Source organism: Vombatus ursinus, unplaced genomic scaffold (genome assembly GCF_900497805.2).
Source record: "Vombatus ursinus unplaced genomic scaffold, bare-nosed wombat genome assembly UNPS02014158.1, whole genome shotgun sequence".
Taxonomy (NCBI): Eukaryota; Metazoa; Chordata; class Mammalia; order Diprotodontia; family Vombatidae; genus Vombatus; species Vombatus ursinus.
In genome coordinates, this window is record NW_020953936.1 from 606,562 (window position 1) to 750,740 (window position 144,179).

Sequence of the window (144,179 nt, forward strand, 5' to 3'; positions counted from 1 at the left end):
TGACGGATCTAACAATATGTTGTTTACAAGAAATATACTTTAAAGATTCACAAGCAGTTAAAATGATGGGCTAGAGCAGAATTTATTCAAAGAAGTAAAACTGAGAAAAACCCATTGAATTGATATGTAAAACTAAGGGCTGGTTGTTAAAAAAAAGCTAATAAAATAGATAATTTGTTAGCTAATCTGATTTTTAAAAATGAGAGACAAATTGCTAACATAAGAAAAATGAGAAAGTATTCATAACAAAAGAAGAGGAAATAAAGGAAAATATTAGACTCTATATCAGGCCTGTACAACCTGCGGGAATTTCTCTACATTTTTTGCAGGCCGCCCAAAATCCTAAAACTGATACTTTCAAGTGAAATGAGTAAACATATACAAACACATAAAATACCCAGAATAACAGGACCAAAAAAAATAATTTAAATAACACAGTTTCAGAAAAAAAGAAGTTGTATAAGCCATTAAAGGAACTCCCAAAGAAGTCATAGGACCAGATTAATTTATAAATAAATTCTATCAAGCATTGAAAAAACAATTTCAATGTTACACCAATTGTTCTCAAAAATAGGAAGTCCTATGAGAAAAAATATTACATCAGTACCTATTTCTCAGGGAGAAATAAACAGAAAAAATGTCAGTATCATTTATTCAAAAATATTAAACAAATATTAGCAACAAAGGTGTACAACTTATTAAAAAGTTAATATAAGTAAGTTGGATTTATACCAGAAATGCAAAGTTGATTTAATATTAGACCATCGTAATAGGCCATATTAATATCAAAAATAATCACACAACCATATCAATGGATTTAAAAACTTTTTGGGGAAAAAAGTCAGTAACATGTTATGTTAAAAACATTGAAAAGCACAGGAATAAATGGATTGTTCCTGAATGTGGTAAATAGTATCTATTCAAAACAAAGCACTAGAGATAGTTAGGTGGCGCAGTGGATAGAGCACTAGGCCTAGAGTCAGGGGGACCTGAGTTCAAATCCAGGCACTTGACACTTACTAGTTGTGTGACTCTGGGCAAGTCACTCAACCCCATTGCCTAGCAAAAAAAATAAAACATAAAACAAAGTGCTAGCATTATCTCTAATGGAGGAACACTAGAGACCTTTCCACTAATAGGAGGTATAAGCAAGCATGTCTGGCGTCACTACTATTATTTGATCAAGTTCTAAAAATGTTATTTATAGTAGTTTGACAAAGTAAAGAAATTGAGGGAATAAAATTATCTCTCTTTGTAGATGACATGATATCAAATTCTAAAGAACCCTAGATTGTCAACTAAAAATTAATTAAAAGAAATAATTTCAATAAAATGTCACAAGATAAAATAAATCCTTCAGAATGTGTTAGCCTAAGAAGAGAAGAGCTAGAAGCTTTTAGAAAGACGTTGTATGAGTTTAATGAGTACAAAAGATGTATATTCCAAATGATTGCCATGTATTATGCTACAGCTAAAAACCAATCCTAACATTAGTCAGTATTAATGCCACCTTAAAAATAACTGTACTCTGCTTTAGTTGTAAGCAGGGGAATCTGCTATATGGGTTAGAATCTCTTGTACCTCTAAATGTAGCTTATCTATTACCTATAATACTACTTGAGTATTTATGCTGAAAAGTTAATACCCCATCATGCAAGAGGAAAATGCCAATGGTCACCTACAAGGAGTATTACCTGGGGATCCAAATATTAAATAAATTTCAGATAGATGTAGATTAGTGGGAAAGTTGAGGCGACATTCCCATAAAAGAAGTGGTGGTATCTCCCACTCCTATATTCCCCATTATTCCCATTCCCATTATTTGGAATTTTTTGATTTGTTGCTTTTCTAGTCTTTTTTTTTTTAGTTGCATGCATACCCTCCAAAACTTGTCTTTTTCTCTTTCATTGATGAAAGTGTTTATTGTTACAAATTTTCCCCAGTAGACTGTTTTGGCTACATCCCAGTCAGTCAGTCAGTTAATCAACAAGCAAATGATTAAGTGCCTTCTATGTAGTAGGTACTGTGCAAAATGCTGAGGAAACAAAGAAAAGCAAAAGATAGTCCCTGTTCTGAAGGAGTTCACAGTCTAATGGGGAAGATAACATTTAAATGATGATCTGCGAAAAAGATATGAACAAGATAAATGACAGGCAATCTCAGAGGGTACCTTAAGGAGGACTGGGGAAGGCTTCCTGCGGAAGGTGAGACTAGCTGAAACCTGAAGGAAGTGAATAGGTGGAGATGAGAAGGAAGAGGATTTCAGGCATGGGAGATAGCCAGAGTTTTGGTATGTTGTCTCATTGCTATCATTTTCTTTAATAAAATTCTGTATTGTTTCTATGATCTTTTTTTAACCCATACATTCTTTAGGACTAAATTATTTAGTTGTCATTTAAATTTGAATCTTTTTTTAAAGGCCCTTTTATTGATAATAATTTCTATTGCATTATAGCCAGGAGAGAATATGTGTAATATTTCTGCTTTTCTGTACTTGTGAATTTTTAATGCCCTAACACATGATTAATTTTTGTAAAGGTGCTGTGATAGGAGCAATCTTTTCTACAGCTCTGATACATAGGTTGGACAAGGTTTTCCTAAGGCCTTACTGCATGCAAGCTAAGCTATTATTTCCTTAAAAGCATTGAAATTGTCTTTGCAAATTAATTGCCTTTAGGGAATAAGGCTCAACGTAATTTCCTGCTGCCCTGAGTACAAAGAGGACCATAGTATGAAGAGCTCCTCTGTTCCCTGGGCTACCTAGGCAGGGAAGCTGTGCTTAGCTGAATCAAGATTATATACCTTTCATGCTATGGCTAAGTAAACCTCTTTTTCTTAACCAATGTTCCATTTAGCTCCAATCTCTTACCAAGCTGCCAGCTTGGTCTGATCCAGGATTGGTCTATTACAAATTCCATACAAAGATAAGAAATACATATATTCCTTTTAATTCTGATTTAATAATTGCTAGAGATATATTAAATCTAATTTTCTAAAATTCTATTCAGGTCTTTAATTTCTTTCTTATCTTTTTGTTAGTTTTGTGTCAGTGTGAAAAAGGCAAACTAAGATCCCAACAATTATAGTTTTGCAGCCTATTTCTCTGTGGTTTGATTAACTTTTTCTTTAAATAGTCATTCAGTGTATATGTTTGTATTGATATTATTTCATTAGCTATTGCCTTTAATCATAATGTACTTTCCCTGCTTATCTCATTTAAACACATCTCTTATTTACTGTCGCCTTGTCTGAAATCACAATTGCCATCTGTGCATTTTTTGGTTGAAGTACAATAAATTCTGCTCTAGCCCTTCATTTTAACTCTGTGTGACTCTTTATGTTTCAAATATTTCTTGTAAACAACAGATCATTGGATTCTTCTTTATGATACCCATTCATGTTTACCATTGATTGTTTCCCCCTCCTTCTCATCCTCATATTATTTTCCCTCTCTTCTCTCCTCTTCTTTGTAAAGGAGAAAGAGAAGGAATCTGATCAATACTTGCAATCGCTGAAGTGGTTGAGAAGTCCCCGATCCTCTGTCCTTATTTTCTTCACACAGCCCAGACTCAAATCATTGGTACTTTTAATTTTTTTTTTACCTCCTTTTAATTCTGCCTTTGTGATCCACTCATCATAGTTAAAATTTGTTTAACTTGTGACTATTCCCTGCCCAGCAGCACCCTTCCTCTTAAATCCCCCTCTGCCTGTCCCCCTTATTTCCCAGTTGAATTTAAGGTATTTTTACCAAACTCTTTGTTTGTTCAACCTTCCTTTCCCTGCTTCAAATGGACACCCCCATTCCTTCCTCCATGTTAGTACATTCTTTGTCTGGTGTACAGAAAAAGTAAGTTCCTTTTCCGTCTTTGTTTCTTCCCTACTATAATTCTTTTTCCCTCCCTTTTCTTCCTCTCCTAAAACCAACAAAAGAGAATAAAACCATTCTCTGGTGATGTTTGTCTTTTAATTTATTCCCTTTGTGATTCTTGAAAACAATATGATTCTGAAGGGACATTTGTCCTCTTTTTACCCATTGTTCATGATGTTCTGTAGTGTCTCTTTGTGACTCCATTTGGGGTTTTCTTGGCAAAGATAATGGAGTGGTTTGTCATTTCCTTCCCCAGCTCATTTTACAGATAAGGAAACTCAGGCCAACAGGGTTAAGTGACTTGCCTAGAGTCACACAGCTAGTCAGTATCTGAGATCAGCTTTGAACTCAAGAAGATGAGTCTTCCTGACTTCAGGCCTGGCACTCTATCCACTGTGCTACCTAGCCTCCCCTTTGACCTTTTAGAATATAAGTATTTGATCATCATTTAGTCCCTTCTAATTGCTTAAATATATTTACCTTTCTAGTGCAGGAGGTGTGGGTGGGCTATGCGTTTTGCCTACAAAGGTTATGTATCCACAGAGGTCTGCCTGGATGGTTCTCGGGCAGACAAGACCAGATATCTCTAGAATCTCTTCTAGAACGCTCTTTTCCAAGGAGTACAATGACTTTTGTCAGAAGGGAAGAAGGTGGGGACCAGAAGCTGGCCACTCTGCTTTCCTGGGAGAAGGGGGATACAGGGCTAGAGTTATGTTTATCCACCTCCTAAATATTGTTAGTCTAAGGGAAACAGTTTTTAGGTTCAAGCTGCTCTACTAATCACTATCCCTTAATGAAGGAGTACCCTAAACTATATATCCAAACTATATATCCAAACCTTGAAACCTTTCACTCCAAATGTCAATTCCACAATAAAGGCATTCAGTAAATAGTAAATAAACCCATTCATCCAAGCTGAATGCAAAACAAATCGGAAAAGGTGTATATATGAGAATAAACTAGATAATACTAGACAAATGAGCTCTCTCATTGGGAGAGAGATAACTCAACCAAAGAGAAAGCATGTCTCAGATCTCACACAAAGGGAGGTTTCCTAAAGTAAACTGGGAACAGGAACATGGTCAATATAATCAGCTTGTCTATATGTCACCTTCTTCTCAGAGTCTTTCTTTCCCTTCAGGGACCTGAAGATAGACTGGAACCATGTGTCCTCTCTTGAAACTAGAAGCTAGAGGACCAGGATCTCTCCTCTCTCAAGATCTTACCAAATCTGCCCTTCACAAAGGCATAGAATAATAAATTTCTAACAGAGGAAAGTCTCATACAAAAGGGCTTTGAGGCATGGGTTACACAATTATTAAGATGGGGGGGGTAATCACAGAAGGCACAGAAACCTTAAATTAATGTATCAATCAGTCACAGAATCTTAGGATCATAGCTTTAGAGCTGTAAGGGATTTGCGAAGTCTTCAAGTCCATACCCTTCATTTTATAAATGAGGAAACTGAGGCCCAGAGAGGTTAAAAAATTTGCCCTTAACAAACATCTGGTAAGCATCTGAGATATGATTTGAACTGAAATCTTCCTGACTCTAAGTGCAATGCTCTATCTACTACACTATTCTGCCTTTCTAGCTACCTACCAACCAATTTACCTAGTACACTAAGTATTAAGGAATTTTCTTATAACTTAATCATAACGTGTGTGCAAGTACTTAATTTTTAAAAGATCATAGGGGGACAGCTAGGTGGCACAGTCAATACAGCACCGGCCCTGAAGTCAGGAGGACCTGAGTTCAAATCTGACCTCAGAGCAAACACTTGGCACTTAGCTGTGTGACGCCGGGCAAGTCACTTAACCCCGATCGCCAAAAAAAAGAAAAAAAAGATCATAGGACTTTGGGCTATTGGATGAAAGGCAGATGACAAGATATGGGAAGTACTTTGTGACTGGTTGAGAAGTTTGAATCACACCTCATGATCTATGTATAAAAACAAGAAGTCAGTTTACCAACAAGCCAGTCAAGTGACAGATTAGCCTAGTCATAAGGAATTCCAAGTTCAGAGAACATTGCTCTTGGGAAGTGGGAAGGGAAAAAGAGAGCTTCTCTTTTGCTCTCCTCCCACTACTCCCACAATGATGATGTTATTGAAGAAATTCAACCAATAAGAGAAAAGATATCCATTTGGGAATAGAGAAATACCAAGGGTAAATAAAAGGTCTCCTCCCAAAAGAATAAGCTATACACCTTTTCTTTTACCTCCCATCTTGGAGGAGACATTGTAAGGAAACATCAGGGGAAAGGCAGCTGCCCTGTCTCATAGCCCTCCCCCCACTCCCTTATGTAAGCTGTGAGTATGTGGCTCCCATATGTCTATTATGTTACTATTATTTCCTGACCTTAGGCAGTAACTTGTGACAGAACGACCCAGGTTAGGATTTTGTGAAACTCAAAGGGTCAAATTTCCTGAAGCTCTGGTCAGTATTTGAAGTATTTTCCACTGGAACAATGTTGGCAAATAGTAGTGTCTGCACTGGGAGTGGAGATACACCAAGGAAAGGGAACTTCAAGGAAATAAAGCACGTCCCTCAGAGCAAGAGGGGAAAGTCAGTCATTTATCTATACAAGAGTATTAACCTTTCAAGCCCGGCAGAGAGCTACACCCGAGGAAAAATTCAGAAGGACTCAATGAAGGGAGAAAAGAACTTCCAGGGCCGAGAGTTAAGAGGTACCCCTTTGCCATACATTTTCTCTAAATACATTCTTCATTACATTTGTTTTTTAAGTTTGATCCTACTTTCCCCAAGGACTTGGTGTGAGCAAGGGGGGAGCACACTACTAGTTTAGGAGGGGGAGGATGCTTTGTACCAACCGTTCTTACTAGTCTGCCTTAGTAATATCTTTTATAAAAGGTAATTGAGATTATTTGCTTTTAATTAATAGGGAGCACATTGGTGTGGGCTCCTAAGCAACTGTACTAGAAACCTAGTTTCCCTCAGAACTCAGAAGAATAGTAATCAGCCACCCTATAAGAACCCAGCCTGCCAACTCAAGTGGGATTTGATAATACAGTATTCCCGGAGTGGATGCTACATCAAGCACACTTGTCTCCTGTGTTTTTGTTTCAAAGGCTTTACCCAGCTCTGCTCTTTTCATCATGAATATTTTTTTCCCCATAGGATAATCAGGGTTATAGGCTGTTATTCTTGTAAACCTTTTTATTTTGCCTTTTGGTATATTGTATTCTAATATTTCTTTTTCTATTAAAGCATTACCATATGTGATTCTGGTTTCTATGGTACTTGAATTTTTTTTTTTTAAATTTTGGACTGCTGGCAGTTTTTCTTCCACTGAGAGGCTCTGGATGTAGGCCATGAGATTCCTGGATGTCATACAATTTAGGAGTTTCTTTCAGGTGACTGGTAGACTCCTACTACTTTGCTTTCTGGTTATAATAGACCTGAGCAGTATTATTTTATGATATCTTGAAATATGGTAACTAAGTTTTTGTTTGGTCGTGGTTTTTAAGAAATCTAGTGGTTCTTAAATTCTCTCTCGACTAATTTTCCAGTGTATGTGTATACATGTACATATATACATTATATATATATATATACATACATATATATTAGATACTTCACATGAGTTTCCAATTTTTCAATCTTTTGACTTGGTCCTCCTAATTGTTTTCATCTCATCGTACCATTGAGTTTCTGTTTACTCTATTCTGTTCCCCTGGGAGTTCACTGTTTGGTTCACATTTTCCATTTTGAGGTCTAAGCCATTTGTTTTCATTCCAATTTTTATCTCAAGAGCTCTAATTTTTTTTTTAATCCCTTGCCTTATTTCTACCACCTATTCTTGGAGGCCTTGTAGCCAAATCATTCTTTTTTACTGAGTTTCTACCTGTATTTTTTTGTGGAATTTTATTTTACTTCTTGGGCTTCTCTTAACCCATAGTATTACATCAGTGTATTAGGTTTGGTTTTGGTTTTTTTGGGGGGGGGTGGGGATGGGGATGGGGGATTCAGTTTGCTTGTGCCTCCAGCCTCAGCTCCTGGCTACGACTTTGTACCAGTAGTCAGATTCTGTCGCTTTGATCCCACTGCCTCTGCAGTCTGGATGCTATTGCCACTGCTCTGCCCCAGTTCTTGATGGGATAACTGGTTCCTGGTCCCCTCCCTGCTCTCTTCCACAGCCTAAGCAGGAGAACAGGGAGCTGGGCCCAGAGCTAGGACAAGGCAGCACCCCACTTTGCTTCAGTCTCTGGTTTCTGCTTCCAATTCCTGCTGGCTCCAACACTGATCCTGGCCTTGGCCCTATCTTTATTTCCTCCTTCTAGAATCACCAGGTAGAGGCTACCTTTGTTCCCTGTTGCAACTCTGATGGGCTCCAACTGTATATTAGCGATGATGATTTTGCCTTCCCCTGGAGGGTTGCTGGGCACCTTGGACTAGTTTCTTCTCTGCCCATCTCCTAAGAGGGCTTTGTCTCCTAATCCAGCTCCAGCAGACTACTGGCTATCAGGCTAGTGTCAGTCCAAGCACTGCCAGGCTCCTCAGCCCCTTCACCTCATTAAGAGACATTTCCACTCCTGTTGGGAGCCAGCTTCATTCTCTGCTGGCACTCCAGCAGTTTGGGGCTGAGATCTCAGAGTCTTCTGGCCCTTTGTACTGGAGATTCTGTTGCCTTTGGCATACTCCTTGCTTCTTTTGTAATTCCTTGTCTGGTCAAGAATTCATCTCCGACCTAAAAACTCAAACACTTTAGGATAAATTTTAGCATCAATCATCATGCATCCCTCAGTACACAATGATGGGCCTAGAGGGGTGAAAAAAGCCCCATAAGAATCAGCCATTTCCCACTGCTTAGGTAATTCTTGGTATCTCTGCATGGTAGATATCTAGGTGGCACAGTGGATAGTGTGCTAAGCCTGGAGTCAGGAAGATTCATCTTTCTGAATACAAATCCAGCCTCAGATACTTACCAGCTGAGTGACCCTGAGCAAGTCACTTAACTCTGTTTGTCTTAGTTTCCTTATCTGTAAAATGAACTGGAGAAGGAACTGTCAAACCACTCCAGGATCTTTGTCAAGAAAACCCTAAATGGGGTCACAAAGAGTCAGACAGGATTGAAGAATATCAAACAACTGCATTGTAGTGAGAGGAGAGGGGAGGGTTTTTAAAGAAAACAGTGAAGAGCTTTAGTCTGTGAACTGATTCAGAGGACCCTAAAAGCCCCTTATTGATTCTCCTCCTTTTCCATAGCACCCACTTTAAATCTAGCAACAAACATTAAGCCCACCACATGAAACTCAAATACTAGAAAACTAGTCTAAACTGAAAAACTAGAAAGGGTAGGGGGTTATAGGGACTGTTAAACTGAATGCCACAGTTTATTTCATCATGTCTGCTTTGTGGCTTCCATAACCTTTCTTATTAAGTAAGGACACGTTTGCTTTTTAGAATTTTGTGATTACAAGTGTTATCTAGGCTTTGCGGAATGTAAACACGAATCAGTTTTGTTTGCTATAGAATATACATCCATATCCACATTTATATTCATAATTGAGACCTTTTACCCTGTTAGGATTTCTGGGTATGGGAAGTTTATTCTCTTCCTCAACAAAATTTGAGTCAGTATTCATGTGTAGAATCACAGAGGAAAAAAGTTCTAAGTACCTCCGATAGAGGCCTTTGATCCTTGCTGGAAACAACCCAAGTCCATTCTCCTGGAATTTACCATATGATTTAGAGGTAACTCAGTGGGAGGAGACTCGGGCTCATATAATTAACAGGCTACCGTCTTGTCTACCCATGCAGTTTTAATTGTTTCTCACTTTCTTTTGCTTTTACCCTAGAACCAGCTTCAGTCTCCCTCCTTTTCAGCTCCTGTTATATGTCATAAATAAATATTCACCTTCCCAAACAGCCTCATAGCAACTGGGATCATGGATGATATCTTCTACATCCCCCCTCGTTAGCTGAATTTTGAATAAAACTGGGGGACATTCTAATCCTATATTCTATATTCTAAATGTTGATTGATTGATTATTCCCCTCAACCAATACTATGCTCAAGGATGTAGAATGGAGATTTAACAAAATATCTTGACCCTCAGTCAATCATCATCCTGGATCACCACACTCCTTACCTCACACCCCCCAAAAACAGAAAAGAAAGGAGCATCTGCAACGCATGTCAGAGATGGATTTTTTTTTTTTTGGAGACTGGGTCTCCCTATCTTCTCGAGGCAGGAAGTGCAGTGACCTCATAGTCTGATCCCACTGCTGATTTATTTCATTTCTGATCTGGGTAGGGCCTCTTGTTAGGCAATCTGCTCCTGGGGGGGGGGGGGCCTAGCATATTGATGCCAGACTTAGTGTGGACACCTGATCAACTTAGTCCATCAAAGCTCAGAACTCCTGTGCTCAAGTGATCCACCAGCCTCACCCTTATACAAGCCTTACCTTCTCTGGGAGTGGGATTACAGGTATGTACCTCCCCACTTGAATGACTTTTCTTATATGGAAAAAGGAAAGTTGGGAAGCCATCTTGGACTTCCACACCAGCTCCCCAATCTGGATGCATATTTGGAGGGCAATAGCATACCAGTCTGGACTCTAGTCAGCTGCAAAGAATATCCTTTAATGAATCTTTTTTAGACATGTAAGTCATATGTGAGCTTTGTCCTTTCCCTTTTTTTACTGCAGATGGTGAGTTACCAAGTAATCTCTCACCTGGAGAGGTCTTTGCTGACAAATCTAAGCACTCACACAGAGTTTTCAGCTGCTGTTGCAGACTTAATTTGGTCCCTAGATTTTTTTCTTTTAAAATTAAAAGCATCCTCATAATTGAAAAGCTTTAGAACCACTGGACTAGGTGATCACTAAGGACTTTTCCAGCTCTAGCAGTCTATAATTCTATGGTCTTTTGGGGACTTGTGGTTTCATTAGGATAGCAAATAGTCAGTGTGGAAACTTCTTCCACCAGATACAGACAGCAACTCTTCTGTAAATTATAGTTTTAGAGGATGGCCTAGGGAACTGAGAGGTTGTGACTTGCCCAGGGACACACATATGCGTAATGGACAGGACTTAAAACTAAGTCTTGGACAGCTAGGTCTTGATAGAACATGGGCCCAGAAGTCAGGAGGACCTGAATTCAAATCTGATTTCAGACACTTACTAGCTATGGGACTGTAGGCAAGTCACTTAACCCCTTGCCTCCCTCCACCAAAAAAACAAAAAACAAGTCTTACAATTTTAAGGCTGGTCTTCCATCGCCTAAACCTTGCTGACTGAAACAATTTTTAAATAAAATAAGGCTACTAAAAGTGCCTGTTGTCATTAAATTAATCATTCAACACACATTTTTAAAGCAACTATGTCCAATTCACTGGGCTGAGTGGGGATGGGGGTGGGGAGACGTACAGAGAAAAAATAAGGTATTAACAATAATCTAGCTTTTAACCACAATAGCTTCTTCTGCAGTTGGAGGAAATATGTTCTCTTCCTTTGAACTGATTTCTTCTAAGTTAGTAAAATGAGAACTGAGAAGTCAGGAAACCTCATCATTTTCTGTGAATCTGTAAGTAAACAGGAAGAGACAGGCAGCTGAATTAGATGTATAACCTAATGTTTTAGCTTCATGCTAACATTTCAAATTTCATGTTACCTAGTATGAAGTAGTTCATAGATGCAGAAAGGGACGAGACCTTAGACATTATCTTATCCAACATTCCTTGTTTTACAGGTTAGGAAACTGAGGTTTAGGGACATTAAGTACCTGGCCCAAGTTCACAACCCTAGAAGAAACAGCCAGAATCTGAAGTACTGACTTCAAATCCAGTGCTTTCTCCACTATAATATGCTGCCTTCCCCACTCCCCCTCCTTATTTAAAATACACACACTTCAAACTTTTAACAAAATTAGCCGAAAATATCTACATCTCTGTTTTGTTAAAATACTGTCAAAGAAAAACATCAAAAATATATCACCTTATAGTCTCAAATAAAACAATGTTCTGTTTAACAGACTTAGGCTTGATATGAAGAGAACTTTCCAACAATTAGAGCTGACTAAAAAATGGAGAGAGTGATCATAAAGATAATGGACAGCCACTGGTCAAGAATTGTGCTTTGAGTAGGGCCTGGACTAAATGACCACTAAAGTCCTTCCAACCCCCAAATTCCAGGCATTTAGAATAGTCCGGGGGCAGCTAGATGGCGCAGTGGATACAGCACCAGCCCTGGATTCAGGAAGACCCGAGTTCAAATTTGGCCTCAGATACTTGACACTTATTAGCTGTGTGATCCAAGGCAAGTCACTTCACCCCATTGCCTCGGGGGAAAAAAAAGAAAGAACAGTCCGTGCCTCCTCACCCACCCCCCAGTTCACTAATTCAGATATTGGAGAGCACAGAAAATAGTTCAATGTAGTTCAAACAGATCAATCTGTCAACCTTTGCATCATCTTACAAGATATTAGATTTAGAGTTGACAGGGACCCTAGAGGCACCTCTTCTCTTGCCCCTGGATGTCAGAGGCAGCATTTGAACTGTGGTCCTAGGACTCCAAATCCAGCGCTCTCTTTCCAGTAATGTGACATTCTGCTAACCAGAGCCAGGGGGCTATTGCTGTATTGTGCTGTGTGTTGTTTTTGTTTTGGGAAGATGTGGTGGAAGGAAAAGGGCTAGGACGAGTTACAGATGCAGAGAAAAATTGGCCTGAGGCTCCCTGAGGAGTCCCATAAAAACGAATAAAGTAAAGTGATGCCTGAGCGTCTCAAAACATAGCAGCCGTTCGCAAAACTGACACGAAGCCTCCGACGCAAGCTCGTAATAACTCCCCAGCTCCCCCGCCCCCGGCAATTCACAATCACGTGCCAGGCCCTTTCCGCCTCATTCTGGGACTGCCCCGATCGGGGTTCGCTATTTTGATTGGTCCCGTCTCTGGCCCCACCCTCAGCTCTTAGAGTCACGAGTTTTCCCAGGGCCCGCCCCCGCTTCCCTGCCGATTGGGCCTCGGCTCGGAGCAACGAGACTGCCGATTGGCAGACCCTCCTTCTCCCCTACTCCCTTCACCTTATAGGGGCGGGGTTTCCGCTTCCGCCCCTCGCCCCTTACTACCACCAGCAGCACCTCAGTGGCCGCCGACCTCCGTCCCTGATCGCGTTCGCTCCCCCGGTCCTGCTCCCTGCCCGCCCGCTCCGGCCCTGTGCGCCATGGCTGAGGTAGATCCGTTCGGTGCGGCCGCCGCCCCGGCCCCTGCCCCAGGAGGTCCCGCAGTGGGTAACGGGGTGGCGAGCGGCGGCAGCAGCGAGGAAGATCCGGCCGCGGCCTTCCTAGCCCAGCAGGAGAGCGAGATCGCGGGCATCGAGAACGACGAGGGCTTCAGCATCCTTGACAGCGGCAGTGTGCCCGCCTCCCTGCAAGGGGAGCCCCCCGGGGGCCCGGGTAAGAGCCGGGCCGGCCCGCCGAGGGAGGGGGCTGCCTGTCCCGGCTGGGTTTCACCCCCTTCCGCCTCCCGGTGCTCCCGCGGGGTGGGCGGGGGAGGGGAGGGGAGCTATCGCGGAGCGCCCCCCCCCGGGCCGGGCCGAGGCTGGTATAGGAGAGGAGAGGAGGCCGGGGCACGAAGAACCGAGGGAGGGAGGCAGGCAGGCGTACAAGCTCATGCCATCCTGGCATTGCACTCGCAGGGGAGGAGGTTCCTGCTTGGGGCTAACTACGGGGAATTTGGTGGTGAGCTGGCCACAGGGTTTTGAGGAAGGTGGCATTGTTAGCAGGAAATGACAAAAATAGCCTGGGCTGAACTGGTGTGTAGCTGAGAGATGGGATTAATTTGAAGGGGTCGGAGAGGATATTTAGTGCATTTGGAGCCGTGAAACCCGAGTTTCATAGAGCTAGAAAGAACAATGGTGATTTTGTCCATTTTCCCTTATGAGGGAATTGAAATCTAGAGAAGCAGTGACCTGCTCAAAGTTATGCAGCGGTTACTAGAGGAGCCGGGACAAAGAAATAAAGGCTTTTGACTCTGAGTCCGATGCTACTTCTGTATCTAATTTTTGAATGATCAGTCAAAAGAACAATTTCATCTCTTCACCAACGGAAGAGACTAGCAGGAGGATATTATATGGTTGAACTTGAGTAGCCTATTAGCACCCAAGATGTTAAAAGAACAAGGAAGATTGCCTCCAGCATTTTTGGTAGGTCTTCCTAGGCAGATTGTATGAACAAGAAGTGTTCAGGAAGGTTGTGTAGAGGAGTTTCAGACAGCATCTTGGAAAATGTAGTTTTCCAAGGAACCCGGTTCAGTTCCATAAACATTCAATGCCTACTTTGTGAAAAGCATTGCACTGGTAGTGATAACAAAATTTTACCTTCATGGATCTTATAGTCCAATAAGTCCAATAAGAAACTTACTGGGATAGCTGCAATAGGGAAGTTCTAGAGAAGTCTAAAAGTGTTTTGAGGGTTGGGGATTCCTGACACCCAGTTTCTCAACCTATGAGTCATCTTTGATTTTTTTTTTCTTACCCTTTTTCTCTAGTTATCAGATTCTATCCGTTTTAGCTCCTCAGTATCCCTTCATCATTCTCTCTTCACTCATTGATCCCCCATCACATTTACTTAGATCATTGCAATAGCTGTCTAATTGGAACCCCTGTATCAAATCTCTACTTTCTCCACAGAGCTCCAGGCATAGGGCAAAAAAGTGCAACAAACATTTTATCAAGCATTTGCTATCTGCCAAGTACTCTTCTTAGCACTGGGGATACAAATATAAGCAAAAAGACAGTCATTGTTCTCAAAGATCTTACATTCTAATGTGAGAAGACAATACAAAATGGAAAAGGAAAGTGAACAGAAAAAATAGCGGAGTTTGGGTATGATATCAAAGACCTCAGAGTCAGAAGCAAATCCAGGAGGGAGATGAAGTATGGCCAACCTGGGTTCATTGCCAAAATTGGAGTCCCAGGAAGAACTCGCCCATGGAAGTAGGATAACAAAGCCATGTGCTAGGTGCTGAGACCAAACAGTAAAAATTGACAGTTGAGAAGCTTGCTTTCCACTGCGGATTGAAAATTGTAAGCAAATAAATAGAAAGTACTGTAATTTGAATGAGAGCCACTGATGTTGAACCTTGAGGGAAAATTAGCCTCTGAGAGAAAGGCATAGAAAGTACATCCCAGGCACAGGAGACTGTTTGTGAAAATGCGTAGAGGCAGGAGATGAGTTGAGTTCAGGAAAGAGCTAGTAGGTCAGATTGGAATATAAAATGCATTAAATAGAAAAGTATGAAACAAGAGAGGAAAAGTAGGTTAGAACAAGATTGTAGAGGGCTTTAAATATCAAAATGAGGAGTTTGTGTTTTACCTTGGATGCAAGGAACAACTGAATGATTTTGAGCAGAGGGAGTAATGTGATCAAAGATCTGTTTCTTTGGAAAACTTACCTGGAGGATTGATTGGAGTGCCCGGACACTGAAAGCAGCACAGCCATCTTTTCAAGGAAGCTTCTCTACCAGAAGCTCCCAATACCAGTGACATCATAGTTCTATTCCCCCTCCCCCTACTTCCCCCAATGCAAAAGGCTAGGATCTCAGTGTTAGTAGAGGGGAGGGAGCAGATGGAACTTGACAACTGACTGAATGGGATTAAGGAGCCAGAGTACTTGAGGATGAATCTGAGGTTTCAGATTCATCTGAGGTGGGAGAACTGTGATACATTCAAAAGAAATAGGGAAGTTAAGAATTCTGTTTTGGATATCTAGCCCGTTATTAATTAATAATACATGGTAGACATTCAGGATATCAAGGCTAGATAGGTAGATTTGGGAGTCACTTGCAAAGAAATTATGTTTGAACTTTTAGAAACTGATAACACTTCCTGGGGATGGAATAGAGAGACAGAAGAGGGTCCAGGACAAAGCCCTGGGGAGCATTCATGCTGAGAAGACTGGTTATAGATGACGATCCAGCAAAGGATACTAAGGATTAGTTGGCTGAGTAGGCAGAGAACTAGGAGAGGTCAGTGGAAGCTGAAAGAGAAGGAGGGATTGACTGTTCTGATCTTCAGTAAGGTCAAGGAGGATGAGGACTGAGAAAAGGCTATCAAATTTAGCAGTTAGGTGATGGTTATTAACTTTTGGGGTATAGTTGCAGAGTTAGCTTTAGTTAGAGTTGCAGAGAATAGGTGTGTGGTGAGGTTGGAAGCCAGATTACAATGGGTTGAAAAGTTAATGGGGGACTTGACTCCTCTTAAGGATACTTAAGTCCCTGTGTTATCAGGTTAGGGTGCTGGGGATTTGATGACAAAAATGAAACAATCCTTGCCCTTGAGGAGCTTAAATTATACCAGGGGAGACATATGTAAATATATACAAAATAAATATGCAGTGAATTTTAGAGGGGTAGGTGACTGAGGAAACTCAAAGGATTCATGTAGAATAGGGATTCTTAACTTTTTTTATGCACTCGTTTGGTGAAATTTATGGACCTCTTCTCAATTATGTTTTGAAGAGCATAAAATAAAACAAGATTACAAAGGAGAACAATTAAATTGAAATATAATTATCACTATTTTAAAAAACAAGTTAACATACCCCAGGTTAGTAGTCTCTGATGTTAAAAGTGTTACTTGAACAGATTATGAAAGAAAAAGCTTTGTGAGGAGCAGAGTGTTCTGTGCTGAGACTTGGTTAATACTCACCATTGGTGTTCACTGAAGAAGTAGTGTCAGAGTGGGTAGAGTGCTGGGCCTGGACTCAAGAAAACTCATCTTCCTGAGTTCCGATGTGACCTCAGACACTAGCAGTGTGAGCCTGGGCAAGTCACTTAACACTATTTGCTTCAGTTTCCTCATCTGTAAAATGAACTGAAGAAGGAAATGGCAAACCACTCCAGTTTCTTTACCAAGAAAACCCCAAATAGGGTTATAAAGAGTTGGACACAACTGAAAAACGACTAAACAACAGAAGAACTAGATAAGATAAGGATTATTCCTTTTCCCCACAGGAAAAAAGGCAGGAAATGACTGGGAAGGTGTGTTATCTTATAGGAAGAGGTTAGTTTTAGGAAGTGGGTTGTCAACAGAATTAAAGGAGGTTGATGAAAAATTTTCAGCTAGCAGCAATTAGAGTTGAGTGATAGAAGATACAGTGAGATTTCTGGTGGTTAAAGAAGGAGTGAGTGCCAACTTCTGAGACACGAGAGCAACATGATGGAGGACTAAACCTCTCCAAAACAGAAATTGTGTCCTAAAGATAAAGTGACTTCCACTGTCTCCGAGACCTTGAACACCCAGGAACTAAAAATAGATTTAACAAAACAAAAAACAACCTCCTGCCCAAACCCGTGAACTAGCTGATGCCCACTGACCCTTAATTCAGTCAGCAACCCTTCACTCCATCTGCACTAGCAGTAAGTGCCAAGATGAGGAAATATGGATTTTTGATTTGAAGAAAGGCCTCCTTTCACTGTAGAGGACACTTAGGATTATTGTGCTGAAAGGGACCTTAGAAGTCATTCATTCTAACATAGGAAACTAAGGCTCAGAAAGACTAAAGCAAGAAGGAATAGACCTTGGATTCAGACCTGTGGCTCCTGATCCAGTGCTTTGGGCTACCCCAAGTAATGGTGAAGGAAAACCATGAAGGCCAGGTAGTTGTAAAAAGACAGGAGATGGCATCTGTCACTTGCAGAACTTTAGCTGTATGTATTGATTGCCTTGTTTGTTGAGTCTCAGAGCTAACCTCTGAACAATTTCCTATTATGGTGTCTGGTGATTAGTGTGTGTGGTTAGAACACAATGCTTTTAACTCGAGGGTTCCAGATTGTTTCTGTGAGGTCCAGGGCACCTCTACCTTGACAAGCTTTCCCAAATGTGTTCTTGTCTAATTATAAGAGGGACTAAGTAAAAGTACGTTGATGGATCAGTACTATATGTGCTCATCCTCAATACTTAGTAAACAGCTCAAAGTATGATTTTAGGCCTTTGTGTATGTGGGATATAACATTTTTTTCATTTACTAGAGGGTTCAGCATGGGTTGCAGTGTTGTGAAAAGTTTGGTATGGTGTTGTGGATGTTCTTAGACTAGTAAGCATTAACTATTAGCATCTGTTAACTGGAATGTAATATAAAAGCGAAACCAAATTTCCAGTTTGAATTTTTTTTTTAAAGAATGCTAAGGCAGGGCAGCTAGATGGCACAGTGGCTTGGAGTCAGGAGGACCTGAGTTCAAATCCTGCCTCAGACACTTGACACTTACTATGTGTGTGACCCTGAGCAAGTCACTTAACCCTGATTGCCTCACCAAGAAGCAAAAACAAAACAGAAAAAGAATGCATAAGGCAGAATTGAGGAGGTTCAACAAAACAAGTTTCCAGTTATTATGGTTTTGAGAAATGGGAACTTTTAGGTTGATGCTCTTTAGTCAAGAACAGAGAAGCAGCCACCCTGTATTTCAGGCCCTTATCACCTATCACCTAGTTATTCCAACAGTTTGCCTGCTTCAAATCTCTCACCTCTCCCAGCTTTCTTCCAGATAGCTACCACAGTGATTTTCTTGAAGTCAAATCTGACTGCATTTTTCTGTTCACTAAACTCCACTGGCTTCCTTTTACATATAGGATTAAATATCAGCCCCTTTGCTTGACATTTAGAGTCCTTCACAACTTCAGCCCAACTTACTTTTCTGTGCTTATACATTACTCCTCTTCATACCATACTAGCCTTCTTACTGTTTCTCATACTTGGCGCTTGGTCTCCTATCTCGATGCTTTTGTACTGCACTCCATGCCTGGAATGTACTCCCTACTTACCTCTGCCTCTTAGCATCCCTAGTTCCTTCAAATACCACTTTCTTTATCCTAATTGCTCTCCACCTCCCAGCTGCTAGTGTTTTCTCTCACCAAAACTTCTATCTCTTTTATTTATACCGATTTTTGTACGTATTGACTTGCAGCTTCCTTATTTAACTTTTGTTTGGATCCATCGAGCCCTTTGCACAGTTATCTTATACATGGTGTAGGTGCTTAATAAATGTATATTGGTGTGATAGTCATTTGAAAGACTTCATATTTAAATCATCAACAGCAAAATTAGTGTTTGTGTGAATCTTCATCTCTTCTGCCTTTTTTTCTAATAATTCAACCTTTAACTGTGGAGGCTACATAGTGTATGATGACCGTTTTGTATTTTTGTCTGTCTTATGAGTCACCTTGAGTAAAGAATTAATTACTTGGTGGCCACCCTGCTGGTGATGAGACTCTTAATAATAGCTGGCTAACACATGCCTAGCTAATTCATTGTCAGAGAGGACTCCAAGCCTTTCCCGCTTGGTGTAGAGGCTGTCAAAATTTGAGCATTGCTGATGGTTTTTGAGGACTCACGTTCACCTCCTGCCACCATATTGCATTATAATAGGACTTCTATGGAGGATACTTTCAAGATAAGATCTGACAGATAAGCTATAGAGTGTCTTTTTAAAGGAAATCAGAAGTCTTCACCTTTAAAGGCAAATACATTAGAGAAGGCAAACCTGTGTGACTAAGAAGTCATCTAACATCTGAGAGTGTTTCCCCTTTTGTAAACTGAAGACAACACAGTACCCTACCTCATACTGTTGTGAATAGTTTTATTTACCTGCCACACCTCTCAATCCCTTGCAATCTGATTCCGTTATTTCACAAAGATTTTTCCTAGCTTTTCAATGATCGCTTAAATGTTAAATCCGTGATTTTAAGGAAAGCTCCCAGATTTAGTGACAGAAAGTGCTCTATTTGCCCTCCTCCATTTTTTTTGTATATTGTAACTAGAACTGCAAAAAAAAATTTGAAGGAACCTGCTAAGTTTATCTTCTCTTGTAAATTATTAGCCAACCTTTTATCATTCATCTAAGTACCTGTCTTAGAGTTGTTTTCATAAGTTTTCCAGGGAAAGCAAGTAAAACTTTTTAAAACATTTAGCAATATTTCTCCCTCCTTTTTTCCCGTACTGACTGGTTCCCTGATTCTAAACTTCCATCTTTGAAATGAGTGGTTTTATGAAATGAGTGAATGCATATGATACAAATAGAAATATGTAATGTGTCCTTTGTACTTAATATTTATTTTTAAAAATTTGTTATTTTACAAACATGAACATTTCTTTCCCATGATAAATATTACCTACAGCTTGGAATTTTTTTGAGTATATATTAAATGTAAGATGATGGTTCTAACACTGCCCTGATTATTTATGACCTCTTCTGAACTTCTACTCTCTTCTTGGAATTTTTCTTGGTACTATTACTGTCATCCTATAACTCTCTAGTGAAAAAATTAGAAGAGAGGCTCTCCTTTAAAACCGATACATACACACAGGTATATATGTATGTATGTGTAGTCAAGCAAAACAGATATATGCATTGTCCATGTTTGAAAATATCTGTCTCATTCTGTATCTTTTGTCTGTTGCCCTCTCTCCAGGAAAGGAGCCAATGGATAGGGAGATAAAGATGAGACAAACAGTGGGAATGATAGAGGGGACAGTCTGCTGGAGGAAAAAGAAGACAAAATGATCAAGGGTGCAAGTTGCAGGTTGGCCTTGGTGAGAAGGGCCATCTCATCATTTGAGGCAAGAGTGAAGGACATAGTTGGGGAAGATGTCTGAGTAAAATAAAGCCTCCTTATACTAAGTTCCTCTTCCATCCTCCCCTTTCCCCCCATTACCTTCCATTTATCTTTTATGTACGTAGTTTATTTGCATGTTATGTCGCATTTTAGAATGTAATCTTGAAAGCAGGGACCATGTTTTTGCCTTTCTTTTTTAAAATGCTTAATTGACTGGATAATAAAAGTGTTCTTACCCTCACTTATCCCATTAATGGAAGAAGGTGATAAACTACAGAGGAAAATAGGAGAAGCATGATTTATCATTATTCTTCTGGAGTCCTGATTGGTCATTTAGTTAATAATAGTTTAAAAGTCTTTCACATTTCTTATTATTTTAGAGTTGTATTAGTCATCATACAACTTGTACCTCTCCATTCTTCACTAAAAAAAATTGAGATTATTCACCCAGAGCTCCTACTTCTGCCTTCCCCTTTATCCCAACTAGGTGGCACAATGGACAGAGTTCTGGGCCTATATTCAGGACCACTTGAGTTCAAATCCAGGATCAGACACTAATGAGCTGTGTGACTCTGGTCAAGTCACTTAACCTCTTATTGCTTCAGTTTCCTTATCTGTAAAATGAGGATGATAATAGCACCTGCCTCCAGGGTTGTTTAGATGCACTTGGGGTTGCGACCCACAGTTTAAGAAGAGCTGAAAGGGGCACAAGTGGAAACATTTAAAAAGCTCTGGTTTAGAGGATCAAATTAAACAATAATTGTAAATCAATTAGCACGGTGACAGAGACATAATAAGTGCTATGTAAATGTTAGTTATTATTATATCATTCAGACATCTTCCCTGACTATGTCCTTCACTCTCGCCTCAGAGAAGTTGGCCTTCTCACTAAGGCCAACCTGAAACTTGCACCTTTGATCATTTCCCCTCATTTTCCTCCAGCAGATTGTCCCCTCTTTCATCCCTACTGTTTGTCTAATCTTTAATCCTCCTATTTCCTGACTCCTTTTCCTGCCACCTATAAATAAACATGCTTAAATCTTCTATTCCCATCCCTCATCCTCTTCTTGGCTGTGCTTTTTTTAAAAAAATTTTTTTATTTTGTTCCCAATTACATGTAAAATAATTTAAACAATCATTTTTAAAAATTTTAAGTTCCAAATTCTCTTCCTCCCTGCTGTCCCTCCCCCTTCCTTGAGAAAGCAAGCATTTTTATCTTGATTATCCATGTGAGATCATGCCATACATTTCCATATTTTAGCTAACCTTTTTGAGAAAGCCATCTATAATAGGTACTTCCACGTTGACTTTTTCCACTGGATTCTAAATCTTCTGCCGTCTGACTTCATTCAAACGTAAAAACGTTCTCCCCCAAATTATCAATGATCTCTTAATTGCCAGATCCCTGTGGTGTGTACCACCCTTCTCCCAGTTTCCATGCTAGTAACTTCAGTGTCATCCTTGACTCCTTATTCATACTCACCCCCACATATCCAGTCTTGTCCAATTGAAGTTGCTTCTACGTTTGGAAGATTTTTCTTATATATCTCCTTTCCACTTAAACAGCCATTACTCTGGTACAAACCCATATTCCAATACCCTGTCTCAAGTTTGTCATCTCTCTACTCCATCTTCCACTTATCTGCCAAAGTGATTTTCTTGAAGTACAGGTCTGACCTCTCCCCCCAATTTGCCCTCCCTCCAGTTTAATAAATTTGGTTGTTTTCTATTACTTCTAAGTTCAAATATAAAATGTTCTGCTTAACATTTAAATTTATTTACAGTCTAGTCTCTTTGCACCTTGCCACTCTTCATATACCTTATTCCCCTTTGCATATTTTGACCTAGCTATGCTGTCCTACCTGCTGTTCTTCCCGTATGACACTCCATCACCTGACTGTCCCCCATTTCACCTGTGCCTCCTGGATTCCCTGGGCTCCTTAAGGACAGCTTAAACTCTGCTTTCTACAGGAGGTCTCCCCTTCTGCATTAGTGCCCCACCCCCAATTACCTTCTGTTTATCTTGTGTATATATAGTTATGTGCATGTTGTGTCCCATTTTAGAACTTCTTGAAGTCGGGGACTGTGTTTTTGCCTTTCTTTTTAACTACAGCTTTTGGCACATCGTAAATGCTTATTAGCTGACTGGATGATGAAATTGTTCTTAGTCTCTTATCTCTTCATACATTTGTACAAGTCCTTTGAAGTTTGTCTGAATCTGTCATTTTCACCATTTCTTATAGCACAGTAGTATTCCATTACATTCACAATTTGTTCAGCTATTCCCCACTTGTTGAAAGTTCACTTGTGTTTCCAGTTCTTTGGTATGATAAAAACTGCCGCTGTAAATACTTTGGTGCATATGCATCCCTTTATCTCTTTGTGGTACATGATTTTGCTTGCTTGGTACCTCAACTCTTGTTTCTGGTTCCTCACAGTAGCTTATTTGTTCATTTTTACTTGAAAGCTCTTGATTTTGGCTATGATTTGGGATTTCTTTCTGGTGACATTACCTCAGATCTCTCACCTCTCTAATCCATTCTCTCTTTGCCAAAGTGATTTTCTTAAAATATAAGTCTGACCACTTTAGAAAGAGAAAAGGATTATCTTTTTACTTTGCCCTCTGGTTTGAGCAGATCTTTGCTTGTTTGCTTTGTTTTATGATTTCTTGAAATATAATATCCTGGGAGGTATTTTTAGTTTTACTTTAATCATGGTTTTCACAGAGTCCTGGTATTAGATTTAGTAACTTACATTTTCTACTTTTTTTCATGGAATCCACTACTTAAAGTTTTTCACCTTTTGTTCTAACCTGTTCTCCTAATTTTTTTCTTTCACAGTTCTTATTTCAATTCTATTTTTAATCTCTTATTCTGTTAATCTCTTCAGTACTTCCACATATTTTTAGAGTCCTTATGGCCAAGCTACTTGTTTTCTCTGAGACTCTCTCCATACTTGATGTGGAAGTCTTCTCTTTGTGAACTTCTGTTTCTAGCCTCACTACCTGATTTCAGACTTTGTTTTAGAGCCAGGCTTCAATCTCTTTTGCATTTTTTGGTTGATTTGGATAGCTGTTGTTTGGTTCTCTTCCCTCTGTAGGGCAGATGTAGTTCCTGATCTGAATAGGGTAGCTAGTAAGCCCTAACCCCCATCTCAATCCCTTATTTCTGTCTCAGTTCTCCCAGAGATCTGAGTTGCTTGCTAGCCTTGTTCCTTGTATCTTTGTCCTTGTACAATTGCCAGTTGGAGGTTGGTTCCATCTCCACTGTGGTCCTGGCAACCTCTAGCTAGATGTTGGGGATCAACTCCCCTGCTGTGCTCGGAGAAGCATTCGATTGATGCCTTTGTCTCCTTCCCCACACAGTGACCTAACAGGGTTCGTTCTGTCTCCCAGTTCTGTTCAAAGACATCAGGGTTTCAGCCCCAGTTACCAGAGCTCGTTATTGGTTTCCAACCTCCTTGTAGCATGAGCATCTCCAGAGAGCATCTTTTTGCTCCCTCTATTGTCTACCCTTTCGCCAGTTCTACAGACTTTGGGTTATATATTTTTGGAGTGATGCTAACTTTTGTTTTCATTTGGTTTTCTTGATTGCTCTGTCTGTTACCCTTTTTAGATATTTGCTGTGCTGGTGTCTGGGAGAATTAAGATCTTCTGTGACCTTCCACAGTACCATCTTAACTGGAAGGCCTGTATTTGATTTTAAAATAGAAAATTAACTAGTAGCTAAAGTAAATTATTGTATTCTGCAAAATAGAATAAGAACGTTAGAGTTACAAAGGTCAGAGGCAGGAAAGGTTGCTTTTTCCTGGGATAAGAGAGAACATCACAGAAGGTTTTGTGGAGCATTGGAGCTGGACCTTGAAGGAGGGATTGGATTTTCGAAGGTGGAGAAAGGATGCAAAGTGGGCAGATGGAATTGATCTGTATGTTCTAAGGCTAGAGCAAAGGTTAGCAGAGGAACAGAAGCGCTCCGTAGGTACAAGAAGTATAGTGAGTCCGTAAGAAGCAGTGAGGTGGAAAAGATGAAGATAGTAAAGAGGGTCTGGAATGTTTAGATATGAGAGATCCTACAGGAGAGTGGCGTGACCATATTTGTGCATACACTTTCTAATGTGGTATGAAAGATGAATCAAAGGGAAAGAGACGGCCAGTTTAGAGACTAGTTTTACTGTTGAACTTGATGGAGCAACAGGTACAGTATCTTTTGTTTTCTCTCCCTCTCCTCTCTCCCCACTTCCTAAATACTCAGTTAAATACCATGGCTATGTAGAAGTAATGTGTTGTTGAGTTTGGAGGTTTCAATGTAATATTTCTTATGTAAGTGCTACTGGATTTCTTTGATTAAAAAAAAATTCACACATGTATATATGTTGTTTTATGTAATTCATTTTCCCTTCCACACCAGTTGATAGTTCCATGAGCCTTTTACTGTATTATCTCATTTTTGGTTACAAACTGAATTCATTTATTCATTAATGACTCCATATGTGATCAGCCTTGATATTGACTATAATCCTATGTCTTACAGATGCTATTGATGGAGTGATGAATGGAGAATATTACCAGGTAACAAAGTTAAAATGCTCTCGAATGTATTGCATTAGAAGTTTAGAGTGCTCTATTTCTTTTGTTAACTTTGCTTTTTTGATTTGCTTAGGAGTGAATAGCACATTAATAATGGAAAGATTTTGAGAGCAAGTTGTGGTAATGATAGGTTACACATACAGCATTTTAAGGTTTACAAGTACTTATAAAGGAGAAAGGATATGGAACAGAGACCTAGGGTTCTGGTCCTGGATCTGCCACTAATTAGCTTTGTTGGTTTTAGATAAGACACGATTTCTAGTGGGCCTTAATTATTTTGTCTACAGAATGAGAGTGGTAGAACTAGATCTCGAGTTTCCTTTCTGCTCAGAAATCCTAGGGGAGAGTATATAACAGAATGAAAAAAAATTATTGATTAAGACAATCAAGTGCCCAATATTTTTGCAGGGGATACATGTACTGGCTTAATACATTTTTTGCTTTGCTTTACTTGTCTTCTCAGTAACCAAAGGGAAGAAAGTCTGTGTACTTCTCCCTCCATCAATTTACCATTACCACATTATCTGAAATAAATGTATCTTATCAGTACTACATCTGTTTGGTTGCCCATTTTTAGTAACTAGTAGTAGTATGTAAATTTACACAAGACAATAATTTAAGATTCATTAGTTAAACACAACTGAGGCTGTATTCCAGAAACATTCAAAATGTACTGAGTATTAACTAGTCCCTTCATTTCAGAACGCTCTCCAGTTGTTAGGGTTGTGGTGATGCCAGAGAAGACTTAATGAAGCAGACTTCTCCTTTTAAAAGCAATAAATTGAAAGAGCAAAAAAACTCAAAACAGAACCTGTTATACTTCTCAGAAATAAAGAGGGCAATGAAAATTTACATTTTGGCAATAATAATGAATCTTTTCCTTTTCTAATGAAGGTTGAATATGTTAAATATACCCAGATGAAACTATCCCCATAAAAGACAGATTGGGTTTTAAAAACTGAACTGGTAATAACATTAAAATGAAAGGTAGCAAAGGAATTAGTATAACTTTGGGATGCAAATGGTAAAAGTATATGTTTTTATTTAGCACAGAGAAAACAATGTTCTGAAATAACCTTTATTTCTGGGGCAGCTAGGTGGTGCAGTGAATAGAGCTCTGGCCTTGAAGTCAGGAGGACCTGAGTTCAAATCCAGCCTCAGACACTTAACACTTACAAGCTGTGTGACCCTGGGCTAGTCACTTAACCCCAATCGCCTCACCAAAAAGCAAAAAGAAAAAAAAAGAAATAACTTTTACTTCCTCCCTTTCTGCCCCCATTAGAAAAATATTTGTTACATTTGAGCCTATTCCATAACAATTGTCAGTTCTTAGAATTATGGTCATTCTTTAATTTGTTTGTCGTCTGTTGTCTTCTTTCTTAAGAGTTGTGTGAACCTGTTTAAAAAACTGTTTATTGCTTATATTGGAATAAATTTCTTTATTACATTCATGAGGCTTTTGCCTTTTTGTTGGAAACATGACTTCTTCCAAGCTGAAAACAGCTGCATTTCATGTTCTGCTCTAGAGCCTCAGTGCATGGAAGTGAGACTGACCACATCTGTCTTGAGATGTTGAATTGTAAGTCTCAGCTCTGAAGGATCTGTGTTATGTTTTCCTAGTAACACTAATGATCCTTTTCAGCCTTTCCACCTGTTCATGTTGTGGGGCACTTGAGGACATTGAGATCCATAATAACAACTGGAAGAAGTGACCTTTTACTTAAAAGCACTGCTAACTAAAGAAGCCTCCACTATCACATAATTCTGTAAAGGAATAGAAATAGTCAATTATTGGGGCCATTTTGTTGCGTTATTGTGTTCTAGTTTGATTTCTGGTATACTTTTTCCTTTGAAATAAGTATATATATATTGATAGGTATTTTTCTGTCTTTGACAGACAGTGTGGTACAGCAGAAAGAGTCCTTACCTTGGAGTCAGATTTGGATCTCGGCTCTGGGCTCTGCTCCTTACTGTCCAAGTGACCTTGGGCAAGTCACTTGGGCAAGCACCTCACAACCTGCAAAGTGAGGGGCTTGGACTAGGCCAGCCTATTGTGATTGATCGAAGGAACCTAGCATGTTTATCTAAGAAAAGAGAAGACTCGGGGAAATGAGAGCTGTTTTCAAGTATTTGAAGGGCTGTCATGTAGAACAGGGATTAGAGTTATTCTCTGGCCCCAGAGGACAGAACCACAGGAATCTGAATTAGTTAAAGATGAGGAAAGGCAAATTTAAGATAAATGTTAGGAAAAGCTTCCTAATAATTAGAGCTATCCAGAAGTAGAATGGGATGAAGGTGACAGGTTCCCCATCTTTTGAGGTAAAAAGGCTGGATGACCACTTGTTGCTAATGTTATATATTGTGCTGGGTTGGACAGATGGCTGCCACAGTTCTGTGACTTCTAAGGTCCCTTCTCACTCTAAATCTATCACCTTGTGATACATTTATTTACTTATTTAGAAAAAGGTTTTGGACATGACACAATTAAATCTGAAATGTTCTAAAAATCAACTGAGTAAGGTGGTATTTATTGAATGGTTTCACTATTTTCCAATATTCTTGTCCTGTACCTGACCATTCTTTCATGTGGTACTTGTAAGAATTTCTAAATGTCTCTTCTAATTACGTTTACCTATTATCTGGTTTCTTACATTTAACTCAAATGTACCTGTATGTTTTTCTCAACATTCATCAATCATCTTAAGAATTTTCTGCCTACTCAGATATTTTTGGCTAATTGGTTATTAATAACTTGAACAAATTTGGATCACTAAAAGGAAGCTCCTACCTCTTTTCTGTTTCTCAGATATGCCTTAGACTGCTGTATTCTGGAATTAACCACTTTATTCAGATTTCTCTTCTTTAATATGGCTTATACCAAAATAATCACCATTGTCTGCTTCTCTCAATGATCTGCTCTGAGTATTATTGCACACACTTTGTTATTATTAAGTGTTAGCGCTAAACCGTGTGGAAGAAGGCAATTTAAATTTGAACTGATTCTATTGACAGACTTTATAATAATCTAACGCTTTGTATCTTTTTGTGTAAAGGAGAGTAATGGTCCAACTGATAGTTACGCAGCCATTTCACAAGTGGATCGATTACAGTCAGAACCAGAGAGCATCCGTAAATGGAGAGAAGAACAAATGAAACGTCTGGAAATCCTTGGTAATCCTTTCCAAGTTTATATTAGCTAAATGAATATAATTTTTCCCTTATTTAGTTTAAGTTTATATAATACTTACATTTAGCCTAATGCAATAGTTTCTAATGCTAATTGTTCACATCTTTGAAGCATTTAGAATCTTGTTTGACTCTTGGTTTTGGCTTGATATTTTCTTTCACTGGAAGGGCAATGTATAATTGTATATAACTAGTATCTTGGTTTGATAGGTGTTGCAGACAGTGAGAGATGGAAAAGAGGAGGCACATGAGGGAAAATGTTCCAAAGTATATAGTTTGTTCTAAAATCTTATGCACATTTAGCACATACACATCTCTGTTGTAGGGGCCAAATAAGAAACACAAAGGTTCCTCAGAGATTCTAGCTCTGAGTAGATTTAGTCTCATTCTGCCTATTCCCTTTATTCCAGAATATTTGAGGTGGTTATGTTTGGCCTACATTTGAAGAGAGCTTCCCTTTTATTATTTTCAGTCTCCTAAAAATTAATAGGAAGATAGAGGAAGGGAGATTTTTCAAGTTATTGCTCTTGTGACAAAGCCAGGACATAAAAAGAGCAAGAGGGAAAGTATTGTGATGCATCATTTTTGCATTGAATTCTTTACTCAGTTATAAATGTTTAATTACTGTGATGTGTATTTTGTTTCCTCCCTTGTCCCATTTCTATTCTTATCCCCCAAAGTGTCTGAGTATCACTATTGCTGACCTAACTAGCAGTTGCCAATGCATTCTTGCCAAAAGACCTAGCCCTATTTTTGAATATTCCTCCATCTCATTATTGCCCATGTTGATGATCAGAACTGGCTGAGACACAAAACACAAATTGAAGCAGATTGCATTATTAAGGTTTGATAGAGCTAATCTTGAATTTCACAGGAAATTTTAATTTCTTATCTGTCTATTAGAATTAGAAATTAGAAATTAGATAAGATAATTTCTATGTATCTTAGCTTCCATTTGATAACAAAGTTATAATTTTGTAACAACTTTATGAATGTACCATCCATTCATATATACCTGAGAGCATAGTATTCTAGTAATTAGCTACCAGTTACCCAATCTGTTGTTGGTATAAAAAAAGTATTATTTGAAGCCTAAAAATGTATTATTATTCATCTGCCACCCACTACTATTCCTATGGCTAATAAACTCCTACCATCTGTTTCTCTTCTTATCCCTTATTACTCAATCACCAGCCATCTAGGAACAACCTCTCCCTAAGCCTACCTCCTATTCTTTCTTCTGAGTGCTCCTCAACATTACCACCTCCATGTCCCATTCCAACTCTGCTCACCCCTTCCATTGTGCTTACCAGAATTCCCATTCCATAGTGAACAAACTCTCCATCTTGCACCTTTTTCTCTCATACTTCTTCTGTCTCTGTCCTCGCTGAGACCTACCATGCCCCAGAAGATACTACATCTGGTTATGCCTTCTTTCCCAACCCCACCTTCTCACACTCTCCTTCCTCCCTCCCTCCTTTCCTCTTTCCCTCTTTTTTCCTCCTCTCTTTCTCTTCTTCCCTCTCTCACACACACACTCACAGATATTCCTTGCTTTCAGCTGCTACTTCCAAACTTTTCTTTTGCCACTGTCACTTGAACAAACCCTTTTCCTTTTAATAAAAAAAAAGTATCAGAACTTTCCTCTTTGTTCAGATGATGACAGTGTTGTCTGCCAACCAGGTCATTCTTTTTCACTGGACTCCCTGAAAACTTAAAAAAAAAAAAAAACAACAACCTGGGTGCTAGTTCAAGAAATAGAGGAAAACTGCTAAGATTTATTAAGGCAAAGGGAAGAGAGTTTTACTGATCATCTTCTGAAATTGGCCTCCAAAGGAAAAACCCCAGGAATGAAAACCACGATCTAGAGCTTTCATGTCAAAAAAAAAAAAAAAAAATACTGGCAGCATACAAAAAGAAGCTATATGTTTTTAATTGGGCTGTAGGGGGTGATGCCAAAATGGGGAACCATTAAAACATTTTTTAAAATTCACAGAAGGAACTACAGTCAAGCTGGACAATTTTCAAAGTAGTATGTGGCATTTGTATACTTTTTTGAAAAAGTCATATGAAATGGAAAGGAGACGGAAGGAACTCAGAGTTAGCAGTAATCCCTTAAATTACATTTTAAAATATACATGCAAAGCTGAATTTAAAAGTTTTAGTTTAATTGTTCAAATGTTCTATATAATTTGAGTACTACTACTTTTTGAAGTAAGAAATAAAACTTTTTTCTGCTCTAAGTTTCTGGTATATTTGTTCTCCTTCACAGTCACTGGAGTCATGGGGTAAAATGGTCCCTTATCTGAATGATCCATTTTATTAAAACTTTTCTGGTTTTACACGCTATATAAGTCAAATGAGGTGTTTACAATTTGGAATCTGGATCTCAAAGAAAATAAAATTTTCGCCATGCTTTATTAGTTTATGCCAGGGAACTCAAGGTGTATTCAGTGATGCTATTTATTTTTACTCCTTTACACTGTGAAACTTGTCATAGGATTAGTTGACCCCATTATCCACTTTCCCTCTGACTCCCAGAAAATAGTTGATTTTTTTGAGGGGGGGAAGGGGGCAAGGCAGTTGGGGTTAAGTGACTTGCTCAGGGTCACACAATTAGTAAGTGTCAAGTATCTGATCTGAGACTGGATTTAAACTTGGGTCCTCCTGACTCCAGGGCCAGCGCTCTATCCACTGCGCCACCTAGCTGCCCCAGAAAATAATTAACAACCTCTTCAAGGGCGCACAGCCACACCAGGCTGCCCACACTGCACAGCTGCTTCTGTGCTTCTTCCTTCCACCCCTAGGAGAGGGTGTGTCCTTATGTGATAGTCACATTCCATCTGTTAAAAAGAGAGAGATTCTGGCTTCCTTCTTACCTGTAGTTGATCCTTTAATTTCTCTTCCCCAAATTGTGGGTTATGGTCATCTCTAAAATCTAATTCTTAGTCCTCCATTTTTCTCCAGTGAAATTCATCCATTTTAATCAGAGAGAACAGTGATACAGAAACATTTATGTAGGCTTAGCTCTGAAAGATAAAATTATATGGTTATTTCAGTCAACATCCAGAAGGAAACCTCTAAGTTCTCCCTTCCCCCATCCCAAATTCCTTATTTTTCAAAAGGATTCATTTTCTTGGGATATTGTATTTCAAGTGACTTCTTTGATAAATGCACCCAGCTTATCTGTTTTCCTTTGGGGATCTTTCCTCTGCTCCCAAACAATATATTCTGTCATATGGGGAAGATAAGGTTGCTTGACATTCCTTTTCATTGTTAAGTATAAATAATTATACCAGCTTGGTCATTGTCATACTACTGCTAGTTTTCCTAACATCTGCCCTTGCCCCAGCTCCTTCCTTTGTTTTCCTAAAAGTTGTCATTTAGATTTTGTTTTGAAGTTAAGGCATTTCCAGTAATTTTGTGGTTTTTTTATTTATAATCTATATTCAGTCACTGTCACTTGTTATTCTTTGTATTATTGTGGTATTTTCACATATGTTTATAAAATATTAGAGCTATAAAGAAACCTTAAATCATTTAGTTGAACCATTTTCCTTTTATGGATCATGAAGTAGATGTCCATAGATATGGTTACTTGTTCATTTGGTAGCATAGCTGGGCCTGGAATTCAGGTCTTTTAGTCAGCTTTTCTTTCTACTACAATATGTTGATACTCAAAAAAATCCTGTGAGATAAATAGTAAGAAGGGAAAGCATTATTGTGCATGTGTGCCACTCTCCCCTTTTTTGTTTAATATGAAGAAATGGAGGCTTGAAGGAGTTGTGATTTTACCCAAAATCACATGGCTAGTGACAGAGTCAGAATTAAAATCCAGGTCTTCTGATTTCCAGCCCAGTACTTCTCAGTATACCATATTGCCTTTGGGAAATGGAAGCAATCTGTGGCACCTGTAATCCAGAAATTGTTTATCTGTGGAATTTATTTCTCCACTGATTTAGAATCTGGTCTGGGAAGTCAAATATTAAGACTATGAAAACTCAACTTGAACAACTTTTCTCTCCTAACCCCTTATTCCCCTCCCAGTCCAGTTTCCTGTTCCCTATACTAATTACATATAGTGAATACTTGCATTTAACCTATAGCATGAACTCAGTGCTGTAAGTTTTCAGATTGAGACAACAGATTTACTCAAGTTCATTCTGATTCTTCTGGGGATTGTCAAGTTAGGTTGTGGTTGTTTTAATTTAAGCTTTTTTCTTACCCAAACCTTTGAGTATAGGATGAAGGAACCATAAACCTCTTTCCCTTCTCATTCCTCCCTAACTATAGGCTATAGTCATAGAATAAATAAATGGTATTAATAGCAGGGTGGTTTTTAGAATAGATAATAATAGAGACTGTCCCTCGCTAATGGCTAAAAAGCCTTGGTATCTGTTATTTTTAAATAAACTAATATATAAAGTTTCTACTGTGTTCCTTCTCCAAAGATGCTAATTCTCAGAAGCAGGAAGCAGAATGGAAAGAAAAAGCAATAAAAGAGTTGGAAGAATGGTATGCAAGGCAAGATGAACAGCTACAAAAAACAAAAGTAAATAACAGGTAAGTTCAAAGGGGATAAAACAACAAAGCTTCCAACATGAAATAATGTAAGTGCCACATTTTCAGATTTCTCTTGAACCTCATCATCCTGGTAGCTATATTTTGATATTCTTTCTTGCCTCCAACTTACTTTGTATATAAGATTACTGAAATACTCACAAGAAGTGTGTGAAAACTTAGGCTTGCATGTTTTAATTTCATCATCAAACACACATAGTTGTTTTAGGGTATTTAGAATCAGGACCTAAGTTTGAGTCCTGGCTGTACTCCTTATTCCTCTGTCACTTTGAGCAAGTAATTTAACCTTGCTGGACCATAATTCCTTACCTGTATTGAGGGTATTATACTAGATGGCCTCTGGGTTCTCTTCCATCTCTAAATCTATGATCCTATGACAAGTAAACATAGTAAGGACTTAGAACTAAACTCTAATGTGAGCATTAGTTCTCTTCCCTAGCGCTAGCCCTAAAGAGTTCCATGCTATAGAATTATGTTTTTATTTGGTTACCATGACATTCACTGCAGTACATTGAGTTCAGTAAATTTTTCTCTAGTCCTTGTCTGGATCCCATTCATCTCTTCTGGGAAATTTTAGCGACATGATTTGTGGCATCTTCTTTGTTTAATCTCTTAAAAGGGAAGAAAATATAGAAACTCTTGGCATTTTTATTCCTTGACTATAAAAAAGCAGTAGTTATCTTTAATTCCCTCTTCTATTTCTGCCTCAGTTAATATAAACTTCACCAGAAAACAAATTCTCAAATTGCTTAAGCAGTAAGACTTATGAAATTAAAAGGAGAGGAGGAAAATGGAGTATTTTATCACTTTCATGTAGATAACTTTTCTCCTTTCATTGACTAATTCACTTCCTCCTCTTGGGCAGCTTTAGTGGAAAGTTAGGCTGGAAATTTATAATAATTATTCACAAAATTTTAGGGTTCCTGCTCATTGAGTCAGATTTGCTTAATGCAGGAATCTCTTCTATAATCTGTTTGAGAAATGGTCACCCAACTTCTACTGAAATATTTCTAGTGAAAGAAACTTGCCTCAGAGTTTCATTATTATTATTATAATTATTATTCATTATCTTCAATTATGAGAGTCCGTAATCATCTTTCTTATAACTACCATCCATTAGTTCTTTTTCTGTCATCTAGAACAGAGGTGTCAAACTCTAGATGAGGAGGTGTGACCAGATTAAAATGGAATTGGGAAATGTTTAACAAAATTAATAAAAAATACAGTGTAACATATTTAATGTTAATTTGTGGTTTTCTATGTCAATGTGCTCCCTTCAGGGATTTGTTTCTATTTGAGTTTGACACTACCAATCTTTTGCCTTTTTGTACAACCCTTAAAAATTTTGTCTTTTCCCTTTTTTTTCTTCTCCCCTTCCCCAGTCTTCTCCAAACAAAAGATCCCATGACATGGTTTCTAGGCACTTCGCCACATCTTTGAGATCTCTGACCCTTTAAAGTAGAGTTCCCAGAATCAAACATGCTTGTACCAGTTAGTCTACATAGACAATAGTGTCATTATGCCTTTCTTGCCTGGAAGGTTTTGATAGCAATAGCATCCTAGCTTGTTTGAGCTAAACCCCCAGAGCTTTCATATGAACTTATGCCTAAGTCTTGCCCATTGCCTATTTATACCATTCATTTTTTTCTTGCAGGCAGTGGGCAAAGGATCTTAAACGCAGATTCAGATCTGTTAAAGAATATTTCAGCACCTACGTGCATTACAGTACAAACTTGTGTTTTGTTTTGTTTTACACTGGAACTCTTCTATGGCGAAGAAAATATGAATACCTCATGGACATTGTATTAACAAGATTTGAATTATACTCAAGTTTCTTGTTCTAAATAAGTAATACAAAGAATTTAAAGTTACAGAAATTGGAAACTAACTCGCCTTCTGTAATCACATGTCACCAAGTTGGCTGCAGAGTGATGGATTTTTCCAGCACAATAACTCTTGAGGACCATCCACTCAGTTATAGTGGGATTGTAATATGTGTTGGTGGAGGAAAGATACGCATGAATGAAATCACATTTCCTTGAAATATTGAGGAAGCAACAGCATGATATAATTTGTGACAGCAAATACTTTTTCTTAACCCCTAGTCCAAGGGCTACATGTAGCACTCTGAAGAGCTTAATGAATGTGGGTTTTTTATTGGCCACTCCTGAACCAGTTGTTTAATTGGCTCTGCACCAAGTCTGACTCTTCAATTAGTGTCTTATTCTTAGTATTCTTCTACAGGCATTCCTCATTTCTCTTTCTCTAAGCACTCTGGGCCCTGAGCTGAAGAGAAGAACTGAGCTGAGTGTCTTGAAGAAAATTTTCTCTTGGGGAAACTCTTCGGGGAGATGTGGGGGAAGTAGAGGGAGGTGGTGTTCAGAAAGGTGTATACATTATGTAAATTCTTTGAGGGCAGGGACTGTTTCCCTCTTGTCTTTCTATCTCTGTTGTATGTTAAAATAGTAAGAGTTTAATAAAGGTTTGGTCACTAATCCATGACTAAACTCCCTAGGAAGATGATATGGTAGCCCTCCTCAATTGAAGAATGTCTGTAATCATTCTGTAAACACTGAGGCTTTCATTTTTGAGTTTATTCATAATGGGGTTCAGAAAAGAGAGTAAAAGCTTCTCCAATTTTGATAAATCATTTCTCTTCATTAGTGGAAAGGACATTGGCCTGGGAAATAGGAGAGCCACATTTAAGTTCCAACTCTAAGTCTTACTTGATAGATATAGGTGTCTGTCTGTCTGTCTCTCTCTCTCTATTTATATATATATATATATACACACACACACACACACACACACATATACACACATATATATACATATATAAAAATATACACACACACAGAGATAGATATAGATATGTAGATAGACAGATAGATATAATATATCTCCTTCACTTGTCTGTATCATGTGGGTGGCTAGATCTCTAACATTGAGTCTTTGAAATTAGATAACAGGATTTACCTGTTTGATTAGAAATAACGAATTTTGGTTGAAATGAGTATACTGATGTTCTTTTCTCTAAAGTTAAAGAATGATGAGTTTATATAATGGTTTTGCTCTCCACTTAAAAACTGCTTCCGGAAAAATTCACTATGTATTTTATTACCAAGCTATTTCTTTTACCAAATTATATTTTATTTCTTTATTTTTGTTTAAATCCTGATACAACTTGACTTTTTAAGGCAAGGCAGGAGGGAAGGATTATTTTAATAGCTTCAGTGACTTTTTAAGAAAATTGAATCATCTATGTGGATTATAGAAGTAAGAGAATTTAAGGAAACAAACCCAATTACTACTGTCATTTAAGAGTTATTCTTCATTTTAGTTGGGTTGATATGTAAGCCTTGTTAAGATGCTTGGGTAGTAAGTATTTTTAAAAAAAAATAGATGAGAATGTAGACCACTGAACATATTATATTGACTAGGCCTAGATATTTTAATATCATAAGTTAAATATATTTAACCTAAGTAGGTTCCCTTATGGGGGACTATATTACATTTAACTCAAAACTGAATGATTGGCAGACTTTTTTTGGTATAGGGGGTGATAGATTAGTTCGCAGTAGTGATAATTCTAGTCCATGTTATCCTTGAAATAAGGGATTCATTAGAATATGGACCTCTTTCCCCCCTCATCCCACTCCTTTTCAAGTTCCTTCTTTTTCTTTTTCGTAACCATGTGACAATTAAGTTTGGGTATCCATTGGCTCTTTTATAACCAAGTCAGTCAGTTTAGTGCTTATATTTTTCTTTATCCAACATGTATAGATTGTTAATCTGATTACTTGAGTGAACTAGTATATTGAGGTATGTTATCAATTAGATTATTTGAGAAGGTATGGTAACACGGATAATTTTTAAAGGGACGAAGGTGGAGAGCTATTTTATAGTATGTTAGCTAAAGATATACTGCATTGGGAGTCAGAAAGCAGTACAAGTTTCTGCTCTGATATTTAATCCTAGTGCCCTTGGACAAGTCTTTTAACCTCCAAGCCTCAGTTTGCCCGTTTGTAAAATAAGAATATTCTGCCTCTACTTCACAGGGTTGTTAAGTACTTTGTAAATTGCAAAACCGTTATTAATGTGTAAGCCACTATAAATTTAGCTTTTAATGTTTACTTAAGTTGTTACCAAAAACTTTATTCCCTTGGTCATTTCCAGTGACTAACCAGAGAGGATAATCTAGTTGAACAACATAATTCACGTTTCCCTGACTCCAGTTGGGAGATTTGACCAAAAATTGGGGAACTACTCTACCAGAATTTAAATAGGGTTAGAACAGAGCTTTAGAAACGCTGTGGGTAGCAAGCTCGGTAGTTTTGTGAGGTCTTAATGTAATTCCATTGTCACTAGGCTGATACTGATAATTAGATTTTTCTGCTTTTCAATGTTCTCTCTTTTTTCCTGCCTGCTTGCCTGCCTTTTGGACTTCTTGCTGTCTAGGGTGGCAGATGAAGCTTTCTACAAACAACCCTTCGCTGACGTGATTGGTTATGTGTATGTTGCAAAACTAATTCTTTTGATCTTCTAAACTTTTTTGTCTGATATTAGTATTTCTTTTGTATAAAAATAGTTGTCTTGCTTTTAAGCTGTTTCAGATTGATCCTGTCAGTTGCCTTTTAGCAATTTTGGTAAAAGGCAATATAAATTATGGATATTTTGTATAACTTTGATTTAATCTACAAACCATTCTCTAATTACTGTATTTTTTGAGCTGTGAGACAGGATATTGAAGGAAAATATTTTTCCTTTCAAAGGTTCTTGGGGGTGGAAGTGGAAGGTAGGAGCACCTGGGATATGTGGCTTCTGCCTTCTTTCCCCATTCATCCCTCACCCTTGGGAAGGGAGAAAGGTATTTCAGCCTGGGGGTGGAGTGGAATTGGAAATAAAAGAAAGGACGTGGTCATTCACTGGGAGGGGAAAGAGCCCAGAATTTGGAGCCAGCCTGGGGATGGCGTTTCAGTTGTGCCACCTAATGATTTTTGTCTCTGACTTTGGACAAGTCACTGAAGCTTGCTAAGTTTTGCTCTCTTCATTAATAAAATGGCAATGGTTCTTACACTGCTTACTTCCCAGGGTGGTTTTAATTTATCAACTTGGTTGGATACTGTTTGTAGAGGATAACAGCACCTTACAGATGTGAGCTGCTACTATTGTTGTTTCTGTCTCTTCCTCAAGGAAGAAGATAATTTAATCAGAGAAGTTTCTCAGATAAATGTGTGATTGTTTTCTGTGATCTTACATGAATGAATGTGCTTCCACTCGATTGTCGCTGAGCTTCCTTTCTCCCCTAGATGATCTCCATTCTCTTGTCCCTACCCTTGCCCAACTCAAAGGATGAGATGGTCACAACTATAAGCAGCAGGCTAATTTTAGGTATTTTTTTTTTCACCAAAGAAAATCAAGTCTTATGGTTTGTTTGGCTTTAATTGTTGGACTTTTTCTTTGTGTTTTAAGGCTATAAATTCCTCTTTGGTTATCCTAGTATCTTGGGACAACAGTAGAAATACAATAATTGAATTTCCCCCCTTTTCTGGAACTTTAAAGAATGGTAATTTAAGTAGATTTCTATGTAATGAACTTCCTAGATGTATTTGAAACAAGACTTGTGAAATGCTGGATTTACAGGTGGTGTTTGATTTGCCTTTGAAAATATTTCTGACACTGGAAAAAAAAAAAGAATGGCAAGGATGGGTTTTGGTTTACTGTGTTCATTATGTAGATAATACCGAACAACTGTGCAGTAAAATTGCACAGTGAAATTAGCAGCATGTTTCCTGAATGTAGCCTGAGTGGTGAGGGCATGTCTAGCTTACTTGTCATCTGCATTAAGCTCATTTTCATTTCCTATATCTGACTTAAAATTTCTCTCCTTGTTTCTTTTCTTCTCTTCACCTTTAAGCACAAACATAAATCATCCTTGCTACAGCCTAGAACAGTTAAGTAAAATTTTCTCACTGCCCCTCAGTGTCTGTCCCATGAAGTAGCAGTGTTGTAGTGAGCTTGGTCTGCAGTGGTGTCTCACATAGTCATTCCTGTGAATGGTGCAAAACCTTTTCATGGAATTTCCATCTCCATTGCTTTGGCTTTTCCTTTACTGCTTGTTGGAGTAGATGAATTTGGTTTTCCCTTCTAGATTGTGTCCTGTCTCTTTCCCCACCACTGCTTCCTGGGCTGGCTTGAGTACCCCCCACCAATCAATTCCTGATTGAAGTAACAGGGGACGTTTGCCTAATTTGAAAGAATGCTTCAGGCAGCATCTTGCAAAAAGATAACATTTTCCCTTCTAGGTTTGTTTGCCTTATGAAGCAAAGACCTTTATAGAAGAGCCAGTGTTATCTCTTTTGCTCGCCTTAAAACAGCCTGGTATCAACAGGAGGATGGCTTAAGTCTACAGCTTATCCAGGCATGGAGGCTCTGACTTAAGTTCCATTCAGACTGGCCTTGTTCTCTACAGCCTTAGGATTTAACCCGTTATGTTTATGATGGCCTATCAGGTCTGCAGACGTTCCTAAATTTCCTTGAATTCAGGACAGGTCAGCATAACCAAATACGCTAAGTACCTGCTTGAATACACAAGTACCAATCTTTGACTCTCAGTAACAAAATCAGTCCATAGCTGTGACAGTGTAGGACAGGTCAAGATTGAAAGAGAGCAATCCTAAACTAAACACCTGTATTCCAACATTTTACACAGCAGTTCTTGGCACTCCGTGTGCACAGGGGGTTGATGTGATGTGGCACATCTGTCTTCTGCCGTAAGAAATACTTTTTTACTCTTGGGGAAAAAAACAGAATGCAGTTTGACAGGCCTGGCAGATGAGGCGCTTTTGTGGTAAGGCAATGAGGTGGCTCGCTGGTCTTATGTCTTACAGTGAGATAACTCTTGTCTCTTTGTCTGCAGGGCAGCTGAAGAAGCTTTTGTAAATGATGTTGAAGAGACTTCTCCTGGCACCGAGTGGGAACGTGTAGCTCGGCTGTGTGACTTTAACCCCAAGTCTAGCAAGCAGGCCAAGGACGTGTCCCGCATGCGCTCAGTTCTCATCTCCCTCAAGCAGGCCCCCCTGGTTCACTGAAGGGAAGCCCAGTGAAAACACTACGATTGCAGTATCTTAATCTTCCTCAGCGAAGCTGTTCACAGTCATTGGATTAATTATGTTGGGTTCTTTTGGACCAAACCTCTTGTCTTTAGAGTTGATCATTGTTTGTGATTGCATGTTTTCTTCAACTGTTTTCTCCCTGCCATTCAGAGTGGGAGGGAAGTGAGACCCTCCAGGACAATAGCCTCTTGTGCTTTTGTGCATTGTCATTTTCAACTGTACTGATAATAAAATTCTCTTTCAAATAGCATATGGTATTGTTTCCTTTTTTTTCGAGGCTCAAAGCAGATGCCATGGCCATTTTTGGTATGTTTGTAGAAGGGACTTGGGTTTTGAGTAGAAGGTGGGTTGAAAGACCTCTGAGATTTCGTTTCCCTCCCACCCACTCCCAGCCACCACCTTATTGCTTTAGCATAGGTTTATATTATAAATATAGGTGTACAAAAGTATAGTTGGATCATATAGCATCTTTGCAACTACCCAACGAGCAAGGTAGTTCAAGTTATCTTCTCGCCTTACAGCCAAGGACTCTGAGACTTGGAGAAAAATGACTTGCCCGTGATCGTATGATGTGACTGGGATTCAAGGCCAATCGTCTGTCTCAAGAATATTGCTCTTCCTCTATTATATATTGCTTCCCTGCCTTGAGCAGCATGTATAACTTTAATTCACTGAACCACCTCAATGTTTCTGTATGAGCAGTTTTTAAAAAAAAAATTCACTACATAGGCTCGTGGCTTGCTAGGAGGAAGCATGCCTAGAAAAGGTGGGACTCTGTTATTCCTGGAGCACACTGAGATTGGTCCTTTTTATTTGATGGCCTGGGAATTAATAGGCCCTGGATGGATCCCATCAGTGGGATAAGGTTGCGGCCTCTGCTTACACAGAGGGGTTGGTCAGCTGGATGAAAACACTTGGTAATTGTTACTGAAAAACTCAACCTTGAAGTAATAAAAGTGAAATTAAATGAAACTGAGTTGATTGGCCTTGAGCTGAAGGTCACTTTTTGGTGGTCCTTTTAAAGGTGGGAGGGGTTTTTATCAAATGACATGTTTGTATAGTGCTTAGCATAATATCTGGCACATAGTAGGCACTATATAAGTGTTAGTTACTATTATTCCTTCTGTGTCCTAGGCTTTTTGCATTGATCTTGATGGTAATCTGTTTGCTTTAGGTTATTCTTAGAAATTCTGAAGACGAGTACACACTGGAGTGAGGAAGATTCCACTGTGCTAGTCCTCCAGTTCATCTTGGCCCTAGCCTCGGGCATTCCCAAAGTACATCCAGTCACCACTCCACGGTATGGTGGATCGTTGGGATTGGTGAATTGAAAGAGAATAACATATATTCAGGGAAGAAGATAAGCCCTTTTTGGGCTAAATATTTTCCAGAAAGAAGCTTGGCTGTTGCGTTCATGGGCAGTAAGAGCAGACGCTGCTTTACTGAGGCTGGATCTGATAAGTTGGAGGAATTAACTGAGGACCCCTGTAGTAAGGTGGGTTTGGACCCTTATACAGTTGGAATAGAAAACCTGTCTTTGTTTCTCTGGGATGATCTGGGAATCAGGTTTGGCCCTCCAAGAATTCCTTGCCTGTCCTGATGTGGGGGAAGGGAGTAGTGGGAGAGAGGGAGTGGTCAGACTTAATGAAGGAGCTGATGGTTTTTGATTGGTTGTATAATACTGAGCAGCAGATCAAACCTCAGGCCCCTTATACCTACTATAGATGACATAGAATTAAGCTTTTGGAAGGTCTACCTGTCGAGAAACACTAATTGGTTGTGCACCTTCCCTGTTTGTTACTGTTTAGAATAGTTTGAATAAAGGGTGGATCACCTTGGTGTTAAGGAGACTCCTGGTATTAAGCAGTGGTATTTACCTTCTTGGATGGCTTGCTCTAAGAAAGATAACACTGGTTAAGACCATGGAATCCCTGTGGAAGTGGGAGGTTTGGGTGGAGTCACCACATGGAGGACAAAGACCACCTTCCGGATAAAATTAGGAACACTGGGTGTAAGTAGTGTGTGTCCCTTTGTAGTTATGAATTAGCCTGAATATATAGCAGGCGTACATTCTGTTAGGTTTAGGGGGACTGATAGCAGTTCAGGCAGTTGTTTCATTACAGTAGGAAAGGTTCATTAAAAATCCCCTGGTTTGTCCAAACCAGGGGTCCTTCACGTGACCCTCTAGGTCTTCAAGTGCAGCCCTTCGACTGAATCCAAATTTCCTAAAATCTTTTTATTGGGATTTGTTCTGGGAAGTTTGGATTCAGTCAAAGGGCCGCACTTGAAGACCTAGAGGGCCACATGTGTGCTCAAGGCCCCAGGATCCCCACCCCAAATCATCCCACGCTGTTAAGATCAGGCACTGATGCATCCCTTGACTGATGGCTGAGTTTTGTATTGTCACAGCTGCCATAGGCTTTGATAGGAAGAGTAAGGCCCAGGAATGTGTCATAAATATTTTCCCCAATTTGATGTTTTTTCAAATTGTTTCTTTTATTATACAGAAATTATTCATTTTAATGTAGTCAGGCATATTTATCATATTCATGGTTTTCTTTCAAATTTATTGAATCAAAAAATGTTATTTCTTGGCTATAATAGAGAAAACCTTCCATTTTCTCCTCTTTTATTGTAATTTTTTTTATTTGTCATCCAGCTGCAATTCACTGGGATGTATAGTTCTGTTTAGTTCTGCAAAGAAGCTTGTTCGTATTTTGATTGGTATTGCATTAAATACATAAGTTAATTTGAGGAGTTGTCATCATTATTAATTGATCCATCCATGAACCTCAATTGTTCTGTTTCACTCCTTTTATATTTAGGGTCATTATAGTTTTATAGTTACTTTTATACAGGGCCATGTAATTGGAGGTAGGTTAATTCCTCGGTAGGGGAATTAGGTTTTGTTGTAAATGGAATTTCTTTTTATTGTATTATATTGATCATTGTTAACTAATAAATGCAGATTTAGTGGGGAAGGCCAAATCAATTGTTTTTGCTCTAGACCTATGATTCGATTACAGTGGATATCTCACTTATGTTCTTCCACGTTTACATCTTTTGCCACTGATTTATCTTGTGTTAGATGGCATGGTGGTTAGAGAGCTAAATCTGGAGTCAGGAAGATACGAGTTCAAATCCAGCCTCAGTCTTTTATTAGCTGTTGGGACTCTGAGCAAGTCACTTCACCTTTGCCTCAGTTTCCTTCTCCACAAAATGAGGATTAATAATACTGCCTACTTAATAGGTTTACTGCAAGGATAAAATGATGTAATATTTGTAATCTTGTAAGCCTTACAGGACTATGTAAATGCTAATTATTATTATTGAGTTTTTGAGTTTCGTCTCCTTAATTTCCTTTTTCAATGTGTTCAGATTCTTCTTCCAAGTCTTTTAATAAGAGCTCTGATTTCACTACTCTAGTAGTTCAGTTATTCTATTGGGCCTTCCTTCCACTCTGGTCATACTTATTGCAGAGCTAGTCTCTTCAGGAGTCTTCTGGCAGTCTCTTGTTTGAGGCATTTCAGTCATGTCCAACTCTTTTGGGATTTTCTTGGCAAAGACACTGGAGTGATTTGCCATTTCCTTCTCATTTTACAGATGAAGAAACTCAGGCAAATAGGGTTAAGTGTTTTGCTCAGGATCACACAGCTAATAAGTGTCTAAGGCTGGATTTGAACTTAGGAAGATGAGTCTTCCTGACTCTAGGCCCAGCATTCTATCTACTGTGCCACCAAGCTGGTCTCTTACCCTGTCGTATTTCTTCACTATGTTAGGAACTTATTTTTGCTTGCTCATTTCTCCGGGACTTTTTTTTTAATTGGGCATGGGGTATCTATCTGTCTGTCTGTCTGTCTGTCTATCTATCTATCTATCTATCTATCTATCTGTCTATCTATCTATCTATCTATCTATCTATCTATCTATCTAGTGTTAAGAAGGTGCAGAAACATTTTTGCAATGAACTGCAACATTCCCATGTTCACTTCCACACCTTAGAATCTTCCAGAGAAGAAAAGAGAGCACTTGGTTTTGGTGTCCTTAAGGTGATCCAAAGCATTCAGAAATTCAACAATTTGAGAAGCATCTCTAAAGTGCCCCACTATAGTATGCCAGCTGCTGTCCTAGGCATTGGAGATAGAAACCAAAGACAAAGTTAAAATAATCCCTGCCGTGAAGGACCTTGTACTCTACTGGAATCAGGGGGAATGATCCCAATAGAAAGCAGCTGCTTTGGTCGTCAGATTTGCCTCTGAACTGGTGGGAGCCCTGTTGCTAATTTTCTCCCTCTGGTCTTGATTCCCAGGAGGCTTCTAGCTCACTTATGCTTCTGTGTTCTGCAAGAGAGGAGAAATCATAAGACTGTACAGGAAAGCCAAGAGAAAAGAGCTCAACTTTGGGAGGAGATGACACTGCACTAAAATATCCCTGTGGCACCCCCAGACCCAAATGGGAAATAATTAGAATCTTCCTGAATCTGAGAATTGGAAAATGAAGTATATTAATCAGAGCTGTACAGGACAGTGGATTTTTTAAAACTGCACTTATTTGAAGCCCAACAATAATTACAGAGCGCGCGCACACACACACACACACACAGAAATACCACATAGAGGAGGCAAGAGGGAGGTTTTCCAGTTGGGGTTTGGGGTTTCCAAATGTCTCATCTCTGGCTACAGTCCTTGGCACACAACAGGTAGCAGAATCTTTTCATATTTCAATCAACATGGATTTATTAAGTGACTACCATGTGTCAAGTGCTGTAGGCACTGAGAATACAAACACAAAAGTGAGATCAGTCCCTAACGTTAAGCAGGTTACATTGTTTTTGAAAAACATTTTAATTTATTTTAGGGACTTAACTACCAATTTTTCTTTTTTTGTTATGTTTATTATAAATTTGACAAACAAAAAATGAACATTTCCATATACAAAGGATAGGAAGAGGATTGTATATTAAATTTTAACCTCTATTATATATAGCTTTTTTTTAAGTATATATTTAACACAGTAGTACCAACGTTGCCCTGCTAGTATATGTACTTTCTGAACTTCCTTTTATTCTCTTCTGTTTATTTTTAAATGATTCAACAATTCTTCCTTTTTTGTGTTACAATCACTACTCTCCTATAGTCCTCCTTAACTATTCCCCTCCCAAAAAAAGCCCTCACTTTTAGCAAGTCATTCAAAATATCTATATGTTGTCCATGTCTGAAAATGTCCAATTCAGCACCTGTGTTGTCTACCTCTCTTCTAAGTGGTCCAAAGTGAAATTCGTCATTAGTTTTTTGGAATTGTGATTTCTGTTGTTATGTTGATCAGAATTCTTCAGTCTGTCACATTGTTTTCCTTTCCATCAGAGTCATTGTATAAATTGTCTTGGTTCTGCTCACGTTGCCCCCGCATCATTTCATACAAATCTTCCTTGGTTTCTTTGAGTACATGTCCCTTTTGTCATTTTAGGCCCGGTGTAATACATTAATATGCCATAATTTGTTCAGCTGTTCACTAATTGAGCACTCACTTTGTTTTCAGTTCATTGCTACAAGTGCTACTATATCTATTTTTGTACATGTGGGTATTCTCCCTCTGCCTTTGATTTCTTTGGGATGTATACCTGGAAGTGATTTCAGTGGGTGAAAGGGAATTCACAGCTTAGTGACTTTGGGGGTATGATTCCAAATTGATTTCCAGAATGTTTGGATCAATTCACAGGTCCACCAGTAATACTGTTGGTGCCATAGGCTGTTTTCCACAACTGTTCTCTCAATTGTTTTTATCATTTTAGTCATCTTAGAAAGGTGTGATATTCCTTCCAAAACTCTACTCTTCAACTTAAACTTTCCTCTCTTTCCTTATCCCTGCTTATTTCTCTGTTGAGTTTAATGTATTTCTGTGCCATTTGTGGTGTGTGTCTGTTTCTGTGACATAGAACCTCAGAGTTTTTTTGATTTGCAGTACTATTAGTGATTTGGAGCATTTTTACACGTGGCTGTTGACAGCTTGCTCTTTTATCTTTTCAGAACTCCTTGTTCACATGCTTTCATCATTCATCTATTGGGAAATGGCTCTTATTCTTGCATATTTGTAACAATTCCCTACATTCCTTGGTTATCACATCTGTCACAGAAATTTGTCTGGAAAAAAAATGTTCCCCTTATTCTAATGTTCTAACTAATTCTAATGACTTGTTCAAAAAACTTCTCAAACTTACATGATCAAAGTTGATCATTTTATCTCCTGTGATCTTTTTTATCCCTTGTTTGGGCAGTACTCTTTTCCTATCCATAGCTTTGAAAGGTATCTCCATCCTTTCCCTTCTAATATTTAAAAATTATATGGATCTGTGACTGAGTGTGTGTGTCTGTGTGTACATGCTGAATCTATTTGGAGCTTATTGTGGTATATGGTAGGAGATGTTAGTCTAACTCTTTATTCCACCAGACTGTTTTTCAGTTTCCCTAGCAATTTTTGTTGAATCTTTACCCCTGTAATTGGAGTCCACGGTTCTGTTGAACAATGTGATATTGTTCAATTGTTTCTGGAACCTATGTACCTACCTGAGGTGTTCTGCTGAGCAACCTTTCTGTTTTTCCACCAGTACTAAATAGTTTGAATGATTACCACTTTGTAGTATGGTTTCAGATCTGGTACTGTTAGGGTCATTCTTTTGTCCTCTTTTTTCCATTATTTCCCTTGAGATCTTGATTTTTTTTCCCTCCAGATTATTATTTTGTCTGGGAAGAAAGGAAGGAAATAAGGGCCTACAATGTGCAAGGCCTTGTGCTAAGCACTTTATAAATATGTCATTTGATCCTCATAACCACCCTATGAGTTAGGTGCTATTATTATCACCGTTTTACAGTTGAGGAAACTGAGGCAGACAATAATTATTTGTCCAGGTTCACACAACTAGGAAGTGTATGAGGCTGGATTCCAATTTTAGCACTTTATACATTGTACCACTTAGCTGCCCAGAAATCTCAGGGAGGGGAAGAGAACAAGCATTTATTAAGTGCCTGCTGTGTGCCAAGCATTGTACTGACACTTCGTAAATACCTCATTTAATCTAGTTCTGTAAAGTACTCTTTTGTCAGTTTGATAGGTATGGGCACCAAATCAGTTCATTTAAGCAGTATTCGTCATTTTTATTATATTGGCATGGTCAAACCATGAGAAACTAATGTCTCTCCAATTAATTAAATCTATTTTTGTAAAAAATGTTTTGTGGTCATATTCATATACTTCTTGTGTGTCTTGGTACGTTATACATTTTATAGATATGTTGAGCTAGGTGGCACAGTAGATAGAGCTGGAGTCAGGAAGACTCACCTTCCTGAATTCAAATCTGGCCTCAGACACTTATTAGTTGTGTGAACCTAAGCAAGTCACTTAACCCCATTGGCCTCAGTTTCCTCATCTGTAAAATAAGCTGGAGAAGGGAATGGCAAACCACTCCAGTATCTTTGCCAAGCAAAACCCAAATGGGGGTCACAAAGAGTTGGAAACAATTGAAACGACTGAACAGTAATACATATTTTGAATGAAATTTCTTTTTCTGTCTCTTCCTATTGAGTTTTGTTAAGAATATATAGAGAAGGGCTAATGCTTTTGTGGGTTTATCCTATATCCTGCTGCTCTAGTGCAGTTTTTAATTATCATTTCCCTCCATCACGTTGTCATGCTTTTTTCTCTCTTAACCTCATACCTCCACCTTTACAAAGAAGGGGTTGAAAGAAAAGGAATGTGATCAACACTGCTAATCAATAATTGAAGTAACCTGCTTCTACTCCTCTGTCTCTCCTCTCTCCTCACTTAGCCTAGTGCCCCATCGCTGGTTGTTACCTTTTCTTTCTCTTCCTATTAATACTCTCTTTTCTGATTTACCCTCCAAAGTGAAGCATTTTACTTTGATTATTCCTTCTACTTTTCTTAACCCTCCTCTCCCCCTTCCCTATCCCTGCTTGTTTCCCTATTGAGTTTAATGTACATCTATACCAAATATGTTGGAGGAAGGAGCATTGACCTGGCTTCCTTTTTCTAGTTCAGATAAGAGTATCTTAAGGTCTAAGGTATGAGCTGTTTTAAGATATCCACTGCCCCACCACTTCCTCCGTGTTGCATACCCTTCTCGCGTATCTTAAACCACACACAAACTTGTGTTTGTCTTTCTTAACTTCTTCTTTGACTCTTGAAAACCATGAGATTCTGAAGGGACACTTGCCTCTCCCCTCTTCCCCTTAATGTAAGTATTCGTGCTCATTCCAATTGCTTAAATATATTTACCTTTATAGGTTCTCTTGTGTTTGTTGATCAAAGATTCTACCCAGACCTGGTCTACTCATCAGGAATGCTTGAAATTCCTATCTTCTATTAAAGGTTCATTTTCCCACTGTAGAATTACATATTCAGTTTCTCAGGGAAAGTTCTTTAGTGGTAAACCCTTATCTTTTGGATTTTGGAATTTTATATTCTAAGATATTCCCTCTTTTATTTGGGTTGCTTTTATGTGATCCTCACTCTGGTTCCTTGGTACTTGAACTCTTGCTTTCTGGAATCCTAAAGGGTTTTTGTTTGTTTGTGTTTGTTTCTTAACTAAGAAGGTTCAGATTTGGGATCTGATATTCCTGGATGTTTTCAGTTTGCGGTTTCAAAAGATGGACTGTGGATTCCTTTCTACATGGGCACTTTACTTTTATGAATTCTTAAAATATGATAGCTAGTATTTTTGTTTGGTCATGATTTTCTTCTTAAATATTGTCTCCTTAATCTATTTTCCAGCTTTTCCATTTGTTTTTGATAGATACCTTCCACGTTCTCCTAATTTTTCTGTCTTTTGACTTTGTTATATTTCTTGTTATCTCATGGAATCATTGAGTTCTATCTCTTCCATTCTGTTTTTAGGGAGTCCACTACTCAGGTAAGCCTTTTCACCTTTTTTTCTAAATAATAATAGTAATGATAATAATTATTGCTAAATCAGCTTTTAGATGGTGTCTACCATGTGCCAGGCAGCTTGCTAAGCAAGCACTTTACAAATATTATCTCATTTGGTCCTCACAACAGCTCTGCAAGGTAGGTACTGTTATTATCACCATTTTACAGTTGAGGAAACAGACTAAGAGCAATTAAGTGACTTGCCCAGGGTCACTGGGCTAGATTTGAACTCAAGTCTTCCTGACTCCAGGCTTGAGTGCACCATCCACTGTACCACCCAACTTCCCTCAAACTAAGCTCTTTTTCTGCCAACATTTTTTTTCTCCAGAGCTCTTCTTTTAATTTTAGCTTTATTTTAGAAAATATTTCGCTTTATGTCTTCTAGCCACTCTTAAGTCCTTGTGGCCAAGCGATAATTTTCTGAGTATTGCCATGTACTTGTTGAGGGGTTCCTCCCTTTCTCTGGGTTGGCCTGTCAGGCTTCTCTTAATTCACAGCATTTCTTGTTTGTGTTCAGTGTTTCCTTCTCTTGACTCTGCTCTCAGTTTCTGGAGAGGGGCTTTGTAGTAGGACCAGGCTCTGTCCTGCGTCACCTTAGATGGAATGAGGAGGCCCTGCTTGATCCCATCCACTCTGGGCCCCGGCCGCCCCTACCTCTGCCATTCTAGAAGGCTGAGACGAGGCTCCACCTTCTGCCACATTCCTTGTTTCTTCTTCTTTTTGTGTCCTGTCTCTTACCCCTTGCACGATCCCCAGCTGGGAGTTGCTTCTGTCCTCTTCTGTTTCCCTGATCAGCCTTAATTAGATGTGGGGACTGCCTTGGTCTCAGGCCTCTGGCAGGGCCCCCCACTTCTTCCTATGTCCTCTCATTGAATTACGTGTCTCTTGCTGTGGCTGCCATTGCTCTGAGACATACACTGTCCCTTCTTCCTGTTCAGTGACCTATGGGGGCTGGCTTTGACCCACAGGCTAGGGTGTAGATACTGCTTGCTTCAGGCCTTGATTACTAGAGCTTGTGCTTGCATTAAACGTGTGGCCCTTCATAGAGATCTTGAAAGTCATGGAAGAGCTTACTGTTGTTTTCTCTTTGGCAAACTTGATTGTTTTTCCATCTGGTGCTCTTTTCAGATCTTTATTTGTGTCTGTGTAGGAGAGCTGTGCCTCTTGGTGTTGTTTCCTATCACCACCCTATCTGAAAGTTGATCTGTTTTCATAACATCTGCATTTCTGAATATATTCATCAGCAACCCACACTCCCAACCAGTAAGTCCTGACTTATAGCAAAGATTAAAAAAAAAAAAAGATGGAGGGAAAGCAGGTCCGCAAAGCTAACCAACACATCAGCCAGATTAGGCAGTGTGCCATATTCCACACCCATAGTCCCCCACTTCAAAAAAAAAAGGCGGTGGGGGGAAGGAGGTGCTTTTTTTCATCTTTTCTCAGGACTAAGTCAGTAAAACCTTTTTGACACCACAAAATGAAATAAGCAGTGAACAACAAATGTCAAATACCAACAGGAAAGAAAAGTAGGAGGGGTAGGAGCTGGAAATAATTTATTGAGGAGGGAAATGGAATGATTAGATGGATGTAAGCAATTATAGATGCACATGCATGTCAGCAAGGGCTCTTCTCTCTTGTGGTCCTTGTTGGGACCACCACCATTTGACATTGCTGATCACCCTCTCCTTCCTGAGTTTTTGTGATACCACTCTTCTTTTACCTGTCTGACCTCTCCTCAGCCTACTTGCTGGCTCATTCATCTCCTGTCCACTGTGCGTATGCTGAGGCTCTCTCCTGATTTTGTGACCTGGGGGGTGGGCAGGGAGGATAGTGGCAGGAAGAATACCTTCTGCTCCCTTTTGCTGTAGTATGGGAACTAGGAGTCCCAGACTATTCAAGCCCAGTGAATGCCTTGCAGCGTCCCACTTTGTTGTGGGGTAAAGAGACTGGGAGAGGAAGGCTGAGGCCCCTTTGTTTGCTCCCTGCCTCTTGAGGCATGAACTAATGCTGGTCTTTTTTTCTGTGTACAAAAATTTCTGGCCCCAGAAACCCCAGCTCTATAGACTTGATGAAAGAATAGCATCTCTCTATAGGGAAGGAATGAATCTCCTTCTGAAAGGCAAACAGGCTCCTCTGATTTTTTTTTTTAGAGGGGACAGTAAGCATGGTCAAGGTCTGGGCTGATGGTCTGTCCACGTCACTCCTAACCTTTCTCTGCCTTCCTTCTCCGAGGCCCTCAGGAAGCCGGTCATCTACATCTGCAAAAGAGATACCGAGTTCACATGCCAAAGTGAGCAACCTCTTGTATCTTTTGAAGAAGACCTCAAACTTGACTGTCTTCTGGAGATACTCCAACTTCCAGATTCATTTTCTTGGTTGTAGAATCTTAAAGTTGAAAGAAATGTTAGATACCATCTAGTCTAATCTCATACCTAGTGCTGCCCTTGTGGCATAGCATGGCATGGAATGCTATATTTGCTGTTGGGAAGTCCTGAGTTCGAATCCTGCCTTTGACACTTAATAGCTTTGTACCCTCAGGCAAGTCACTTAACTGCTCTCAGACTCAGAATTCTCATCTGTGAAATGGGGGCAGGGTTTGGACTCTGCGACCTCAAAGGTGATGCGTTGTTTTTAATAGTTTTATATCTGGCACCTGTTCACCCAGGCTTTGCTTGAGCACTTCCTGTGGGAAGCCCTTTCTATTTTTGTGCAGCAATACTTATTAGATTAGGAGAAGAACTTTCTTTCTCTCCAAAATTGGCACCCTTTGGCTAAGTTTAATCCCTCTCCTACCTAAGATCTCAGGAATGTCTTCTCCATACCATTCAGATCCCTTGTGCAGTGCTCATTCTCCTCTGGATGTTCTCTAGTTAAATCTTATTAAAATAGCCTTTTGATCTTGTCACTCCCTTGCTCAAAAGCCTTCAATAGCTCCACATTACCTACAGAATAAAGACTGATCACCTTAGCAGCCGCCAGATCCGGTGGCCTTTTCTTAAGTCTCCACCTATCTCTCTTCCGCCATTTGACACTGCTGATCACCCTGTCTTTCCACCTGTCTGACCTCTCCTCCTCCTCCTTGCTGGCTCATTCACCTCCTGTCCGTTGTGGCTATGCCCTGAGGCTCTCTCTGGGGCCCTATTCTCTTGGTGACTTCATCAGCAACTGTGGGTTTAATTCTCTTCTGGCAGATGATCATCTTTAGGTGGAGAATACCTAGAATTTTGAGCTGAATGTCCTATAGACATCTCCAATTCAACTTATTAAAAAAAAAAAAGACTCATCCTTCCCTCCAAATCCAACCCTTTTCTGAGCTCCCTATCTCTGCCAAGGGTTTCCACTGTCTTTCTGGTCACCCAAATGTGCAACCGTGGAATTACCCTTTCCTCCTCACTCTTCTTACTCTGCATGTCTACTCATCTGTCAAGTCATGTCCGTTTTATCTGCACACCTCCTCTTCCTTCTCACTCAAATGGCCTCCTTAGGCCGGGTCCTAGTCAGGGTGTTGATTGTTGCTGTTGAGTCGTTTTTCAGTTGTTTCTCTTTGTGACCTTTTTGGGAGGGTTTCTTGGCAAAGATACTGGAGTGGTTTGCCATTTCCTTCCCCAGCTTATTTTACAGATGAGCAAACTGAGGCAAACAGGGTTAAGTGATTTGCCCAGGGTCACACAGCTAATAAGTGTCTGAGGCCACACTGGAACTCAGATCTTCTTGACTCCAGGCCCTGTGCTCTGTCCACTACACCACCTAGCTACCTAATCATACCTCTTGCCTAGATTACTGCAGTGGCTTTCTAATTGGTCTCCCTGATTCAGATTTCTCCCCACAACTGCCCAAGTTATTTGCACAGAATTTTTGAGTTGAAAAGTTTTTGGCCATTTGGTCCAACCCATACCTGAAATGAATCGGCAATGATCCAGCCTCTACAGCTGATGGCACAGTGGACAGAGAGCAGGCCTCAGGCATTTGCTACTTGTGTGACTCTGGGCAAGTCACTTAACCTCAGTTTGCCTCAGTAAAATGGGGATCATGATAGCACCCACATCACAGGGTTGTTGTGAGGATCAAATGAGACAATATTTGTAAAAGCCTTAGCACGGTGCCTGGCGTTTTTATGTTATGTTATCATATAAGTATTATATAAATGCTTAATCCCTTCCCTTCCCCCTTAAAGACTTACAGTGAGGGGAAAACCCACCATCTCCTGAGACAGCCCAACTCTGGCCTCTCTCATTGTGTTGGTGTTTTGGTCCCCTAGTAGATGATAAGGTTCATGAGATAGGGACTTTATTATCTACACTTAGTATCTTTCCCAGGACCTAGCAAAGTGCTCTACACAATAATACGTACAGGATTAATTAAATAAGTGGGTATGTATACTGAATAATCAAAGTAAACAACAAAGACAAGTAAATTGATACAAGTAAATATATGAGCCCCTTCAACTTCATAGTATTGGATAATAATAATAATGGTACTGAATAATAATAGTATTGAATAATAATTCAATACTATTGAATAATAAAATGATATAGTTTCAAAATAAACATTTCTGGCCTACTTTATGTTAGGATTTTTTTAAGCCTATTGTAGACAAAATATCAGACCAAAAATGATGCCTTCTCTTTGATACTTTTTTTTTAAACAATACATCAAGAACTACTTCAAGAAATAATTAGTTTTAGAGAAATAACATTCAAAAATCTGACAAATGTAAAATATGAATCACTATTAGACTGGATTAGAAAAGACTTTCTGCTTGAGGGAAAAAAATGAACAAGAAAACAGGAATGAGACAGGACTCCATATAAAGAATGTCATTTATTTAGAATTTAGGTCAGCCCATTAAAACAAAATTGGTCATATTAAAATAAATTAAATGCATTGTACAGATATTTTTAAATAATGAGACTTAAGAATAAATTAAAATGATCAGAATTAATGTACATATATGGATATGAGCACTACTCAGAATCACTTTTGAATTCAGTATTTCTTATCTGTCAACTATATTTGGCACATAATAAGCCCTTAGTAAATGCTTGACTGACTAAATTAGACCTAATCATTTGGTGTGCACAGCAGGTATAGATTGCTCATGTTTTGAACAAATGGTGTCATTGCTGGGCCTTCATTCCCAGGACAGAGTCACCATGGAATGTCATGAAAATAAGACCTAATGATTTCTCAAAGTACCATTTTGCTAAGATCACCTAAATATATATTATATTACATACAAAAAAGCAACAAGTTTGACAGGTTCAGACACACTAAGGTTTTCCTAAACTTGAAATAAACATAATTTGACAAAAGTTTGCACTTACAAAAAAAATAAGAGAGCTGATAAAATGCAAATACTTGTTTTTATGTATATGTTATACTTAAAAACCGGCTGATTTCCCCAAGAGGGAAACATTACTGGATTCATGAATCACAGGTAGGTTTCTGCTCTTCAAATCAATCATTTGTTTCAACCCAGATGTTCTGTTTTGAAGAAAAACCATCAGTAATCTTAAGTGAAATGCTTCAATTTCACTCATTAAATTTATCAGCCATGTTCCCATCACACTTTGTTTTGTAGTTCTCTAATACATTTATTATTATGAATGTATTTGTCTTATTCCCCTGTGAGACAGTATTGTGTTTGACCTGAACTTTCTGTCTTTCTGGTGCCTAGCGCCAGGCTCTCTGCACGTGGGCACTTAGTAATAAATGTCTATTGACTGATTGCTCTATCAACAGAGCTTAGGAATTAAACTAATCCAAACTCTGATTCATGAACCTGCTAATTAAATCTAGTTGTAACATATACACATTGACTTCATTTAATTTAAACAAAAGATGTTACTAGTCATTCTATCTCAGAAGACAGACAGTACTGGAATATCACCATTTGATATGAAGGTATATGCTTATTTTCTAAAGTCTTTGGAATAGGGAGTATGAAAAGCCAATTCAAGCCAAGTTGCAAACAACTCTTCCTATCCGGTCCTGGCCCCTGCTAAGTAGGCATCCTCAAGCTCTGGGTCCCAATGGCTATTATTATGATTATTTTTGGCTACTCATAAAGAAATGAAGACATGGTTGTCATAATCCTTTAACACAATCATCTAAAATCTGTGACTGAAGTTTCTCAAAGACTCTCTCTCTGTGTATGTAAGTATATATAGGGCTAAGAAAGTAAAATGGCTTCTTAGGCAGCTTGCACAGTTAACTGAGAAATAGTTAATTCTCAATTATCTGTAGTCATGGTTACTTTGACATGACACTGAGAATGTTCCTGGGCTGTGTCTCCTTATTACCCAGCCAGTGTATACTCAGGGAATGTCGACCTAGTAAAAAACATGATTAGGAAGGTAAATCTACCAAATGACAATCACAATGCATTTTAAAAGCTTGCCATTGATTTGGGGATTATCTAGTTCATTGAATTATTTACCTCTTGTACAGATATATCTCTGATGTTAATGTGAGATAACTGTTCATCCAAGTAAAGATACCTGCACAGTCAAAGTGCTACAAAAGTGAGGAGCCCCCAAACTGAGGACACACCTTCTCAACAGAAGCAATCTAGTGCGTGGGGGATGTTATACAAGGGAAGCTTGTTCAGCAAAATTTTTCATTGATATCTATCCATTTCAACAATTTCAATGCACAAATCTAAAGCCATGAGATAAGACTGATTCTTACTCATCTTTGAATCTGGTTTCAGAGTGCTATGGAAATAATAAGTACCATTACACAGATGGTAAATCTGATTTCTTTTGTTGCTCTGTTACACTTCCAAGTTTTAACTACCAAAGTTGTGGCTTCAACTGTAGGTCATGATTTCACAAAGTTATATAATCTGATGGCTGCACTCCCATTTATTTCACATGACCCCACCCCAACACAGACGTAAAGAAGTCCAAAAATTGGGGTGAATCAGGACTGAATTCTCAGGCTTTCTAAGCAGCACCACTCTTTATTGTGCCCACTGTGAGCCAGGAAGGCAGAGGCTGTTTCCCCTTCAGGCCTTATTTAAGTAATGTTCTTCATATCCAATTAATTCTCACAATCACACAAATTGACATTTGCCATGTTCCTTGCAACTTATTTCATTTAAAAATGCAACAAAAAAACCATTAATAATTGATGATTTTAAAAACTAGCAAAAGGAAAAAGTTATTCAAAATGAATTTGTTTTGCTTGACTATGAATATTTGTTACAAAGGTTTTGTTTTTTTTCTTTTTTCTTTTTACATGGGGGCAAAGGAGAGAAAATAAATGCATGTAATTGAAAAACAAAATGAAAAAATATTAGAAGGTAGATCATGTAGATCTTAAAGAAAAGATTGGTTGATTCAGAATTGCTTAAGACTTAAGCAAGATTTTATTCTGCTAAAGTATATGAGGATAGCAGGCCTGAAAAGTAGTGGGTTACCTACATCTATGCTACAATATCAAGATATGGAACTTTTTTAAAAAAAAGCCATATTATGGGGGCAGCTAAGTGGCGCAGTGGATAGAGATCTTGCCTTGGAGTCAGGAGAACCTGAGTTCAAATCCGGCCTCAGGCATTTGACACTTACTAGCTGTGTGACCCTGGGCAAGTCACTTAACCCCAACTGCCTCACCAAAAAGCGGGGAAAAAAAAAAAGACATTATGGACTATGATGTAAAAATAAGTCCAAAAGTGCTGCTTTCTTTGGCACAGAGATAGGTGATTGGTATCTAAATATTCTGAGGTCTAGCTCTATAAATACATGGACAGTAAATGTAGACATCAAATAGAAAGCTAAACAAAGAACAAAAGTGCACATTTATATGTCAAAACTACTTGTAGCTAAAATTATGCATTTAAAATTTTACTTTAAAAAGACAAACAATAGACTATTACATTTTAAGAACTTTCTTCAGGGACATATGTCTAAGTCCATCACTGCACTCGGCGTGTAGTATAATCTAACACCATACTTGCAGCACCAAGCAAAGCAGGATCGACCAAGTCTGAAACGACAACGTCTACAGTTTGAACTGAGAACAAGGCTTGTTGTCGGATCACGTCTTTAACAATGTTAACGTAATGACTTGCTAGGACTCCAGACAGGATCACAAGTGAAGGATTCATCGTGTGAAGGATATTCACAACACCAAGGCCCAAAGCTGTCCCTGCTATAAGAATACAAAAATGGTAGAACTAAGAACCGTGCAAAGGTAAAATCACAAGTTAATTTGAGAAACACAAATCATAGCCAAGAAACAGTGAAAATATGTGGGAAATTCAACAAAGTTAGTCACAGAACCAAAATTAGCTTTTTCTTAAAGATGATACTTGAATTTCAAAACCATGCATTACTTTCCAAAAATATTAACTATGCAGCATTATTTTGAAGACTGTCCCAATAAGATGGGTGGTCTCCTACCTGTTCTAAGAATACTAGCAGCTTTTGTATTGCCAAGCTTAGCTGCCTGAATGAGATGAAGAGCTCCAACAGTTTCTTCTTTTTTCATTGACATTCCTTCCACTAAGAGAAGGTCTTCTATTTTGGGAAAGATGAAAAAGACAGGGAGGGAGGGAAGAAGGGAAGGGGGGGCAGAAGGAGAGGGGGGGGGAGAGAGAGAGAAAGATCAAACATACACAGCATTAATAAATCCATAGTGATGCGTAAGGCTGAACTTGTCATTTTCCCACTTCCTTTTTTCCCCTCTATTAATGGTATCACCATCCTCCCAAGTATCCAGTTTGTTACCTCTTTTAAAATTGTACTTTTACTGATGCCTTTTGTTGTTTTATCATATTCATTTCTGGATATATCCTTCTCCCGTCCCTTATAATCGGGAGACCAATAAAGATGGAAAAAAAAAGGGAAAAAAAGCAGTTCAGTAAAACCAATCAATACATCAACTACATCCTCCAGTAGAGGTACTACTACACACCCATAGGCCCCTACCTCTGTCCTGTAGAGAGAGGAGATGTGTTTTCTTAGCTTTTCTCCAAGTACAAGCTTGGTCATTATAATTACACATCATTTGGTTTCAATTTATTATTCTGTTTACATTGTATATATTGGTTTTTAAATTTTTATTTATTTTTTAACATTATTAAAATGTTGAGTTCCAAATTCTTGCTTCCTGTAGCCTTGCCCCACCCTTTAATAAGGCAAGCATTATGATACCATTATACACGTAAAGTTATGTAAAACATTTCTTTATTAGCCATGTACTACAAAAAAAGGCAAAAAAATAAATAAGGTAAGAAACAGTATGCTTCAATCTGCATTCAGAGTTCATCAATTCTCTTTGGAGGTAGAGAGCATTTTTCACTGTAGGTCCTTTGGAATTGTCTTGATCAGAGTAGCTAAGTCTTTCACGGTTGATTACCCTTACAATATTACTGTTACTTTGTACAATGTTCTCCTGGTTTTGTTCAATTCACTTTGTATCAGTTCATATAAATCTTCCCAGGTTTTTCTGAAAACATCCCCCTCATCATTTCTTATAGCACAAGATTACTCCATCACATTGTATATATTGTGCTGGATCTGCTTACTGTAATCTGTATCAATTCATATAAATCTTCCTATGCTTTTCTGAGTTTTTCATATTCATCATTTATGTCACAGAATTTATTACATTACATTCACATACTTCAGTTTGTTTAGCTATCTTCCAAATGATGGACACCTACTTTGTTTCCAATTCTTTGTTAACACCAAAAAACACTTCTATGAATATTTTATTGTACATGGAAACTTTCTGTTTTTGACCTCCTCAGGGATATATTTGGCTCATAACCATAACATTCATCTTTCACTTTTCCCTGTCCCTTAGCCCACATACACAGTAAATGGAAAAATCCTGTCATTTCTACTTCCACAATATCTTTTGCATTTGACCTATTCTCTATTCCTATTGTAACCACCCCAATCCTGTTAAAATTCTCTCCTGCCCTCAAGTAGAATGTAAATTCCTTAAGGACAGAGGCTATTGGTTTTTAAGCCTGGCCTCTGGCACTTAGCAAAGAGTCAATAAATGCTTGTTCAATTCAATTGATTTGTTGATTAGTTTAGGCCTAGTCTACTATAATAGCCTCCTAACTGATCTTGCCTCTTCTTCCTCAAATTTCTCCCAGCTTATTGCCCTGCTCTTCTATGCCTCCATCAAACTGGTACGGACCTGTGATTTCAATAGCATAGGAAATTCCTAGTAAAGAAATTCCCTCTACTAATGCAGATCATGACCTGTTTTACAACTTACAATTTTAGAGATTTGTAGCAGGGCACTGAGATGTTGGTTAAATGACTTTCCCATAGTCATAGAGGCAGTATGGGTCACAAGCCTGACTTGAACTGGAATCTTATGGGCCTTCTGTCCACTATACCATACTGCCTCATTCCTTATTGTTACCATAGGGAAAATACATCCTGCTTTATGAAACTATTTAAAAACATAGAATTTAGCATGGGAAGACTTGAATGAATTGATAAAGAATAAAGTTAGCAGTGCCAGGAAATAATATATACCATGACTACAATGATGTGAATTAAAAAGAAAATCAAACCTTCTGTAATTATAATGACTAAGCCAGACCTTAGAGAAGTTGAGAAAATACAACTCCTCTCTTTGTAAAGGTATGGTACTATGGGCATGGAATACTACACACAGTATAAGACACAACTGATCTGTGTGTTGATTGGTTTTGTTGAATTGCCTTTTTTTTCTTTCTCTTCTAATATTTGGCTTGTTGAGTGGGGGAGGCAGAAGGCGAATATTAAAAAATAAAGGTGACAGAAAAATAAAAGACAGCAATAAAACAAGATTAAAAATATTAACATATGGTTTCTGAGAAGACAATGTGGTGAAAATCAAGGACTGCCCAGATAACTAGCTATCACATACTCACTTCTTAAGTAGAGCTTTGGAATTGATTATAAATACCATATTGGTACAAATATAGATTCTACTTTTTCCCTAATCTGGATTGTATAAAACCTGAATGCAGTCTATAATTATGCTTTTAGAAATAGATTAGATATATGGTACCTCTGGTATCATCTGAAGCAGTAGAAACACCTTCTCTATCAACCTGTGTTCATCCTCAGAGGAGTCTATGTCATCCTACCTCTCTGCTGCTGTTATTGCCAGATAAGGGAGACAGATGCCTTCCACTTATAACTGGTCTACATCCCTGCCCTCAGTTGCTTAGAGTTAGGGATCTCACTATAAAACCCATCAACTTTCCGGGGCTTGAGATGGGCATCTAGGGTGAGTAGCAGGAAGGGATCCCATGGCATTTCCTCCCTGGGTTGATACTCCAATTCACATTAGTACAAAGATGATCTCATGGCTTCTAAGTTCCATAGGCAACTATGAAGTTTGAGGTCAAAGAGCAGAAAATTAGGCAGAAGAATAATAAAGCGCACACTAACTGTGGCCTTAGAAGAGGAATAGTGAAGGAGAATGCATGGATAAAGAATGCAGATGAGGATTCAGAAGTGTATGAAAGTTATTATATTTAATGTACTGAAATGATTTTAAGTAGTGATTAGGTAGGCTTAGTTGGTTATGCTGATGTCCATTGCTGGTGTCTTAATGAAACATTTTCAAAGAGAAGTTAAGGGAACAGGCAGGAGTAGTGAATTAAGGAGCAGAGAGGTCTTCAAACTTGACAATAAAGTAAGTTGCTCCCAGAGCGCAGCAAGGCAAGGACAACTGAGAGTGACCTGCATGTGCTGGCTGCCAAAGTCCAGGGAAGCAGGGAGAAGTTCTGGAGGGCATGTACTCTCTGTCTTTCAAATCAGGTAGTATTGGGGGAGCTTTTCATCAGTCCTAGTGTGGGACAAAGTTGCCCTAACCCCCAAAGAACCTAGGACTGGGGAAGAGTGAGACAGGGGCAGCATGAGGGGAGAAAGCAGTTTCTACAAATTTCCAGCGTTAAAATATCTTGCCAAATGTGGAGGAAATTATTTGGCAAGAATTGCAAATGAGGATGACAAAATGCTGTGGACTTGTAGAAAAGATGGGAGGAAGGGGATGGTATATGAATATACCTATTATATTAGAGGGTATATTCGGTATATATAGGTATATATAATACCTATTGTATTAGAGGCTATTAGAGGAAAGGGAGAGTTGTCAAAAATTTCTCTCACAAAATATTTAAGTCCTTAGCATCTCAGGGCTCTTGAAAAAAATGCAATTTTTACATTTAATCTGGATGGGATGATCCTGTGGTAGAGATAGGAAGTGGAAAGAGGGGCAAATGACAGTGACCCATCTGTATTGGCCTCCTTAATGAAAGCCCACAACTAGTTGGTGCAGTGGATAGAGTGCTGGGCCTAGAGTCAAGAAGACCCGAGTTCAAATCTGGCCTCAGACACTCCCTAGCTGCATGTCCCTGGGCATGTCACTTAAACTGTTTACCTCAGTTTCCTCAACTATAAAATAAAGATAATAACAGCACCTACCTCCCAGGATTATTGAGAGTATCAAATGAGATAATATTTGTAAAGACTTGGCATAGTGGCTGGCACATAGCAGGTACTATATAAATGCTAGATATTATTATTGTTTTTGTTATTTTGAGGGCAAAGATATCAGGAGTTTAGGGATCATGGCAGATGTGGCCAGAAAATATGAACTGCTAGGTTCTACTTCCATAAATATGAAACATTTACCTTTAGAAAAAAATAAGATTTCTCCCAAATTGATTGGAGTTTTTATATGGTAAATGTTTTTCATTGCATACCTATTTTTTTTTCCCCAGAGAGAACATATTTTTAGGGTAAGGTCTATGTTTAGGGGTGGGCTATATTTGGACAAATGTGCTAGATCTTATATATAAGTTAATGCTAAAAAAAATGAAAATAACAGTGCTCTATCTTCCTATTTGATTTATGTATTTTGAACAACTTATCTTTATATGCAAAAATCTCATATTCCTATTCAGCAGAAGCCACCATACCATCATGTAGTTTCTTAGCTTCTCTCTGTAAGGCCATCCCAGAGGCATAGGCCTCAATGCATCCATGATTCCCACATGAACAATCAGGTCCATCCAAAGACACCACGAGGTGTCCGAGTTCAGCAGCGCAAAAAGAACTGCCATGTATCAGCTCATGCTGATGAATGATGCCACCACCGATTCCTATAAAGACAGAAGCATTCAGATGTCAGTGCCATCCTCATCAGTCCCAGCGATCCTGGAGGGTCTTCGGGGGCTCTGGAGGTATGCAGCTCTCTGGAGTTGATGCTTCTCCAGTCCCTGGGTCTCTGTCCTTCCTCAAAGGAGGCCATCAGCTAAGGGAGACTGGCCAGCTGCTACCTCCTCATCCCTCTACTTCCTGCTTCTATTCTGCTATGGGGCAGAGAAATGGAATAACCACACCTGTTAGGATTTTGTCGAAAATACAAGTAAATAGCCTCTAAGCAAAAGGCTCAAGTTTCCTCCTGTGACTAAAGTGTGAGAGCTTTACCACAAAGGTTTTGTAACATCTGCTCTGACTGCTCAGAGGCCTTCCTGGTTCTTGCCTAAACCCCCAAATAGTTGAGATTGCTAGATAAATGAGGTGTTACTGAAGTATAAGTCTCTGTCCTAAAAGAATAATTGACTTCTAGGGGAATACTCAGAATTTGGTTACTAAATAAGTAAATCAGGCAAAGGTCACACTGGCATTGAAATAAGCATAGGCACAGACAGGGTCATGGGATCCTTGCCCTAGAGTCAGAAGGAACCTCCGAAGACAACTAATCCAAACCCTTCGTTTTGCAGACGTGCAAAAGACATGCATGAAGACAAACCACATGACAAACTGAAAAGGCAAGAGGAGTGAGCAGGGGCATTTATCTCACTGGAAGCACAGGAGCTGGGAAAAATAGAGGTTTGCTGAAGTGAAGCAAAGTGAAGGAAATGAGACGTTGTGCTGGGCATATGAACCTCAGAAAACTGTTGCAGGGCAAGGAGAGCAGCCTCAGGTATGGGGGAACCACAGGAGACTGAAAAAAGCTGGCTCATGGTAGTAAGATGCTTACAAGCCACTAATGTTAGAAGTGCTTTTGTAGGAAACATGAGCGTTCTAATTTTCTACATAGATATCATGCCCATTGAAAATTAACAAGCTGCCAATTTACTTATAAATCAGACTTTTGTTAGGAAGTATGCCAATTCACTAAGACTATATTATTCTTAGATGGACCAAATTTCTATTATTCTACCTATTAAATTGAATGGCCAGATAGATGATGCACTATAGGTAATCAATCAATAAGCAAACATTTATTAAGCACCTGCTCTCCGCTAGGCACAAGGGATACAAACACCAAAGCGAGACAGTTCTCTGCCTTTAAGGAGCTTATTATCTACTGGGGATCCAACATGTTCACAGGTAAGTAAATGCAGGATATAAAGTTATCCCTTCCACAGTGCGACTTTCCCTATTGTGGTTCGATATATCAAGGGTCAGCATAAGAAGTTATATGGGAATTTTGGGGGAGTTTTGCAAAAACTACAGATGCCATGCAAAGGCCAGCATGTGACACAGAAAAAATTTAGAGACTCAGAAATGCATAAAATATATGTACAGTATTATATAATATCAACATATTTTATCTTTTAATACCATAATAATTCAGACTTCTCTGGTATGAGGGGAGGGCCAAAACATTTTATGTGGATTTTCCAGATTGGGAAGTGCCCTGCACCAGGCCCCTAACCCCTGTGATGTGGAAGGGATACCTGTATACAAAATACTCAGTGATAGAGAGAGAGTTATTTGTAGGGGGCCTTAAAGACAGGCATAGGTGAAGAGGAAGGGCACCCCAGGCATGAGGGACAGCTGCAGAGGGGAGAGAGAGAGTTGGGTACAAGGAAAAGCAAACAGGCCTGTTTGGGTGGAAAGGAAGTCATGTCTAATCACCGGGAAAGACAGTCTGGAATCCAACTGTGAAAGACTTTAAATACCAAAAGAGTTTGTATTTTTTTCCTAGTGACAGCAGGGGTTTACGACAAAATCAGTTAGGAATCCTGATAAACAGCATTAACTGCAGGATATTTTAATATGCGTAGTTTTAATGACATGCAAAAATCATATGGCTTGATTATTCATCTAACTTCTTGTAGGAATTGTGCTGGGGAGTTAAATGAATAGATCATTGATGAAAGCAGACTGTTCCTTGAAATGAATGTTAGAATTAAGTGTTAATTTTATTAAATTTAGGATAAAATAATTTCTGTAGAAATCCTCTATTCTTTTGATGAAAAACATTCATGGGAAAATATTATTGGCTACATAGTCACTTTATACTCAATTTTTCTGGAACATACTTAATGGATAAAGTGTATCACTAAGAAACCTTACTGTAGAAATGGAAAGTAAGTCAGAAAACAAGTTCACCCCTACAAAGTGCTCTACAAGGATGAGCCAGGATTATGTTGGATGATATGAACAGTACTTAACACTGTGGTATCAGTTAGTGACAGGAGGAGCTGGGAACAGCAGAATCAGTCTGTCAGTCACTAGCATTTACTAAGCACCTTCTATGTGATTTATTGTCTAAGTGTGCGGAAACAAAGAAAGGCACACAACAGCCCCTGCCTTCATGGAACTCATAGTCTAAGGGGCAGACAACATGCAAACAACTGTGTACAACAAGCTATCTACGAGACAAATTATAGAGAATTGACAGAGGGAAGGCATTAGCATCAAGAAGGCTTGGGAATCAGTATAAGATGACAAACAGAAAAGGATCCGTGTTCACTGAGCCACACACTGCTCAAGGGACTAAGATGTTTTCTTCAAGAAATCACTACATCTGTGTCAGAGACTTCCTAAATAAACGACTGCACTGATTTCCTTCTCTCTTCTCTCACCTGTGCCTGTGATGAGTGTCACAAAGTTTTCCAGTCCTTTTCCTTGACCAAATTTTCTTTCTGCCAAGGCAGCACAATTGCCATCATTGTCTACCCAGACAGGGAGATGCAATGTATCAGAGATGGGGGTCCTCAGATCCACAGAACTCCATTCTTGAATAAGTTTGGTAGAATGGAGTACAATTCCTTCACGAGGATTTACACGTCCACCTGTGGAAATACCTGACCACAACCAAAAATACACAAAATTCAGATAATATTTCTAAGAGAGAAGAAAGAATGCTCTTTTCTTAAGATGGGAAAATAACTTAATTCACTCAAGCTTCAGTGTGGTTACTACCTACTACACAGGATTGGCAATGAAATAGGAAGTGGCTGTTAAATACAAAAGTAATGTTGTTGGGGAATCATTTAAAGAACTAATCTGGTTTTCCAATGAGGGAATTAGAACAGCGAGTGGTAGTGAGAATTGAGTGACCCACACTGACTCCATCTTGTGACTCAATTCTGGATCTCGCTCAGTTCCTTTTCTATTCAATTACGGGTCTAGACCATTTTCTGTCTTGTGAGAAAACTTTATTCAACTGTGGGAATTGCAAGAAAACCTTATTGCACTGTTTGAACCTATCTTTGGTGGGTGTGAAGTTGAACCAAGTCTACCTGTTGCACAGAGATGCTTAACTAGATTAGGCCGCCCAGATACCCAGTCAGACCCAAAGATTGATGCAAGGAGTCTTCTCACAATGATACATTTCAAGCAATCTATATGTCTTATCTGAAAACTGGTTCCCATGCTGGTCAATCAGTTGCTTCTATGTTACTCTGACTGCATAAAGATACTTAGGGGGAGTGGGGCACCTCTTTTTCTGATTTCAAGAAATTTTACCTGTTTATTTCTCCTCTCTCAACTTCAAAAGTCTCTAATCTTTCCTCTAATTAGAAATCAGATTACCTAATGTATACAGGTTAATTGTGTTTTTAATTAATTAGCCTTATTTGATTGTTTCTAAGGCATAAAAATCTCCCCCTCCCCGTATTTTGGGTCCAGTGCCAAAGTTGAGGAGGCCTAGTCCCAGTTTGTTAAGCAATTAGAATGTATTGCTTAATAAATTCATACGCTCAGAAGCTCAGACCTTTGTTTCCTCAGTCATTTCATCTCTGACCCACCATACCAAGCCTAGTTTCTATTATAGGCAGTTTACAACTTCTACAAATGGGATATACTTCCAAAAATAATTGGCAAGTTTGAAATCTGGAATGTATTTCTCTAAAGAAACATAAATGGTAATTAAGTTCCCAACTAGCCAGCAAAGCCAATTAACCCAAAATAAAGCTGGAATTAATTTCTATTTCCCTTCAAGTTGGATAATAAAGTAGAATGAACACTGGATTTAGTCAGACAACCTGGATTCAAATCCTGCCTGTCACTATCAATGTGACCCTTCTGGGTTTCAGATTCTTCATCTGTAAAATGAGGAGATTGGACAGGATAGCTTCTGAGGTACTTTCTAAATCTATGATCCTGTGACTGACTCCTGTGAAATGTTCCCCTTCCTCTTCCTCTCGATGTTTCAGATACATTAGGGGTTAGAATGGGTTTTTCTGGGGAAGCCTGCAAACTAACCACTATTTATAAAGCCATTTCTATGGGGGGGGGAATGCATTCCACAGTGTAGCCTCTTTGGTCACATCTGCCTCTCAGACAAGAAGAAAAATAGTAGCATACTACACTTTCCCTTCCCTTTCTCATTTCTCCCTCCCCTCTCACATACACCTCAGCATGAAGGGAAAAAGTAATTCAAAGAATACATCTCCTTGCCTGGAATTTTATAGAATTTGGGCTGAGGACAAATCCCATCTGATCTCTGGGCACAATAAAGGCCGACTATTTTTAAGTAGGGGTGTTCGTTCATAAATTGGGTATGTGGCATCTAGAGGGTGTCTGTAATATTACTGGCGGGGGGGAGGGAGGAAATCCTCACACCCTCATGTGGAACAAAGCAAAGACCAAAGTAACTTAAGGATAGGTACAGATGGCAGAGCCCTCCCTTCCTGAAAAAGACAACAAAAAACAGAGGCTGTGTTCTTTATGAGAAAAAAAAACTAAAACATTAGAAGCAGGTTATTTTGATACAAAATAGGAGACACTGGAAAGTAATTTGCATTATTTTTAAAAATTATTATGCTTTGATACAACAAAGCAAATTAGACATTCATAACTATGTATGCATAAATGCATTCTTTTAAGAGTTCATATCATAGAGCACAGGCCCTGAAATCAGGAGGACCCGAGTTCAAATCCAGCCTCAGACCAAACACTTGACACGTACTAGCTGTGTGACCTTGGGCAAGTCACTTAACCCTGACTGCCTCACTAAAAAAAAAAAGGGTTCATATCACCTTATTCTTTGTATCTATGTGCATATTTTTCTTTTTATATCATCAGCAGTACACAACTTTTAAAGGTTTTGCTTTTGCTTCATTTCAAATACTATATACATATACACACACACATATATATATATCCAAACTTCTTTATATTACTTTACAAAGGTCCTAGTGCAGTTTTACATTTTAATAAATATGTTTATTTATCATATATTAAATATACTTATATTTAATAAGCATTTTTACATTCTATTACATTGATATAACATAGTATTAGTCATTCATGAACTGTTGGGCATTTACAATTCTTTGCAAATGCAAAAGAAGTGCTGATTATATATCATGCATACACACACACACACACACACACACAAATACATATGTCAACATAATCCTTTTTCTTTATAATACTCAGTGTATATCCTAATATACAGTATGATCACAACTGTGACTTTTGATAAATACTGCTATATTGCCTTTCAAAAATCAATTTGCAGGGCAGCTAGGTGCCACAGTGCAAAGAGCCCCAGCCTTGGAGTCAGGAAGACCTAAGTTCAAATGTGGCCTCAAACACTTGGCAATTACTAGCTGTGTGACCCTGAACAAGTCACTTAACCCCACTTGCCTCACCAAAAAGCAAAAAAAAAAAAAATCAATTTGCAATTATGCCAGCAATGTATGAGCATACCTTGTTTCCCCACAATCTTACCAACAATGACTTTTGTCACTGTTATTTTTGCCAGTCTCATAGGTATAAATCAACACTTTGAAGTTGTTTTAATTTGCATTTCTGACCATTAGTGCGGTTGAACATTTTTTCAAATGATTGTTTATAATGGACTTCTGCTTTTCTGTCTAAAAAAATTTTTTTCTTCTCTATTTTATTAGTAGAGGGAGGCACCTCTCACCAACTACTTCAGTTGGACTAACTTCTTCACTAAAGTCTAGATTGAGTATGTATCAATGTCCTGTGGCACCAGAAGCAGGTATCAGATGGCTCAAGTGACCTTGGTGGCAGACTAGCAGTTGCTGAGTCTTGCTTATGAAGATTTTCCTTTTTTTTTTTCACTTCTTTTTTTTTCTATTTAGAATCATTTCTACTTTTTGTTGGAGAGAGTGGCCAGCTCATCCCTAGGTGTATAACTATTTCACCATTTCTCATCAAGTTTGGGGCATTACTTTTTATAGTATCTATTTTCTTAAACAACAATGCCAAAACTGAACATTTCTGTACCAAACTCTCCCTACCATGGTTCCACTTTCCAAATTTTTTTTAAAAGGCTAAAAATGAAAAAAAATTGTAGCATCTTCTACAACACTACTGACAAAGCAATACTGACTGAGTTTAAAGATATCTTTACAAGAAAATAAAATCAGTGATCCATTATTTAATTAAAGGGCACTGACCACTGTGAACCCTTCAAGAACAGGAGGTATGTATAACTGAGCATATAGCCTATGCTATGCAAAGCACAGATATGCAATATATTTTTATTTTTATTGTCACAATATGATCTTCAGCAAGTATTGGCTAATGGTGTCTCTTAATATAATAGAAAGAATAGCCATATGACTACCGGCAAGTCACATAATCTTTCTAAGCCTCAGTTTCTTCATCTACAAAAAGGGCATAATAACAGATGGCCTATCTCACAGCACTCTGCTAACTATATTATTTTTATTTTTTCACATGTTACTTAATTCTGGGAAAAGACATTGTAATAAATGAGGATTGGCATCCTTTAGGTCCTTGAAATGCAAGACTGGATCATTTAAAGAACTAGAGAAACTAGAATAAAACATTTATTGAAGGACTTCAAATTGAACAAGCCAACCCCCTCTTTTATGTGAATAAGTCCTTAAAGAATTTGCCTGTTCACGTACACCATATTAATTTCCTTGATCTGTGCCTTCACCATTTTTCTCCAACCTGAAATGCCCTACTTTGCTCTTTTCTGCTTATTCTTATCCAAATCCTACCATATCCTTCAAGATAATCTCCTTTTGTGAGCCATTCTATGATGACCCCAGACAACACGAAGCTGCTCCTTCTCTGGATTCCTATTTCATATACTGTCACAAAGGCAGAGGCAGCTCATGGTTGAGTAGACAGAGTGCTGGGCCTGGAGTCAGGAAGACTTGATTTCAAATCTGGTCTCAGACACTTACTAATGGTGTGAACCTGGGCAAGTCGCTTAACTTCTGCTTGCCTCCATTTCCTCATCTGTAAAATAGGAATAATAATAGCACTCACCTCATAGGATTATTGTGAGACTCAAATGATGTAATATTTGTAAAAGTGCTTGGCACAGTGGTGCTATGCTATGCTGGAACATAATAGGTACTATAAAAATGTTTATTCCCATTATCAAACAATTGTCATTTAATACTGTTTATTAACTGAAAAATACAGTCAGAACATAGCATATCTTACAATCTAATAAACTTAGTCTGCACTGGTATCAAGGTAATTAAAATTAAAAATATATATAAAACTCACCCACTCCCAAAATTCTGCAATTTAGTTTTACAGCTTCTGCTGCAGCCTCCACACACATCTGTAGAATTAATTTAATTCTTTCTTCATAGGTTTTAGGATTGGACTGAGTGTACTTCTTAACTACTTCACCCTAAAGAGACCAAAACCAGTAAGAAGTGGAACATATTAATAATATTATATACCAAGGATAAAAAATGACCACTGATTCAGACTGATAATCCAAAGATTTAGCATGGCATACATTGAGGATAGCTGCACAGTAAACAGCACTACAAAATCAGTGAGCCCAGTTAAAATTCCTTGTTAAGTCACACTGGTTTATCCAAAATTTTACATAACTTGAAGCAAATCAACTAGATGCCCCCTTCTTATTTTTTCATCTAAATGACAGGCCATGAAGTCCAACTGACTTTATTCAGTCTTCATCCTCCTTGACTACTCACTCCCGGAATTCTCTTTCTTCTATTTGTTTCACAGACACATGACCCTCCTGTGGTTTGCCACCTATGTCTCTAACTGTTCCTTCTCTTTCTCCTTAGTTCATTCTTTCTCTTAAGGTTAGCCTTCTTAAGGTTAGACAAGGCCCTGTCCTTGGTCCTTGTCTATTCTCCCTCTATATTCTTGCCCTTGGCAATTCACTTCTTTGGCTCCAACTGCCATTTTGATGCATCTGAATCCCAAGTCCCTAATCTGTCTTATACTAGACCCTTATTTCCAACTATGTATGGGACATTTCCACCTAGATGACCTGCTGACACTGCAAACACTTACTTCAAAAGATGTGTTCTCATTGGTGTGGTCATTCCTTTTAACAATAAACACTGCACCCTATCCAGGCCTGCTCATCCCGTGGGATTCTTGTATGTGTATGTCTGCAAATCTTCCATAGAGGATTTACCCATGATAGAGGCCTTCCTTTTTGTTCTTTTAAAACTTTTGACTACCACTGCTACCCACAGTTATCCCACAATCTCCCTAGATAAAGGTCAAACTCCATACATCATTTCTCATGGGCAAAATAATCATTGCTATTATACTGCAACCTGCTTATTCAACTTGGTCAACATTTATTTAGTGCCTATGTGCCAGGCACTATACTTGGCAGTTGGAATTCGAAGACAAAAATGTCCTGCCTACAGGAGCTAAAATTCCCTTAAACAACATGTACAAAGAGAAGTAAACACAAAATTTATACGAAGTAATTTCTTGGGGGAGGAAAGAGCACTAACAACTAGAGAGATCTGGAAAGGCTATGTATGTAGTAAGTTGTACCTGAGCTGAACCTTAAAGGGAGCTTGCAAGCCCAGAACTTGCGGTGAGGAGGTGATGCATCCCAGGGATTGCAGGACTGCAGCAAGAAGGGAAGGCATGGAATACCATGGACTAGGGATGACCGGTTTGGCTGGAACATAGACTATCTGCTTTCCATTGTCTGTAAGTCACCCACAATTGCAATTCTTCTGAGATTTTGGTCTTCCATAGTTCACACCTATATACCATCACTGGGAGAATGCACTGTTTTTTAAAGGCTGTCTGTGGCAGCAGTGGGCACAGAAATTGCTGTATAATTTCCCAATGCAATCCAACCTAATCTCTTCCATTCAATTTGAGTCCCTGCTCACTGTCTTGAGGGGTGGGAGAGGGGAAATGGAATGGAAAATCATTTATTAAGTACTTACCATGTACCGAGCACTTTGACAAGCATTTAGGATACAAACAGAAAAGGGAAAAAGACCTTGATCTCAATGAGCTTACACTAATTGGAGGAGACAAAAAAGGAGGGTTTCATCCATGGTACATGGAAAGGCCAAGTGGTATTTTCTTTCTGCTGCATATATCTGTACTGATTAAATAAATATTAAGCAAATATTTCAGTCAGATGTGCATTATGGCCTTCACACACTTTGTTTTTCCAAAAACCAGTCTCTTTTTGAATGACCATGGAGCTCACTAAGGAACAGTGTTCCTGTAATATTTGGAGCCTTGATATCATCAGCACAATGCCATATACAAATAGAAGCATCTTTAAAATCTCTCCCGTAAGAGACAATTCCTCTTCTATTCAGACTTTGTGCAGGGCATCCTCTTGGACAGTGGTGAATACTTTTAATGAATATGCACATCTCTGTTTAATGCCTTGATAAATGTTGATACTCAATGGGTCAACAGGTAAAAATTGTTTCTAGGGTTATATCTGTCATGATTTCCTGCATAAAGAAGTACTTTTTTAGTTCTTAAATTTATTTTTTTTAATGAACAAAAATCTATTTTCTTTCCTTTCTATTTACTCCACACCCCCATATCACTGAAAAAATAAAAATAAAAAACAAAACCTTTTTAAAATATGCATGGTCAAGTAAAAGAAATCCCACATTGGACATGTCCAAAAAATATAGGTCTCATGCTGTATCCTGAGTCTATCAACTCTCTTTCAGGAGTTGGGCAAGCATGAGAAAGCATCTTTTTTAAAAGGAAAATCTTTAGGGCTGTATTTTACTCTACTGAGTCAAAAAATCAGTATTTATTTTGTTGTTGTTTTTTGCTAGGCAATGAGGTTAAGTGACTTGCCCAGGGTCACACAGTTATAGTAAGTGTCAAATGTCTGAGGCCCGATTTGAACTCAGGTTCTCCTGGCTCCAAGGTCAGTGCTCTATCCACTGCGCCACATAGCTGCTCCTAAATCAGCATTTATTAAGTACCTACAATATATGCTAGGGGACTGTGCAGGGCAATGGGAATACAAAGATAAAAATTAAACAGTACTTTCCCTGAAGGAGTTTACATTCTCTCAGAGGAAATGATGCATATATAAGTATATACAAAATAAATGCACGGTAATTTGGGGGAGAGGCACCAGCATCTGGAAGTATCAAGAAAGGCTTTACGTAGAAAGTGGAGCTTAAGTTAAGGTCTGAAGGAAACCAAGGGACAAAAATGAGGAGGAAGTACATTACAGACACGAAAGGACAGCTGTGCAAAGGTATGGTGCTGAAAGATGAAATGTCATGCAAGCGGAATAGCAAAAAAGCTAGTGAACTAGATCATAGAGTGATAAAGTGATACAGTAAGTATTGAAAGGATGGTTGGAGCAGGTTGTTAAATGCCTTTAGTGTGTCCAATTGTTTTGTTTTCTTTTTAAACAGGAACAATTTAATTATTTGACTTTGACATCCAGAATCTATAAGAAACTTCTACAAACTTGTAAGAGCAACCAATATCCAGAATTGTAAAAGTAAAGCACATTTTACAACAAAAAGGAAAAACACATTTTAAATGTCAAACATTCAACATCATTACTGATCAGAACATCACTGAACACCCATTTTGGGTCTCTTCCCAGAGTCCCTTCCTTATTGCTGATTTTTTTTCTACCTTTGCCAAATCCTTAAGATTTTTCTTAACTGGAAAAAAAAGTGTTCATTTCATAAAGTAAAGATGGCACTTACGGGAATGGTCAGGGCAGTCACAAACCAGACGTTATGAATTACTGAAAAAGCATTTTTTGAACTATTCCAACTAAGTGCTAAGTGCCATGCTCAGCTCTGGGGATAACAACTAGAGAAAGACTGGTCTATGGTCAAGTTGGGGGAAGACAACATATTAGAGAGTTTGACTGCTGGGCAAAGGAAAAGACTTAAAAGTCTTAAGTCCTAAAAGTCATAAGAATGCTCCAGAGGGACAGATTGTACGGCCCAGCTAGGCATCTTCAGATTGTCAGTGGCTAGGATGACAAGGGGCAAACAAGCAAGGCAGGTGGGAAAGCCAAGAAGTCCTTAGAAAGCAGCATCAGGGCTGATGGTAAGGTCTGTTTAGCAGTCCATCTTACCTGAAGGAAAAGCTGAGATTCCCATTAGCCCAAGTCATGTGAGCAGTCAAGCTGTCTGGATTGGTTCTAGGTCTGGGGCAAGAGTTGAGCAAGTCAGAATTCAGTTGGACCTGACTGAGATGAGGATATTTGCCTTTCTCTTAGTATTCGTACATGTGAACAATTTCTACGGTTGTTGATAGTATGCATTTCTTTCTTGTTTGCATTATTTAAAAAAAATTTTAAATAGGACATAGAAAAACTGAGAACACATATGAAGAAAATGGCCAAAGATAGCCATGGACAAGGGGAAAAAAAGGTAAAGAGAAAATGATTTGGCAATCATACTGCAGGGTTAAATGGAGTGACACTTTAAACTAAATTCAATAACTGCAAGTACTGACCGAATCTTCTCACTTCTTTATGGTTACTTTCCTAATCTTTCACTTCAGCCTTGCCTTCAACTTTTAAATGAGCAGAAACATACTTCCACTCAACATCCACATCCCGAGTCACATTATTCTGCTTAGTGAGTTGGTCTTTGTGGACAACATCCTTATTTTGACTTGTTTTCCAGCCATTTTCTTTCCAGTTGTTAATCCATTCATTCATATCTTTGGTAACAAGTTGGTTATTTGCATACACAACGAATTTCTCAATGTTTTGGGCCTGTGGTTTCTCAATAGCTTTGACAGCTGCTTCTAATGCTCTTTGGTTTGTCTGTTGTCCAGAATGTGTACCACTTATATTTAGATCATAGGGCTGGTCCCCAGTAGACACCAATACCTTTTTGTGCCCCTTCTCCCCCATTATTTTTGCAGGTACCCTTGACATACACAGTGTTAGGGTCTGATTCCTGGTGCAGTTGCCCATGCTGACTTCCAGAACCTCTAGTCTGCCAACAATAGTCACAGCTCTATGACTCCCCAGATTGTGTTTCCAAATCATCTCCAGTCTCTCCAAAGGTTGACGGGAAAAGAAAGCGACTCTGACCTTCAGAGAATGTGTCAGTCCAACTCTTTTTTTTTTTTAAGGCAATTGGGGTTAAGTGACGTGTCCAGGGTCACACAGCTAGTAAGTGTCAAGTGTTTGGTCTGAGGCCAGATTTGAACTCAGGTCCTTCTGACTTCAGGGCCGGTGCTTATCCACTGTGCCACCTAGCTGCCCCATGTCCAACTGTTTTTTAACAACAATAAACAACAGACACAACTCTTGTTTAACTGTAAAACTGTGAAGACAAAGTATACAGCAACATCCTGTGAAAGCTTGCCTATTTCCTTTTCACATTTCCATTAAGATTCATAGATTTACAAATGAAAGGGACCCTAGAAATCATCTGATTCCAAATCTGTTCATTTTACATATGAAGAAAAAAAACAGAATCCTGAAGAAGTGATTTGCCTAAAGTACCACAGGTAGTAAATGTCAGAGCTGGGATGTGAATCCAGGTTCCCTGTTTTCTAATGCAGCAGACTTGCCGCTGCAGCATAGTCCATTCTCATAAAGATTTTATAAAGATGAGAAAACAGATGCAGGTAAGTTTTTGCTGTTATCCTCAGTTGTCTGTTTTGTCTAACAGTGCATTCCATGATCTTTTCCATTGTTTTGGAAACTTGCCAACTTTTAAGCTATCTCTAGAATCCAAAGCTGAGAGCCTTTAAATTTTATCACTTCTTGCAGAGATATGTTCTCTGAGTGTCTTGTCAAGTCCAGTAATCCTTTACAACTTCATTTTTTAAAGTACTGTTGTCCTTTTATGACACTGAGCACTGAAGGTCAAATGCATTATGATTACTAATGAGTATAGATGACCATAGGAAGGAAAAAAGGAAAAAAGCACTTATTAAACGCTTACAATAGGCAGGCACTGCTTGTTCTAAGTTATAGTAAGGTTGGTAGATCTGTTCTACATAGCATCAACTTATCTTTCCAAATTCATCTAACAAGTATGTGATCTTGCTCAGATAGTTCTCATTCTAAACTCTCTGCAGGGATATTTCCCCTTAATCACCTTACACTGTTTTGTGAGACAGTACTGCTTTCAATTTTCCATATTCTGCCTCTCTAATAAATTGTAAATGAATTCATACTCTAAATCAGTGCTGCCCTTGGGAGTTATATCTATTCCCTTTGGAAAAGACAGCAAGTGCTAGCTATATGAAAATGTGTTTATGCTCTTTTTGTCTCCTTCATTGTAGCAACTGTTTTGCAGCTGACTATTAAGAAATGGTGATAAAAGTCAGTTTTTACTTTTGTCCCCTTCCTATTTTTCCAGAGGTGCCAACTTGTTTCAAAAGCAGAGGCTGGAGGAGTCAAAACTGGGCACTGTTTTCTAATCTTTATAAATTTCTTCTAATTTGGTATTGATTTTGATCAATGTTCTAACCAGATCTGACTGTACAAAGACAACTAATTCTGAAAAGCCTTCAACATAAGCAACCAGTCATTAACTGTGTGATAAGGTAAATAGTGAAATTTGATTTTGTGATGTTGTTCCATGCTTGTCATATCCATTTCCTTCTCAACTGATTTTTGAGGTATTTCTGATTAAGAGACATAAGGCTATAACTTTTGGATTCTTTTATTTATTGATCCTGGATATTTCTGGACATGATTTTTAATCACTTACTTTGATAATTACCTTGACATTGTAGTCAACAAACAGCAAGATAAATGTTGACTTGGTTTGCAAGATCTTAAATTATTTATGGATTTTTTTTTCTACTTCTTCATCCTCTTTAACCAGTGTTGATGCATAAGCTTAGATTATCTTCGTGGTGGTCTGTTAGCTTTTGAACACTTCAAGGTGAAATGACCAAGCATGGGTTCCCCTTCACTTGAGGTCTTTAAGGCTGGATGGCTACACATAAGGAACATTGTGGGAAGGATCCTCTTTCCAGCTAAAGATTGGTCTAAACGGTTACAGAGGTCTCTTCCAACTCTGAAATTCTGTGATTCTGATTTCCATGAAATGATGATTTTCATTTCCTCCATGTGAAGGATGAAATAAATTCTTCCAATTTTTTTATTTGCCTAGGGAGAACTTGTGAGCCACCTTTTCACTTAGATACAAGTTCTTTATGTCTTTTGGTTTTATTCATAGGAAAAATGCCAAATAGAACATAAGCTATTTGTTGGTGACTGGGCAAATATGACAATGATTTAAAACACCAAGTTTAATTAATGGTTATGGATCATCTAAAAATGGTATGATTCTTAGTTCATGAGCGTCTGCCCCCTCACACTGCAGAAGGAGGAGGAATTGAGGAGCGTATTATATTTTAATCTGCTCCATGGGCTATTTTGTGGAGGGGAGAAAAATATTACCTAAGCAGCCAACGTTGTGGTGATGAAGCTCTACACATAGTGAGGCTGTCCCTCAGCCAGCAGACATAGGATACAGTCAGGAAAATACTTGGAAAATTTTCTAATTCAGTTGATCAACCAGAACTTGCACTCTGTTGACATAGCCTTTCAGAAGGCAACTTGTCTCTAAATAATAATGAGCAGAACTTTTGTACGGGACAACGGGTTACCATAGTGCAAGTGGAAGATATTTCTTACTCATCATTGACTTTAGATATGAAACTAGAAAACATCCTCTGAGTCAAACTAGAGAATAAGAGAGCCAAGAAGTATAGAAGCTCAGGAAAAAGGCTTGGGATGAAACAATATGTATGGACAACAGAGACCAGGCACTGCTGCTACCAAGTGGTAGAACTTTTAACTCATTCATTTGTCATTTCTCTTCAATTCTATGATTCTTAAACTTTCTACCTCTTGTTCTTACAACCTACAGAAACTGTAATTTGGATCTGAGAGGGAAAAAGCAATCCATTTAGTATCAAGTTAATGATAACAAAAAGCAATTTCAGATTTGTGGTTTTGTCCTTATTTATTATTTTAATGACCATACTTGTTATTTTAATTCTTATTAACATTTTTTAATTCTTATTACTATTCCTAAATTGGTGTTAAAGATTTTTGTTTTATATTTGTCTATTAGTGCATCATAAATTAACTTGAAACTCATATGATATTAATCTTTGTTTAAATAATATAATGAGCTTAAGTCACAAAAAATTTTTAAGGATAGGACTGAATCTGTCATTTCACTGACATAGAGAATTCCTAGGTGAAGAAACCATGTCTACCAATGTAGCAGTTAGCCCCTTCTCTGCACCTTGTAGTATTAAGAGAGCTGCCTAGAGTACTGAGAGTTTGAGGTGACTCACTGAGGGTTGGATAGACAGCATGTGTCACAGGTAGGATTTGAACTCAGGTTTTTGTGGCTTTGAGGCTGACTCTATGAACACTATATCAAACTGCCTCTAAAAAAATTCCTTATGCCCTTTGTAAGCCAAGTAAAGGCTGATCATCTGTTCTCACTCTTTCTTCTAAACTCGGTAATTTAATTTATGTGTTAATAACTACTGGGACACCCTAACTGTTTAGTTCTCTGAAACATTAAGTACTGGTAAAAGGTATAGAGGATATAATTTTCAACCTTATCACCCTATCATTGTTTGCTAAAAATATTATCTTAAAATAAAATATGAATAAGAACATGGACGAGAGTCACATAAGTCAAGAAATCACATATTGGTTGCAATCCACTCCCATGAAGTACCCACAATGATGAAACTGCAGATGCACTAAAGTACTGAAGAATTAATTCTGACCACTTTAAGATTAAATTACCTTCATACTGACTATTGCAACTCGAAGGTTTGTTCCACCTAGATCAACGGCCAAGGCACTTTGGGTTTCAAGAATATGATCAATGTCTTTAGAGATGTTCTCCTTTACAGGGGGAAAGCAGAACTTCTTTTGTAGTGGTTCTTGGAGATCAATTGATTTGAGAAACTTCAAAATCCTCGGAACAGCATTCCCATCCCCATATATCTTTGAACTGCAACATCCAAACATATTAAATAAAATCAAGTATAGTGTACTACAATGACCATAATTTTTGTGGTACAAAATTTATTGTCACATTGTATTTTAAAATAATTATGACATCCAAATTTCTAAGCTGAATACCTACATATAGGACAACTCAGTTTTTTGATAGAAAGCCTAAATTCAATTTAATACTTGGGGGGAAAATAAATACAGAACTGGTCACATATGAAAATTATCATAAAACAGGATTATTTTATTTACAAAATATTAATTTAACATAGACTTTTTTCTCTCCACAACCAAGGAATACAATATAACCTAAGATGTCTTCAGATAGGAAAATAATGATCCTCTCCTAAGTCTACCCACACTCAGTCTAATAAAAGAGTGAATAAAAAAATTAATCTTTACACACTTGAGAAAGGAACTACATTGGAGTAGCTGGGAAAAAACCTGACAAATTAGTAAAAATTCTGAATTTTACGATATTTTTAAGGAGATTAAGTTTCCTTACTACCTTTGAGTACTTATATACAGGCCAAGATGTGGGGTGACATTTTAAGAGCTTTGGGGTCACAAAGCTCCAAGCCTAGTTTTGCCAGCTTACTCTACTATACAATCATAGGCAAGTTGTGGAAGTCAGCAGTATTAAACTCAAATAGAAATGGATCCCTGCGGGCAGCATATTGACTCAGAAACCAACAAATTCATATTATCTGTGTTGTATTATATTTTTATTTACTTTGTCAAACATTTTCCAACTACATTTTTATCTGATTTGGCAGCATTCCAGAGCTGTATAGTCTCCTTGCCTCTGACACCTTTGACTTTATCTTAGGTTCAGTTTTCTGAGGGATAATGATGTCTGCACTACCTAGTGTGTAAAGCTTTTATGAGGATCAAATGAAGCAATCTCTGAAACTCTTGAGAAACCTTAAAAGCAATGAGCTAAGCAATTCTCAGGACCTCAGGCAAGTTTTACAGAACAAATCCTTTTATTAAGGGGATTTGTTCTATGAAGTGTGGATTCAGTCAAAGGGCCATACGCTTGATGACCTAGAGGACCACATGGGCCTCAAGGCCACAGGGTCCTCATCTCTGGCAGACTCACCCTAAACACCAACTTAAATATGATTTTGCTTAGCAAGTCTTTTGTTAAAAAAGCAAAACAAGATAAAACCCAAACTGCAGAAGTATAAAGGTAAACCTTGGCCTGACCCCTATTTAATTAGTCAATTGGAATTGACTTTAATTGAAGTCAACTGACTTTAATTTGAAACTGAAATTTGACTGACTTTAATCAAATTAGTTGAATTTAATTAAACTAATATATGTTAGTCAAATTAAAATGAATGCATTTTTATGAAATTAGAACTACAGACAATCCTCGCCCATCCCCAAATAATAAAAATCCAGGTAAATAATCTGAGACTTATAAGAAAGAAGGGTTTGTTTTTTGTTGTTTTCAGTTCACAGACACTTTTAATAGAGGAGATACAGTAAACTTGAATTTCAGCAAGGTATTTGACAAAAATCTCTTCAAAGGAAGACTGCTGATTAATATAGAAATATGAAATATCTTAAAGGAGCTTAACTTTCTCAACAAACACTCCATGAAAGATTTAAAGGGATATCAAACAGAACAATGATCAAGAAGAACAAAGAGAAACACCAGTAAACTCCTCCATCTAGTCTTAACGTGAGGATGGCTGGAAGCCTGTGGGTGCTTGGAGCAAAGATGTACCAAAGGGAAAGAACCTCGTGCAAACTCTTGTAAAGAGAGCTTAAAGCCAGCTGGATCTGTCAATTAGCCTATTTAAAGTCTCAGTGGGTAACAGAGCCAACCCTCTATGGGGCACTGTGCAAAGAAACCAGGGCTATGTGTACATGCCTTGGGGCCCTCAAAGATTGATTGCAAGAGACAAGGCCAGTGCAGCACCTATTCAACTCATACCAGATGGAGTTCAAGAAGGCCTGAGACAAGCACAATTCCTAAAACCCAGTTATGGTTCTCAGGGCTGCAACTGAGGATGATGGTAACTGCTGGTTGGGAAATTTACAACAAAAACAAGATGAGTCAAAGATGAGACCAGCATCCACATTGGGTCACGTAGCAATAAAGCTGCCAGAGGCTGCAGCACAGGATGGGGAATGTTCCCAGCCATCCCACCAAGAATAGTAGTGGCATGTGTACTAGAAGGGGGAAAACACCAAACAAGGCTGACTATGCCTTCCAAGAGTAGAGGAGGGGATGGATCCTGGCCCTAGAATAAAGTTCCAATGCAGAAACTGAGCCTGAAGACATGAGCAAACAGAAGAAACCTAAGAATAAATATGGGCTAAAAGAAACACATGAGGTAAATCCAAAAAAGAGAGTAACTCCAGAGCTATAAGGGGGGAAAATGGCTTAATCACAAAGACTATAGGAGCATCTTGAAGAAATATAAAGAGATATAAAATGAAATGAAAGTTCTTGAGGAAAAAATAAGTTGATTAGAACAGCAGGGAGAGGAGGGAAACCTTACCCAAGTAGAGGACGTCCAAAACATAAAATGGAGCAATAGAACACAATGATTCCATGTGACAATAAGAAATATTAAACAAAGTCAAAAGATTGAAAAATTAGAAAAAAAAATATGTTGTCTGCTATCAAAAGCAACTGACATGGAAAAGAGGTTGAAAAGAAATAATTTAAGAAATTTTGCCACCCTCCCTTGAAAAATAAAACCAAATCAAAAAATCTCAGTTTCATATTTTAAGAAGTAATAAAAGAAAAATATCCAGATCTGTTAGAATCAGGAAGCAAAAGTAATCCAACATTCACTTTCTGAAAGAAACTGTGAATTGAAAACACAGAGGAATGTGTTTCCAAGTCAAAGAAAATGCCAAATTTCCAAGTCAAAGGAAAAAAAAAATATCCCAAACAGAAAGAGTTCAAACACTAAAGGACCACAGGCTCCTAAAATCATACAAGACTATACTACAACTATTTGGTAAGGAAAAATGGAATACAATATACCAAAAGGTAAAAAAAAAAAACCTTAGAACCAGGAACAGTTTATCTTGCAAAAATGAGTATAGTCCTACAGGGAAGTAAAATTGTCTTTTAATGGATTAGAGGACTTTCAAACTTTCCTGATGAAAAGACTTGAGCTGAGCAGAAACTTGAAATGCAAGCACAGGAGTCAAGAGAAACCTATAAAGGGAAATAGATTTGAGAATTTGGAATGGAAATAAGCAAAGATTAAAGTACTTATATTCTATAGGGAAGAAGAAACAAGCATTTCTTCAGAATCCTACTGTCTTCAAGGGTCACAGAGGGCATAAAAAAAATGAAGGCCCTGAATATGATTTTGTCAGAAAGGAAATAAAAGAGAAGGAAAAAGAAACACTAGGGAAGAAATCAAGAAGGCAAAAAAACTTATAATTTCTCATTACTGGGATATGCCAGAAACATATACAAACAAGGAGGAGTGAAAGAAATAGGTGTCTCATGAGCCTTATTCTTACCTGAATATGGTAAAGGAGAATTGTATACGCACACACAAACATATATGCACACATGCAAAGTTTGGCATGAGAAATACATTGAACTCAACAGGATAATAGAAGGGTACAGGTTAAGGAAAGGGGAATTTAAGAGTCAGATCTGGAAGACCAATAAAAGGGTAATTAAACAGAGATAAAGATGGGATAAGAATGAGTGATCAGCATCTGGGCTCAATTACAACGTTAACCAAAAACATTTGAAATCAAGAGATTCACAAGGTTAACATAAGGAGTTGGAACAGAATGAACTATATCTCAAATGATTTTTTTTTAATTTTTAAAATTTTTTTAAAAAGGGGAGTGGCCAACATAAAATAAGACAAGACAATAATAAAAACAGACATGATTATAAGAGGTAACAGGGAAAACACATTGTCCTTAAAGGCACCCTACATAATGAAATAACACCTATATTTAATACATAGGCAATGAACAGCATAGCATCTAAGTGCTTAAAACAAAAGAATCAAGTTACAAGAAGAAATTGATAGCAAAACTATAATAGCTGATGCCTTTAACATATCCCTTACAAAACCAAAGAAAGCTAACAACAAGAACCACAAAAACAAGAAAAAAAGAAGTTAAAGGCCTAATTGGACATAATAACTCTCTGGCAATTAATGACTGGTAACTAAAAAGACTATACACATTTCTTAGCTTTGAATGACATATTTACAAAAGATTGAGTATGTGTAAGGGAATAAAAGCCTCAAACAAATGTGGATAATCAGAAAATAGTAAACATATTCTTCACTAAATACAATACAATAAAAATTATAAAATAAATAAAACAATACAAATTTTTGAAGAAAGATTTCAAATTTAGAAACTAAATAACTTAATCCTAAAGAATATAAGAACTGGTCATTCTGGAAAGCAATTTAGAACTATATCTAGAAAATTCCTAAACTATTCATACCCTTTGACCTAGTGACACTACTATGTAGATAATGGAAAGGGCTTTAATACACAAAAAATATTTATAGCAACACTTTCTGTTAGAGCAAAGAACTGGAAATGAAGTGGGTATCCATCAATTTGGGTGGAATGGCTAAACAAATTATGGCATATGAATGGAATGGGATATTATTGTGCCATAATAAATAATAAAATGAGAGATTTAGAGAAAGCTGGAAGGTCTAATATGATTTGAAGCAAAGTGAAATAAGTAAAACCAGCAAAACAACTTATACAATGACTACAATAATGTAAATGAAAACAATTTCAAAATACTTGGTAACTCTGATCAGAGCAATGACTAATTATGACGATGATGAAGCATGCATTCCACCTCTTAGTAGAGAAGGACTACAAGTATAGAATGATACGTCCGTCTTCCAGAACGATCAATGTGTGAATTTGCTTTGTTTGACTACACTTGTTATGAGGGAGGTCTATAAATTGGAGTGTAAGGAAGAAGAGTGCCTGGGGAGGTTGGTGGATAGTAATTATTACCCTTAGTTACATTAATTAATTGACAGCCTTTTTGTTTTCATTTTTATCTTTCATTTTCAGGATTTTTATTCTTTTTTTTTTTCTTTTTGGTGAGGCAGAGTTAAGTGACTTGTCCAGGGTCACACAGCTAGTAAGTGTCAAGTGTTTGAGGCCATATTTGAACTCAGGTCCTCCTGACTCCAAGGCCGGAGCTCTACCCACTGCGCCACCTAACTGCCCCTCAGGATATCTATTCTTGTGCTTAATAATGAGGGCTGGGGTTCTTTGTAGTTTTTTAGATGTGTAGCCAATTCATTGATCTATTCTATCTTTAATTGATCAAAGTGTTTAGAGATCTCGATTTTCGTAGAAGAACTGCTTTGGCTGCATAACAAAAGTTTAGAATTTTTTTTGTTATCACCTTCTGTGATTAAGCTATCTATTGTTTCTATTAAGCTAACTATTGTATCTATTGTTTCTATTATTGTTCTTTGAGCAATTGTATTTTATGATAAAATAAGTCTGCATTCATGTTTGAATCTTTTCTCCAACTGCCTTTTATTGATTCTATTACTTTTTTTTGTTGTAGTCAGTAAAGGATACGTTTACTAATTCTGCTTTTCTACAGAAAAGGATTTCTACTGCTGCTTAGAATTTCTCTAATACTTTATTCTCAGCAACTGGTATTAGTGCATAAACTGCAATTATTTTCACATTGGTCTTTTTGTAAATATTTATGATTACTATTTCAATATAATGACCAAATATCCCATGAAATAATATTTGTTGTTGCCTCTAGGCATAAGATAAAACTCACTCCTCCAACTCTTGGAGTAGCCTTACATTTAAAGCCACAACTTCTTCAGGTTTTATTTATAGCGAGAATGTCAAGATTCATTTCTTCTCCAACAATATGTTTACACATTTGACAAAGACACACATAGTGTTAAAATAAAGGGATGGAACAGCATCTATTATGCTTCAGCTAAAGTAAAAAAAGGCAGGGGTAACATACTCTTTGATCCAGCAATACTACTACTAGGTCTGTAACCCAAAGAGATAAAAGAAAAAGGAAAAGGATCTACATTTATACATTTGTACAAAAATATTTATAGCAGCTCTTTATGCAGTGGGGCAAAGAACTGGAAATTGAGGGGATTCTCATCAATTGCAGAATGTAGCATACGACTATGATAGATTATTGTTTTATAAGAAATAACAAGGGGGTGGTTTCAGAAAAAACATGGCAAGACCTATATAAACTGATGCAAAGCAAAGTGAGAAGAATCAGGAGATCATTATGCACAGTAATGGCAATGTTGTAATCATGATCAACTGTGAAAGACTTGGCTACTTTGATCAATACAATGATTCAAGACAATTCCAGAGGACTCATGATGAAAAAATGCTATCTACCTGCAGAGAGAGAACTGATGAACTCTGAGTGCAAATTAAAGTATAATTTTCTTGCTTTCTTTTTTTGCTTTGTTTTGTGATATGGCTAATATGGAAATATGTTTTGCATAATTTACACATATAATTGATAACACATTGTTTGCCTTCTCAGTCAGTGGAGGGTGGAGGTACAGGTGACAGGGAGAGAGAGAGAATCTGGAACTCAGAATTTAAAAAGACAATAATTTTTAAAATATAATTTTAAAATAAAGTTTTAAAAAGTCATACAATATTCCTGATAGACACAACAGAAATAACTTTGAGGCGTTTATCACTGCCACAGAAGATGTCAAACAGACAGCCCAAATGGAAAAAGTATACTCTGCAAGATCCTAAGATCCTCCAGATGTTACTATGTGCAGATAACATTATGCTAACTTCCTCATTGCAGAGCTTTCTATGTTTTCATAATAACTAGAAAGATTTTGGCCTGACTATCCACACAGGAAAATTCCTATTTCCTATCCACACAGGAAAATGCCACACAAAAAAGAATGCCTATTGTCTTCAATGGTCAATAATAACTTCAGAGGTCTGATGATGTCTCTCATCAGAGAGATTCAGAAATGAGGCACACATTTTTACTAATGGCTGGGTTGATTTGCTTTGCTTAACCATATTTATTTGTTATAAGGGAAAGTTCTATTGTTGGGTAAAATAGTTGCTGGAAAGTAATAGTGATGTAAAAAAGGGCATTAATAAAACTTATTTTAAAAGAATGCCTATTTGTCTAAATTATAGTTGGTTGGTTGGTTGGTTGGTTGGTTGGTTGTTCAAGAGGACCAAAATGACATCACTATATTGGGGTCAAGGTACAGTGTATCTCACTGTGACTGATCAAATCAATACAAGCTTAGAAGGCTCTAGCACAGGTTTGGGCACAAATAGTCCACAAGAACATTTGGAGTGGAGATGACTCTCCACTCCAAATTGCACATCTCACATTGCTTTTGAGCTACTGTAATTCTGCTTTGTTCATACAGCACAGTGCCTATCTACACTATGACATACAATTGAATAGTTCATCAGTTCATACTGCAGATATATGTTGAACTAGGCCTAGAAATGAATGGAATGAGAGCAGGCTAGATCACACATAGGAAACTGATTAGAACTTTTAACAGTGTTAAGTTTCTCCCTGCAACAAAGGCCCGTTTTTTTAAACTTCCACATTCTTCTCATAATATTCTATGACTGTGAATCCTAGAATATCCAAGTCTCTGATGAACTAAAGTTGCATGTGTCATCCAAAGATGTCATCCAATAAAGAAATGTGCAGTAGGATTTATACATGGAATATAACCAGTGAAGAATTGTACACCAAAAGCAGCATAAAAGATACAACCAAAAGGATATAGGGCCCAAAGAAGTATACAGGCTGCAACAGCAACAACAGAAAGGAGAGAAGGACGCTGCAGCTGGCAGATGAGGTGGGACTAGGAATCATGGCTGAGGTCAACTAAGCACATAGGGTAAAACATCCTGAGGGGGTGGGTCATCGCCAAAAACAATTACCAGTCATATTAAAGGACGACATGGAGAAAACAGGTACAGATGCTACAGCAGCCTATCTTGCAGGATGACAACACTGAATGGAGAATGGTGTTCTGTTGATCTGAGATGACTATTTTGTAAAAGACTTTAAGTGTACATATCACAACTACGTCCAATTGTAAAACGTGGCCAATTTACTTTTCTTGTTTTTGTTTTGTCCTTTCCTGTCTGTGTTATGACAAATGTGAATTTGTGTTTATACAAATTTTATTTGTATAATTTCATGTTAACTAACTCTCAACTACTTGTGATTGTTTAAAAAAAAAAAAGGATATAGGACCAAAAGATGAGATAGGCTGATCATGTAGCAAGAGTGAAGAATAACAAATGGAAAGACCACTGTACATCACTGTTATTCATACACTGTTAAGGGTTCTAGAGGAAGCCCCCTAGAATGCTGGGTAAACTTTGTATAGGATTTATGGAAAGATACAGACAAGAAGGAGGAATCACATAGGATTAAGGCCCAGCTGGATTCTGATCTGCATAGTTGGAGCAAATATCCATACTGCTAAGAACATAGCTTCGCTAAAGTATTGAAGGCTATTTGGCCTATTATTCTACCCTGCCGAGAGCTTTTTGAATACTGATTCTATCATATGGTAACTATTCCTCCAGATTTGAGACACCTACAAGAGTTACAAGAATGTTATTTATGCCTTCATCCAAGTTACTGCTAAATGTTGAATAGTATTGAAGATTGCGGCAGCTAGGTGGCTCAGGGGATAGAATGCCAGGCCAGGAGTCAGGAAGATGTATCTTCCTGAGTTCAAATCTGGCCTCAGATAAGTACTACATGTGTGACCCTGGGCAAGTCACTTAATGCTGTTTGCATCAGTTCCTCATCTGTAAAATGAGCTAGAAAAGGAAATGGCAAACTATTCCAGTATTTTTGCTAAGAATACCCCAAACATGAAGAGCCAGATACAATTGAAAAACAACTGAAGAACAATACTGAAGACCGAAGACCTTCCTTCAAGAGGATATCTATCTATTAATAATAATTCTTTGGGCCCAGTCACTCAACTAATCCAAATGTACCTTGTACTATCATCCACCCACATCTCTACATCTTGCCCAGATGAAAAGCATAAGAGACTTTGTTAAATCCTTAAATACCTTGCTGAAATCCAGGTATGCTATTATAGTAATAAATCTACTAATCCAATCTGATATGGCCTCTTCTTTATGAGGTCAAGCTGATTCTTAGCACTTCCACTTTAAAAATTCTTGCAAACTATTCTTTTAGTTATAAGTTTTAGAATCTCACCAGGAACCAAAATTAAGCTCAGCTCTACTCTCTTCATTTTTTTTAAACTGAGGCCTTTATCCATCTTCAGTCATGAGACTCCTTTCCCATCATCCCCAGTTTTTCAAAGGCCACCAACAATGGCTCAGTGATCACATCCCTTCTTTCAGTACTCTTGGATTTAGTTTCTCTGGACATAGTTACTTTAATTCATTGAGGACAACTAGGTGTTCTCTTACTACTTCTCCTTTTATAGTATATTTCTTTCTCCTTATCATGATCATAAGCTTTTCTTCCCTGGCTTACTCTTACTGACTAGGGTTAATGCTTGTTATTTTAGGAGCTGCAAGTGTACTCTTCTGGATCAAGAGAACTGAAACTACTTTCTCCAAAGTTACTAATGATCTCTTAATTGCCAAATCTCATGGCCTTTTCTCAATCTTCATCCTTCTTGATCTCTCTGAAGCCTTTGACACCATTGATTACTCTCTTCTCCTTGATACTCTCTAGTTTTTCATGACATTGCTCTTTTCTGGTTCTTCCTTTTACTTGTCTGACAACTCATTCTCAGTTTCCTTTGCTGGACTTTTATCAAGGTCAGACCTGTTAACTATGAGTATCCCCCAAGTCTCTATCCTAGGCTCTCTTCTCTTTTACCTCTATTATTATTTCACTTGGTGATTTTATCAGCTCCCATGGTTTCAATTATTATCTCTATATAGATGATTCTTCATTTGTCTAGTCCTAACTTTTCTCCTGATTTCCAGTCTCTTATTTCCAACTGCCTATTGGAAATCTCAAACTGTATGTCCCTTAGATATACCCTCAAATTCCTCCCTCTTCTTACCTTCTAACAATTGAGGATACTAGCATCCTCCCAGTCACCAGGATTGCAACCTAGGTGTCTTCCTTGACTCCTCACTCTCTCACCTCCATATCCAATCTGTTGCCAAATCTTGTCAATTTAACCTTTCAAATGTCTCTTGTACATGTTTGCTTCTCTCCTCTGACACTGCCACCATTCTTATGCAGTCCTTATCACTTCACACCTGCATTACTGCAATAGCCTTTGGACTGGTATCCCTGACTCAAGACTCTCCCCACTGTAGGCCATCCTCTGCTAAGCTATCAAAAAGATCTTTTTAAAGCACAAGCCTGACAATGTTACTCCCTATTCAACAAAGTCCAATGGCTCCCCATTACCCCCCAGGCTCAAATAAAATGCTCTGTTTAGCTTTTAAAGCCCTTCATAATCTAACCCCTTTCTACCTTTCTAGTCTTCTTACAGTACTCCCCTCCTCCTACTCTGTGATCTAGTGACACTGGCTTTCTTGCTATTCCTCCCGTAAGATGTTCCATCTCCCACCTCTACACAATTTCATGTGGCTGTCCCCTCATGCCTCCAACTCTCTTCTTCCTTATCTCTATCCCTCACTTCTTTAAAGTCTCAGCTAAAGTCCCACCTCCTGAAACAAGCCTTTTCCATTCTTTCTCAATTTTAGTGTCTTACCTCTGTTAATCATCTCCAATTTATCCTGTATATATCTATCCTGTTTGTACAGAGTTGGTCTCCTCCATTAGACTAAGAGCTCATTAAGAGCAGGGACTTTCTATTGCCTCTCTTTGTATCCCCAGTGCTTAGCACAGCATCTGGCACACAGTAGGTAAATGCATGCTGACTTGACTAGAAAGGTTTTATTAGTAATACATAATAAGATACTCAAGTACCTTAAAATAGGGACAAAAACACCTCGCTCCCTACTTCTTTGAGGAATCCAGGGTGTCAAACTTACATTATTTCATTAAAACTTTTCAAATTTGTTATTCTTATGACTAGTGACCATTATTTGTCATAGGTGCCAATGACTGCTGGGCCCTGAATCTTCACATAAAAAGTATATGACCCCGCCTTCCAGAGACATCACTTCTTTCTGCCACCCAAAAGATGGTCTGATACTTACCAAGGATACTGTTTGCCAAACTGGAGGTGCAGAGCTTGCAGTATTTTATCTTGAGTATCAGCATCCCGAACATGAAGAACATTTTCACCTACATAAACAAAGTGACTATATTACAGTGACAGAAAGGAGATAAAATATTTTAATACTGTGTTCCTAATGAACATTAAAGACCCAAAGGGACTTAAATTGAAAACTTCTACTGGCAGTGTCAAGGTTTCTATCTTATATTTTTAAAAGAACTCTCAGAATAAGACTTCTAAATATCAAATTATAGAGAGTAGATTAGTTCATTACCAAAGATAAATCAACCTTTTTTTTCCTTCTTAGGTCAAATAAATCTGCAGCTATATTTTTAAAATCTTTTCATATTTACCTATGTAGATTTTTTTCATTTTTCTACCTATTCAACAAATCATTCATTTATATATTATTATAATAAAAGTATTATCTTTAGAAGATCCTCATTAAAATGCATGTGCTACCAAGGAGGGGTACTTGATCACACATTTGTGCAGATCAGTTTATTAAGTGATCATTACCTATCACAAAGTGTACTTGTAAAGAACAAGATAAAGGACAGGAAATTTCTGAAGAGCGTACATGTGGGTAGGGAGGAGGAGGTAAATAACAGGTCTATAGCATGAGTAAATTTAGTACTGTAAACAAATAAAACTTATACAAATTAGTCAGGCATTGCTGGGAAGGGAAGGCATTGATGAGGCACCATAATGGCTGGGCAGCTAAAAGGCACCGTGAAGATACTAGAAGTGGGAATGGTGGAGATAAACTCTACCTACTTAATAATTTTAGTTTTTAAATTTTTATTGCTAAATTGTTTTGACACATCATACAGTACCCCTCAGTTCACTCCTACTGAATGGCCTACAATGTATAAACCCTGAAAACAACAGAGTAAGATAAGATAAAGCACTGAATGCAACTGCAAGGACATGTAACCTGACACTTTCATAGTTTTCTATTTGTTAAAAGAAAGGATGTATGCATGTTTAAGGCAGTATCATTTATGACACTTATCATTACAAAAAGTTTTCAATACTTTTGCACATCCTTACTGTTTGTTTTACTTAAAAATAATACAACCTTTAATCTGTCTTCCCTCTAATCCTCCCTCCTTCCTTTTCTCCCTATTTTTCCACTGAGTGAAATGGTACCCAATTGTCTATGTGAGTGTATACTTCCTTCCTTTGACAAATTCAGAAGGGTAAGGTTCAAGTGTCAGCCACTCCCCTCACCTTTTCTTCCTTGTTTTATAGAATTCTATTTGCACACTTCAATTATAGGAGATAATTTTCTCTAACCTTCCTCTTTCTCTCCTTCCCTGGTATATTCTTCTTCCCCCACCTTTCCATTCTTGTTTTAGATATAATAGAAACACTCTCAGGTCTTCTGTCTAATAAGACTACCTCTATGACTCCTGATGATAGGGTTTCAAAAGGGACACATGTATCATCTACCCACAATAGAATGTAAGTAGTTTGTTGTTTCTTAGTTTGGTCATATTTACTTTTTAAGTTTCTCTTGACTCCTGTGTTTGAACTTCAAAGTTCCCATGCAACTCTGCTCTTTACATCAGGAATGCTTGGAAGTTTTGGATTTCATTAAAGGTCTATTTTCCACCTGTAGGATCATATCAGTTTTGCTGGACAAATTATTTTTGCTCGTAAGCCTATATCCTTTGCCTTCCAGAACTATATTCCAAGCTCTTCACTCCTTTAACGTGGCATCTGCTAAATTTTGTGTTATCCTGACTGTGTCTCTTTAGTACTTAAATTCTTTCTTTTTTTCCCCCTGGCTGTGTGAAGTATGTTTTCTTTGCTCTGGAAGCTCTGGATTTAGGCTGTAATGTTCCTGGAAGTTTTCATTTGGGAGTTTCTTTCAGGAGTTGACTGGTAGATTCTATTTATGCATTGCCCTCTGGATCTAAGAGATCTAGACAGTTTTCTTTTAAAAAGGGTTCTTGAAATTTTATTTCTAGGTTCTTTTTTTATAGCTTTCAAGTGGTACAATGATTCTTAAATTTTCTCTCCTTGACATGTTTTCCAGGTCTTTTTTCCAGGTTTTTGCTATAAGATACCTTATCATTTTTTTTCCATTTTTCAATCTTCAGATTTTGTTTTAATATTTTTGTTGTCTCATGGAGTCATTAGCTTCTATAATTTGGTCCATTCTAATTTTCAGGGAGTTTGTTGCATGGGCAAGGTTTTGCACTTCTTGTGTTAAGCTGTTAATTCCCTTATTAATTCTTTCTTCTATAGCTCTCATTTCTTTTCCAATTATTTCCTTTTAGAATTCTCATTTCATTTACAAAAACATTTTAACTCTTCAAAAAAAAAAACTCTTGCTTCATCTCTTCCGGGAATTGTAGTTGAATTTGAACACAAACTATGTTTTCCTTTGAGGTTTTGGAAACATTCTCTTCTTCTGGGTTTGTCGTGAGTATCCCTGTCATCATAACTTTTAGTGATGGGATTCTCTTTATTGTTGTTTGCTTATTCTTCCAGCCTACTTCCTGATTTCAGACTTTGCGTTAGAGCCAGGGTCTGCATACTTCTGGAGGAAATGTCTGGGCTTAGCCTTCTTCTGCTGATTTCTTGGGGTACTAAATGTGTTATTCCAGGATCTCAGAGATAGCTCAGGCTGGGGATTTGCCCCATTCCCTGTGTGAGCTCTGGAAGCTCTTCATCTGGTTTTGAGTCCAGGCAAACTCTTTGGATTTTCAGTGGACTTCTGCTGGCCTCAGAGACTACTGGTCATTTGCAGAGTTCTGCTGGTTGAGTGACAAAGCTGTAGACTTCTCTTTGATCTGGCATTCCTGCCCTGGTTATTTTTCTATAGACTTCAGGGTAGACTAGAAGCTAGAAATGAGACCCTGCTCCATTCCTGAGGTCCCAGCCATACAATTGTTCCTTGTTTCTGAACTTGCTTCTTGCTGAGTACATAGCCTAGGTTCTAAGTCCCCTCCTCAGTCCACCCTGGATGTATGATTCAGAACTGAGTTGTGAGAAACAAGGCTGCCAACTGGCACCTGTTCCTGTACCCTACACAAGTCTAGACCTCTCTATACGGAATCTGAGGCCTCCTCTTGTCCATGTACTGGAATGCTTCTCATGTCTCATTCCTAGCCAGGCCCTTCTCCCAGTGTTTGCAGACCTCACTATCTGTCTCCCTATGCCAACCTGGGCTGGGAAAATGACTCAATGTGATTGTTTTCTTGAATTTCCTGATCAGGATTTTGTTTACTGTATTTTCTATATCTGTTTGGAGAAACTGGAAGGCAAGAATGGGGTTTACTATTCTTCCTGCTACTTCTTGGCTCCTAGACTGTGTATCCACAGTGTTTGACATATAGTTTTTGCTTAATAAATGCTGTTAATTAATTGGCATTCACATTCTTTGAATATTTATTTACTTCAGAATGGCTCATAACAATTTGGAACTTTTAGATTTCATTATACTTTTTGGATATTAGACTTCAGAATAGATGTTGTACAAAGATTCCCAATCTATACCTTTCCTTCTTTCCATCCTTCCTTCAACAAGTATGTATTAAGTCCCTACTATGTGTCAGGAACTGTGCTAAGTTCTGGGGATATAAAGATAAAAACAAAACAATTCCTACCCTAAGGAAACTCACATTTATTGGGGGAAACAATGAGTATATAGAAAATTGAATACAAAATGTATATAAAGTAATTTTAGGTGGGGTGGGGTAGACAATAGTAACTGTGAGCAGGGGGAAATTCAGGACAGACTTCCCTCAGGAGGTAGTACTTGAGTACACTCCAAGAATGAAAGGACAGCTGATGGAAAAGCATGGAGAGAGATGTAACAGTGTGGAGAGAGAAAAGCAGGCAGCCTAGTTTAGCTACAACACAAAGCATGTGAAGGAGAGCACTCCCTCTGTATAATCCCTCTCCTCCTTCAGGATGCTGCTCAAGCACCGTCTTTTATTTGAAACCTTTTCTGATTCCCTCAATTGCTAGTGCCCTCCCTCTCAAACTATCTGACATTTAATTTATATTTATTTTATACTGCATATGTATCTATGTGTATGTACATACATATACACATACTACATATAGATACACACATGTGCATGCAATCATACAATATGTATGTGTATCCTTGTTGTCTCCCCTATTAGAAATTAAGCTCCTTGAAAGTAGGTATTGTTTCATTCATTGTTTTTGGATCCCCAGTGCACAGCATTTGGCCCATAGTAGGAATTTAATTAATGTTTAAAATAAGCCTGAAAAGGTAGACTGCAGCCAGATTGAGAAAAGTTTCAAAAGTCTGAGAAATTTGTATTGTATCCTAGAGGTAAGAATAACTCAATAAATTCTTGAGCAGGGTAGTAATGTGATGAGACCTGTTTAAGAATACCACCTTGGCAGCTGTGTGCAGAATGCATGGGCAAGAGGAGAAATGGTAAGCAGGGCTCCCAATAAGAAGGTTACTATAGTAGTCCAAGAAAAGATAAAAGTGGCCTGAATTAGGGTGGTGATTGTGTGGTGAGGTGGAATGGAGTGAAGGAGTGAGGCAGAGTGAAGAATCAAGGATGACACAGAGGTTGAAAACCTGGGTGCCTGGAAGGAGACTGATGGCCTCAAAAGAAATAGGAAACTAAGAAAAAGGGATGAGTTTAGAGAGAAAAAATTCTGTTTTGGATGTGTTAAGTTTAAGATGCCTAAGGGAAGGAAGCCAGATGAAGTATCTAATGGGTAGTTGATAATCATATCTGTGACTCGTCTGCATAGAGTTAATAGTTGAACCCATGGGGAGCTGATAAGATCACCAGGGAAGTATAAAGGGAAAAGAGAAGACAAAGCTCTGAACTACACCCACACATAAAGATTAGAGAAAGGATGCTGATCCTTTCTCCTTTTTCGGTTGTTGCTGTTTTATGTGGCACATCTATTGTTGTTTTGAGGTGGTACAGGGAGTTGGATTTAATCATGATCATTCATTCTATCATCTTACTGAAAGGACTGACTAAACCATTTGGCTCAGGGAAGGAATTTTGTATATAAAACAAGTTACTATATAGAGTGAGATACAGAGATATATCATATTATTCATTTTATATATGTAGTGTTACTGAGACTTTGGCTAATATCTCTTGAACTGGGAACAGAAGATACTAAATGTGTTAAGCATCCAATCATTTTATTATGAAATTCAGATATGCCATTGAGACTGATAATTGTGGGTAATCTCTTTTACCCCTGGGAAATGAAGGACTATAATTCAAACACACTTTTGCAGTTTAATTTCATTCAACTCTGTTGTTATAATTTGGCAGTAAAAATTATAATAAACTGAAATCTCAATTTAAAAAATAACAACAAACACACAAACATGAAAATAACTTATGAATTTACTAATAGCCAAATACTAATCAGAGACTTTAGAAAATCCTTTACTTCACTATGGTATGGATATACTCTAAAATGGAGAAATAATTGACCAACATTTTAAATTACTTCTGTATATACATAGCATTAGACAGTATAACACTGTAAAAAGTAGTTAGTTTCATGGGAATTATGTTCCTGGGAGGCCAAAATTCAGACTATAAAAAGCTTAAAATGGTCTTCATGCAGACCTGAAATGATAATAGGTAAAGCAGAGCTGAGGAGTAGAGTGGGGTGGTGGATGGTAGGAGAGGAGATAAGAGAACTAGGCTACATTCCTGAAGAGAATGAGAAGTAATGTTGGGTACTTAATGCTGAGATAACATCAGTGGTAGCGAAAATAGGTCCCTAGATTCAACTAGCATCTAAAACTTGATTTTGCAATATTATGATAAAAGTTTAATTATACTACACTAATGAGATCACTATGAAATGCTACCGGAAAGGGCAAAGTTATTGAGGCTAGAGATAGGAGAAGGCGAGAAAGAGTGTACCCATATCTCAATCTAATTTACGTATAAACACCTGTATAAAACTGATTTTGTAAAAAAGTTAAAGTAGAGATGATTACCTGTTTCTCTTCCAATCTGTCGTGTTCCTAGATTGATTACAGGAGTACCAAATGCTCCCACTTCTCGTACCCCACAACTGCTATTGCCAATCATACATCCAGCATGAGCTACAAGTTGTATGAATTGGTCAAATGGTACATGTTTAACTGCTCGGAAATTGGGATGATGCTCAACACCCTTCTTCCTCATCACTCGAACCATCTCTTTGCTTCCTATGAAAAATAAAGTTTCTATTAAAAACTAAACATTCACTCACGAGCTATTTTTATTTACAAATGTTTTTCACTCAATCCAATCTCATCATGTGAAAGCTACATTTCTGTAAATAATAAGTTGAGTTATTGATCCTTTCAAGAAAATCAATGCCTTAAAAATAATTTTTGGCCAAATAACTAATCTTGATCATATAAGAATGATGAAAGGAACCTGGGTTTTTCAAACAGAAAACAACACAGTCAATACTCTTTTCTAATAACACCTTATAAGTCCATAGAGTAACTAAAAATTAATAATGAAAAAGCATGTATTTAATAGCTTCTGGTCCATAAGTTGAGGGTTCATTCTCTGAGATAATTCTTGAACTCCATGGAAAAAGACCTTCTCTATCATGTACCGCTATGTTTAAAGATTCCACTCAAGAAAGTTAATGCCTTTAGGTCTTTGGCACAGTACTGTATCACAGAATTTCAGAGCTAAAAATAACAGCAGAAATCGCCTTGGTTCAACACCCTCATTTTTACAAATGAACTGATGACTACAATGTAAGTGTCATAATATTTCATTCTTTCCACTACTCATCACTCTGTCCTTATTTTGAGTAGTATTAATGCATTTATAAGAAAATTATGTCATTTTAAAAGTGATTTAAATTTTTTTTGTACTAAACATATTACTAATGTACAATGTACTAAACATTGATTTAGGTACCTCCCAGTGACAAAATACTCAACGCAGCTTGGCAACGTTCTGCAATTCATAGTATTAGAGAGTTGCCCGGCACACTAAGAAGTTAAATGACTTGTCTAGGGTCACAAAGCCAAAAAATGTCAATGATTGGACTCAAACCCAGATCTTCCTGACTCCAAGTCCAGCTGTTTATTTATTATGCCTCACTAAATTCAGTCTTGGGGGTCATCATTTTTCCAATGGAAATATCTCCAATTCAGTATATCAGTTTAAAATATCAATGAACAAAACATCATTTAATAGTCAATGTAATAGTATGCTTATCTCTGTAAGCAATATACAATTGTATCTTTAAAAGTGTACATAAATAACAAAAAGAAATATAGTTAAAGTACTTTTTAAAATGTAAGTAATCTGCATTCTCATCTCACACCTAAATCCAATGTGAGGAGGGGGTCTCCAATTTTGTTTTTTTTTTTTAACATCAATCTACTTTTAATTTCATTTTAATAATAAAAAAAATCAAGGGGGAAGGAAGGAGTGTTTATTTCATTGATACTGTGATACCATAACCTGCCATGTTTCCCAGAGTCTATGAGACCTGAGGGCAACATCACACTACTCAACTAAACTCAAGAGTAACTTAGAGGTGTAGCTGTGTTGCAAAACTCAAATGAGATCAAGCATGTAAAACACTCTGCAAACCTTAAAGGTTAAACGAGTGCCAGTTATTACTATTATTATTATTGGCTTATAGTCCCCAGGCCTCTAGCTTGGTGATGACTTCATCCCCTGAGCATTCTACTGCACTCTTGCTGAGCTCAGGCAGTGTTTACAGAGCAATACCGGAGCACGCTGGTAAATGTTTAACAGCAGGTTCCCTGGGGGGAAATATATATTTTTATGCACACATACTTAGGTTCACATTAAAAGTTTAATAATAACTCTTGTAAGTTATTTAGAGCTGGCTCCAGCACAACCCTGGGTTTAGCTAACATCAGCCTATAAGAGAATAATCAGATAAATGCCAAACCAGCTAGGATTTATGCTTTTTCCAAGAAAACGAGAGTAAAACCTTCTTTGGTTTTATTGATAAATTAAACAATTGCCAATTGCTGTGTTTCTTGCATTTTTTCCCTTACTACTTGGCAGAAGATTTTAGTATAATATGGTTTCTGGTAATAGGCAAAATAGGAATCAAAAGGTAAGGTTTCTTAGTGTTCTCTTTCCTCTTGAACTTACTTTAGTCACAAAGTCCTAAAAATACCACATACCTGGGGATGTAATATACAATCCCTATTCTCAATAATTTCAAATAATAAGAGATTATATGAGGAATAAAATATGTAGAATAAGCAAAAAGACAGAATTTAGTTACAATATTGCATTTAGAAATTTAATTACCTGCATCAATATTTGGAAATAGAATTAGCGTCCTTTTGTTAAACGAGATAAGTGCATCCAATGTTAATTCAAACATTTTTATAGAATGTTTAATATCAGTAGTCACAGGATGCTGCAGTGCTACTATGTAATCTTTTGGTTTTACATCATCACCTGCATAGAGAGAATCAAATCACATTATTTTATTAGTTGAAAGGTTAGATTAAAAAAAGTTTCTAAAGCAAAAATCAAAATATTTATTCCTTAAAAGCCTTGACTGAAAATTATTTTCACTTTGATACTTCACAAGCTCCAATAAGATATTTAAATTAGGGGGCAGCTAGGTGGCGCAGTGGATAGAGCACCGGCCCTGGATTCAGGAGAATGTGAGTTCAAATTCAGCTTCAGGCACATAACACTTACTAGCTGTGTGACCCTGGGCAAGTCACTTAACCCCACTACCTAATCAAAAAAAAAAAAAAGATATTTAAATTAGAAAAATAAAAATTAAATTGGAAATAACTGATAAAAATCCAAGCACACCAAACCTGGAAATCAAATAGCTTAACAGTTTAAAAAAATTCTTTGTACTAGAGTCACACGATATAGGTTTAAAAAAGATGTGTTGTATGTTTATTACAATTTCAAACACTACAAAAGTCCTAGGGGATTACAATGGGGAAAAATTTTCATTTCTTATTATACCTGAGTACAGTTGACATCCTCAATAAACATTAAAATTATGATAATACAGTATCATTAGGAAAGTTGGGAAAGCAATCATTAAAAATGTCAAGCAAATCTTTAATATACTGGAATTTCATCATAAGACAACTGATAGTCATATAAAATTCAAAGTATGATGGGGCTTTTTTGGATCCTACTCAAGGAAATTTATTGTTTGAAATGCCAGAAATATCTTATTATTCTCTCTTTTTGTTTTCCTTCTAACAAATTCTCCAATATTATGCCCCAAGGACAATAAGGCTTTAGAGTTATTTCTTAAAATATCTGCATTATAGAAACCCACTTGAAATAACATGGGATAGTTATAGCATAATTTTGTATTATATTGGCAAACACTGAAAATTAATTATAATGTTATAGAATAAAATCTTATTGAATAAACCAGTAATTCATTGCAAATATTGTCAAATTCCAAAGGACAATTAGAAGTAGTTATCTTCATTAAATAATGAGACTTGAGCTCATTGTGGGTAGTGATTATTTTATTTCTTTGTTCTGGTATCCCTAGTGTTTGGTTTATAGGAAGTGCTTAATAAATACTTTGTGATTAAGAGTAACCAACATTACATATATTACATTTGGCTGAAGATCATACACTGACTTTAAAGTGGTACTCTATTAATTTCTAAAGGGGGAAAGACAGGACAAAATATAAGAATATATTACATAAAGGATTAAAAGACACCAAATAAATTTGATATCAGGAACTAAGTGAAAAGTAAGAAAGACAAAGGTCCAAAGCAATCTTTGGTTGAGATTAAGAGTAATCAATTTAATGTAGATGAAATAGAAACAATCTACTTGGAATCATTAAAGATAGGATGAAACTATTTAAATGAGTAAATGAAAAACAATGTTGAAAAAGATAAAGAAGTATCTTAATTATAGTGAAAACGGAATCATAATATGTCTGCTACAATCTGATGAACAAGAATGATCAAAATGGAATATGAAAAATAGAAAAAAAAACATTCTGAGAATCTGAAATTTGTGATTATATCTCTAGCACTATGCAGAAATAGAAAACTGCCTGGAGCTATACTTATCTACTCCTGGGGTTAGTTATCTTATAAAATAGAAAGGCTCAGTTCCTTCAGATGTTATTGTGGTATGAATGGAAATATCTTTTTTCTTTAACATAATCCTTTCTTTGATTCCACAATTAACTGTCAGAAGATCATTGGGTGAGTGTGGACTCACCCAATGATCTTCTGACAGTTAATTTCACTTCTTGATTAGATTTACCTATCAGGAAGGGGATGTGCTGAACAGATAACCATTGCTGATTATCTTCCCTAGATATATTGCAATAAGTTAGTAAATTAGCATTCTGTTTTGTAAGTTATGAAATGGAGTTTATAATTTAACTGCATAATAAAAACCAAACTGGGTTTATTTCAAAGTTTTCCAAAATCTGAAAGTAACTTAAATTATATTCCCCACATCAAGTTACTTTTCAAAGTAAAAAATAAATATCTAAAAAACTTAGGAAATCATGGCAAGGACTATGAGATGAATGTTTTTTGTGAGTTAAATTAAAGTTAGGGCCCTTGATAATTTGGTCAATTGTGTTACCACATAAGGCTTGTACCAGAACCAAGAAACCAACCCCAAAGCAAAAAACTTACCTCTGTGTCTTTCACAGATACTGGCATGGTTCAGCCACTAAAGAGATTCATACATACCCAACAATTTCTAGTAAAACAAAAACAATCATTATATTGATATTTCATATAATACATACCTAACCACATACGAATAATACTCATGTAGTCTTTATTTTTGGCTGAAAGGAGTTTATCATATGAGGGGCAGCCTGCCAAAAGGATGCGATCATGGTCCTCACACATCGATATCAGATGTTGTTCTGCATTTCTGGTGCAGCACACATGATAATGAGCCAATTTGGTTATAGCATGTCTAATAGAGTCATCTATGGTCCCACTTACTTCTCCACCTTCAATATGAAGAATACGAATATTCATCAAGGCAGCAGACGTAGCCACAGCCAGTGCATCAAATCTATCACCATGAACGATCATTATGTCAGGTTTCAGACGATTAAGAACATCCGGAAGCTTTACTAATGCAAGACCTACTGACTCCACCATGGCGGCCTCATCTTCACCCCTAACGATGGTGTGTAGTCTTGTATTAATGTCAAAATCATCTTGTTCAATCATACGATATGTGTTTCTAGGTAGGAAAGAAAGATTCCATTAGAACATTTATTTGAATTAAAGCAATAAATATATGAGAAAAGCAATATAGTGACAATCTCAGAGTGGGATAAACACTTATTAAGAAAGCACAATCTTCGAAAATCTAGATTTGAACCAGGGAATCAAGAAACAGGATTCCTAAGTCCTACTTGTCTGTAAAAGCAAACTTCTAGCTGACAGAGCTAACATTACTCTCAATGCAAAATAGAAATATTTCATTTGGAAAGGATACCATTGTAATGAAAATTCTGATTTTAAGAAAAGAAAGTGACAATGTAGCTCAGGATTTCAATTCAGTCCCATTCAATTCTGTCAGTAGAAGAAATGCTGTCAGTTTTCTATTTAATAACCATACCAATTTAATAATTTTTTCAATCCATCATTATTGAGGCAGGTGGCTAAAAAAAATGCTTAGATTACTCTCTCTGGATGTCTCTTTTCTACCAAATGTCCTCCCTATGCTATCTCAAAGGTAGGTAGTAATCTGCTCAGTTTTCCTTCTCTTACTGTCATTCACTATGACCTTCATGCTACCTCATTTCAAAGTTGATTTTTCTCCCTGGGCAAACGGAACTTATTTCACATGAAAAAAATTTAACCACTCTCAAATTTCTTCTCAGTTCCTGAAGTATTTTCTTATGTTAAAATGTCGATGCTGTGCTTTTCGTTAAAATAATTTAAAACAAAATAAATTCTTTGAAACAGAATTATTGCTATAATCCACATCTTGCTTTTTAACAATGATAGAAATTTAGATTGTCTTTGAAAACTAAGTAACACTAGTTTAATCCACTAGAGAGCATTAAATGACACATCAGTGTTATTCAAAGACCATTTAATTTCAAGTACATTTATCAAAGGACAACTGTACATTTCTATCTTTTCAAAGATTTTTCCTAAACTTCTTTCTCCTTTTGTATTTTTTCAAATTTAGGTCAAAACATGAACCACATCTAATTAATAATGAATTGATCTAATTAATAAATATTAATAACATTACATTTTGCTTTATCTAATATATGAATTGGATTGAAAAACTTGTCATATATTTGTATTCATTATACAATATCAAGTTAATATTATCCCCTGTATTCAAAATAATTCTCACAATACAGTTATCATAAAGGCATTAGTATTATTAATAAGTGTAATGGTTTTAAAATGTTACTTAACCTCCCAGGTTTTAATTTCCTCATCTGTAAAATGAGAAGCTTAGATTAGATGACCTCAGAAGTCCCTTTCACATAGCATTAACATTGCACACTGTACTCAAAGCTGAATAATACTTAATTTTCACAATCCAATTATCATAAGAGAATGTGTCATTAATAAGTATAACACAATTTTAAGATCTAATTTAAAATGCACTTCCCTCTAACTACAAAAAAATAACATAAGGTATAATTTCTACCTTACCCATAGTCATCTATTAGGTGAGATCCAAGTACTACCACATCAAGCTCAAAGAATTGAGGCTCTGCCTTAATGCCAAACATGATAGGGGCAAGTTTTGAGTAATCAGCTCGGTTGCAGGTGGCAACACAAACTCGGAGCTTTCTATTGTTCCCATTCTTCTCCATGATTTTTTTTCTTTTTGAGAGATTCGCAAAATAGAGTTCCTAAATTTGCAGAAAATAAATGTTAGTATTATCTTTCATATATACCAATTTGTTCAATATTTCAACAGAAATATGCTTATCATAAACTTTACAAACCTGACAAAACTTAAATACTGCCTAGAATAATTACTGCCTTGTGGTTTCACAAGCTACCTTTTTAGATTACACAGACAAATTATGAATGTGTTAGCATAATTCACTATTCAAAAAAGAATTATGTCTAAATTGTACTTCAGGGAATAGAGACAAATTTAAATATTTAGGGCTAGATTTTTAAAAAAAGGTTTTTAATATGCCAAAGAATTGTGTAATGGAACCCACAATGCGGGGAGTAGAGACTATACATAAAGGGATAGAATGTATAGGTACTTCACTTAGCATCAACCAGATCTACCTGTTCATCCATCTGTTCATCCATCCAAAAAAGAATAATGAAAGGCAACATTTACACAGCACTTTAAAGTTTGCAGAAAATTTTATACACATTATCTCATTTGATTCTCACAATAACCCTGTGAATCAGATATTTAAGTATAATCATATTGCTAAAGTTCCTCCAATAGACAGTTCAAAGTAACTTCTTCCCACATTTCAAAAGTCTTTTACCCTGGAATTAATTCCTAACCTCATAAATATATATAACCACAATACAGTAAGATTAAACACAACTGGCTAAGTGTTCTCTTACATATGTGCACTCATTTGTGCATGTAAGTACACATACAGTCTCCTAAAGCTCCTTCCCTGCATGTAGTTATGCATCTATTAATATTTAGTCTGAAAAGAAGACTCAACAATGTTCCTCAGTAATCTTTTACACTAGTCAACAGTCTTCACTACATGAAATTCCCTCTCTATATGGGGATCCACCTTTTGGCAAGCAATTTGGTAGGCAGTGCATGATAAACTTGGAATTCTAGGACCTTTGTTCAAATCCCATTTCTACAATTAACTATGAAGCTTTGGGCAGGCAAACTAATATCTCTGGGGATCATTTTTCTCAACTGTATAATGAAGGGCTGCACTAGATGACCTCTAAGATATATTAAAACTCTAGATCTATGTTTTTATGATTTCCATTTTACAGATGAGGAAAATAAGGCTAAGAGATATCAAGTGACTTGCCTATGGTCACTCAGCTAGTCACGGTTAGAGGTAGGTTTCAAAGCCAATCCTTTAAGGTCCATCATTCTGTCCACTCCACCATATTGCCTCTTATCACATGATCTTTCCCTTCATTTCTCTCCTCTTTTACTTTGCCTACTATTGCCCATTACTTTTCCTCAAAAGAAAAGTTGGATTATTTTATGATACCATTTATATCCTCCACTAAAGTCTTACTCTGATGTTTCACTAGGTGGCCTGGGAGTGATGTTAAGTTCTTAAAGACAATGTTAAGAAAGTACAAGCTCTGACAGGGCTGACCAAATTGCAATGGATCAGGCTACCAACTGTGTCTGTCATCCAAGCACCTATCTAGCTAAAGTCAGGAAGTCTTAATACTAAAAGGCTTGCTAATAATAAATTAATTTTTTATTACCACAACAACTTACAAAGACATAGTTACTAAAGCAAAGAAGAGTAATGGTCTATATTAGAAACTTGAAGCAAAGAAATTACAAATCTGTGATTTACAGGGTATTTTGAACTTTTTAAAGAAAATATTATATACAAATATAAATTCTACTTCTATTTCATTAGCTTTATATTTTTAAAGTATTCCAAGTATAAAACAGATGTGACCTGAATGTAAAAGGTCCCAATATTTTTTTAAAAAAACAACTGCTAGAAGAAAATAAGATCAAGTACTTTTTTTATGAATATTGGTAAAGGGAGAATTCTTAACCAAAAAGTGCACAGAGATAATAAAAGATAAAACAGATAATTCTAACTGTGTAAAATTTAAAAGCTTTTATTCAAATAAAATCAATGAAGACAGAAAAGAAAAAGTGTAGAATGGGAAAAATTATTTGCATTAAAATCAACAATAAAGTCTGATATCCAAAATATACAAGAGACTGACAAATACAGAGCACCAAGATCCACTCCTCCAATATGTTCCAAATCACTAAATAGTATGAGAAATTTAAATTAAAAGCAACTCTAAGATTTCACTTCAGGACATGCTAAGGGCCAAAGATGAAAAAAAAAAAAGATAGAAACACACAAACATATCATTAGTAGAATTGTAAATTAGTCCAATTATTCCAGTAAGCAATTTTTAATTATGATAAAAAAGTGACTAAAATGACCATGTCCTCTGATCCAGAAATCTCAGTACTAGTCATATACTCCAAGTACATTAAAAACTGAAAGAAATATATCACCTACAGTAGAATATTTCTAGCAGCACTTTGTTGGTAGCAAAAAACTAGAGACAAAGTAATTATCCACTGGGGAATAGCCAAACAGATTGTGGAGATGGATGTTAATAGTCTATAAATAAATATGAATATAAAGCATACAAAGAAAAAACCTGGATGATACAAAGTAAGCAAAACCAGGAAAACAATGTATACCACAACTACACAAACAACATAACCCCACAAAACTGAGTGCTGTATAATAACTGAGTCAGGCACTGAAGAAAAGATGAGGAAATGTCTGTTCCTCCTCTTTGCAGAGGTGGGCACTAGGGGCAGTCATTGTGTACACTGGAACAATGCCTATGTTGTCACTTGGTTCACGTGTTGGCTAGTTTTGCTGAAGCGGTTTTTCTCCCTTCTCTTTTTTATTCTTTGTTACAAGGGCTGACTCTCTGGGTAGGGGAAGGTTAGGGGATATATGTGGAAACAAAGCTTAGGTAAAAACAAAGATCTTAATACACTTTTTCTAAAAGATGGCAATAGTCCCTGTTGGAATGGCTATGGGAACAGAGGCACCCAGACACACTACTGGTAGGGCTGTGAGGTAGTCCAACTGTTTTCTAGATTTCAATGTGGAATTGTTTAAGAAAAGTGACTAAACTATCCATGAACTCTGACCCAGCAATACCATTTTAAGCATATACACCATGGAAGTCAAAGACTAAAAAAGAAGGTCGAGTGATGTACCAAAATAAATACAGCAGCATTCTTTGTATAGCAAGCACTACAAATAATGTAGGTGCCCATTGACTGGGGAACTGCTAGAAGAAAAAAAAAACCCAAAAACAAACACTGTGGTTTATGAACGTAAAGGAATATTACTAAGCAGTAAGAAAAGACATGATAAATTCAGAGGAACAGAGGAAGATCATATGACCTGATACACAGTGAAATAAAAGTAACAGAACAACATACATGATGACTGTAATGACGCAAATGAAGCGATCACTACAAGTGTTGGGGTTTAAGGAGTGTGTGAGTCATGGTGTCATCTCGAAAGAATTTGTTCAGGCTGTCTCCAAGTTGAACAAAGACACTTATTCAGAGTTAGACTGTTCTCCTTAGAAGAGGCAGGTGCAGCAGCAGCCACAGCCTACTGGGCAAAGCTAGACCTGACAGAGAGGCAAAGTGCCTTCTTAACAGGAAGATGAGAAAGTCCCTTGATCAGTTATCAGCTAAGTGCTAGAATGTGATTGGTTAGTTCAGGGCTTCTTATCTGGTCACAAGTTATTGTCAAAGGCATTGCTCAGGGGCTCTGGATACAAGTTTGTTGTCAAAGATACCAGTTGTTCAAGGGCATTCGTCATCAAAAGGAAGTTGAATTCTACTCAGATAATGGAAGAACCAATGAAGGTCCCAGAGAAGAAATAATGAAACTACAGAGCAAAAAGGCCGTATTTCTTTGCATTCCTCAGACTTAGTTATAGGAGCAACATCTACCACACACAAACTAAGCTAAAAGCTGGCCATAAGGAGCTCCTCCCTCTGGCTTGGCACTCACTTTGTGCACAAGCATGGCCACACAGAGACAAGGAAACTGTTTCCAAATGAATCAATGCTATACCCTGTTGAATATCCTTTCCGTGCTAACGTTAATAAACTTTTTGTTCACTGTTGGATGGCCTATAATTTTTTATTTCATTCTAATCCTGAATCACCAAACTGGCCTGAGTCAAGCCTAATTTACAACACTTGGCAATAGTTAGCATGAATGGATTGGAATGACCTAACTGAAGTGGGGAAAGGTGATATAGAAGAAGAGGAATCCAGGGTGATTACACATTCTGATAGGGAGCTTGAATCCTTAGGCCTCTGTAATTCTGGAGGTGGTACTTTTGGCTATGGCTACATGAGGTAAGATGTTCTCCATTGATCCAGAGAGATTAGAGAGTAAATTATTTGTAGGCATTCAGCAGCTCGAGACAGATGTATGTGTGCTCTGCATCTTTAAGAATAGTGCCATAGGGGGGCAGCTAGGTGGCGCAGTGGATAAAGCACTGGCCCTGAAGTCAGGAGGACCTGAGTTCAAATTAAGTCTCAGACCAAACCCTTGACACTTACTAGCTGTGTGACCTTGGACAAGTCACTTAAAAAAAGTGCCTTAAACTGCCTTAAAAAAAAAAAAAAAGAAAATAGTGCCATAGGGGCAGCTAAATGGCATGGTAGATAAAGCACTGGCCCTAGAGTCAGGAGGATCTGAGTTCAAATATGGCCTAAGACATTTACTACCTATATAACCCTGGGCAAGTCACTTAATCCCGATTACCTCCAAAAAAAATTTTGCCATAAAGATAGTTAATTCTACAAACTATTTTTTGTTGAACATATATAAATTTTGAATGGGGGTTATGTGTAATAGTGATTTCTAGGACCAAAAGTTTTGGTAGGCATGGACCCTCCCTAGAGATTGTAATTTAGGGATTAGCTAAGGATTTCGATGAATGAACTGCTTGGCACTTTTTATATGGCATTTGGGAGGCAATTGGGAACTGTGCCATGTGGATTTTGTTAGAAATGTGGTGCAAGACACAGTGTCCTTCCTAACCTTTGAAAGGACCGATCCTCCCCAGGAATCCAGAGATCTTTCTAGAACCAGGGATACGGACAAAAGGAGGAAAGACTGCTTCCACATTTGCTCCTTTGAACTGAAACTCTCTTTCTCACAGGGACTCCCAAGGGTAAATGAGGGCCTGGGCTGGGGTCCACTCTGCAGGAGTCCGTGGCAGAAATGCCCACTATTCACATCTGGCAGCTAGAGCAAATATACTAGTCAAAAGAGTCTTTACCACCTCTTTTGCATTGTGTTTTTTTCTCCTAAGAATAGATGAATAATTCTTCAGTGAATATTCTTAGCCTTCATGGCAGCTACGTAAGTTCAAGACATCAACAGGAATCTGTGAAGGTGGAATCTGTAGCAGGAGCTAGGAAGACTACTGATAAGATGAGGAGTCCAAGCCCTGGTCCGGCTGGCCAGAAACCCTTGTAGTTGCTTGAGCCATACTTGTGGCTGTTCCTTAGCTCATCAATGTAGTAGATCAGCCAGTGGTGGTGGAGTTACAGAACAGGGATGCGGCACTTGCCCAGGGAAACCCTGCCTTCTATTACTCTGGTCTCAGAACAGGAGGCGGGGAGCCACAGCAGGACAAAAGGGGAGTGCTCAGTATCTGCAGCTCTCACGGCCCCATCCAGCAGAGCAGCAACAGAGCAGCCACTGGTGTCGACATCAGCACCAGCAGGCCCATCTTATCCCTTTGCTTATTGTAATCTGGAACTGATAAGGCCCCTGGGAATTCCTATCAGGAACGCCTCAAGGACTTTGAGCACCAAGGGTAGAAATGTGTGGAGGTGTTTTGCTTTCCAATGACAGGGATAATAGGAAACAGTTCACCCATTCAATGTGGAATGAGACAGTGCCTCAGCAGAGGCCTCTAAAGAAGAAAATATTTGTTATCCCCCTTCCTATCCCTCGTGCTCCTAGCTGATGGGCCAGGGAACATTAAGCACTGTGTAAGCAGCAATGTGGAGGGACCTTATCAGTTCCTGATTATAGTAAATTAAGGGCTACACTGGGCCTGCCTGTTCTGCTATCCATTGGGACCCAATGTTGCCTACTTTGCTGCCTACTCTGCTGGTGCCCAGGAAACTGCTCGCTGCCACTCGGTCAAACCTCTGATATAAAACTTCCTGTTCACCTAAATGTAAAAACCAGCCCATGACGAATCAGGAGCTCTTCCCTCTGGTTTGTCACATGCTTCTGACAATTGAACCAGCATGGCTAACACAGAAGGGGGTAAGCTGTATCCAAATGAATCACTGCTACATTTTTGCCGAATATTTTTTTTCTATGTTGCGATTAAGTAAATTTCCTTTTTTGACTGTTTGATAGCTTAAATTTAAGCAACCAGAGTAACTCAAATCAGGTCTGGCCTATGACATTTGCCAACCGTAATCACATTATGGCATTATATTACTGTACCTAAATTTACTTTAAAATTCCCCTATTGTTCGTCATTAAGCTGCTTTCAATTTTTACAACTACAAATAATGTTTCTATGAACATCTTTGATGAATTAATTGGTTTTAAATAAAATTTTCTGGATATAGTTCTAGCAAAGGAATCAATGGGCCAAAGGGTCCTTATCTGCAATGTTCAGTACATACTTCCACATTGCGCTAAAAAAAATTATACAGATTTGCATTTCTCTCACCAATGAACAAGGTGTACCTGATTCTCTGTAGCAGCTTGTACCTGATTCTTTGAAACCCTGCCAGCACTCAGTTTCCTTGCTTTTAATTATCTTGGGGAATTTGATAGCAGTACTTCAAAGCTGTTTCTCAATGATTAAGTCAAGTATTTTTTCAAACAATTATTAACACTGTGTTTCTTCTATTGAAAATTGTTTATATCCTTTCTGTTATATACATACACATATATATATATATTAAAATGTATGTATTTCAGGTTTTTTAATCTGTCATATTTGACATATTTTACCAATCTACTTATCAATTTCACGCTTTGCTATATTCCTTTGGGACTTCTCTACCATGCCCCAGGAAGTTTATCACTGGAATAATCTCATCACTGGAATAACTATAAGATTTCATCAGCTTTGGAATTCTACCTCATCACCACCTTCTGCCTCCCAGATTGGAGAGTGGGGCAGTGAACTCCAAACCATTTAAGAAGACAGCTCAGCTCAGAGATCTCGTTTCTCACCTGGCTGCACTCCTTTGGGACTTCTCTGACTGACTTTTCCACATGCCCACAAGTTGGATACCTTCTCTCCCCTTCTTCCCACACCCCCTGAAGCTGCTTTTCATGTTGTTTTCCCCATTAAATTGTAAACTTCTTGAGGGCAGGGCCTGTCTTTCTCTTTTACGATTTGTATCTTCAGTGCTTAGCATAGTGCCCAGCACATAACAGACTCTTAATAAATGTTAATTTACTATTATTGACTATGATATTTTTAAAATTATATTGTTTTTGTTGTACAGAAATTTATCTTAACGTGAGCACATCTAGCTAATTATTCCCTTCTATTTATTAAATACAAAAAGATTACTTCCCTTACACAAGTGAAATAAGTGCATCATGTTTTTTTCCCATCTTTTTGCTAGTTTAAAAAAAAATTGTCTCTCATTCAGCTGGAATTCACTGGGGCATAAATATGGTAGAATATGTGAGTCTAAATCCATTCCCTGCTGAACTGCTAACCAACTTTCCCAGTTATATTTACATTTACAGTTACAATGGCTTCTTTTTCCAATGAGTTTATCAAACACTAATCTCTTGTATATATTTAATTGAATGTCTTGTGTATTCCACAAGTCCATATGTCTGGGTTTTGTTTTTGTTTTTTTGTTTCTGGAGGGTTTTGTTTTTGGCCCAGTAACATATAGTCTTGATGATAATTGCTTTGTTACGTATTCTAATGTAAATGTTTGCATCACAGTATACAAACATATATTTTACTATGGAAACCTCTATCATGAAGAACTAGAAATAAAATCAAGTAAACTTGTCTCTCCTTTTGGAACAAATATGAACTTCTTTGGAACTTAAAGTCTTAGAGAATTGTGTCGGGGTGCTGAGAGGTTATATGTCTTGCTCATAGTCTCCTCTCTGCTTGCTCATGAATTATATGTTCTTTTTGAGATAACAGTAATTCAAGAATGGATTAAGGTGACACGTATGACTGTTGGTCTCCATCTCTGTTATAATAGGAACCAAAAAATGGACATTAATTTCAAAGGGTGGGATTTCAATTAGATGACAAAAGAAACAGTAAATTCATTCATTCACCTATCCTTTCAACAAAATTTGCCAAGCATTGTGTTAGCCTCTGGTCCCTTCCCCCATGGAGCCTATAGTTAGTAAGAGACAGAAGATAAGCATACAATTAACTATAACACAATATTTGTGGAATGTAAAAATACAGGAGTGACACAAAGTCCTACAGGCATTCAGATAATGGAAAAATCAACTTTAATATGTCATTACCAACAATACTAGAATATTATACGATGATTGTAAAATTCTGCCAATGTAAGCTTGAGCACTGAGGGAGGTTGGGAAATGTTCTTCCTTGTGTATATTTATCTTAGAGATAATATTCTAGAGAAAGTACAGTGTCTCTGAAGAGAGAAAGATACACTGGGTAAAGAATTATATTTTTAACCTTAAGTCCCCTGGTTACTTGAACCACAGGATTAAGAAGTGTTATAAGGACTCTTAGAGATCTTCTAGCAGAATTCTTTCATTTTACAAATAAAGAAATTGAAACCCAAAGGAATAAAGTTTGGTTTTCTCACAGGTCACACAGGTGAAAACTGTTTACTACCAGCATCAAGAGTGGACACAGCAAGTCACTGACCCCATCTATTTATGCCAGTGACTAGAAGTACCCTCCCCCCCATCAACATATTAGTGACTAAAGATGCCACCAATTAACTCTAATCATACAACTCTACACCATTAACTCTACCAACAAAGCCAGTTCCATTACAAATGTGAACCAAATATATAACTCATTCAACAACCAAACTTTTTTTCTACCTACACACCAGGCAGCACCGTGAATAAAGTGCTGGACTTGGAGTTAAGAAGGCCTGCCTCCAACACTTCTAGCAGTGTGACCCTGAGCACGTCATGTGACAAATCTCAGCCTCAGTTTCCTCAGAAGTAAACTAAGGACAATAAAAGCACCTATCTCACAGGGTTGCTTTAAGGATCAAACGAGGTAAGATATCAAAGTGCTTTTGCAAACCTTAAAAGAGCTACATAATTGCTAGTTATTTATTATTATTACACACTTTCTCTTCCAGGGGATCACAAAACAGGGAGTGAAGGTATCCATTTGAAGGATTCACACTTCACTCAAAGTCTTTGATGGGGGAAAAAACACCACCCTGTCACTTTTCCATAAGCCCTAGATCAGGTCGGTATGAATCACCTCCCTAGGGTGTTAGCTAACCAGAGGCTAACCAGCTCCACAAAGTCCTTTCCAGCATCTTCATTATTTCCTTTACTACCTGGCACCTTTCCCCGGCAGGCAGGCCAGGAGGAAACACTACCTTTCGTTTGCAGCAGCTGCGTGGCCAGCGAACACTTGGGCCTCGACTGCATTTTCCCAGGTACTCCAGCCCCGAGATGGGCAGGTGCAGAGGCAGGGAACGGGGGCTGGCTGCGCGGCGGGCGGGCGGGCGAGCAGGAGACCATTAACTGCACCCCTTCCCTCCTGCCCGCTCCCCGGTCGGAAGGAGCCAAGGCCAGACCGCGCCGGCCCGGCGGAGGCAACGCCAGCACGGGGTCAAAGCGAGGGGATGCTGCTTCCCACTTAGTCCGCCCCGCCCGGGGGCTCTCACCTAAGCAGCCGTCCTGCTCTTCCTCTTGGCCCACGGCAGCTTCCCGGTTCGCTGGGCCCTGGGTGAGGCGCGGGTTAAACAGCTGGGCCCTGGCGCCCGAGACAAAGAAAGACAAGGCGACAGCGACTGGGGCGCAGAGGCGGCTCAGGCGGCCCCTCGCTCAGCCCTGACAGCTCCGGCAGCGGCTCCCGGCGCTACTAGAAAGGAGAGGAGAATCCCACGCAGGCGCTGACGTCAGGGTAGCGGGGCGAGGGAGGGCGGGAGGTGGAGGGCCACCTTGAGCACGGTGATTGGTGATCCCTCCCGTCGGGCACCGCCTTTTCCCGCCCCTTCCCAACGGTTCTTGGTGAAGCCTTTTGAGCTTTGTCTTCGTGTTTCTCAGTCAGTGGAGTGTTTCCAGTTTGGGGAGTCGGTCTGTTGCCCAAGCTCGCCCGCCTTTCCACTACAGTGTGGCCCAGGGCCAGGTTTAAGGAATGGAGATTATCCTCCACCAAGCCAGGCCTTCGTATTTCTATTGGGCTGGAACCAATGACCATATTTTACAATTTATATTACAACTTACACATGTTACAATTGCATTTGCAACTTCAAACAGTGCGACCCAGAGGTCCGTTCTTCCTACTAATCGGGATCTTGGAGGGGAGGAGCCAGAAATCTTTCCTTCCCCCCGCCCCTAGCCTCTACTGGGCTTTGAACCTGGTTCTGGGAACTCCTGCTGGGCTTAGCCCCCCGCCCCCCGCCCCTCCCCCCCCCCCCCCCGCCTCGCCCTCTTAGAGACTAGTGCCTCCCAGGTTGTTTCTGTCTGTCTGTGCCGTGTTCCTGCGACAAAAATTTACTTTGATACTTGGAAAAGGATGGTAAACTTCATTAAAAAAAAAGTTTTAGTAGTTACAGCAACGCAAAAGAGCTTTTAAGTAGAGGCTGCAATTAAATGTAATTAATGAGTTAATACAATGAAATTAATTGTAATTAAATTCTGACTATTCCAAGAATTTAAGAGTTCCTACTAAAAGGAAAACTTTCAAGATGATATAGTCACTTCATGTGCATAGTTAAGGCTTTTTTGTTTGTTTAAGTTTCTCTTGTAAACATGGAAATAAAATTTAATAAAATTATACCTTTATGGAAAAAACTTTATAAATGCACTAATGGGCATTTGTTAAGAGACAAAAAAAAAGAGAGCAAATTTATATGAAGTTTTGGAATGCTACAGCCCATAGAGATTATGAAATTTTGTGATAATCAAATCACACTCTATTTCCAATGTCTGATCCCTGCCAGGAACCCAAACTTGGTTCCTTTAAATCATTGGCAAGTTAGCCCAGGGTTGCCTAATCTTCCGGTCAGGTCAGATAAAAACAATCGAACTGGAGTCTACTTTGTGGTTCAGTATTTGTTGAGTATTAAGTACATCCACAATGTACTTAAATTTTAATCGAACATTAATTTGGCTTCTACTCCATGTCAATTCCACCTCTGAATAATAATGATAAATAGTAAATAGCATTTTAAAGCTTGCAGTGCCTTACATGATATCATAGCACATAATAGTATGTGACCCTGGATCTAACCTCTGGGTGCTCCTGGCAACTTTCTAAGCCTATAAATTACAGCTAATGATAATAGGCAGGATTTGAATTCAGGTCTTCTAATCTCAAGTTTGGCTCTGTATCCAATATTCCACTTAGCTACTTTAGTTGATAGAGAACTAGGCTCAGAACCAAGATGTCTGTTCACATCTTGCCTCTCACACATGTATCCTGTCTTTTGACCTCACTTAACATCTAAGTGCCTTGTGCAACTCTCTAGATTGTAAATTGAAGTGAGGGTACCAACCTTCCTCCTCCTCAGCGTCTGACTCTGAGATCCCTCCCTCTGGCTGGAGAGGGTGGAGGATGGATACCAGAGAGTTCCTCCAAGATTCTCCATTTAAGGAAGGGCCTCAGTGCACCTCCCCTACTTTTTCCCACTCCAGACCCCATTTCAGCTTCTTTTAATATAGTCTGGTTCTTTGGATTGTGAGCTCCTAGAGGGCAGGGACTGTCTTTTGTCTTTCCTTGTGTCCCCAGTGCTTAGCACAGGGCTTAATAAATGCTTTTGACTGACTGACTGAAGTGGCATTGGTAAAGGACTTTGAATCATCTAATAATTCTCTATACCAATGAAATCAAGTTTAGTCTCTTTCTCTATATGTATGCAAATGTTGTCTCCCCTAATAGAATGTAAACTCCTGCAGGGGTAGAGAATGTTAACTTTTTGTCTCTCTCCACAGATACAATGCTTGTGAGACAGTAGGAACTCATTAAGTGCTTGTTGAATTGATTTGCAGATAGAAAAATGAAAAAGTTATACATTCCCTCCCAACCCTCAATTGGGAAATGCAGCAAACATTTATTATGTGAGAAGCAGCTAGGTAACAAAATGGATAGAGCACCGACCCTGGAGTCAGGAGGACCTGAGTTCAGATCCAGCTTCAGACACTTACTAACTGTGTGACCCTGGGCAAGTCACTTAACCCCAATTGCCTCCAAAAAAAAAAAAAAAAGTATGTATTATGGGCTAGGTGCTGGGATACAAAAACAAAAAATGAAGTTGCCCTTGCTCTCAAGAAGTTTGAGCTCACAAAGCAGGCAAAGAACTGGAAGGAGGATTAGAGAATGATAGTAAAGGAGAGACCCAGATTGTGCTTGGAAAATCACTCTCTCTACATAATTCATATATAAAGAAGGAGATGACTTTTAAAAGATAATATTACTATAATGGCTAAAGTGTGGCACATGAATGCAATGTACTATAAGAAATGAGAAATTGAAAGAAATGAGGTGGTGCAGTAGATAGAGCTCCAGCCTTGGAGTCAGGAAGACCTGGATTCAAATCCGGCCTCAGACACTTGAAACTTACTAGCTGTGTGACCCTGGACAAGTCACTTAACTCTGCCTGCCTCACCAAATGAATAAATAAATAAATAAAAATAAAAGTATGATAAGACTCATATATACTGATACAGAGTGAAGTAAGCAAAACCAGGAATATACACAGTAACTTCAACAATGTAAATAGAAAGAACAAAAAACAAAACTAAGACTGTCAATTAGAATGACCAAGCTTGACCCCAGCGAGGAAATGAAAAAAAAAATACCTTCTTCACTTCCTTCTTTGCAGGTGTGGGAAATGATGGTTGTGGAATGTTGCATATATTATCAGACACAGCTGATGTATTGGCTGTTTTTGCTGACCTGCTATTTTTCTCTTTTTAATCTCTCTTACAAGGATGGCTTGCTAGGCAGAGTAGAAATGTAATTAGAAAACATAGCAATAAAAATAAGATATTAAAATTTGAACAAAATAATGCTATCTTTTCCACATTACTTGTGAAGTTTATCCTTTGATTAGATAGGTCTATGAGCCTGAGAAATAAATAAGGGATAGTTTCAGTTTTCAGTAATATCATCTAAAGACATAGAAACCAAGTTGTGCACATGGCAATGGACCATTAACATTTATGCCTATAATTGCAACAATTCAGCATGTATTTCATGTTCTTTAGCAATAATACCCTAAAAATTAATGAAGACCCTTACAAGAATCCTACAAAGTAAGCAAGGATTGAAGCTCTTCCCCCCCCAAAAAAAAACCCAAATAAAGAAGAAAAAAGAAAAACAAATGAAACAAAATCTGCAACAACCAGAAGAGGAAAATGGAATCACCACTAGGTAATTCTTAGAATAAAAAAATATAACTAAAGACTTGGTTATCAGCCCATTTATCCTGGCACCCCCATTCTTTCCTGCAGCTGATGGCTGTGCCAGCCAATGACAGCCCTACATCCCTGTGGTAGCAATTTTTAAGCACTGATTTTTAGAGATGACTCCTTGGCAATGTCCAGGCTCCCCCCAAGGTGAAGGTCTGTAAATCAGAATAGCCATAAGGTTCAAGAAGCAGCAAAGGAAAACTGAGGAGGAATTTGGTGCCTCAAGGCAAAGATTAGGGATGTGAGAAGAGATGAGAAATGTAAAAAGAGCCAACTATTGAATATTGTATAGGAGAACTCAGGAGGCCAGTAGAAGGAAAAAGGGGAAAAAATAGAGAAAGATCCAAATGCAAAGACTCCTTGGAAATTCACCTCAGTAGTGTCCTGGGGCACCCTCCCCCCAACCCTTTCCTGACCAGCCCCCCAAGAAAATGGCACACAGAACTGGAGTAGGAAAGGTGGTAAGTTGGCCCAGCAATGGCAGTGTCTCAACATTTCAGTGCATCAGTGTCCCAACTAGTCACTATCACTTCTTAAGAGCATCAGAGCTCATGCAACCACAGTGGTCTGAGAGAAGGCAGCCGGGACTGGGGGAGAGATACAACAGTAACCAGTGTGAGAAAGGGAAAGACCCAGCATAAATTTAGAGCAAGGATACCATAGAAAAATCATGGAGTGATTATTAAAGACAGATAAGAAATGACTGAGGAGAAATGAACAAATCTTTGAAAAAAGAGCCATCTCAATGAACAAATTCTTATCAACATAGGAAATTAAATCAATGTCCCCTAATTATGAAGCCATTTAGATAAATTTGGAAAGATACACTGAAATAACAATGGAGTAACTCCAAGAACCTTCAGAAGAGTAAACAAAGAATTGATTGAAAATATAAAATAAATAAGGACAGGAATTATTAGAAATCAGCAAATCTAATGTTTAAAAAAAAGGAGGGAATCAAGAACAAAAGAAGTACAAAAAAAGGAATCAAGGAAAATAAATAAAACAATTTTTTTAAGGAGACTAAAAACATGTATGAGCTCTAAAAAATACTGAATTTGAAGATAGAATGCAAAGATCTAATCTAAAGACTTGTTTTTCCTGCAAAAAAAAAAATGAAAAAGAAAACATAAATACCATACTTCAAGAGATCATCTAGGAAAATTACCCAGAAATATTGGAAGCAGCTAGCTAAGTACAGATCAAAAAATATCACCAACCAGAAAGAAATGTCAAATTAACTTACCAAGAAACATTATAGTCAAACCTCTGAATTACAACATCAAACAACTTTTTCAGGTTTTTTATTTAAAAAAAAAAACTTTCACATTCCTAGGATGGTGAATCAGAACAGGAAAGGATCATTCTGTGTTCCTGTAAAATCTAAGGAAAAACTGTAATACGATCATCTGAAAAGCAAATAAGATTGATTGGTACTCCCAAAATAATATCCTGAAGAGCTGAAACAAAGGAAATAATTGGATGTACAGCAAAAGGGAGGAATTCTGGTCATTCCTTAAATGGAAGATGTTAAGGTTTTTATTAGATTTTAGATCTCCTTCCCCAATTGACCAATTGTATTTTTTAGGGACTTGTTTTCTTCAGTGTACTTTTTTTCCAGTTGGCCAATTGTATTTTTTAATGACTCCTCTACCTCTCTCATTTGACTTTTAAAATCCTTCTTGAGCTCTTCTAAGAAAGCTTTTTGGTCTTCAGACCAGTTCATATCGCCTTTTGAGGTTGCAGTTGTGGGTTTGTTGACAATGTTGTTCTCTTCAGAATTTCTGCCTTGATCTTCACTCTTCTCATAATATGAATCTATGGTACCTTTCTTTTTAATCTTGATGTTTCTTTATTCCCTGGCCTTTCGAGAGATTGAGCTCTCCTGCTGGGGAGCAGAGGGCACTGACCCAAGCTTCTTGTGTTGGAAGCCTAGGTCTTGGTCACTGACTTTGTGTGCTGGGGCCTCTTATGTTAGCAATTGGAGGCTGTAGGGTTCTGGCAGCTTATCTGGTGTTGGGCTGGAATCAGCAAAGCTGGAACTTTGGGGCAACGCTAGGTTGCCTGCTTTTCCTTTCCTTTAGCTTTCCTCAGCTCCTTTCAGATGGATGTTGCGGGATGTTTATCTGCCTGGGGCCCTTTGTGGTGCTGCTTGCCTTACTGTTGCTGAGGCACTGGGAGACCTGTTTGCTGTAGAATGCTGAGGCACCTGGTGGTTTTCTGAACGGGTTTCCACCGATTCCCCTGCCCTCACTAAGTCATCCAGAGGTCTAGGTGTTGGTGTTTGCCTGTTCCACCACCTGGGTTTCAGGATCTCCTCCTGTTGTGCTAAAGTGGGGCTTTCTGCTAGCTGGGATACCTCTGGATCTGTACTGCTCCCCTTCCCCCAGAGCAAGAGGGGCCTTTCCTGTTAATATCTCAAGCTACCTGGGCTACTGCACTGCTGCTCCCTGTCTTTCTTCTGGTTCAGCTGTTCCAGGGTTTTTCCTGGGGCTATATTTTCTGGGCTTTCAGAGGTTGATAGGCAGAGGGTGAGAACGACTACCTTTTTACTCCTCCATCTTGGCTCCTGGAAGCAGAACTCTGATGTTAGGGTTTTTAACGTGCAAGATGATCAAACAGAAAAAAAAAAATCAAAGTCAAATGTTTTCAGGTGGTAATGAAGGATCGATTTTTTTTTTCTTTTGTGGGCTAGGCAAAACTATGAATATATGGTGGGGAATTGTTTTTATTTGTTTTTGGATTAAAAAAAGCCAAATCTTGAACATTGCCTGAGACACTGAAGAGCATCAATGGACTAGGGAATCTAAGGAGCAAATTATATAATGAGGAAAATCAAGAGAAAAGTAGGTAGAAGAAGTAAGTGAACATTTTACAGAAAAATAATCTCATTTCAGCATACTATACCATATGGGGTTGAGACCTACAGTTTAAAAAGTGCTAAAGGGGTTGAGAGTGGGAAAAGTTTTAAGACGCTCTGGTATAGAGAATGAGGGGGTTGGAGACAGCGGAAGAGGAAGGCTGTGTAAAAGACTGGTGAGGAGAAGCATCTAGGTAGTACAGTGGATCGAGCATGGACCCTGGATTCAGGAAGACCTGAGTTCAAATGTGACCTCAGACACTTGACACTCACTGGGCAAGTCACTTCACCCCATTTCCTCAAAAAAAAAACCCCAAAAAACAAAAACAAAAACTGGTGAGGAGAGATAGATTTAAAAGGATTTTCAGTTTTCCTCTCTGTCTTTGGAGTGACTTGGGTGACTAAGGAGAGTACATCAATCAATCAACAGACATTTATTAAACTCCTACTATGTACCAGGCACTGTGCTAAATGCTGGAGGTACAAAAAGAGGCAAAAGATAGTCTCTGCCCTCATGGAGTTTGCAATCTAATGAGGGAGACAACAGGCAAACAAATATATACAAATCAAGCTATATACATAACAAATAGGAAATGCTCTAAAAAAGGAAAGTACTGGAACTAAGAGGGATTAGGGAAGGCTTCCTGAAGACAGTGGGATTTTAGTTGGGGTTTAAAGGAATCCTGGGAGGTCAGTAGTTACAGCCGAGGAGGAAGTGCACTCCAGGCTTGGAGGATGGCCAGAGACAATGCCAGGAAGTGAGAGATGGAGTGTCTTGTTCACAGAACAACCAGGTGGCCGGTGAGGGCAGAAATAAGAGGGAAGAGTGGGAGTGGGGGTGGGGGTGGGGAGGAACACTGGTGGCATCACAAAGCAACTAACTCAGGGCTGGGGAACCTGTGGCCCCAAATGCAGCCCTTTGACCCCTTAATAAAAGGATCTGCTCTGTGAAGCTTGGATTCAGTCAAAGGGCCCACTTGAGGACCTAGAGGGCTACCTGTGGACTTGAGGCCACAGGTTCCCCACCCTTGACTAACTCCTTAGAAGTAAAAGGGTGTAAAACCAGGTCTTACAACAAATTATGTAGGTTTTGGGGTGGGAGGTGGGATGTGACACTTTAGGAAATCAAACAGGCAGCCTGTTTCCTGGAGCAATGGACTTGCAATCAGAAAGACCTGAGTTCAAATACCACCTCTGATACTAACTAGATAACTCTGGGCAAGTTATTTAACCACTCTGTTCCTCAGTTTCCTCATCTGTAAAATAAGATTGGACCGGATAGCTCAAAACCTATGATCCTATGATCTTGGTACTACCTTCCACTCGGTAGGGGGCAAGTAGTTGGGCCCCGGCGCAGGCATGGCTCTAAAAAGAGCAACGGGAGTTCATAAATTCAAGAGAGAGTAGCACAACATCAAAAGGGATACTCAAGCAAATAAAAGGTATGGACCTCCCAGACTCTAGTTACAGGCCACTGGACTGCCTCCTTCAATAATTAACATTCCTGGAATTCTAAAGTATACTAGGAGGGGAAAGGAATAAGAAAGGAAGTAGAATAAAAACAACCTTTCTTGCAAAGGAGCATTATCAATTAATGTCACTGAAATTGTTTAAAAGTGAAAGATATAAGGGACTAGGACAGGCAAGATTAGCTACGACACTCTTTTTTAGATCTGAGGAAGAGAAGATTAAAAGAAACAAGAGAGGAAGGGGTAGAGAATACTAGTAAAAATAAACTCTAAGAATTTGGGATTAAGCAGGGTTACAGGAAGGAAGACGAGTTGAGGTGTAGGGAAGAGAGACCAGGATTCCATTAGTGTAAGCAAAACAAACCAAAGAGACTAAATAACTTACTGGAAAAAGATTGGGGAAGGAAAAAAATTAACCATGTGTGTATATGTCTGTAATTTAATGGAAGAAAACACAGATTTAGCGATTATAAACTCTAAATGGATTAAATCTCCCAAGAAAATGAAAAGAACGGATAAAAAAAACAAAACTCAATTATTTGTTTTATTCAGGAAATACATTTAAAACATACAGATACATTCATAATGACAATGAAGATGAGATAAAATATCAAGGGTGGAAAACAAGCAGAAATTGCAACTGTGATTTCAGAAAAGACAATAGAAATCCGTTATGTTAACAGAGCTAAACTAGAAAATATGTTATGCTTAGAATTCATAGGATCATGGACTTAAAGCTGAAGGGAACCCTAGAGGACATTGAGTCCAACCCCCTCATTTTACAAATGAGGAAACTGAGGCTGAGGGGTTAAGTGACTTGCCCACGATAGACAATAGAGAAAACACTTAATATATATGCATCAAATGATATGAGGTCTAAATTATTAAAATCTAGAAAAACTGCAAAAAGACATTAGTCATAATATAATAATATTAGGAGACTCTACTAGTCCTTTCTCAGTACTGGATAAATCCAAAAGAAAGATATACAAGAAGAGCTGAATATGTTTGTTTGGAAAAATAATTTGACTGACATATGGTGATATTTGAATGGAATTATTAAAGAACATACATATCAGCATCCTATAGTACTTTTGTAAAAAATTAGTCATGTGGTAGGGCATAAAGGAAACATAAACCAATGTAAAAAGACAAAAAAAATCATAGCAAAAATATCATATACCATGTTTAATCATTAAATTAATTGTGATTCAATTATTAAATTACTAGTTACATTGTTTCTAATTAATGAAAAATGAGCACAAGATCAAAATCTAAATGGTGACAAGTAATGGCATCCTGAGTGATGAGTGGTCCAAAGAACAAATCATAGGAATATATAATTATGTTAAAGATAATGAGAAAACACCCAAACCTCTAAGACATAGCTAAAAATCCTCAGAGGAACATTTATATGTCAGGAAATATCTATCTATCTATGCATATATTTATATGCAAAACAGAAAAAAGAGGATAAATTTACTGAGAATTCGAAATGCTTATAAAACCAAAAAACTAATAATTAACCTTCTTATAAGGTTAATTCTTATAGGAATTAATTCTTATAGGAATTCTTATAGGAAGCAAAATTATCAAGATAAAAACTGAACAAAGTGAAATCACAACAAGCAAGAAATAAAGAAAATTGTCAGAATCTACTATGCGCAACTATATAGTCCAGGAAAACTTAGAATTTAAAAGTTGATGAACATTAGGATGTAAAAGATTCAAATTAATAAGAGATAAAGATATTAAAAAACCTTCAATTTCAATGAAAAAAAAAAGATCAAAGAGATCATAAATGAACTGCCACAAGGGAGGGGCAGTGATGAACTTGGGCAAGAGAGACTTAAAAGTGAATTCTATCAAACATTTAAAGAGGAATTAATACCTAAAATTATTCCCAAAAATACATAGAAGACACTCTATGAAACTTTTTAATGAGACAAATATGGTCGTGTTATGAAGCCAAAAAGAAACAAAGCAGAAAAAGAGAATCATTGACCAATTTCATTAACGAATACTGATGTAAACATTTTGAACAAAATCGTGGCAAGCAGTATACAGAAATATCCGTAAAATATTCACAATGACCAAGTTGGATTCACATTAAGGATGAAAGGATGGGTCAATTTTAAGAAAGGAAATAGTGTAATTTAGCATATAATTAACAAAGCTAAAAATTGCATGATTATTTCAATAGGTACAAAAAAGTCTTTGACAAAATATAGCATCATTTATTTTTAGGCATGGGAGGGACTTTCTTTAATATGCACTCCAAACCTAGAATTATTTGCATAGAAACAACAAAAGCTTTCCTGATACAAACAAGAAAAGCAAGGATGCCCTCTCATTATTTGTCATAGCTTTAGAAATGTTAACTATAGCAATAAGCCAAGAGTATAAAATTGAAGATATAAATATTGGCGATGATTCAAAATTTTCTCTATCTATTGGTAACAATGGTGTACTTGGGAACCTGGAAAATCAATAAGAAACTGAGCTGATTTATAGTTTCAGTAAAGTAGCAAAACACAAAACAAACCCTCAAAAAGTCTATAAGAAATGACATAAGAGCCATTCCCCAATAGATAAAAGATCAAAGGATATGAATAAACAGTTTTCAAAAGAATTATAAAACATAAACAACCATTTAAAAATATGTTCATAATCATAGTTAAGTGAAACATTCTAAAACTCTGAGACTTTACTTCATCTTGAATATTGGAAAATATAGGGAGGAAAGGGACTAGTTGATGTTGGAGAGGCTGTGGAAAGACAAGCACACTAATTGGTAGAGCTGTGAATAGAGTAAATCATTTTGTATTTCATTGTGGAATCATGCAAGAAATGGGACTAAATTGTTCATAACATTTAATCCAGTCATTTGATCATGTCCCCCAAGAAAGGAAAAGGCAGAAACACCAATCCAATATATACCAAAATATTCACAGCAGCACCTTGTGGTAGCAAAGAATTGTAAATAAAGTAGGTATCCATCAATGGAAACCTAATAAAAAGGTAGCGGAATAGCTGGGAGCGTGTAGGTAGGGCAGCGGGAAACATAGTATATGAATGTGGTAGATTATTATTGTGCAATAAAAAATAACAAATATGCAGAATTAAGAGAAACAATAACATTTGTACGAACTGATGCAAAATAAAATAAGTAGAACCAATTTAACACTATATATTAACTACTACAATGTAAAATATCATTAAATATCACTAAAAATAAGTCAAACTAAGGAACTGAAAAAATATTGATGGTCCTTGAGAATAAATAATGAAATATATCATCCTCTTCATAAAAGAGCTGAATGTTGTACATACTGTGTTTCTTTGTTACAAGGGAAGATTTATTCTATAGGAGAAAGAGGGGTTTTTTTCCCTGCCCAGAATGACTGTGATATAAGGCAAAAGACATCTACAAAATATATATCAAATAAAATATGATATACTATCCATTTTCTTGAGCAGAAAGTCAATTTTCTCTGTTGAAAATTGGAAAAAGAAACATTAAAAAAAAAAAAAACTTCATCCTAAGGGAGTTGGGATAGGAACTGAAGAATTTTTGTAATATTTTTGAAATCTTTTTCTGCTTCTTTTGAAATAATTTCCTACTTCTTTTTTCCTACTTCTTTATTAATTCCATAGAATTTGTAGTGTTTTTTTTTTTTTCCAAAAAAGAGGTATAAGTGTAGTCTGGAGAGACTATATGCTCTCCTGGTATTTACAAGATCCCCATCATATGTGGTAATAGTAATACAAACAAATATTTTTATAGTGACTTATACTCTGCCGGATATATACTACCTCATTTGATGATGCTAGTTAACCTGAAAAATGAGACTTTTTGAGGTATTTAGCTCAGGCCTCTGGAAGCAGCATGATTTTATAAAATAAGCAACGGACTTGGCAATGGAAGCTGTGCCACTTTTCTAGCTCTGTGTCCTTGGTCAAAGACTTACTTTGGATTTCATTTTTCCACATCTATAAAATGAGGCATTTGGTCTACATGATTTCCAGTTCTAATATAATGTGAAGGGCCTAAGAACTGAATGAGAGACATTTTCTCTCAGTTTTCTGGATTTGTTCTTAGAGTTGTTTGTTCTTAAGAAAAAAAGTGCTGAAGGATGCTTCTTATCTGTGAACAGCTGTGAATAAAGGATAAAAAAAATGTTCCAATGCTGTTTCTTTTGTCTCAGGGATGCTTTATTTTAGAGAAACCATTTTGTCTCAATGCTGTACTGTTATTTTTTTTAAATCAGAAAATAATACTCATAAAATTGACCTAAAATGAGAAAATTGTCATTCTGAAGCTAAACTCCTCTAGTAAAAATATTTCAATGTTTTGGGAGTACTATCAGAATCTCAAGAGTTTGAAGAGACCTTAGAGGTTATATTATGTTGTAATCTCTTTTATGTCATTTTTGGCATAATCATGCCTTTGCTCTAGGAAGCCACTCCTTCAAGTTTTCATTGTAGAAACGTTTGTACTGAGCTGAAACCTGTTTCTTAATAATATACCTCCCTTGGTCTTAGCCATGCCCCCTGGGAAGAAAAAACCAGAATTTTTTACTCTTTCCACATGACAGCCTTTCAAATATTAAGGAATGCTTTCATGCCTTCCTTCAGTCATTTTTTTTTCTAGTTAAATGTCCTTACACTGGGCCGTCTCTCTAAAACACCCTTGATCTTTTTCCATATTTTAAAAATAAACTTTTGTTAAACCAGATCTCCCCATTCCATACTTGGATAATTTTTAAGCTTAATTGTAAGACTTAAAATTCATCCTTATTTAATTTAATATATTTAGTTTCTGTTTAGCTCGGGGCTTCCCCAACTAGCATCACTTTCAGTCTCTTTTTCCCATATTGGGATTGGAATAAAATGGGAGAAAGGCATATTTCTACATTTCTTTTATGATCTGTTCTCACAGCTGGATTAGAAGCCCCTTTTCATTTTATGTTTTAGTATTGTTCACCATTTTCAATAGTTCTAGTGGCCTGGTCAATTTATCATCACTGAAGAAAAATTTGGAGCAACTATTCTTGACCTGTGTTAGAGACCCTCCCAAATGTATGAGAAAGCTCCTAAGAGAAATGTGTTCACCTTAATATAAAATGTTTTTTATTTTTATTTTTTACAAATAGTAAGGACTTAATAAATGTTTCTTGAATTGTTGAGTTAAGCATTGTCTTTTCTATATATAAAATGCCTAGCTAGAATTTTAATTTGGGGGCAGCTAGGTGGCGCAGTGGATAGAGCACTGGCCCTGAAGTCAGGAGGACCTGAGTTCAAATCTGGCCTCAGACCAAACACTTGACATGTACTAGCTGTGTGACCTTGGGCAAGTCACTTAACCCCGATTGCCTCACCAAAAAAAAAAAAAAATTTAATTTGTATTTTTATTGCTGATTGAGGAACTGTCTTCTATGTTAAAAGAAAGACAACTCTTTATACATCTCATTTTTCTGCTAAGTAAATCTGAAAAATTAGTGCTTAGTCATTTCTGTCATTTTTTTTTCAGTAGATTAATTGCCATAATTATTCCAGAAAAACTAGAAAACTCATTTTTCTTTAACAGTTAATAAATAAGTTGGGACAAGTAAGTATTATTGTTCTAAGAAAACTACCCTTTGAGGGAATGCCAGAAATTTGTAGTGAGCCATTTTGCCATTGAAAGAGTGACCTGAGGGGTAGCTAGTTGGCACAGTAGATGGAACACTGGCCCTGGAGTCAGGAGGACTTATATATGAAAAGAGAGAACTGAGATAAACAGTATTCAAAAGATACTAACACAAACCTTAAAGGAAACTTCCATGATTACTCCGTTTGAACTCAATTCAAGGGGTTGGGGGGGGTCAATACTGGGTAGATAGCATGGTAAAGAAAGGTCATTTGAGTCAGTATTAACAAGCCCTAGCTGACTGGCAGTAGTACTTAGGGAATGAACTAGAAAGTGAGTTCCTCACATGTGCATGTTTAATCTCCCTTCTAGATTTTGCCAGTGTTAAGTCTTTATTGAAGCACACTTCTTCTTTGTCTTTCTGATAATATAAAACCATTCTAATTCTTCTCTCTCTCTAACCACTGATGTCTCACAAAAACACAGATTTTTAGAGTTGGAAGGGACCTTAGCAGCTGTCTAATCCAACCCATAACCAGAATTGAATCTTCACTAAAAACAGATGACAAATGGTCATGCAGCCTGTGCTTAAAGACCTCCAATGATAGGGCACTCAACTTTTAGGCAGATCTAATTGTTAGGGAATTTTTTCCTCACATCAAGACTAAATTTGCTTTTTTTGGCAACTTCCAAGCCATTGCTTCAGGTTTTGCCTTCTGGGGTCAAATATGACAAGTCTAATATTTATTCCACAAGAATATTCTATTTGAAATACTTGAACATAGCTTATCATGTCTATTCTGAGATATCACTTCTTCTCATCCCCATTTCCTTCAACTAGTTATTATAGGACATGGACTTAAGACCCTTCACCAGCTTGGTTGCTCTCCTTGGGCCATCCTTCATGTCTTCCAACTTGATAAGTTAAAATCCTTCCTCAATTGTGATATCCAGAACTAAACATAGAACTGACCGCTATCGCCTATAAGTATAAAGTATAAATACCTTAGTTTACCATTCAAAGCACTACCTAGTCTATTTATTTCTCTGAATTTTTGGAAATCTTCATTTTTAAAATCCTAAAGAAATTTTACAACTGAATCCAGTAGAGCTAATAAAATTCCTGGATTAACAGCATAACCATTTGGACTACCACCTTCACTCTGACCCCAATGGAAATATCCCAGGACCCTGCACCCAAGAGCCCCAGGAGCAGCAGCACCTCCAGACCACTTGCTCTGCTTCCAACCTGCCCTAACAGCTCTTCTCCAGGGGAATGGACCTTGCAGGTAGTGTAGCCCCTGCCTCCTCAGCAGCCACGGCTTCTGAAGACCCCCAAAAGGAAGTTCTCACCAAAGTGCTTGACCCCATCAACGGCTTCAACTTAGAAACAGATATGCTTTTATTAATTGAAATAACATTAAAGAAGATGAATTTCCATCTCATTGCTGATGTACCCTAAGGATTATGAGACTTTTTCATCTGACTTGGAGCTGAAACCTCCAATATGTGTTTTCTCCTCCTATTAGAATGAGCTTCTTGAGAACTCACAAGACTGCCTCTGCTTTCTATTTGTATTTCCAGTGCCTTGAACATAGCAAGCATTTAGTAAATACCTTCTTCTTCTTCTTCTTCTTTTTATTCTTCTTCTTCTTCTTATTATTCCGTCAACCAAGAATGATAAAGGAAATGGGGATGATTAACTTAGGAAAAAGGAAGGTTTAGGCGATAGGTGATAGCTGTAGACAATTTTCAGAATCTCCTGAAAGGCTCAGTTCAAGAGACACTTCTTTCATGGAAAGGCCCTGATTCTCTCACCTGAAATTGTTCTTTCACATCTCAAATATCCCTAGAGTCCTTTGTCTGATAACTTCTTTGTCCTCATCACTTCCTACCAGGTAATCTACTATCTGTGTACATGCTGCATCCGTTACAACAGGGTATAGGCTCCTTGAATGGAGGAACTATGTCATTTTTATGTGACTTGCACAAACTAAGCACTTAATACATATCAAGTTGTTGGATTAAATTGTCTTTATATATTTAAAGAGGGATTAGGTTTATTCTCTGTAGCTCCAGAAAACAAAACTAGGACCAATGGTGGGATATTACTGGGAGACAGATTTCAGCTCAGTAGAAGAGAGAGCTTTCTAATGATTAGAGCTCTCTAAAAGTGAACTGAATTCTGAGAAGTTAAGTGACATGCCTAGGATAGAACAGTGGAATAATAAATAATATTACCATTATTCAAGTTTCTATAGCATTTGAATGTCTATGATATAGTTTCCTATTTGAAGAGTGAAGGTGTGTAAGAGAATGTGCAAGAGAATATCTAAGTAGGTCAATTGAATGCCATTCAACTTACAAATCTACTGGTTCAGATTTGTGTGTGTGTGTGTAGGGGGCTATGTGGGGGTGTGTAGGGGAGTGTGTGTGGGGCTGTGTGTTTTACAGAGAGCTTTACAACCAAAAGTTGAAGGTAAATTTTCTTGATTTTATGGCTAATAGTATATTTGTTAGAAATGAGAGATGAATTGTGGAATGTTGGAGCAGAAAGGAAGGAAGGAACCAAGTATTTAGTAAAAGCCTACTATGTGCCACCATGATAAGCACTGTACAAATATTATCTTGTTTGAGCCTGACAATAACTTGTGAAGCAGGTGCTATTATTATCCCCATTTTACAGTTGAGGAAAATGAGGCAAACAGAGCTTAAGTGACTTGTCCAGGGCCACTCAACCAGTAAGTGTCTGAATTCAAGTCTTCCTGACTCCAGGCCTAATACTCTATCAACTATACCACCTAGCTGCCTCTATAAGGGACCTAATCCAACCCCTCCATTTTACATATGAGGAAAATGAGACTCAGATAGGCTAAGTGATTTGTCCAAGGTCATACATCCAATATGTAGCAGAGATAGAACTTGAACCAGGCTCTTCTGACTCGAAAATTGGTGCTCTTTCTATTAAGAATGTAGTTTTGGCTTACTGTAGTGACAGCTAGGTGGCACAATGGATAAAGTACTGTACCTGGAGTCAGGAAGACTTAAATTCCAATCTGACCTCTGACACTTGCTAGCTGAGTAGCCCTGTCACTTAATCTCTGCCTCAGTTTCCTCAACTATAAAATAGTGGTAATAAGAGCACTTACCTCTTAGGGTTGTTGTAAGGATCAAACAAGATATTTGTAAAATGTTGAGCATAATGCCTGGCATGCAGTAGGCACTTCCCCTCACTATACATAAAACTCCCTTAATAAATAATTTATGATGCCAAGTCAGGGCTATAATGAAGCTTACCTTTGCATTATCTATGATGATTTGGTTTGCTAAGCAAATAAATACACTAGCCTGGAAGGAAAACAACTGTATTTTAGAACTCTCCAGATCTATTTTAAAAAAGTTTATCCCCAAAATTTTATTACATGTCATCAGCATGTAATTATACACATTTTTCATAATTTGCCTAAAATTAGTCTACTATTCCACTTGTGCTTTATTACTAGTACCTTTTAATATTTATACTCTATGCCTGTATCATATGTATTACTGTCTTTGAAACTGGGTTGGTTTCACTATATTTCCAGAGAGAATTCAGAGTTCAGAAAAAGGATTTCATAGTCTAAAATTCTACAGGGGAAATTGGCCCCAAAAAATGAGTAGAACATTACCAGGTAGAAAATTCTAGTGAGGAAGATTGATGTGGATATATAAGGAATTCTTTTTTCCCCTCATTGTTAGTATTTTGTTTTCCAGTTATATGTAAAGACAATTTTTAGCATTCATTTTTTTCAAGATTTTGAGTTCCAAATTTTTCTCCCTCCCTCTCCCCTCCCCTCTTCTTAATACAAGTTATATATTTGAAATCATGTAAAACATATTTCCATATTAGTTGCAGTTGTGAAAGAAGAAACAGACCAAAAGGAAAAAAAACTTGAAAAAAATAAAGTAAATGAAAATAGTATGCTTCAATCTGCATTCAAACTCCATTAGCTCTTTCTCTGGATATGGATAGCATTTTCCATGATGAGTCCTTTGTAGTTGTCATGGATCCTTGTATTACTGAGAAGGGATAAGCCATTCATAGTTGATCATTACACAGTATTCCCGTTACTATGTACAACTTTTTTTTGGTTCTACTCATTTCACTTTGCATCAGTCCATACAAGTCTTTCCAGGTTTTTCTGAAATTCATCCACTCATCATTTCTTATAACAAAATAGTACTTCTTTATATTCATATACCATAGCTTGTTCAGTCATTCCCCAATTGATGGGCATTCCCTCAGTTTCCAATTCTTGGCCACCACAAAAAGAGCTGCTATAAATATTTTTTGTACATGTATGTCCTTTTCCCTTTTTTATCTCTTTTTATCTCTTTGGGATACAGCCCTAGAAGTGCTATTTTGCTGGGTCAAAGGGGATGCAGAGTTTGCTTGCCCTTTGGGCATAGTTCCAAACTGCTCTCTAGAATAGTTGGATCACTTCATAACTCCACCAACAATGCATTAGTGTTCCAATTTTCCCACATCTTCTAGGGGATTGCTTTGTTATGCTCAAAACACCTTTGATACCGAGTCACATAGGACCAGCTAAAAGCAGCCAGAGACTTCATCATCCCTAAATTGCTTAGAAACCATACCTTGAATAATATAGCATAGTGCTGGTTTTGTCAAAAACAAAATATACCAGCAAAATATTTTATTTTATAGTAATTAATGACAGCTCAGATGGAGATTTAGGAAGGACTCTTTAAAGCAGGGATTCTTAAACTGAGGTCAACCCTCAAGGAATCAGTGGATAGATTTCAAGGAGGTTCATAAACTTGAATGGGAAAAAAAGTCTTTGTTTTCACTAACCTCTCTTTCAATAAAAGATAAGGTACAGGAAAGGGGCAGATATGCCTGTTGTTTGGATTCCCCATAAGCTAATAAAGTATATTATAATCATATTGCCTAAGCAAATTCATTTGCTCTACGTAGGATAGTGAACAGCAACAGCAACATTGTGCAATGATTAACTATGACAGACTTAGCTCTTCTCTGCAATACAATGATCCAAGGCAATTCCAAAAGGCTCGTGATGGAAAATGCTGCCCACATCCAGAGAAAGAATGATGGAGTCTGAATGCAGATCAAGCATACTATTTTCATTTTGTTTTTTCTTTCTCTTTTTTTTTCAATTTTTTTTTCTGATTCTTCTTTCACACCATGACTAATGTGGAAATATGTTTAATATGATTATACATGTATAACCCATATCTGATTGCTTTCTGTCTTGGGGAGGGAGGAGGGAGAAAAGTTTGGAACTCAGAATTTAACAAAAATGAATGTTGAGGGGGCAGCTAGGTGGTGCAGTGGATAGAGAACCAGCCCTGGAGTCAGGAGGACCTGAGTTCAAATCTGACCTCAGACACATAACACTTACTAGCTGTGTGACCCTGGGCAAGTCACTTAACCCTGTTGCCTAGCCAAAAATAAAAAATTAAAATAGAAAAAAATGAATGTTGAAAACTATCCTTACATGTAATTGGGGAAAAAAATACTATTAAGGAAAAAAAAGACAATACAGTTGAGGAAACAAAGGCCTAGAGAGGTTAGGTAACTTTCCCAAGGTGACACAAATAGTAATTTGCAGAGTAATTTGCAACCATACTCTTCAGCTTTCTTTCCTGTACTCAAACTACCTACCATAATCTGAACAGGAGGCAGCTAGGTGGTAGTCTAACGGATAGAGCATTTCAGCTTAGAGTCAAGAAAGTCTAGATTTGAATCCTGTCTTGAGTGCCTATCATCTGTATGATGCTGGGTAAGTAAATTAAATTCAATTTCCTCATCTGTAAAATAAGGATAATAAAATTCTCATAAGAGTTGTTGTGGGAATCAAATAAAAAAATAGCAATCCCCTTGTTGAATCTTGAGTAGGAAAAGCTAATGAGACAAAGGACTGTCTAGTTCATCATCACAGAAGTATCTATCTGAGACAGGAAGACCTCAGAGTTTCTGGCCAGAACAGAAAACAGTGGCTATTTATATTCACTCTAAGCCATTAAAACCCAGCAACAAAGGCTTGGGCTAGGTCTATTATTGACCATTCAATGAAAGCCAGAGTGATTTGGTTTAAAGGCAAAGTCAAGTAGTTCCATTTGAATCACATGGACTTTTTTAAAGCCTGTTTTTTCAGAGCTATACTTCAAGAAACCATAAATGAAAACCATACAGGACAAAGAATAAATTGTCCCAGCTTTCTGGAAAATAGTAATAAATAAATAGAATTTTTTTTTAACAATCTAGGCTCCAAACATCTTATAAAATGTAAGCCATCAAAGCTATGTTCCTTCGGACAAAGCACCCACATGTAAGGGTATGACACCTCAAGTAGAGAAAGTGACCACATCTAGCAAGGGGAAAAAAAGGAGAAAAAAAAGAGGTATCATTGGTCCTCTTCGAGAACAAAGGATACAGCAATAAACAGGAAAAGCTGATGATTCAGTTTAATTTTAAAAGGGAGCAGGCAAGGGGATAGAGCTCCAGCCTTGGAATCGGGAGGACCTGGGTTCAAATCTGGCCTCAGATTTGACACTTACTAGCTGTGTGACCCTGGGCAAGTCACTTAACCCCGACTGCCTCACAAAAAAAAGAGCTGGGGTGGGGAGGGAGTGGGCCACCCTCAGCTTCTATTTTTCTTCTAGGCTATAGAGCATGTGAATATCCTTCAAGCCTCTTGCTGGAGGGATGGAGAAAGCATTGGATGCCCTTTCCTCACCTCAATCATATAGCAACTGTTCCCCCATCACACTCAAAACTGGGAGGCTCCATCAGATAAGTTTGGAGTTGGGCCTCTTGTAAGTTTCTCTTCTAAGAATAGGTAATCAGACATAAGCCTTAAGAGAAGACAAGTCCAGGCTGGGAGATAACATGAGTTCCTAGGTCATCACCTGGAACTGACTAGTGGCAAGGGAAGTTTCTGCATTGAAAAAGATGACCAAGGACAGAAGGAGCCCAAGACACAGTGTGACTGGCCAAAAGACATGAACTTGAAAGGGACCGTTCAGAAACAAAGTGAAACATAGCAGTATTTCATAGTTCCACAAACTGATTCATGTTCTGAGATTTATGTTCCACCCTCCTAGAAGAGTGTAAGAGTAGTTAGCAATACCACTTATGTAAATTTCTGTCAGTAAGTGCTGAGTAGATAACAAGTTACTGAATCCTGTTTTAAGTCTTTCTGTCAATGCACGCTTGCATACGTTTTGTGTTTAGCACTTCTTTCTGCATAAGAAATAAACTGTCCCATACCTCATTTTATTGTACTTTGAGTACCCTCCTAATCCCGACTTTGGTGGACTTGACATGAGCTGAAACCTCAGCATGGGGGCAGCTAGGTGGCACAGTGGATAGAGCACCAGCCCTGGTTTCAGGAGGACCTGAGTTCAAATCCAGCCTCAGAAACATAACACTTACTAGCTGTGTGACCCTGAGCAAGTCACTTAATCCCATTGCCTAGTCAAAAAAAAAGAAAGAAAGAAAGAAACCTCAGCATGAAGTAATTTTTCTCCCCTGTAGATACTGAAGGTGGGGTTTTAATGAGTCAAAGAGCATAAGAAAAGAGAGCCTAACTCTTCTCATTAGAGGTCAGGCTCCCCAAGGACTTAATTTAATGTGGACAATGTACATGGCTCCAGTGAAAGGGACATCTCAATGGAGAGAGAGAAGGTACAACATCCTAGGTCCAGTGGATTGGCAATAGATTCTTATTGTTATATTAACGTGCAGATAGCATTAGGATGTCTTTTAAATTTACATGATATTTTATCATCATCAAGGATAACTTATAAGATTTGAGAAGGCTTATAAAACTGCTTCAAGTTACAGAATTTCAAGAAGTACATCAAATCATCCACGTTAAAAAATTGTTAGAAAAATAGCAGTAATCAAGGATCATTCTCATAGTCACCTTCAGCACCTAGGGCTAGAAAAATTTATCAATATGCAATTATGCTTACTGCCATTAGATGGCATTTGTCTAAATGTGGTATCACTCTTCAATTAACAGTTTAAAAAAACAGCAACCCTTCTTTTGATTCTACATAGTAATATTATCACAATTTCACGTAGAGCATTTAACTAACTTTAAAAGGTTGGACTTTAGTATAGTCTTATATTTCTAAAACAAACTTTATTTATTTGTCAAGGCAAGTTCATTAAGGATTCTACTTTACAATGCCTTGATTGTTAGCCTTACTTGAGTTACAGTATTTTAAGAGTTTTAAGAGTGTGTTGTTTCATACTAGATAATTGAGACTTTTAATATATTTAACTAATCATCCAATTAACCTGAATTAGGCTTATGAGTTTTATTTATCTAAAATAATGATATATGTATGATTCCATGAGAGAAAACAGTACCAGTCAACTGGTCACTATTTTTTTTTTTTTTTTAGCACAAGGTGTTTTCATTTGAATTTTGTTCAGTCACTAATCCTATGTGAACTTGCTGTTCTGGTAATATCTGATTCTAGTTAAAGGTGCAACTCATGAAAAACAGTAACAGAGAATTGGAGCATCATTTCCATTGAACCAAATGTATTTGGTTGCCTGTCCTCATTTCATCCTGCTTTTCTTACTCTAACATTCCGCATAGATTGTTCTGAAGAAATTCTCATTAAGCAGGATCACGAGTTGGAAGAACTTGTAATAGAACTCCATACGTGGAAGAGATGTCATAGTTATGGTTGTGTTAAGTCAACCTTTTGAAGCTAAAAATCATTAGGACTATTAGTCCTGTCTGCCATAACCAATTCAGTTAATCAATAAGTAATAAAACTAGCTAGCCTTTATACAATACTTTAAGGTTTACAAAATACGGGACAAATATTATCTCATTTTATTCTCACAACAACCTTGGGAGGTAGGTATTATTATTATCTTCATTTTACAGATGAGGAAACTGAGGCACAGAGAGACTATGACTTGCCCAAGGTCACACAGCTATCAAGGGGGTAAGATTTCAATTTAGGTCTTCTTGAATTCAGGTCCTGCACTCTTTCCATCACCTTTTAGCTGCCTCCAAAATGTTCCCAGGTTGTGCTAGGTGGTAGGAAAGATCATCTGTTTCTCATGGAGTCCATTAGCATGTAAACTTTTTGAAAGCAGTGATTGTTACATTTTTGGCTTTGTATCTCCAGTGCCTAACATAGTGCCTAGCACATAGCAGTGCACTTGTTGCTTGTTGATTAATTGTTTGATTAGTGTAACTGATTAGTTAATTGGTTAGATTAATTGACCGATAAGAAAAACATTCAACAGTATATAACAAGTTGGAATTTAATTTAATGTTGAATAGTTTGGTGCTTACTATAAGTCCATTAATAGTTCAGAGACAAAAAAAAACTATATAGCATGAAATAGGGAGCATTTTACAAAGAAAGTGAAGACTGAGTAAGCTTTAAATTATCAGTAGGATTTTTAGACAGGTGAAGAGGAAAAGGGAATTTCAAGAAGAGGAAAGAAATATAATCAAAGACACAGAGGTCAGAAGAGCTTAGTTTACAAGAGGAGGGTTTATGCTGAGAAAACGTGAGACATAGACGTAAGATAAGTAGCATGGAGTGTAGCTATGAAAAGTTTTGAAAGGCAGGGAAGGGATAATATTAGGAGTCCCAGCTGGGGCCTCAGAAACCCTTAACCTGAGTGAAAATTTTAAGTGCTGGTGTTGCTATGACATAAAAAACAAAATGTCATTGAAAAAGATAAATACGCAAATATGGAGACATCTGAACTTCCATGACATGAAGTAACTAAAAGTAGACAAATGCTAGAGTAACTACATGAAAGAAAGATTTGGTCAGATTGAACATCATCTATATGCCATTCTTAACTGTCAATATCACATGCAATTCTTTCTACAGGAACTCAAGTTAGTCATTTTCTAAAACATACCATAAGTATGGGGTTCATTAATACCCCAAGAGAATACAATTTACCAGATAATAATACATTTACCAGCAGAGCTACTCTGGTCTCTTTCTGGCTTCTATTAAGCTAACAGTAAGCTAGGAGTTTTTTCTGATTTGATCAAGCAGGATTCTGATTGCTGGTGGGGGTGGAATTAATACAGATTGCAGTTCAGAAATTCAGAAAAACAAATCTGATAAGAGTAAATATCAGAAACAAAGCAGAAGGGGAAAACCAAGGAAAAAATTAAAAGAAGCTCTGATAAACATTCCACCATCTGGAAACAAATACCATTCCTTTAGCTTCTATTGTGTGAAGGAAGAGGGTAAACAAAAATTAAGCCCCATTGCATGTTGTACTTCATTCTTTTCTGCCAGGATGGCAAGGGAACAGGAAAGAGTTCATTTTAAGCTCTCTTTCTAGGCATGCTAAGTGATCATTAGTTTCAGCACAGTAGTTTAGTAAAGAACAGTATGTAGAATGCCTACCCTGTCTCCTGTTTTAGCAATAAAATAATTCTTGGAGAAAATGGCAGATTTAAAACAAAAGCTTGCCTCGTCCTCTTGATAGTGTCACCTTTTTTTTCCTGCTTCAGTTTCAGAAATAAAGGCTCTAGCGAATCACAGGCTCACTTACATGAGGTCCCCGAAAGCTCTTCTCCTTGTAATGATGTACATGAGTTTCCATCCTGCAGCCTAGTCTATGTGCTCTATGGTGAGCTTTGAATTAATCAGCAGAGCAGTTGTTCTCTGGGTTCAGTTGTCACAGAATAGTCATTGATAGGCACCTGAATGTCATTCTAATCCTTAGGCTCCACCCCTTCTGAAAAGAAAGGGGAAAAAAAAATCTGGCTTTGAGCCGTTCCCGAGTTCCTGAACAGTAGCTTAAAGCTGGGAGGATACTGCCTGATTGTGACTTCTCTTTCTGATTGTACTTCCTTATTGAGATGGTATTATTGCTCCACTAAGAAAACATTGACTCTTCTTCTGAGTTACATGAAAGAATCCAAAATCAAACCCTCAAATGTCTTTCTCACTGAGACTCCATATACCGAATAATTAATACAGGCACAACAGAATACTAGACACTATGAAAGATTGAACCAACTCAATTCAATTAAACATCATTTGTTTATATTTATTTATAGAATCTATCAGGTTCTAGATATATGTATATTATAGACTATAGCATTAGCCTATAATAGTATATGCATAGTCTATTTATTGTGGAGAGACTATGAAGGGTGCTGGAGGAGATACAAAGGTTAAATAAGATACAGTCCCTACTGTCATGCAGTTTATAGGCTAATAGAGGGATACCACATATAAACAATTAACTGTAATGGATCTATTTGTGTTTACTTGTATCTGACTCTTCATGACTCCATTTGGGGTTTTTTTTTTTTTTCTTTTTTGGCTAGGCAATGGGTTTGTGACTTGCCTAGGGTCACACAGCTAGTAAGTATCAAATGCCTGAGGCTGGATTTGAACTCAGGTCCTCTTGACTCCAAGGCCAGAGCTCTAGCCAATGCGCCACCTAGCTGCCCCCCATTTGGGGTTTTCTTGGCAAAGATACTGTAGTGGCTTGCCATTTCTTTCTCCAGCTCCTTTTACAGATGAGGAAACCAAGGCCAACAGGGTTAAGTGACTTGCCCAGGGTCACACAGCTATTAAGCATCTGAGGCCAGATTTGAACTCAATCTTAAATGAGTGTTCCGGACTGCAGGTCCAGCACTCTATCCATTGTGCCACCTAGCTGAAATCCCACTTACAATTAAGCCTCCACTCTCCAGAGAATCACAAAGATACCAGTAACCCTGAACAAAGGGTAGGAAAGAGAGAGTGAAGATTAAGCTTTGTATATCATTTCCCTTTCTTTAGTATGTGAATACTTGGGCACTTCACCAGCCTGAACTGGCCTTTTCTCTCATACATACATACCTTTGTCTCCTCTCAGGGAAAAGTGTATCTAAAAGGATTTCCTCTCAGTGCAGAAAGTACTGTCTGTGTTCTTCTTCACAACATTATGGTGCTCTGTTTAAATGTATTTTAGAAGTTAAATTCTGATATAGGCTGAGATTACAGTGGTTACAAGCTTATTTAATTGAAAATTGACAGAGTCAGAGTCCAGATTGTAAAAATATCAGAGAGACTATAGGGATAGTAATTTGTTGTTGTTCAGTCCTGTCCAACTGTTTGTGACCCTGTTTGGACTTTTCTTGGCAGAGATACTGGAGTGGTTTGCCATTTCCTTCTCCAGCTCATTTTACAGATAAGGAACTGAGGCAAACAATTAAGTGACTTGCCCAGGGTCACACAGCTATTGAGTGTCTGAAGTCAGATTTGAACTTAGCAAGATAAGTTTCCCTGACTCTAGGCCCAAAGTTCTATCCACTGCATTGCCTAGCTGCCCTATCTAGGTATTCAACCAATCCAAGATTCCCTACTGTTTTAACACTCTATAATCTATAATAATCTAGTTATACTGAAAGGTTAGACTTGGGGCTGAATTAGGTTACCAAGAGCACGAACCATTTCTAGGAATATCTCTTAGAAATATGCAAACTTGTAGCCAATAAGGAAATAAATCAGCAAGAATTTTACTCATTAAGTGTAGATAGAGGTGGGAGGTGAAATAAACATTCTGAACCCCACTCTTACTTGGAAGAAAGAGTGAAAAGAAGAATAAAGTTTAAGGAAAATAAGTAAGGAGAGAGAGAAACAGAAACAGAGACATATATACAGAGACAGAGATAGAGGCAGAGAAGACAGAATAATAAATTAAATTCAAGAAACATGAAATAGGGCAGGATGCATGGTAAGGGAAGAAAAGTTTGTGGAAGACTAGAACCGAACCAACGAATTGCAAGGACCAAGTGCTGACTTCAAAGAGGAAGGTCAGACAATGGGCATTTCTCATGTTTAGGAAGTTTTTCCTTATGTTGAGCTGAAACTTGCTTCCCTTTAACTTCTATTCACTGAGCCTAATACCTTCTGCAGTGAAGCAAAACAAGTATGCATAATATTTCTTTCACACGAAAACCCCTCAAATAATTGAAGATTATTACATCATGTTATATTATGTTAGATTATATCATGTTCCCCTGCCCCCATCCAATCCCAAGTATCCTTTTTTCCAGGCTAAACACTTCTAGTTCCTTCAACTATCTCCTGTATAGTCTAATTTTCTGCTCGCTCACCATTTAGACCTGCCCATTCTAGTCTGTGTGGATTAAAAAAAAAATAATACCTCATAAGAAGGCTCTTCAAATAAAAACAAAAAGAAAGGTTGGGACGAAGTAGAAAGGGGAGATCTATAATCACAATTTTAAATGTTCTGGGAAAAAGGGAAGCAAGGTTTTTGTCTTCCAATAACCCTAACTTTATATTTGATTCAATGCAACAAACATTTATTAAGCACAAAGCACTGTTCTAAGCATTAAGAATACAAAGATGAAAATTAAAGAGTTTCTGTCCTCAAGAAATTTATTACTTGGGGCTGGGGAAATATAGAATATGTAAGCATATATGACGTATATCCAAAAATAATGCAAAGTCGTTTAAAGAAGAAGAGAGCACAGATGGGGTGGTGGTGGTTTGAAAAGGCGTCAAGTAAGAAACGGTGCCTGAGCTGTGTTTGGAGGTAAGGAGAAGATCGATAGAATAAGGTGGACAGACAGAATAAGGAAACAAGACATTTGTGAATGAGAGATTAGATTTTAGGTTAGTCTAGCAGAAGAAAGGAGCAAGGAGGGAGAATGATGTAAATTAATACTTCTTTGAAAAGGAATCCATAAAAGAACTTTACTCATTAAAAGAGTGGATGAGGTAGAATGGGGCAAGGGAAGAGTTAATAGAGGAAAATAAATAATAGGAAAAAGAATAATAAAGTAAATTCGATGAATCTGGGATTGAGCAGGGTAAGAGGGCAAGAGGAGGAAAAGTCTGTGGGAGAAGACTGGGACTAAATAAAAATAAATAAAATTAATTGCAGAGACAAAGTGCTGACTTAAAAGAAGAGGGGGGATAAGGATGTCAGTATAAAAGAATTAAGGGCAAGAAAGCACAAACTTAACAATTATAGTTCAAATATGTGAATGGAACTTTTCCCCAAAATGAAAAAGACTGTCAGAGCTGATAAAAAAAAAAAACTCAAAATTTCTTTATACAAGAAAAACATCAAAAATAGAAACAATAGAGTGAAAATGAGGACATTTGTAAATTTTCTGTGCTTTAGACAATTCCAAAGAAGCAGGACTTGTAAAAAATTATTTCAATTAAGGCAACAGCAAAAATTCTTTATGTCAAGAAAGAGAAAAAAAAACTATATTATTCTTTAAGGGCTCCATAAACCAAAATAAGGGAAGAATAAAGCACAGAAAGAAAAATAAAGACCAATTTTACTAATGCATATTGAAGCAATTTTTTAAAATAAAAACTCAGCAAAGATACTATACATATCTTTCATACAGTAATGTACCCCAAAAACTACTCACTTTGACCGAGTTGGATTTATACTAGGGATGCAAAGATAGTTCAACAGAAATAAAACAATTAACTTAATAATCACACAAACAATAAAAATCATATGATTATATCAATATATGGAGAAAACACTTTCATCAAAATCTAGACATAATATGTGTTTTTAAAAAATAAAAAAAACCCACCAGCACAGAAAGGTTCTTGAATATGATCAAAATTTTATTTCTAATATCAAGATCTAATATTATTTGCAATGGAGAAACACTGGAAGTTTTCACAATAAGTATTGGGATAAAGCAAGGATAGTCCCTTCATTATTTCACATCATTCTAGCAAAATATCAAGAGAAAAATTAAATGTATAAACATAACAATAACATAATACCTAGCATTTATATCATGCTTTAAGGTTTTCAAAATTTTACGTGTGTGTGTATACATATACACGTATTAGCAAAGAATTATCTGGCTCTAACCTTGAAGGAGCTTACTATCTATTCTCTGGATTTGTGGAGTGGAATCTTATGCTGTGATCAGGCTTTTTCCCTGAAAGAAAATTGAGTTTTTTCTCACCTATTAATTTCCCACCAATCTCTGGAACACATCAATCATCTCCCTATTTCTACTCATAGAGGCTGAGTAACATGGCAGACAATGCCTCAGGAAAACTTACTATTATATTAGCATAAAAATATCTCAGCTGAAGGATACACTACTTCAGGGCTGAAGAGCTGCACTCACAAACTCCATCTGGCTCTTTCCTCACATCTAAGCTCTCTGATTTCTTTAAATACACCAAACTTGTTTTCACTTTTAACTTTTCTATGCTACAGTAGTCCAGGGCAGAAATACCTAGGCAATCTGGCAGCTTTGTGACAAGTCACGGTGGGGAAAAGGGTAGAGGATAAAGCTTAATCTTGCTGAATAAACACCTGGAGCTTCCTCATCTTCAAAAACAATGAACATAGCTACTTGGAATCTTTCACCTGCAAGCCTCTTCCTATAATCTTTAATATAGTTAATGAAAATGTTGTGGGAATGTAGGACAGCCCTGAAAACAAACATTTCTGTTACTTGGGCGTTTGCATATCTTTTCAGATATTTTCTTTAGCTTCCTTAAGAATGATACATTTTGATCTCTATCAGAATTGCAGAAGATATTTCCTAAAGCTGCCCTCAAATAAAAATGGATTGCCAGGAAAGAAGGTTCACAATTGCAGCAACTGGTAATTGTTTGGTTATCTTAACTGAGCTAAACTCTAAGGTGCATCCCTGCAGATTTAAATGCCTTCTCAATAGGACAGTGGTAGCAGGATAGGAAGACAAGAATGGACAGTTTCATTCTTTTAAGTAGCCACTGAGTTATCTAATGGGAAGGAGTTGCCATAGGTATAATTAAAATGCTAAAATAAATTTGTGTATATAGCAAAATAATTAAATGAAGTTGACATGTCATGGAGCTTGTTGAGAGGGAGGTCTAGATTCAAGCATGGAGAAGAGGTTAAATTAGTGAGAAGCTTGGGTGGATGGGTATTAATTAAATATATTCAGGTGTCATAGGATTCTGAGTGTGAAGAGAAATTATTATTTTTTTTTACAAATTAAAATGACTTCTTTTATTGATACATTTAAACCTAAAACATGATCACATTAAAAAACCTTAACATCTAACTTTGTTCTTCAGCATGTTTTGGAATGGAGAAGTCTTGCTTTTTTCATTCAGGAGACTGGTTGCCTCCCTTTCCCTTGGTTATTCCCGTCTTTATTTTGAATCAATTGTCCACTGTGCGCCAGTAAAGGCAAAGCTTCGTTCAACAAGACATTTGCTATTAATTCTACTCTTTCTACAATGTTAGAAAACCTTTCCTTATTTTACATTTTAAAGTCAATACTTGAAAATAAAACCAATTTTAAAGCAAAGCAATCCCTTACATTGGCTTATTACAAATTTCTTTTATAAATAACTTCCTCCCCAAAACTTTAGAAACTTTATTTTTAAAAAAAAAAGTGAAGCTGGAGGAATTAAAAAATACTCTGTCACTCTACTCTCTTAACAGACTACTCCAAGTTTCCAGGACAGCTGCAGGGTTTGCTCAGGACAGTCACAAGCCACCCCACCACCAGCTCCTTGCTGGCAGACAGACCAGGTCTTCCTAATTACTCTTATCTTCTTGGTAATGTCTGTACTCAGGCTTCAGTTCCCAGGTGTTTTTGTGGGTCCCCTTAACATTGTAAATGCCTATTTCTCTCAAGATCTCCTTCAGGTATATCACAGGCTGCTTGATGATGTCCACTAAATCCTTAATGTTGTAATACTGATGTTTTTCAAAAGCTGAAAACAACATATCCAAAACCTGTTGCTTATCAGCTCTAACTCGCTTTCCATCTTCTTTCTTTTTCTTCTCATATTCAATATTGTATTGATGATTAGCCACTGGTTTTAAATTGGTTGTAACAACTTTGTCCAGCTGTTGCGATATTCTTACAGGTTTTGAAGATTCTTCTATTTGCAACCTCTTCAATCTCATATAGTTTTCACTGGCAGCAGGTCTGCATTCAGCACGTTGTACCACTATTCCTTCTAATGAAAGTTTATCATTATTACTGCTCTCAGAATTTTCTCCTGGCTGGCCTTCTGACTAGCTCTCCGTGAAGACTGTTAACGTCTGTCCTCCCACGCTTTGCAAGAGAAATGAATGTTCTCTAGGAGCACGGACAGAAGCAGGTTTTCCACCAGTATCATGGATATTTGCAAGCTCCTCATTCAAAGTAAAAGATACCTCGGTCCTTCCGTGATTCTTTGCAATTCTCAGCTTTCCTACTTCTCCTCTTCCTGAAGCTTTGGCCCACTGCTGAGACAAGTACTTGGGAACCTTCAAGAGCCACACTCCGGTGTTTTGTTTGGCGCCGGTCAAGTCGAGCTCCCCGCGCTCGGCCATCGCTCTGCGCCCGACGCTGTCACCGGTGGAGGAGAGGGACGCGCGGGTTTGGGACCGAGGTGCGGAGGTGCGGAGGTTGTGCAGCTGCTGCTTCTTAGCTCTTAAGGCCTGGCTTGGGTTTAACCTACTCAAACTGAAGTTTATGAACCTTTAAACCCTCTGCTTCTTCCTTCTCAGACCAGTTGTTATTAAATCACTTGAGTTCACACCTCATGCAAAAAGAACTACTTACTCTAAATAGAATTCAATTTAGTAAGTCAACTAGTATTTATTAAGCACCTACATGTGCTGAGTACTGTGTTAAGTGTGGAGAATACAAAGAAGGGGAGGGAGGTCCTGGAGGTCGGGTCTCCGGCACCACTGAGGTTCGCTCCAGAGTGAAGACAAACTATTGAAATAACATGTAGCTGCTTCTAAATTCTTAAAGCCTGGCTTGGGTTTAATCTACTCAAACTGAAGTTTATGAACCTTTAATCCCTCTGATTCTTCCTTGTCAGACCAGTTGTTATTAAATCACTTGAGTTCACACCTCATGCAAAAAGAACTACTTACTCTAAATAGAATTCAATTTAGTAAGTCAACTAGCATTTATTAAGCACCTACTATGTGCTGAGTACTGTGTTAAGTGCTGAGGATACAAAGAAATTAAAAAAAAAAACCCAGTTCATGTTCTCAAGGAGCTTACAATGTAATGGCAGAAATAGCAGGCAAGCAACTATATTGTTGTTGCTGTTGTTGTTTCAGCTCTTTGTGACCCCATTTGGGGTTTTCTTGGGAAAAATATTAAAGTGGTTTGCCATTTCCTTCTTCAGCTCATTTTACAGATGAGGAAACTGAGGCCAATGGGGAAAGTGATTTGCCCACGGTCACACAGCTAGGAAGTATGTGAGGCTGGATTTGGACTCAGGAAGACTCATCTTCCTGAGTCCAGGCCTGGTCCTCTATCCACTGCACCACCTAGCTGTAAGCAACTGT

General features: G+C 37.7%; 2 protein-coding genes and 1 pseudogene across 2 annotated transcripts; 1 reads left to right on the plus strand and 2 right to left on the minus strand.

Moving 5' to 3' along the window:
* The first annotated feature begins 12,951 nt into the window (after nt 1–12,951).
* On the plus strand, nt 12,952–40,160 carry CLTA (clathrin light chain A). Its single transcript, XM_027859045.1, has 5 exons — nt 12,952–13,286; nt 24,973–25,010; nt 28,082–28,199; nt 32,666–32,777; nt 39,715–40,160. The coding sequence occupies exons 1-5, from the start codon at nt 13,055–13,057 to the stop codon at nt 39,884–39,886; spliced, it is 672 nt and encodes a 223-aa protein (XP_027714846.1). The 5' UTR covers nt 12,952–13,054; the 3' UTR covers nt 39,887–40,160.
* A 16,287-nt stretch (nt 40,161–56,447) lies between these two features.
* GNE (glucosamine (UDP-N-acetyl)-2-epimerase/N-acetylmannosamine kinase) lies at nt 56,448–112,296 on the minus strand. The gene is made up of 12 exons (XM_027858994.1): nt 112,119–112,296; nt 102,182–102,384; nt 100,288–100,739; nt 97,818–97,970; nt 95,507–95,719; nt 89,501–89,588; nt 78,095–78,305; nt 69,589–69,718; nt 64,701–64,922; nt 61,797–61,979; nt 57,256–57,372; nt 56,448–57,004 (listed from the first exon to the last, which is right to left on the minus strand). The coding sequence occupies exons 2-12, from the start codon at nt 102,343–102,345 to the stop codon at nt 56,769–56,771; spliced, it is 2,169 nt and encodes a 722-aa protein (XP_027714795.1). The 5' UTR covers nt 102,346–102,384; nt 112,119–112,296; the 3' UTR covers nt 56,448–56,768.
* A 30,122-nt stretch (nt 112,297–142,418) lies between these two features.
* LOC114040810 lies at nt 142,419–143,204 on the minus strand (annotated as a pseudogene).
* Nucleotides 143,205–144,179: the final 975 nt, after the last annotated feature.

Bases quoted from the DNA above. Each gene is read 5' to 3' on its own strand.
- GNE (XM_027858994.1), bottom strand. From the start codon at position 102,345: ATGGAGAAGAATGGGAACAATAGAAAGCTCCGAGTTTGTGTTGCCACC. The intron at 89,589-95,506 runs GTAATCATCTCT...TTGTTTATGTAG, and splicing joins ACAGATTGGAAGAGAAACAG to GTGAAAATGTTCTTCATGTT. The intron at 57,373-61,796 runs GTATGGTGGCTT...TTCCCAAAATAG, and splicing joins AGCTAAGAAACTACATGATG to AAGACCTTCTCTTAGTGGAA.
- CLTA (XM_027859045.1), top strand. From the start codon at position 13,055: ATGGCTGAGGTAGATCCGTTCGGTGCGGCCGCCGCCCCGGCCCCTGCC. The intron at 25,011-28,081 runs GTAACAAAGTTA...TTTTGTGTAAAG, and splicing joins TGAATGGAGAATATTACCAG to GAGAGTAATGGTCCAACTGA. The intron at 28,200-32,665 runs GTAATCCTTTCC...CCTTCTCCAAAG, and splicing joins GAAACGTCTGGAAATCCTTG to ATGCTAATTCTCAGAAGCAG.